Source organism: Loxodonta africana, chromosome 15, assembly GCF_030014295.1.
Source record: "Loxodonta africana isolate mLoxAfr1 chromosome 15, mLoxAfr1.hap2, whole genome shotgun sequence".
Classification (NCBI taxonomy): Eukaryota; Metazoa; Chordata; class Mammalia; order Proboscidea; family Elephantidae; genus Loxodonta; species Loxodonta africana.
Window position 1 is genome coordinate 83,439,063 of NC_087356.1, and position 144,179 is coordinate 83,583,241.

At 39.5% G+C, this 144,179-nt stretch overlaps 3 protein-coding genes across 8 annotated transcripts in view; 2 read left to right on the plus strand and 1 right to left on the minus strand.

The window, feature by feature from the left end:
- LOC100668381 (NXPE family member 4) overlaps positions 1-9,303 on the plus strand; it is a 16,267-nt gene extending 6,964 nt beyond the window's left edge. Inside the window, 4 exon segments of the mRNA XM_023558232.2 lie at positions 1,069-1,799; positions 2,304-2,365; positions 3,878-4,084; positions 8,710-9,303. Of these exon segments, the coding sequence (XP_023414000.2) occupies positions 1,069-1,799; positions 2,304-2,365; positions 3,878-4,084; positions 8,710-9,245 (1,536 nt within the window). The 3' untranslated portion in view covers positions 9,246-9,303.
- Positions 9,304-24,799: 15,496 nt separating this feature from the next.
- LOC111752836 (NXPE family member 1) lies at positions 24,800-110,540 on the plus strand. 5 transcript variants are annotated; one of them, XM_064269039.1, is made up of 6 exons: positions 24,823-24,899; positions 51,172-51,280; positions 63,897-64,630; positions 67,986-68,068; positions 89,016-89,228; positions 89,577-110,540. In XM_064269039.1, the coding sequence occupies exons 2-6, from the start codon at positions 51,182-51,184 to the stop codon at positions 90,110-90,112; spliced, it is 1,665 nt and encodes a 554-aa protein (XP_064125109.1). In that variant the 5' UTR covers positions 24,823-24,899; positions 51,172-51,181; the 3' UTR covers positions 90,113-110,540. The 5 variants fall into 5 exon arrangements, with proteins under 5 accessions (XP_064125108.1, XP_064125111.1, XP_064125109.1 ...); XM_064269040.1 differs by lacking the exon at positions 24,823-24,899 and adding an exon at positions 48,069-51,049; XM_064269038.1 differs by lacking the exon at positions 51,172-51,280 and having other exon boundaries at positions 24,800-24,899.
- An 8,415-nt stretch (positions 110,541-118,955) lies between these two features.
- Positions 118,956-134,692, minus strand: REXO2 (RNA exonuclease 2). 2 transcript variants are annotated; one of them, XM_003418215.4, is made up of 7 exons: positions 134,531-134,692; positions 133,510-133,593; positions 130,636-130,713; positions 129,922-130,033; positions 128,511-128,619; positions 127,037-127,090; positions 118,956-125,166 (listed from the first exon to the last, which is right to left on the minus strand). In XM_003418215.4, exons 1-7 carry the CDS (start codon positions 134,675-134,677, stop codon positions 125,037-125,039), a joined length of 714 nt encoding a protein of 237 aa, XP_003418263.1. In that variant the 5' UTR covers positions 134,678-134,692; the 3' UTR covers positions 118,956-125,036. The 2 variants fall into 2 exon arrangements, with proteins under 2 accessions (XP_003418263.1, XP_023413929.2); XM_023558161.2 differs by having other exon boundaries at positions 127,037-127,173.
- Between the last annotated feature and the right edge of the window lie 9,487 nt (positions 134,693-144,179).

Sequence of the window (144,179 nt, forward strand, 5' to 3'; positions counted from 1 at the left end):
ATACCATAATTTATTTATCCATTCATCTGTTGATGGGCACCTTGGTTGCTTCCATTGTTTTGCTATTGTAAACAGTGCTGCAATGAACAGAGGTGTGCATATATCTGTTCTTGTGAAGGCTCTTATTTCTCTAGGATATATTCCAAGGAGTGGGATTGCTGGACTGTATGGTAGTTCTATTTCCAGCTTTTTGAGGAAGTGCCAAATTGACTTCCAAAGTAATTGTACCATTTTATAGTCCCACCAGCAGTGTATAAGTGTTCTAGTCTCTGAGGTGGAACATTTTTAATGACAACATTTTTTTTAAAAATCGAAATCCAATGGTAAATATTCAATTTGTTAACAATCATGTATACAAAGAATAAGAGAAATCCACCAAAATGTTAATAGTAATTATCAATGGTTGATATGATCATAGGTGATTTTTCTTCCTATATAGCTTCTGTATTGTTTAATTTTTAATAATAAATCAGTTTTATTTTATGATTAGAAAATAAATATTTTTATAAGCCTATGTTTCTGTATCTTCTTTAGGAGCAAAAATAATCATAAAAATACAAATAAACCTTAGAATATTTAAGCAAAATGTAAAAGATGAAATAGGAAAAAGAATCCATATTTTACAAAGAAACCTCATGTATTTTAAACAGTTTTTAAGGATTTATTTAAATTACGGAATTTTACTTTTCAGATTAAAAAAAAAGAACAATAAACATTTGTTCTCTGCTATGCATTTAAAAAAAAAAAAAATTCTCATTTGATCTTCACAAATGCCCTATAAGGTAGATTTTAACACTGCCACCTTAAGGAAAATGATTCTAAGATTTGAGGGGATTAAATGGCTTGTCTAAAACAAATTAACCAGTAAGAAGTGGAGTTCCACCATAAGATTTTCTAAGGAAAATCATTATTCATATCAGATATATGATTATAAAATTTCAACATTTTATATATTTTTTTTATCCCTCCATTATTCAATAGAAGATAGAAGATGGCTAACCCATCAAAAATTAATATATTAAATAGGGACATTTTCTATGCTTTCTATCATACTTCTTATCATTTTAGTTTTTGACTGCACTCATGTTGCCCATCTCCCTCCACTACTAGAATTTCAAGAAGTCTTCATGCCCTGAAGCACCACTGCATTCAATGATCTTACCAGTAATGACTGACCTGAGGATAAAGGAAATTATGAAGAAATTAGACCAGCTGATCCCACCCAGGCCTTTCCCCCACGTGAACACCACCACCAGCGCAGCACACAGCAGAGTCACTGTGCTCAACCCTCGTGACACCTACTGCATAGGGGAGCACCTAGACCTCCTGCTGGAGGTGAGGGACCACCTGGGACACAGAAAGGAGTACGGTGGGGATTTCCTGAGGGCCAGGATGTCTTCACCAGCCCTGAAGGCAGGCGCTTCAGGAGAGGTGACCGACTTCAACAATGGCACCTACCTTGTCCGCTTCACTCTGTTCTGGGAGGGCCAGGTGTCTCTGTCCCTGCTGCTCATCCACCCCAGTGAGGGGGTGTCAGCACTCTGGAGGGCAAGGAACCAAGGCTATGACAGGGTGATCTTCACTGGCCAGTTTTCCAGGGATACCTTTCACGTCAATACTGATTGTGCCCTGATTTTAAACTCAAGTACTGAACTGTGCCAGTATCTAGATGGTCAATACCAAGAAGCCTTCTACTGCGTGAAACCTCAACACACACCCTGTGCTGCACTCACCCACATGCGCTCCAAGAACAAGGAAGTTTCTTATCTCAGCAAACAAGAAAGGAGTCTCTTTGAAAGGTAAATCATTATTTCTGGAGACTACTTGGGCAAATATGGTGTGACCTATACGTTGATCCAATGAAGGTCTTATCAGTATATCAGTATTGGAACTCCTTATGAAAAGCCATTTGAGAAGGGATCTGTGAATTGATTTGGGGACTGTGCTCACTCTCCGGTAGTCCCCAAAATTTTTGGATATTTAACCCTTACCATTGAAACAAAAAAACTCTTATCATTGAAACACAGAAATAAAAATTAAAAGAGGGTGAGAAATAGATGAGTGTGTACGTATGCTCTAATATATTCTTTCTGCATTGCAATAAATCACCTTGTACACCTACTGGATGTCTGTATCCCGTGTACTAATAAGCAAAGAAATGAAGTTTTACTAGATGGCCTGAATCTCTGGACATGGTGGTTAACTTATCACCAAGAAAGAGCTAAACCTAGATAATCTGGCTTCTCTTGTTTCCTGGTATTTTGGGCTACCTGCAGATTAACTTCTGTATTTGTCTCTTTAAGGTCAAATGTGGGTGTAGAGATTATGAAAAGTTTCAATGCCATTAACATCTCCAGATGCAACAGTAAGTTCTCCTTCTGCTTGGTAGGTGTGCTTAGTCCTGTTGTTGTTCTGTTGGCTTCCGTCGAGTTGGCCCCCAACTCATGACTCCCCATCTACAATGGGATCGGACCACTGCCCTCTGTTGCTAGTCCTAGACTCCCTGAAAGGGTTTCCTCTTTCTGCTGAATTTGTTCACTATTATTAGTCTTATTGGCACCCTGCAAATCTGGCTTTTCTATGGTAGGCCAAGGTACCAGTTACCTAAGTGAGTGAATAAGTGCAGCCCCTAGGATGTCATAAACCTGTTTTACTAGCTGTAGCTCTCATCACCTATCTATCAGGAAACAGATTACCTGCCCATCTAACACAATAACCTTCAAATGTCAAAACTCTTCCCCAGTTCTACACATAGTTCTCTACCTCCCCACACCACCGCCCCCTCACAACATCATCTGCACCATCGCTACCATCACCGCCCCTTACGCCACACCTCCTCACACTGCCACCACCATCGCCACATCCCACATCACTACTGGCCCAAGAGTCGCCGTCTAGAGGTTTCCAACCTCTTCTTCATCTTTGCTGTCTTTCAAAGAATTTTAACATATAACATAGTACTTTCACTGTTGTATTTACTAATTTCTCTTCAATTTCTTTGACCCCTCACAGCCTAGGAATGATTTAAGGCAAGAGCTTTCATGTCCCTTGAAGTTCAACATTTACAGCTTGCTAATCAATTTATTCACATAGAAGTCTAAATATGTGCCTAGAGATAGAAATGGCATTTTTTTCACTCAGGGCACATGAGTATGCTCATACCGGTTGTCAAAATATTAAACTACTTCCCTTTGGCTTTTTTTGTTTGTTTCTTTCCCTTTGGTGGGTGAATAATCACTGCCCCAAGCCTCACCATCACAGCACCTCGTCCTCTCAGATTCCCAGATTCTTCATAAACCAGTGACTAATGGGTTAATGCCTGATATATCTTGGGCCTCCAGGACCCTACTCCAGCCTACAACCATACCCGTTACAGACTGACCAGTTCCCAAGCCAAACCAGTTGTTATTTTTTTTTTTTTTCTCATCACCCTGCTTTTAACTCAAAACATTTACAGTTTGATGGTGGCACTGAAGTCACTGTGACAGAATGTGACAAACTTGGGGGTGAAGTGGGCTAAAATGATAGTGTAATTGAGCAGTCATTACTATGCAAGAATTGATGGTTTCACTTCCATAGAGAAGCAACCAAATATTTAAAATTTTACCCAGAAGGCCATATTTTCCTTTTCTGCGAGAAAACATCTGCTCTCACAATGAACATTAATGGGGATTATTTAGAAAATTTACTTCAGAGAAAAATTTTACTGAAAAAAAATATCTATCCCATTAGCAGGGTGCTTCAATAAGAGTTTCCTGCTACTAAAGCCACATTCGCCCCTACTAAAAGGGTAGCTAGAAAACACAGTAGGCTCTTAATAAACACATACTGGTAATTTGATGTTTTAGAAGATCCTGTCTTGTTGATTCTTTGGCAGTACCAGCAGTTCCAAGGAAAGAGAAATGCAAGCTTGGAATGATATCCACAGCCCCCAGTGGGCATGTCTGGAAAGACACATGGAATCCTGTCTCCTGTAGTTTGACTTCCATTGAAATGAAAGAATGCCTGAGAGGAAAACTCATATATCTCTTGGGTGATTCCACAGTCCGCCAGTGGATGGAATACTTCAAAGAGAGTATCAACAGTATGTCTCAGTCTAAGCTATTATTGACATCCCTTTTGGAGACTTCTTTTTCATTTCAAGAAGAGAAAGGAATATGGGAAACGTCTCTTCGTTTTCATATTCCTTAGTCACAACACACTAAAACTTTTTGCATCATTATCTTTCCTTTAAAAGCATACATTTATCTGACTGGGAGGGAGCCAGTATAGACAAAGGTTTATTACATTCCTATCCCCCAAAGAATACACACGTAGGTATTTACCCAGCATGCTCAGAAAATTATTGATACAGCTGAAGATATTATATTGTCCACCTTCCACAATATGGGGTGATGATTAAGGGTGTGAATACTAGCTCCAGACAGCCTGTTTTCTCCACATGCTCAGTGGGCTTTCTGTCCCTCAGTTTCCTCAGCTGTAAAATGGAGACAAAATCAGTCCCCACCTAATAAGATTGTCATGAGGATTAAATAAGGTAATATATGCAAAGCATTTAGAATACTGCTTGTTGCAAGTCAGTTCTCTACAGGTATCATCATTATAGGTACCATCCATATCGATGAAAGGACAGAGCTCAGGAGCACGGTGATGATGTTGCATTAGGTAAGCACAATGGTTGAAAACACGGGCTTTGGAGTCAGACAGACCTAGGGTGTGCCACTTAGAAACCATGACCTTGGGCATGTAACTTATTTTCTCTACCTAATTTTCCTCATCAGTGAACTAGGAATAATAACAGTATCTGGTGGCTGTCAGGAAGATTAAATGAGGTACCGACTATAAAATATTTAACACATTACAAGACACATAGACACATACAAAGTGCCCAATAAACAGTATTAAAAAAAAACAGTTACCATAGGGTCAAGTCAATCCAACTCATGGTCACCCCACGTGTATCAGAGTAGAACTGTGCTCCTTACAGTTTTCAATAGCTGATTTTTCCAGACGTAGATCGCCAGGCCTTTCTTTTGAGGTGCTTCTGGGTAGACTTAAACCTCCAACCTTTCAGTTAGCAGCCAAGCGCATTAATGGTTTGAACCACTCAGAAACTCCCCCAAAAAGCCATAGCTATTGTAATTATTATTTTTAGTTAATGTCAGAGTTGGGGCTGGAATTTAGTTGCTCTTTTCACTGAACCAAGAGTATGCCAATAATAAATCCGAATCCACTAGTAGATCCTAGCTATCTGACCTGGAAATGCATCACTGCCCGCCTCTGCACGTCCCTGTGCCCTGGGCTCTTATCACAGGGGACAATGTAACAGGTGTGGCAGCACCCTGGTCTACCTGGCATGAGGTCACTCATACGATCTCAACCTAGATGAAAACTATTCCTCCTTTTTAAAACAAAACAAAACCCATTGCTGTTGATTCGATTCCAACTCATAGCAACCCTGTAGGACAGAGTAGGACTGCCCCAAAAAGCAGCTGGTGAATTCGAACTGCCAACTTTTTGGTTAGCAGGCATAGCTCTTAACCACTGTGCCACCAGGGCTCCTATTTATTCCTCCTTATAGAAAGTAAAATTAGTAGCATCTTGGCTCCAAGTTTTAAGGGGGAATCCCCAAGAGAAGGGGAGAGTTCTAAACTGTGGCCTCTGATAAACAGCCAAACTCCTCAGAACCTCAGTTTCTTCATCTGTAAGATAAGGGGATAACCTTTAGCCTCATGTAATGGTGGATCTCTATAATGATGGATCTCTTAGGTTATATAAAGTACTGAACTACTAAGTTACCTACTCTCTTCAGCTAATTTTTTGAGTTGTGGTAGGAAAACATTTGCTGCGTATTTTGTTAAAAGTTAAATTCTATGGCCAGAGTGTGCTTTTGGAAGCAGACTTAAGAAAATAGCCATTCCTCCACCCTTCCACTGCAGCACCTACATTTCCAAACCTCTCTGGGTTAAGACTTCAAATCTAAGATGGTACCTGTTACAAAGCATTAATAATTCTTTTCTAACCATTTTCCTCTTAAGTTCTAGTTACAAAGCATCTGTCCTTGATATTCTGTTAAGGGAGTGATTAGTCCAACGAAAAATGGAAGGACTTCATTTTATATGACTCATATACTATCTTCAGTTGTGTTAAGATCAGGTAGACCATTTTCACAAGAATTGGGAAGAACTTGAAGTCTAAGTCCTGATTCCGTTACTTAATAAATGAATGACTTATTCATTAGAAATACCCTTTTCAAAAACATAAACAGACCTTGCTAGATGGAATACACAGGAATCAAAATGAATACATCTGTGGAAAGAGGCAATGGAGAAGCTCAATATCATCAGTCAGAACAAGGCCAGGGGCCTATGATGGAACAGACCATCAATTGCAATACTGAAGGATTCTATGGGCAAAATATTGAACAAAGCAGGAATCATCAAAACAGGTGGAAGAAATACATAGAGTAACGGTACCAAAAAGAATTGGGTGACATTCAACCATTTCAGGAGATAGCATATGATCAAGAACCAATGGTACTGAAGGAAGAGGTCCAAGCTGCACCAAAGGCACTGATGAAAAACAAGGGTCCAGGAATTGAGATGTTTCAACAAATGGATGAAATGCTGGAAGCGCTCACTCGTCTATGCCAAGAAATTTGAAAGACAGCTACCTAGCCAACTGACTAGAAAAGATCCATATATGTGCCCATTCCAAAGAAAGGTGGTCCAAAAGAATGCAGAAATTATCAAACAATAAATATCATTACCATCACATATAAGTAAAATTTTGCTGAAAATAATTCAAAAACGATTGCAGCACTATGTTGACAGGGAACTGCCAGAAATTCAAGCCAGATTCAGAAAAGAACATGGAACAAGAGATATCATTGCTGATGTCGGATGGATCTTGGCTAAAAGCAGAGAATGCCAGAAAGATGTTTACCTGTGTTTTACTGACTGTGCAAAGGCATTTGACTGTGACCATGACAAATTATTGCTAACACTGCAAAGAATGAAAATTCCAGAACACTTAATTGTGCTCATGTGGAACTACACATAGGCGAAGAGGCAGTCAACTAACAGAGCGAGGGGATACTGCATGGCTTAAAATCAGGAAAGGTGTGCGTCAAGGTTGTATCCTTTTATCATACTTATTCAATCTGAGAAGCTGGACTATATGAAGAACTCGGCATCAGAATTGGAGAAAGGCTCATTAGCAAATGACACAACCTTGCTTGCTGAAAGCAAAGAGGACTTGAACCACTTACTGACAAAGATCAAAGACCACAGCCTCCAGTGTGGATTACACCTCAACATAAAGAAAACAGAAATCCTCATAACTGGACCAATAGGCAACATCATGATTAACAGAGAAAAGATTGAAGTTGCCAAGGATTTCATTTTACTTGGATCCACAGCTGATGCCCATGGAAGGAGCAGTCAAGAGATCAACGTATTGCATTAGCCAAATCTGCTGCAAAAGACTTCTTTAAAGTGTTAAAAAGCAAAGACGCCACTTCGAGGGCTAAGGTGCACCTAACCCAAGCCATGGTGTTCTCAATTACCTCATGTGCATGTGGAAGTTGGACAATGAATAAGACCACAAAAGAATTGATGCCTTTGAATTATGGTGTTGGCAAAGAATATTGAATATACCATGGAGTGCCAGAAGAATGAACAAATCTGTCTTGGAGGAAGTACAGCCAGAATGCTCCTTAGAAGCAAGGATGGCAAGACTTCGTCTCTGGTACTCTGGACATGTTATTGGAAGGGATCACGCCCTGGAGAAGGATATCATGCTTGGTAGAGTACAGGGTCAGCAAAAAAGAGGAAGACCCTCAACGAGACGGATTGACACAGTGGCTGCAACAATGGGCTCAAACATAGCAATGGTTGTGAGGATGGCATGGGACTGGGCAGCATTTAGTCCTGTTGTACATAGGTCACTACGAGTTGAAACTGACTGGATAGGACCTAACAACAACAATCTCGGGCAGATCATTTCCCCTTTGGGTTTTGTTTTTCATAACATAGCAATAATAAAGAGAGCAAGAGCTTTGAGGTGAATGAATATATCATCCCAATAAATGTTTTTTAAATAAATGCTTTAAAAATAAGTACTATACTACTACTATTATTATAGATGATGTACTCAGCACTTTTCTACGAATATGTAAAGGAAATATAATCCACTGCCGTCGAGTCGATGCCGACTCATAGCAACCCTACAGGACAGAGTAGAACTGCCCCATAGAGAAGTATAGAATGCAATCTCACTCTTAAGAAAACTTATAGAGTATGGGGAAATAGGTAAGTTTCTAGTTTTCTTGTATCCAATAGTACCTTTCTCTATCCTCAAATTAATATAGTCAACAGTTAACAAAATGTACGGAAATAATACCTACAAACTGACCACATCATTCCCCAAATGAAGTCACTTCAATGTCTTACCCTCACTAGTCCACTTACTTGATCCCACATGATTCTACAAATGGGCAACATAATCTCTTACATTCATGCAACACTTCTGATTGTTCAAAAAGCTTTCAAAACTATTCTCTCATTTAAACTGTAATAAATCACAATTTTTTTTTTTTTGATCAATTTGTTCATTTACAAACACCAAGTCTTTTCTTCTATCTTTATGACTAGTCAGTCCTGGTAATCTTATTCTCCTTTGATTTTGGGATTGCCTATTTGTCATCAGCACTGAAGTCAGTGGATCTTCATGAATCTGGAAAACTTCGACACCAACTTGCTGTGGACTTGGATAGGAATATCAACATCCAGTGGCAAAAACATAGTTACCCCTTGATTGGATCACTGACCTATTCAGTCAAAGAGATTGAGTACATTGCTCGGGTCATTGACAGAATTGGAGGAGGAAAAAATACTGTCATTGTTATTTCTCTGGGCCAGCATTTTAGACCCTTTCCCATCGATGTTTTTATCCGAAGGGCCCTCAATGTCCACAAAGCTGTTCAGCATCTTCTTCTGAGAAGCCCAGACACTACAGTCATCATCAAGGCAGAAAACACCAGGGAGATGTACAGTGATGCAGAGAGATTCAGTGACTTTCATGGCTACATTCATTATCTTGCCATGAAGGACATTTTCCAGGATATTAATATGGGTATCATTGATGCCTGGGATATGACCATTGCATATGGCACAAATGATGTCCACCCACCTCAATCTGTGGTCAGAAATCAGATTAATATATTATTAAACTATATTTGCTAGATAGCACACGTCTCTGCAGCTCATTCACTTCATTAAAAACATTAAGCGTCTGCTAGCATACCAGATGCTGTGTTTGGCTCTCACCTCCCAAAGAGCATGAGGACATAGTCTGCACTATGGATGATCCATGAGCCACCACCAGTCAGCCAAGTCAGTTATTTCTAAGCTGTGCTTCCACTTAAAAATGAAAATATTCAATGGAATACATGAACAACTGCCTGCCATGAGACGAGAAGAACTGGATAGTACCTGGCTACCATTACTGAACATAAAATCCTGATCACAAGGGGGAAAAATATAGAGCAGAATTTCAAATTCTCATGGCATCCACATTTTCTGGAACCATTGAGACTGTATTAACCCCTAAAACTACTGTCCTTAGATAATCTTTAAACCTTAAAACAAAGATATCCCATGAAGTCTTTTTTAAACCAAGCTTAATTAGTAAAGAATGTCTGCCTTTTGAGCACTGTTCTCTTTTAAAGAGCTATTTATATGTATTCAAACTGACGAGAGCAACTCAAAAGGTAAAACAGGAGGATTAGAGGCCAGTGAGTTTGTGTTAATGGAGGAAGAACAATTTCAAAAAGGAGGGTGAGAATGGTTGTACAACTTGAAGAATGTAATCAATGTCACTGAATTGTACATGTAGAAATTGTTGTATTGGTGCAGTACCGCTGTATATATTTTCAACAACCACACAAAAAATAAATAAATAATTTTTAATACAATGAAAACATTCATGAAAAGAATCAACTTTTCTTGACCAGTTCATGCCGCTTAACAAATAGGAAGACAAGCCTCCTGTAGTGACCAGTTTAGCTTCAAGTTCTTCCCTCAGACCAATGAAGTGATTGTAAAATAAATATCTGGAGAAAGCAGACCCATTTCCTTATTTTTACCACTAAAGATAAGCTCAAGATGACTTCCAACTTGGAAGAGGAAGAGTCTGATGGGGCAATTCTCCAGAGTCCACTGTCCTGGAGGGGTTGCAAAGTTCCCAGCAAGGCCCACTGGATCCTGAAAACCTCTGAATTTTCCTGTATGAAATCCCACTGCCAGGAGCTAATCTGACTCTATGGCATTTATCCTTTAAGGATATAGGATAAAATTTTCAGAAAAACTTTCTGAGAGATAAGATTAAAGATAGAAAATGTGACTCAGTCTCTTATCTGACCTCATCTTTATTGCCTCTGATATTGAACATCTGTTGTTTTTGTCCTACTCGATGCTCCCACTTCTGGTAAGAGAGCCCCTCTTTTCCTGGAGATCGGCACACTCCCCACTTTGTAGCATATTAGTGGAATGGTCAATTATGTGACCCTGCTTCTCCTTGGCTCTGACTGGTCAATCAAACCTCTCTACCCTCTGCATAAGTGATTGGTCCTAGCAGAGTCACCCGGAGTTGTGCTTTGTTTTATTTCTTTCCTTTGACTTCATATAAATTCTGAGATCTTCAATACTAAAGGCTATGGAAGGCTTAAGATCCTTGGAACTACCCTTGTTGTAGCTTCAGAGTGAATCCAGGAAAAGAGGACAGAGCCTAGAGAGTCAGAGAGAAAGCTTGGTTACAATATTTAAACCTCTAGATCCAGCCCTGGGGCCCTGGTGGTGCAGTGGTTAAGTGTCTGGCTGCTAACCAAAAGGTTGGCAGTTTGAGTCCACTAGCCGCTCCTTGGAAACCCTATGGGGGAGTACAACTTTGTCCAACAGGGTCGCTATGAGTCAGAATCGGCAATGGGTTTGGTTTGTTTTTGGCTTTAGATGAAGCCTTACCTGTACTCATATGAAACTTTATGGCTAGTCATATGAGTCATTTTCTTTTTCCTTTAGGTGATATGAATTGCATACAACACTTGAAAGAGTCCTGGATAAAGCATTTCAGTAAAGTCAACTTGCCCCTGGGTAGTAATAATAAGAGTGAGAGATTACAGATACATTTGTGAAAAATCATTGCAGACCATAGGAAAGTAGCAGAATTAAACAGTCCCAGGATTTATGTACGATACCAAAGAGAAATTTCTGGATACACTGATGGGAAAATTACTGTCATAAATTTTGTACATGTATTAATTCATTCAATTCTCATAACAACCCTGTGAACTACACACCTGGAAACTGATGATATTGAAGCATAGAAAAGTTGAATAACTTGCCATTTGTCCCGGAGCTAGTAGGTAGGTGAGCCAGGATGTGAACCTATAAATAAACCGATTGCTGTTGAGTCAATTCCAACTCATAGCAACCCTACAGGACACTGTAAAACTGCTCCATACGGTTTCCAAGGAGTGGTGGTGAATTCAAACTGCTGATCTTTTGTTTAGCAGCCAAGCTCTTAACCAATGCACCACCAGGGCTCCAAACCTATAAACAAAACCAAAAACCATACCAAACCCAGTGCCATCGAGTCAATTCCGACTCATAGGGACCCTATAGGACAGAGTAGAGCTGCCCCATAGAGTTTCCAAGGAGCGCCTGGCGGATTCGAACTGCTGACCCTTTGGTTAGCAGATATAGCACTTAACCACTACGCTACCAGGGTTTCCAACCTATAAACAGGGCTGATTATAAAAAGCACATACATAAAAATGTTGGAATAATATTCCAGATGGTATTAATATGGGAAGTGACAAGTTAGAGAGAGTAATAACAGTGAAGTGATGGTCTTTTGATGTGGAAAGCAATTTTTTAGACATGAGTAAATTCTAGATGCTTTTTTAGAAGGCATAAGTGAAAGTTTGCTGTTTAAAAAAAAAATTAAGAGTAGGCCATAAGGAAACATTTAATTTTAAATCAGAAGAGAGAAAAAAACGTAACAAAGGAAACACAATCAATCAAGAAACATAAAGAAGATAGGAAAGGGGAGAAAAGGAACCAAGAAAAACATGAAATTTCAGTTTATAAAATAAGACGGTAGAGATAAGTCTGTACATATCAGTGATCAGGTTATACCTAAAGGACTTAAATTTCCTAATTAAAGGAAAGATCAGGTTAAAGTAAAAATCTAAACATGTGCTTACCGTGAAGCCCAGTATTCGCACTCCTGGGCATGTATCCGAGAGAGAGGAAACCAGATGTTTGCACAAAAACCTGTACATGATTTTTCATAGCAGCTTTATTTGTAATACCCGAAATTTAAGAGCAATGAAAATATCCCTTGTTAAAAAATAGTTAAACAAAATTTACTACATCCATCCAATGAAATAAATAAGCAACAAAAAAGGAACGAACTAACAATACATGTAACAACTTGGATAGATCTCAAGAACATTATACTGAATTAAAAAAGCTGATCTTAAAATGGCACATACTGTATGATCCAATTTATACAACATTCTTGAAATCATAAAATTATAGAAACAGAAAGCGGATGAGTGTTTGCCAGAGATTAGAAATGGTGCGGGGAGAAGGGTAGGTGTGGCTATAAAGGGGGAGCTGACGGGAGATCTTTGCAGTGATGGCATAGTTCTGCATCCTGATTGTGGTGGTGGTTATCCCAATGTACACCGGTGATAACAACGGCCTAGGACTATAAACACACACCCTTTACCAATGCCCAATTCCTGGTTTTTATATTATACTACAACCATATAAGTTGCCTGGTGGCACAGTGGTTAAGAGCTTGGCTGCTAACCAAAAGGTCAGCAGTTCAAATACACCAGCTGCTCCTTGGAAACCCTATGGGGCAGTTCTGCTCTGTCCTATAGGGTCACTATGTGTCAGAACAAAATTAATGGCACATAACACCAACAACAACATGTAAGTTGTAACCAATGGAAGAAACTGGATGAGGAGTACAGAGAACTTCTCTGTAGTAGCCTTGCACTTCTTGTGAATCTATAATTATTTCAAAATAAAAAGTAAAAAATGCCATTTTGTGCTCTCTTCAAGAAAACAACACAAAACAAAATGACATAGATTGATATGAAGTATAAAGAAAATATAAAGCAAATTTTAATCCCAAAAAAAAGCAGACAAAAAAGAATTCAAAGCAAAAAAGCATTTAAAATTATATTTCTTGTTGATATTTAAAAAATGATGAAAAATTTTCAAATTTTATGAAATTGTAAGTTAACTGGTCCAGAAAGCTCTATGACCTTCAACATAAGAAACATGAAGAAAACTTACACCAAGGACTCATCATCATTTGACTTAAGATTAGTGACTGAGAGAAAATCTTAAAAGTAGCCAGGGGAAAAATACATCACATACAGAGCAGCATTTCTCAACTTACTTTTCATCATCACCCCCACCATGGAGTCTTTTTAGACATACTTTTCTAACTGCTTACTCACCATGAAATTTCAAGACTCTATATCTGTTTGCGTGGTATGTGTGTGTATATACAACTATATGTATGTGTGTGTGTGTGTACTTTATACAAAAAAAGGTAAGATTTTTCCTATAGGAAAATCCAATACCTCTACAACGAAAAGAGAAATAATCCAATTAAAAATGGGCAAAGGATATAAACAGACACTTCACCAAAGAAGACATTTAGGCAGCTAACAGACACATGGGGAAATGCTCACCATCACCAGCCATTAGAGAAATGCAAATCAAAACTACAATGAGATACCATCTCACCCTGACATTACTGGCATGAACCAAAAAACAAAATAACAAATGTTAGAGAGGCTGCGGGGAGCTTGGAACTCTTATGCACGCTGGTGGGAATGTAAAAAGCTTCAACCATTTTGAAAATCGATAGGGCGCGTTCTTAAAAAGATAGAAATAGAAATACCATACGATCCAATAACGTCATTCCTGGGAATATATCCCAGAGAAATAAAAGTCATCACACAAACAGACATACGCACGTCCATGTTCACTGCAGCATTGTTCACGATAGCAAAAAGATGGAAACAGCCTAAGTGCCCATCAACTGATGAATGGATAAACAACTATGGTACACACGCACAATGGGATATTAGGCAACAATAAAGAACAATAAGGAATCTGTGAAACATCTCACAACATGGATGAATCTGGAGGGCATTATGCTGAGTGAAATAAGTCAATCACGAAAGGACAAACACTATATGAGACAACTATTATAAAAACTCATGAAAAGGTTTACACACTGAAAAGAACCATCTTTGCTGGTTACGAGTGAGGGGAGGGGTGGGGAGGGAAAAACTCTAACCAGACAATAAATAAGTGGTAACTTCTGTGAAGGGTAAGACAGTACATAATACTGGGGAAGTCAGCACAACTTGACTTCCAACACAAGGCTTTGGAAGCTTCACAGAAACATCCAAACTCCCTGAGGGCCTGAATTACTGGGCTGAAGGCTGGGGACCATGGTCTCAGGGGACATCTAGCTCAACTGGCATAACATAGTTTATAGATGTAGCATCCGGGGTCTTAATACCTTGTGAACCGCCACCTAAGATACTCCACTGGTCCCATCCCATCTGGAGCAAGCGAGAATGAAGAAAACCAAAGACACAAGAGGAAGATTAGTCCAAAGGACTAATGGACCACAACTATCACAGCCTCCACCAGACTGAGTTCAGTACAGCTAGATGGTGCCCGGCTACCACCACTGACTGCTCTGACTGGGATCACCGTAGAGGGTCCTGAACAGAACTGGAGAAAAATGTAGAACAAAATTCTAACTCACAAAAAAAGACCTGACTTACTGGCCTAACAGAGACTGGAGAACCCCCGAGAGCACAGCCCTGGACACCCTTTTAACTCAGTAATGAAGTCATTCCTGAGGTTCACCTTTCAGCCAAAGATTAGACAGGCCCATAAAACAAAAAGAGACTAAATGGGCACAATAGCCCAGGAGCAAGGACAAGAAGGCAGGAGGGGACAGGAAAGTTGGTAACGGGGAACCCAGGGTCAAGAAGGGTTGACACGTCATGGGTTTGGCAACCAAAGTCACATAACAAAAACTATATTAATTGTTTAATGAGAAACTAATCTGCTCTGTAAACCTTCATCTAAAGTACAATTTAAAAAAAAAAAAAAGTTGGATTTTTCTACCAACAACAACAAAAAAATATTTTTGTCCCTTGGAGACACTTTCACCACTGTTGAGAAAGCACGTATAAAGAACAAAGATAGGGATGCCAGCAGATCTCTTATGAAAAACAACGCAAGCCAGAAGACAGTAAAGCAGCATCTTCAAAGCACTGGAAGAAAAACACTTTCAAACCTAGAATTCTATACCCAGAAAAATAAAGGCAAAAAAGACATTCGCTGACATACAAAAGCTAAAATAATTCATCACCAGTAGACCTGCCTTTATGAATGTTAAGGAAGCTCAACAACCAGAAGAAAAATGACAGCAGATGGAAATATGGATCAACACAAAGGAATGAAAAGCACCAGAAATAGCAACCATATGCATAAATATTAAAAAAAAAATCTCTTGCTACTGAAACTTCCTTTTTAAATTTAACTATTTTAAGAGAAGATGATAACAAAGTATTACGGGATTTATTACATATGTGGCAGTAAAATGTATCACAACTATAGCACAAAGGCCAGTAGAAGAGAAACAGGAGTACCTTGTTCTAAGGTTCTTATGCAATACATGGGTCTTAGTCACCTGGTAGAAACCCTGGTGGTGTAGTGGTTAAGAGCTACGGCTGCTAACCAAAAGGTCAGCAGTTCGTATTCACCAGGCGCTCCTCGGAAACCGTATGGGGCAGTTCTACTCTGTCCCATAGGGTCGCTATGAGTCGAAATTGACTCGACGGCAGCGAGTTTGGGTTTTTTTTGTTTAGTCACCTAGTGCTGCTATAACAGAAATACCACAAGTGGATGGCTTTAACAAAGAGAAATTTATTACCTCACAGTAAAGTAGAAAAAAGGCAAAATTCAGGGTGTCAACTCCAGGGAAAGGCTTTCTCTCTCTGTCGGCCTTCTCAGCAATGTTCCCCCAGACGAAGAGCTTCTTCGCACAGGGACCCCGGGTCCAAAGGATGTGCTCTGCTCCCAGCATTGCTTTCTTGGTGGTATGGGGTCTCCAACTCTGCTCGCTTCTTTCTTTTATATCTCAAGAGATTGCCTCAAGACACAATCCAATCTTGTAGTTTCAGTCTAGCATCACTAACACAACTGCCACCCATCCTCCCTCATTAACATCATGGAGGCAGGATTTACAACATATAGGAAAATCACACAATACCCGGAATCGTGGCCCAGCCAAATTGATACACACTTTTTAGGGGGGGACATAATTCAATCCATGACAACATGAAATGGTGTAATAATCACTTGGAGGTAGTCTGTGATAAGCTAATGATATATAGTGTATACTTGAAAACAACCGTTAAATGAACACAAAAAATAGTTATAGTTAATGAGCCAACAACGGAGTGAAAATGAAATAATTTTTTAAAAAAGAAGGCAGAAGAAGAGGAAAAAGGGAACAAAGAACAGCTGGGATAAACAGCATATAGCAAGACGATAGGTGTTCAAAAAAAAATGCTAATAATCAAATTAAATGTAAAAGGTCTAATTTAAATTAAAAGGCAGAACTTATCAGATTCAATAAAAAAGCAAGATCCAATTATAGGTTGTCTACAAGAAACACACAAATATAAAAAGTAAAAGGACAGAAAAAGACATAACATGCTAACACTAATCAGGAGAAGCTGGAGTGGCTATTTTAATTTCACACAAAGGAGATTTCAGAGCAAAGAATATCATTAGGATAAAGACGGTCAATTCATAATGATAAAGGGGTAGATCCACCAAGAGTACCTAAAAATCTTAAATGTTTTTGCAATGCAAGGAGGAGAGCAGCACTCAGAGGCCAGTAGTTTCCCCAGCATTGCCTGATTTTTGAAAGTAGATAACCAGGCCTTTCTTCCTAGTCTGTCCAAGTCTGGAACTTCCACTGAAACTGGCCCACCATAAGTGACCCTGATGGTATTTGAAATATCAGTGGCATGTCTTCAAACGCCATGGCAACACACAAGCCACCAGAGTATGGAAAACTGACAGAGGAGTAGTTGTTGTTCAGTGCCGTCAAGTCAGTTCTGACTCATAGTGACCCTATCTACAACATTGCCAGGTGCCACACCATCGTCACAATTGTTTCGCTTAAGCCCACTGTTGCAGCCACTGTGTCAATCCATTTCGTTGAGGGTCTCCCTCTTTTTCGCTGACCCTCTACCCTACCAAGCATAATGTCCTTCTCCAGGGACTGGTCCCTCCTGATAACATGTCCGAAGTATGTGAGACGAAGTCTCTCCATCCTTGCTTCTAAGGAGCATTCTGGTTGTACTTCTTCCAAGACAGATTTGTTCGTTCTTTTGGCAGTAAATTCAATATTCTTTGCTAACACCATAATTCAAAGGTGTCAATTCTTCCGTCTTCCTTATTCATTGCCAGGAAACCCGGGTGGTGTAGTAGTTAGGAGCTGTGGGATAGCAACGAGTTTCTATTCACTGTCCAGCTTTCACATGCATATGAGGCAATTGCAAACACCATGGCTTGGGTCAGGCACACCTTAGTCTTCAAGGTGACATCTTTGCTTTTTAACACTTTAAAGAAGTCTTTTGTGGCATATTTGCTCAATGCAATGTGTCTTTTGATTTCTCGGCTGCTGGTTCCATGGGTGTTGACTGTGGATCCAAGTAAAACGAAATCCTTCACAACCTCAATCTTTTCTCCATTTATCACGATAAAAAAGGAAGCAGTTGCACTTGGCTACTGGAAGTTATAACTTTTCAAAATGTCTATATGTTTCAATACATTAACTTACACATTTCCACATATTGTCACGAGGTTGAGGTACCTTTGAAGATAAATAAAGAGTATAGCGGTGGTGAATGTAGGCTTTGAAGTCAAGCAGACCCGGTTGAGTTGTGGTTCAATCGCTTACTAGTTGTGTCATGTTGAATAAGTTACTTAACCTCTGCTTCCTCAGTTTGCTCCTCTGTTAAAAAAAATGAGGGTAACAATTCCTACTGGATCATTGAGGACATCAGTGGGATATGTCAAGTGCTTAGCGTGGGGCCTGGCAGAAGTAACGGATGACCTTTGAAGGTGACAGAATGAACATCTATGACCACTCATTTATTTAACAAATTCTTGTCTAGTACAGGCTATGTGTCCAGCACTGAAGACACTGCTGTGCATTTATTCCACTTAACGTTCACAATGACTGCTATGCCAGTGGTCTTGTCTCCATTATAACAGAGAAGGAACAGGCCGGGAGAGGTTCAGGAGCCTATACCAGATCTCACCAGCAGAGGGTGATGGGGCGGGGTTCCTGGCAGGAGATCAGCCTTGAAGACTTCCGCTCTGCCTTGAGTTTTCTGGTCTGGGGCAGTTTTCTCAGGCGGCTGCAGTCAGGATACTCTGGGCAGCTTTTGGATGATCCTGCATGTGACCTCCTAGATTTTTCCTTCTGCTGCCTTACCCTTTGGTTTCTTCCCTACTCGTTTTTGTCTAATGAACAATTAGAGGAAGAAATCTATTTCAAATCTGCTGAAAGCTGTTACCAAGCAACAGCACTAGTTAAAAACAACCTAGTAGGTGAGCTGGGTGTGGGAGAATTAGGATTGTAGACCCTGTGGCCAGTAGTGAACTCTGTTTTCCTGCCACCTGCCTATCATCCTGTCATATTCACTGCTGGGCGAATGGAGAGTTGTTGAGTTTTAGGAGTGAGCAACTCAAGTGACTCTTGTGCAGATGGGAAAATGTGGCGCTCACCCAAGATTAATGCTTCCAATTGAGTGGAAGCGCTGGCTTGAATGCTGTCTCCCCTGAGCTTACTGGTTCCGTGATGGCTATACTGGAAGAACCACTGCTCTCCAAACCAGGAGAAATGACTTCCAGTCCTCCTCACCATCTCTCCTTCTCTTAGAAGTCTCTTAAACCAAAAAACCAAACCAAACCTACTGCTGTCGAGTTGATTCTGACTCACAGCAACCCTATAGGACAGGGTAGAACTGCCCGATAGAGTTTTCAAGGAGCGCCTGGCAGATGTGAACTGCCGACCTCTTGGTTAGCAGCCATAGCACTTAACCACTATGCAACCAGGATTTCCAGAAGTCTCTTAAAGGTTGCTTATTTGGTATCGGGCGTGTCTGTTTAGCAACTCACTGACTCCCATGTCTCAGTCTCACTATCTTGAAGAATGTGCTCAGGGGAGACCTTGGTTTCCCTGTTCTTCCGTGTGACTGTGCCCCTAGCTACTGCTGCTCAGACAGTGGCTTGAGACTCTCTCACAGACAAGCTGCCTTGTCTCTGTGAAGGGTGAAACACTGTCCCCAGGTGAGCATTTTCACAGAGTTGCTGCCATCTACCCATCACCCTTGTGTGGCAATGCTGTGGATTATCAGCCTGAGTGCCACCTCCCTTCCACCCTGATCAGTGTATGCTCAGGGAACAAGAAATAAAATCGTGAAATGTAGTTAAACGGACTTACTTTTGGATACTTCCATTAGAATAGATAATTAAGAAGTGGGCCATACCTTTAAAAAAAAGAGTGTGGAAGTGGGGGCAGGATGGGAATACTGGTTAAGCCTCTGCTTTGATAGCCCTATGAGAGCGGCAGGTGCCACAGCATAAATGATGAGACTTATGGACTGACTTAGGAAACTGAACTGCAGCCCCGTGACTGGATGTTTCCGTGGGACAATCTACAGCAGGCCTTCGATATCTTCTCTTTCCTCAGGTAACTTCACACTAAAGTCGAGCTTCAGGACTGCAACTACTTTTAAATCCACAATGAATGGTAAAACCTTGTTTTCTGCAAATAAACAAAAATCAGTGTTTAAGGTAGATAAAGCCGTTTTTTTTTTAATACAAGGCCTTTGTGTGTGTTTGGGGGGGGTACATTTTCAGATGTACGATAGTTTCTTTGCAGATAGCCTTTCTTAAAAAACCTAATAGACCTCCAGCTGAGGTTAAATACAGATTTATGTCTGTGTAGCTCTTGATGCTGAAAAAAAAAAACCAAAACAACTGGAAGATGAAATCTTTTTGAAATTCCTATTTTAAATAGTTGGTTGGGGAGTCAAATTATATGACTTTAAAGTACCTTCTAATTCTGATTATTCATAATTTTATGAAATTCTGAGATCTTGAGAGTTTTTAGTCAAGTAAAGAGGAAAGTGCTATCCTGGTACTTGATCCCAGTGCACTCAAGAGAGAGGGTATTGAGTTCCATTTTTTTGGATATTCCCAGTTCTGCCCCAGATGCATGGGTGACGCTCTCAAGTCCCGCATACACTTTGCCATTGGTTACCAGGGTCTGTTGCACGGGTCTCATAAAGCCCCGGCAGGGATCTCCTGCTGGCTCTTGTGAGCACAGCCCAGTGAGGCTAACAGGCAGCCCGTGAATGGACATTGCCAATATAGAATTACACCCTTTCTAGCCGAGCTGATAAAGTGATAGATGAGTAGTGGAAATATATATTATACCTCAATAAATCTGTTTTTTTTTTTTTCCTTTAAATAACTTCTAAAAAATATATTTCAGGAGGAAGGAAATTGAAGCTAAAAAAAAAAAAAAGAGCGGCATGAAAGAAGCCAAGTTAAACAAATCGGTAAACTCATGGGTTTGAACAGTCATGATATGACACCCCCCTCCCCCCATTTACTTTTCTTACTTCATCTTCTTTTACCTCACCATTCACTCCACTCCAGCCACGCTGGCCTCCTTGCTTTTCTTCAAACATACCAGGCACGCTTCCCCCTAGGAGTTCTGCATTATGTATACTCCTCATGGAGTTATTCCTCCTCAGATACAGCACAGTAACCACAATGATGGTGACTGGCAGGATGTAGCAGGGCTGGGTGACATGTTTACATTCTGCTGCACGCAAGGTCGCCGTGAGCCTGAGTGCGCCTGAGAGCAGTGAACGACCGCATCGTCATTGCTACTTTCCTCACCTGTACCCAGTCTTGGTTTAAATAATTACCTACTCAACGAGGTCTACTCTAACCATCCGATTTAAAATCTCAGTCCATTGCCCACTTTCCTGCCGTCACCACACTGCACTCTTAATCTCCCTTACCAAGCTCTATTTTTTTTCCCATCATGCTAATCATCTTCTAAGAGCCCTGATGGTGCAATAGTTAAGCGCTAGGTTGCTAACTGAAAGGTCAGTGGTTCGAACCCACCTGCCGCTTCAGGAGAAAAGATTACAGCCTAGAACACCCTGCGGGGCAGTTCTACTCTATCACATTGGGTCGCCATGAGTTGAAAATTGAGTCGATGACACCTAAGAACAACAACAACCATCTTCTAACATGATGTAAAACATAGTTCGTTTCATTATGATTACTGTTTAAAATATGTCTTCCCTCTCCCCACATTCAGATGTAACCATTATGAGTGTAGGCATTTGTGCCTGTTTTGTTCATGTATGTGAACAATGCCTGGCACTTGAGAAACATGCAATAAATATTTGTTAAGTGGATAAGTGCTGTTAGACAATTATAATAATAGTGACTGATTGGATTTTCTGGTGGTGCAAATGGTTAAGGTGCTCAGCCACTAACCGAAAAATTGGTGGTTCAAGTTCACTAATAAGCACCTTGGAAGAAAGGCCTGGTGATGTGCTTCCAAAAAATCAGCCATTGAAAACCCAGTGGAGTCGCCGTGAATCAGAATCGACTTGCCACTGCCATCAACTCATAGCGGCCCTACAGGACAGGGTAGAACTGCCCCATAGAGTTTCCAAGGAGCACCTGGTAGATTCGAACTGCTGACCATAGCACTTAACCACTACGCCACCAGGGTTTCCTGTTTTTAATTAGGGGGAATTAAAAACAAGGTTGAAATAAATATTAGATAAAACAATAGAACATAAGACAAAAAGAGATAACAGGAGCTAAATGTCTTTTTATATGGAAAAGGAGGGGCAAGAGATACAGATTAATTTTAAATTTTGTTAAACATGCATGTTAATTTTTTTTTAATTCTACTACCTGAAAATACATATGTCTATGTATGTATGTATTTACATATATATATGCTAAAAATTTCAAAACTAGGGAGCAGAAAAATTAGAACAAAGATAATGTAATCACTCCAGTAGGAGGAAAGGAAAGAGGGGGAAAAAAAAAAAAAAGGGAATGGTAACTATAAAGGAAAAGAAATAAGATGGCAGAAATAAATTCAAACATCTGTAATCGTAAAACTATAAATGGACCGAATTCTCCTATTAAATGCAGATGTTGTTGTTAGGTGCCATTGATTTGATTTCGACTCAGAGCAACACCATGTGGTAGAGTAGAACTGCCCCATAGGGTTTTCTTTTTTTAATTGTACTTTATGCGAAAGTTTACAGAACAAACTAGCTTCTCATTGAACAGTTAGTGCACGTATTGTTTCATGACACTGGTTAACAACCCCATGACATGTCAACACTCTCACTTCTCGACCTTGGGTTCCCTATTACCAGCTTTCCTGTCCTCTCCTGCCTTCTTGTCCTTGCCCCTAGGCTGTTGTGCACCTTTAGTGTCGTTTTGTTTTACTGGCCTGTCTAATCTTTGGCTGAAGGGTGAACCTTAGGAATGACTTCATTACTGAGCTAAAAGGGTGTCCAGGGGCCATACTCTTAGGGTTTCTCCAGTCTCTGTTAGGCCAGAAAGTCAGGTCTTTTTTTGTGAGTTAGAATTTTGTTCTACATTTTTCTCCAGCTGTGTCCAGGACCCTCTATTGTGATCCCTGTCATAGCAGTCAGTGGTGAAGCCGGGCACCATCTAGCTGTACCAGACTCAGTCTGGTGGAGGCCATGGTAGTTTTGGTCCATTAGTCCTTTGAACTAATCTTTTCCCATAGAGTTTTCTTGGCTGTAATCTTTACGGAAGCAGATCACCAGTTCCTTCTCCCTCGGAGGTTCACTTAACTGTTTGTGCCACCAGGGCGCAATGTTAGTGACTTCCAAATTAAAGAAAATAAAGCCCATCTGCAAGCCGTTCAAAAGATATATTTAAAACACGACGACACAAGAAGGATAAAAGCAAAGGAAAACATAAACAATGGAGATGCTGGATATCTATTTTAATATAAAACAAAGTAATCTTAGGAGACTGTAACGACTAACTTTTCTCTCCTTTAACAGTTACTTCTACACAGGCTATATCCATGAATCTAGAACCAAGACTAGGACATCTCCACTCTGCATATGACACCTGGAAGGTGACTCACCAGATGGGCATACTGTCCTCAAGAAGTGTCTACACATGAGATTGCAGTGCGTGGGTGGCAGGTGGAGCTTTGTGTAGGATAGGGTGTCCTAGTAACAAGTTTATTGATGCGATAAATATCATCACCCTGGGACCACTAGACTATGAGCTTCTTAAGAGTAAAAATAATATTTTATTGTTCGTGTTTGTATCACTAGCACCCAAAATATAATAGGTACTAAGCAAATGTTGAATGAACAAATGAGTGGATTAACAGATATCCATTTGGGGTGTAATGATTTAATTCTTCATTATTATTTGGGGTGTAATGATTTCATTCTTCATTATTGTAAACATTATCAAATTCATCAATACAGTAAGTATTGCTATACCGCGACTGTGCCAAAAGCCTCGACATGCAAAAGGAATGTAGGGGTATAGAATGCCCAGATAAGACGTGCCCTGTCTTCTCAAGCTCCAGGCTAAAGACCTCTTTACTGTGACCTCCTGTCCTGTGATTTCTACCACTTGCTTTTCTTAACATAGGCTTTCTCTACAGCCGTTCTTCTCAAAATGTGGTCCATAAACCAGTGCCAGTCTGCAGACTGTTTGTTATTAGTCCTCATCAAGATTAATACAGAAATTTAGAGTAGGCGTTTGAAACTTTCAAGGCAATTTGACATTGCTGTGACGTTCAAGCAGATCTTCATTATATTCTCATAATGGTGGGTTACAGTTTGGAAATTTTAAACATAAATAAATGACTTGTCCTTCACCACAGATAGTTTGAGAAGCGTTTTGTTAAGGTTGTTTGCTGAGTACACGTCACTTGTGATTTTCAAAGACAAATCCTAGAAATTGGCCCAAGGGTTTGGGGATCCAGATGTAGAAATGGAGATGAAGCTGGAGCTGAATATGTCAGAGCTGAAGCACTAGTCACATGACAAAAGTGAAGATGCTAGGGGGTAAGAGCCTGAAGCATGGAGAAGAGCCTCCTCAGCGGGAAATTGAGCCGCATCATCATTCCCTACACTACAGAGCAAATGATCCTTCTGTACCTACTAGAGAGCCTTTTCAAACTGGTAGAAATATCTCAACCACCCACCAGCTCTCTGAGTGAGGTACACTGACTATACATCCTCTTATTTGGAGCTGAGACCCCAGAGGAACGTCTAACCATACAATAGAGCCGTTGGAATATTTTTACACAATGACCTAAAGGAGTTTTCTTAGAACTAAGATATTTCCATGCCTGAGGGTCCCTGGTAACAGAGAGAGAAACAGGAATCTCGAAGAGTATCTGGGAAACACCCAGTTAACCCAGTTAGGAGTCTGTGGAATTATATCATTTCTTAGCTACACTTTTCTTTACTGCCTCTTTAAATCTACACCCAAGACAACAATAAACCAAGTGACAAAAAATAGCAGCCAATGGAAATAAGCATACTTCACAGACAAGAGGAAACCAGTATTATGCAGCCACGAGAACCAGTTAAGAGCTCATACTTTTCTGACTATCCAGTGAGGAAGACATTAAAACAAGTGAGTAACCAAAACTATGGAAACTGTTCATTTTCTTATCTCTAATATTGCCTGTAGTCAGTGAGGGAGGGGAAGAAAGTAAAGCAAAAGAAATTAGAAAGACTACGTTTGCCACAGGTCTGAGAGAGAGAAGAAAAGGGGAAAGGGTCAGAACAAAATTGTGGGAGGCAAACAAAAAACGACAGAGAAAAACTGATGGCCTGACAGGACAGGCTGAGTTTGACTATGCCATGGCCTAAAGATTAAATACATTTCTAATAACGAACTAGCAAGGTTACCCAATGCCCCGTGAGGAACAAACATCTATAGGCAACTATAGTCGCTCAGCTTAACATCTAGTTGGAGAAAGGGAAAAGTCTGTGAAACTATGTCTACGATAATATTTCTTTGCCTTCTTTTATGTGTGACATTGTCTGGGTGGGAGATGTCTAAATATGTGACAGAAACTAGAATGTGGAACAGCTCATATGTGGTCAAGAGTTTGGATTGGTGTGGGGGAAAGTCATGCAGGGGCAGCAGGATGTTTCAAAACAAAGGCAGGAAAGCAGGGAGGTTTTTTTTAAAAAAAATTGTGTGTTTGAATGTGTGTATGTACATCCTGGAATTGGTATAGGGGGCAAGTCATCCAGTGGGCAGCAGGATGTTTCAAAACAAAGGCAGGAAAGCAGGAAGATTTTTTAATTTGTGTCTTTGAATATGTGTACGTATATCCTGGAATTGTGTTTTCTGTGTATGTTTTTCATTTCCATAAAGAATCTTGTGATAAAGTTTTGTAACCTTAGCACTATGTTTCAAAGAACGCCTCATATTCGATGTAAGTCTAGTGAGTTGCTTCTAAGCGCTATATAGCATCCTAGAGTACACATACTCTATATTTTTTCTTACCCATTTCGTATTACTGCATACTAAAGTCCCTCTAATTCCCCACCACTACACACACAGATACACAAACAACTGAAATAAAGCTTTGTACGTGATTCTTTATGGACTCGACTGAGTTCTCTGTGATATACCCAGTTCAGATTTCTTGGAATTATGACATAGGCATACATAATTTATTAAAATTTTTGTCACACTGCTTTAATATGTACTCTCACAAACAGTGCAACAGAACTATGTGGAAAAATGTCATCTATATATTATGAACAAGGTGGTTTCTGCTGACAATGCTAGGGTAGCTTAACTTTAGAAAAGCTATTAATGTAATTCACTACATTTAGAGGTAAATGGAGAAAAAAAGCATAATCATTTCAACGAATCAGAAAAAGCTTTTGACAGTAATTCAACATCTATTTAATGATTAAAAAAAAAACTGAATAGAAGCAACCTCCTTGATCTAATAGAAGGCATAAAAAATATCACATATATCAAAGAAATATCATATATCAAACATCATACATTTAATCAAACATGATGAAATATTGAAATTAGTAATGGAACAAGACAAAGGTGCCCAATATGACCACTGTCAATCATCTTTGTAGCAGATCTATGATGATATAAAATCAGTATAAAAAAAATCACTTGCATTTCTATATACCGGCTATATAAACATTTATTTAGAAAATTATATTAAAATAACACTATACATACACATACATTGTTGTTGTTAGGTGTCGTCGAGACAATTTTCAACTTATAGTGACCCCATGTGACAGAATAAAACTGCCCCATAGGGTTTTCTAGGCTGTAATCTTTCCAGGACTAGATCGCCAGGTCTTTCTCTTATGGAGCCACTGGGTGGGTTTGAACCACCAACCTCTCAGTTAGCAGCCAAGAGCTTAAACACTGAACCACCAGGGCTCCTTCTATATAGATAGACGATAGATAGGTACGTAGGTAGATAGGTAGACAGGCAGACAGTTAGGTAGGTACGTGGGTGGGTGTGTTGGTGGGTGGAAGGGTGAGTGGTTAGGTAGGAAGGTAGGTGGGAAGGCAGATATAGAGTTCCTATAGATACAGAATTCATATAGATATGAATTCTATATAAAATTATACATATAATTTTTGCCCCAAAATGGCAGACTAGCTTGTATTAGACCAAATATCCTTTCAAGAACAACTAGAAAAGCCGGATAATTGTTTTTCAATCTGTTTGAAGCATCAGAAAACTACCAAACCAGTAGTTTGAAAGCAATGGAAAGGGAAATTGTGTGTAAATGTAAATGAATAGATTATACAAAATAATAGTAATAATTATTATGGAGTTTTAAGTATTTCTAGAATTAAAATACTTGATGATGAAAGCACAAAGAAAAATGTGACGGGGTTAAATGGACATGGAGTTTTTATTTTCTAAGGTTCTCCGTGCTCTGGGAATTAGTAAAAGTACAAACCAGTAAGGGTTTGAGAGGCTAAGATCCCAGAGAGAAAGTAAGAGAAAAGGGTAATTAGAGAAGTAAAAGGAAAACGGAATAATACATTCAAAATGCCGACCAAAATAAAATTCACATAAACAAAAAACCTGTATAGTTCTATATACCCAGCAACTATGTCTCTCAAAAATCAAGCAAACTAAGAGGGGGAAATGCAAGTTTAAGAATTTACCACTAGGCGAGTCAGACTTACAGAAACACATAGGCACTTCTTCAAGCAGAAGAAAAATGCTCCCAAATGACAGCACAGAAATACATGAAGAATTTAAAAGCAATGGAAAGGGAAATTGTGTGTAAATGTAAATGAATAGATTATACAAAATAATAGTAATAATTATTATGGAGATTTAAGTATTTCTAGAATTAAAATACTTGATGATGAAAGCACAAAAAAAAATGTGACGGGGTTAAATGGACATGGAGTTTCTATTTTCTAAGGTTCTCCGTGCTCTGGGAATTAGTAAAAGTACACGTTTATGTTAGATTTCATTAAGGAAAAGATGCATGTTGAAATTTCTAAAGTAGAGTAAAAGAACATATACCTGACAAGCTAACTGAGGGTGGAAATGAAATACTAAAAAAAAAAAAAAAATTTATAGACACAAAAGGAGTCAACAAAGGAGAGAAAATGGAGTTGAAAACAGATAGAACAAATTATCAAATAGTAAGATAAAATTACACAGGAGGGGGGCGGGGCCAAGATGCCTGACTGGGTAGAAGCTACCTCGGATCCCTCTTGCAACAAAGACTCGGAAAGACAAGTGAATCGATCACATACATGACAATCTACGAACCCCGACCATCCAACACAGATCTAAAGAGTTGACCTGAGTGACAGAGACTAAGAACGAACAACCACGGGGAAGCAGCGACTGTTTTTGGAGCCTGGAGACAGGGTCCCAGTCAGGAAACCTTGGCGCCGGGCTTTGGACTGGGCGGAGGGGAGCTGAGCACGGTATCCTGAGATGGCGCAAACACGGGATGCAGCCCTAGCCCCCAGAAGTGACCTCGGGGGAAGCCCAGCCAGTGCACGCAGGCAGCGCAGCAAAGCGGCTGACAGGAGGACAAGTCACCGGGAGGCAGAGACTGGTTTTGAGCGGGGAGTACGGCGTCCCAGCTGGGGAATCTTGGCGCTGGGCTTTGGACTGGGAGCGGAGGAATTAACCGCGGCTTTTTTTCTGAGACAGCGCAAGCACAGGATGCGGGCCTGACCCTCCAGGGCAAACTCTACCCAGCCAGCACACACAGTCGATGCGCCCCTCGGGAATCTCAGATAAAACAGTCATCCCAAGCAAGATAAGTAACTTTGTCTATATTCCAGGGTGCTACTCTCTCCTATTTGTCTGAACCCTCCCCTCCCGTTCCCAGGCGGCTTCATTAACATTGCAATTTCCGGAGCCAGAGCGTGAACTGCGCTGTGGTTTTTCTTTCTTTCTTTTGTTTTTTTTTTTTTTTTTTTGGTCTTTTCCTAACCCATTCTCCTGGCCTAAGAGAAGCAGCTACAAAAAACCCAGGGACCAAAGATCCTTCCCTAATTGGACTAAAAACACAGAACCAGCTCCAGCCAAGCATATGTGATCCACAGTCTTGGGATTTCATCCCTACAGGGAACAAGGTGGCTATTATAATGCAAAGGCATCCTGATAGGGATCTGACTGTAATTGTTTTAGCGGATTACTGGAAAGACAAGTTTCCCAGGTGTGATATATCTGCCTATTCACCAGGACCCTCACTGATGCACAACAGGGAACTGAGGGCTGAAGCTCCCCCCAGACCACCTAGCCTCCTGCCTTAGGGGTCTAAGAAGGGTGACACCTACCAATCTGCAGAGGTACTTGCATTGGGAGCCTAAGGTACAGCTGCAGAGCCCACCCACAAAGGTGCTTTAGGAATAGAGACACATCTACCTCATGGACACTTGGGGGAAGCCTGTCAGCATCCTGCCCCCCCTGGAGAGTGAACCTCTGCTACTAGTAGAACCTGGTGCTCACAGTTATCACTACTACTTCTCTAGGTGGATAGGTGACAGTCTGCACCACACACTTGATAACCCAAAATCAGATTCTACTCAAGAATAGTGAATGGATTCAGGCTTATATATCTGGTAACAGCACAAACCACCTGGTAATAGGACATAGGTGAGTCAAGGGCTACAACAATCAAGACAGAGCAATCTAGTAGCCCATCTACGTATATTGAAAGAAAACAAAACAAGATAAGACTCAGTGAGCAAATGTAGAATAAATAACTACAATATCTTAGTGATGGCTCGGAGTCAGCAGTCGATATCAAAGCACATAAAGAAGCAGACCATGATTGCTTCTACAACTCCCCAAAAAAGAATGAAAATCTTTCCCAAATGAAGATACAATCCTGGAATTGCCAGATACAGAATATAAAAAACCAGTTTACAGAATTTTTCAAGACATCCGGGATGACCTCAGAAATGAAACAAGGCAATCTACAGAAAAAGCCAAGGAACATACTGATAAAGCAGTTGAAGAACTTCAAAAGATTATTCAAGAACATAGTGGAAAAATTAATAAGTTGCAAGAATCCATAGAGAGACAGCATTCAGAAATCCAAAAGATTAACAATAAAATTACAGAATTAGACAACACAATAGGAAGTCAGAGGAGCAGACTCGAGCAATTAGAATGCAGAGTGGAAGATCTGGAGGACAAGGGAATGGACACCAATATAGCTGAGAAAAAACAGATAAAAGAATTTAAAAATATGAACAATCCCTAAGAATCATGTGGGACTTTATCAAGAAGAATAACTTGCGTGTGATTGGAATCCCAGAACAGGGAGGGAGGACAGAAAACACAGAAAGAATAGTTGAAGATCTGTTGGCAGAAAACTTCCCTGACATCATGAAAGACGAAAGGATATCTATCCAAGATGCTCATCGAACCCCATTTAAGATTGATCCAAAAAGAAAATCACAAAGACATATTATCATCAAATTTGCCAAAACCAAAGATAAAGAGATAATTTTAAAAGCAGCCAGGGAGAAAAGAAAGGTCTCCTGCAAAGGAGAATCAATAAGAATAAGTTCAGACTACTCAGGAGAAACCACGCAGGCAAGAAGGCAATGGGATGACATGTAGAGAGCACTGAAGGAGAAAAACTGCCAGCAAAGGATCATATATCCAGCAAAACTCTCTCTCAAATATGAAGGCGAAATTAAGACAGTTACAGATAAACACAAGCTTAGAGAATTTGCAAAAACCAAACCAAAGCTACAAGAAATAGTAAAGGAAATTGTTTGGTCAGAAAACAAATAATATCAGATACCAGCCCAACAAAAGGTCACAGAACAGAGCATCCTGATACCAACTCAAATAGGGAAATCACAAAAACAAATTAAGATTAATTAAAAAAAAAAAAAAAACGCTCAAAACAGGGAATCATTGAAGTCAATATGTAAAAGATCACAATAATCAAAAAGAGGGACTAAATACAGGTGGCATAGAACTGCCATATGGAGAGGGAAACAAGGCGATATAGGACAATACAAGTTACAATTTACTTAGAAAAATAGGGGTAAATATTAAGGTAACCCCAAAGAGGTATAACAACTCTATAACTCAAAATAAAAACCAAGAAAAACATAACGACTCAGCAAACATAAAGTCAAATACTATGAAAGTGAGGAACACACAACTTACAAAGAAAAATGTCTCAGCACAAAATAGTAAGTGGAAAAATGAAATTGTCAACAGCACACATAAAAAGGCACCAAAATGACAGCACTAGACACATACTTATCTATAATTACGCTGAATGTAAATGGACTAAACGCACCAATAAAGAGACAGAGAGTCTCAGACTGGATAGAGAAACACGGTCCGTCTACATGCTGCTACAAGAGACATACCTTAGACTTAGAGACACAAACAAACTAAAACTCAAAGGATGGAAAAAAATATATCAAGCAAACAATAAGCAAAAAAGAGCAGGAGTAGCAATATCAAATTTCTGACAAAATAGACTTTAAAGTTAAACCCACCACAAAGGATAAAGACGGACACTACATAATGATAAAAGGGACAATTGACCAGGAAGATATAACCATATTAAATATTTATGCACCCAATGACAGGGCTGCAAGATACATAAAACAAACTTTAACAGAACTGAAAAGTGAGATAGACACCTCCAGAATTATACTACAAGACTTCAACACACCACTTTCGGAGAAGGACAAGACTTCCAGTAAGAAGCTCAATAGAGACACGGAAGACCTAATTGCTACAATCAACCAACTTGACCTCATTGACTTATACAGAACACTCCACCCAACTGCTGCAAAGTATACTTTTTTTTCTAGGGCACATGGAACATTCTCTAGAATAGATCACATATTAGGTCATAAAACAAACCTTTGCAGAATCCAAAACATCGCAATATTACAAAGCATCTTCTCAGACCACAAGGCCATAAAAGTAGAAATTATTAACAGAAAAATCAGGGAAAAGAAATCAAATACTTGGAAACTGAACAATACCCTGCTGAAAAAAGATTCGCTTATAGAAGACATTAAGGAGGGAATAAGGAAATTCAAAGAATGCAACGAGAATGAAAACACTTCCTATCAAAACCTCTGGGACACAGCAAAAGCAGTGCTCAGAGGTCAATTTATATCCTTAAATGCACACATACAAAAAGAAGAAAGAGCCAAAATCAGAGAACTGTCCCTACAACTTGAACAAATAGAAAGTGAGCAACAAAAGAATACATCAGGCACCAGAAGAAAACAAATAATAAAAATTAGAGCTGAACTAAATGATTTAGAGAACAGAAAAACAATTGAAAGAATTAACAAAGCCAAAAGCTGGTTCTTTGAAAAAATTAACAAAATTGATAAATCATTGGCCAGACTGACTAAAGAAATACAGGAAAGGAAACAAATAACCCGAATAAGGAATGAGATGGGCCACATCACAACAGACCCAACTGAAATTAAAAGAATCCTATCAGGTTACTACAAAAAATTGTACACTAACAAATTTGCAAACCTAGAAGAAATGGATGAATTCCTAGAAAAACACTACCTACCTAAACTAACACAATCAGAAGTAGAACAACTAAATAGACCCATAACAAAAAAAGAGATTGAAACGGTAATCAAAAAACTCCCAACAAAAAAAAGCCCTGGCCCGGACGGCTTTACTGCAGAGTTCTACCAAACTATCAGAGGAAGAGTTAACATCACTACTACTAAAGGCATTTCAAAGCATAAAAAATGACGGAATACTGCCTAACTCAATCTATGAAGCCACCATATCCCTGATACCAAAACCAGGTGAAGACATCACAAAAAAAGAAAATTACAGACCTATATCCCTCATGAACATAGATGCAAAAATCCTCAACAAAATTCTAGCCAATAGAATTCAACAACATATCAAAAAAATAATCCACCACGACCAAGTGGGCTTTATACATTTAATATTAGAAAAACCATTAACGTAACCCACCACATACATAAAACAAAAGACAAAAACCACATGATCTTATTAATTGATGCAGAAAAGGCATTTGAAAAAGTCCAACACCCATTTATGATAAAAACTCTCACCAAAATAGGAATTGAAGGAAAATTCCTCAACATAATCAAGGGCATCTATACAAAGCCAACAGCCAACATCACTCTAAATGGATAGAGCCTGAAAGCATTTCCCTTGAGAATGGGAACCAGACAAGGATGCCCTTTATCAGCACTCTTATTCAACATTGTGCTAGAGGTCCTGGCCAGAGCAATTAAGCTAGACAAAGAAATAAAGGACATCCGGATTGGCAAGGAGGAAGTAAAATTACCTCTATTTGCAGATGACATGATCTTATACACAGAAAACCCTAAGGAATCCTCCAGAAAACTACTGAAACTAACAGAAGAGTTTGGCAGAGTCTCAGGTTATAAGATAAACATACAAAAATCACTTGGATTCCTCTACATCAACAAAAAGAACATTGAAGAGGAAATCACCAAATCCATACCATTCACAGTAGCCCCCAAGAAGATAAAATACTTAGGAATAAATCTTACCAAAGATGTAAAAGAACTATATAAAGAAAACTGCAAAGTACTACTACAAGAAACTAAAAAGGACCTACTTAAGTGGAAAAACGTACCTTGTTCATGGATAGGAAGACTTAACATAGTTAAAATGTCTATTCTACCAGAAGCCATCTATACATACAATGCTCTTCCGATCCAAATTCCAATGACATTTTCTAATGTAATGGAGAAACAAATCACCAACTTCATATGGAAGGGAAAGAAGCCTCCGATAAGTAAAGCATTACTGAAAAAGAAGAAGAAAGTGGGAGGCCTCACTCTACCTGGTTTTAGAACCTATTATACAGCCACAGTAGTCAAAACAGCCTGGTACTGGTACAACAACAGACACATAGACCAATGGAACAGAATTGAGAACCCAGATATAAATCCATCCACATATGAGCAGCTGATATTTGACAAAGGCCCAGTGTCAGTTAAGTGGGGAAAAGATAGTCTTTTTAACAAATGGTGCTGGCATAACTGGATATCCATTTGCAAAAAAATGAAACAGGACCCATACCTCACACCATGCACAAAAACTAACTCCAAGTGGATCAAAGACCTAAACATAAAGACTAAAACGATAAAGATCATGGAAGAAAAAATAGGGACAACGTTAGGAGCCCCGATACAAGGCATAAACAGAATACAAAACATTACCATAAATGACAAAGAGAAACCAGATAACTGGGAGCTCCTAAATATCAAACACCTACGCTCATCTAAACTTCACCAAAAGAGTAAAAAGACCACCTACAGATTGGGAAAGAATTTTCAGCTATGACATCTCTGACCAGCGCCTGATCTCTAAAATCTATATGATTCTATTAAAACTCAACCACAAAAAGACAAACAACCCAATCAAGAAGTGGGCAAAGGATATGAACACGCACTTCACTAAAGAAGATATTCAGGCAGCTAATGTTTTTATAACAGATACATGAGAAAGTGCTCTCGATCTTTAACCATTAGAGAAATGCAAGTTAAAACTACGATGAGATTCCATCTCAGTCCAACAAGGCTGGCATTAATCCAAAAAACACAAAATAATAAATGTTGGAGAGGCTGCAGAGAGATTGGAACTCTTATACGCTGCTGGTGGGAATGTAAAATGGTACAACCACTTTGGAAATCTATCTGGTGTTTTCTTAAAAAGTTAGAAATAGAACTACCATACAACCCAGAAATCCCACTCCTCGGAATATACCCTAGAGAAACAAGAGCCTTCACACAAACAGACATATGCACACCCATGTTTATTGCAGCTCTGTTCACAATAGCAAAAAGCTGGAAGCAACCAAGGTGTCCATCAACGGATGAATGGTTAAATAAATTGTGGTATATTCACAGAATGGAATACTACGCATCGATAAAGAACAGTGACGAATCTGTGAAACATTTCATAACCTGGAAGGCATTATGCTGAGTGAAATTAGTCAGAAGCAAAAGGACAGATATTGTATAAGACCACTATTATAAGATCTTGAGAAATAGTATAAACTGAGAAGAACACATACTTTTGTGGTTACGAGGGGGGGGGAGGGAGGGAGGGTGAGAGAGGGTTATTTACTGATTAGTTAGTAGATAAGAACTACTTTAGGTGAAGGGAAGGACAATACTCAATACACGGAAGGTCAGTTCAACTGGACTGGACCAAAAGCAAAGAAGTTTCTGGGATAAACTGAATGCTTCAAAGGTCAGCAGAGCAAGGGCCGGGGTTTGGGGACTATGGCTTAAGGGGACTTCTAAGTCAATTGGCAAAATAGTTCTATTACGAAAACATTCTGCATCACACTTTGAAATGTGGCGTCTGGGGTCTTAAATGCTAACAAGTGGCCATCTAAGATGCGTCAATTGGTCTCAACCCACCTGGATCAAAGGAGAATGAAGAACACCAAGGTCACACGATAACTATGAACCCAAGGGACAGAAAGGGCCCCATGAACCAGAGACTTACATCATCCTGAGATCAGAAGAACTAGATGGTGCCCGGCCACAACCGATGACTGCCCTGACAGGGAGCGCAACAGAGAACCCCTGAGGGAGCAGGAGATCAGTGGGATGCAGACCCCAAAGTCTCATAAAAAGACCAGACTTAAATGGTCTGACTGAGACTAGAGGAATCCCGGCAGTCATGGTCCTCAAACCTTCTGTTGGCCCAGGACAGGAACCATTCCCGAAGACAACTCATCAGACATGGAAGGGACTGGACAATGGGTAGGAGAGAGAAGCTGATGAAGAGTGAGCTACTTGTATCAGGTGGACACTTGAGACTGCGCTGGCATCTCCTGTCTGGAGGGGTGATAGAAGGGTAGAGGGGGTTGGAAACTGGCAAGATTGTCACGAAAGGAGAGACCGGAAGGGCTGACTCATCGGGGGGAGAGTAAGTGGGAGTATGGAGTAAGGTGTATATAACCTTATGTGTGACAGACTGACTTGATTTGTAAACATTCACTTAAAGCTCAATAAAAATTATTTTAAAAAAAAATTACACAGGAGTTCCACTTGGTGCGATTGCAGGCTGTTTTATACGGGACTAACTTTCTCACAGATAATGATATTAAATTCTGGAGAATATATATACATAAAAAGACAATTATTTGAAAGCATTAGAGAATGGCCAAAAACTGGCAGAAACTGGAGGGGATGTGACCCTTAAAAGAAGGGAACCATGCTGGGTCAGGGTCACATTTTCACAGCTCCTCCCCTTGGACACACCTCAGGCTATACTGTGCATGGCACCTTGAACTCAATCCAGAAACTGCAGACTTATGGCTCAGAGGTATCAGATGATGGAGTTCAAAGCAATCAGAGTGGTTGGAAATTGAGCAGGAATATCCCAGAAAGGACACAAGCCTCAGAGAGAAGAGGCTCAAAATCTGGGTATAAACCACTATCTATTTTAACCCTTTACGAATCCCTGATCTATGTGCGCCCAGGGGAGATCCAAGCAGTATGGCAGAAAACAACAGCTGGAAGACTGAAAAGAACTGAATAGAGATTTTATCTATTGTCCATTGCAATGGAGAGTTTGTAGTTTGCTTCCCAGTAAAGTACAGGAGTTGGTAAAAAGCTCAGGCTTTCTGAAGATCCACCCTGCAATGCATAAAACCAAATCTCTACAGTTTAAAGTGAGAGATAAACTATGTTTGTGAACTGAAATACTCCATATTGTTAAGAGAGCAATTCTCCCCAAATTTACCTACAGATCCAAAGCAATACATGTTTTTGTAGATGTGTAAAAAGTTAAACATTTATTTATGATATGATCCAGTCATTCCATTCTTGGGTATCGAGAAAAATGAAAATCTTTTTCCATACAGAGAACTGCATATGAATATTCATAGCAGTTCTATTCGCAATAGCCCTGTGATAGGTAGTTTTATGTGTCAATTTGGCTAGGCTATGGTGCCCAGTTATTCTATCAAACACTAATCTAGGTGAAGGTATTTTGTAGATGTGCTTAACATCTATAATCAGTTGACTTTAAGTATAGGATAAAAAAAAAAAAAAAAACCTCTAGATAATGTAGGTGGGCATCATCCAATCTGTTGGAAGGCTGTAAGCACAAAAATTGAGGTTTCCCAGGGAAGAAATTGGCCTTAAAGCTGCAGCATCAACTCCTGCTGAGTTTCCAGCATGCCAGCCTTCCCTACAGCTTTCAGACTTGCCAGACTCCACAATCATGTGAGTCAATTTCTAATATTTCTTTATACATATATAGCCTACTGGTCCGGTTTCTATGAAGAGGCCTGAATGATGTAAGCCCCAAACTGTAAACAACCTAAATGTTGGTTCCAATTCTGGAACCCTAAGTACCAAATAAAGGAATAAAGAACTCGATCAAGCACTGAATAGAGTAAGAAACTGACAGAGAACAGGGAACAAGGAAAGCTACAGAATGGAGGTCCCATACTAGCTAACGTGGCCAGATTTGCCATCTTTGGCTACAGCCATCAAAGAACTCAGACAGGGATTATGGGAAAGCAACTTCACAGAGCTCCCAATAGGAGACGGAGCACCTGGTAACCAGAAATACACACTTTCCCACTGCACATTCTTCCTCCCTGTACAAGGCCCATGCCACTTGCCAATAGGCCATGGTCCCTTTGCCAGAGAGATACCAGCTCACTGCTGCCTAGATTCACCATCTTGGACCTCAGCCACCAAGTACTTCAGACAGGGAGTACAGGAAGGTAACTCCACGGAGCTCCCCAGCAGGAGACGGAGCACCCTTTAACCAGGGATACTTACTTTCCCACCCCCCATCCCTCTTCCCTCTATGCAGCCTCCACTGCTTGCCAATGGGCCATGGTTTCTCAGCCGGAAAGACACTAGCTCACTGCCGCTGGGGTCCACCCCACCTCCACTAGCTGGCCCCTTCAGCACCATTTTTTTGTTTTTTAGTTTGTATTTTTTGCTTGTTTATTTATTTATTTTTTGGCTTTTGTTGTTGTTGCTTCTTTCTCTCTCCCTTCCTTCCTTCCTTTCCTTTCTCCTTCCCAGCTAACCCTGTGTGCCATCTCCTCCCCTTCTTGACAGGCTGTGATTTTTTGGTTTGTTTGCTTTGTTCTTTTCTTTCTTTCTTTCTTTCTTTCTTTCTTTCTTTCTTTCTTTCTCTCTTTCTCTCTTTCTCTCTTTCTCTCTTTCTCTCTTTCTCTCTTTCTCTCTTTCTCTCTTTCTCTCTTTCTCTCTTCTCTCTCTCTCTCTCTCTCTCTTTCTCTCTTTCTCTCTTTCTCTCTTTCTCTCTCTCTTTCTCTCTCTCTTTCTCTCTCTCTTTCTCTCTCTCTTTCTCTCTCTCTTTCTCTCTTTCTCTCTCTCTCTCTCTCTCCTTTCTTCCTTCCTTCCTTCCTTCCTTCCTTCCTTCCTTCCTTCCTTCCTTCCTTCCTTCCTTCCTTCCTTTCTTTCTTTCTGTTTCTTCTTCCTCTCTTTTTTCCTTCCTTTTCCTTCTCCCACTCACCCACCACTGTGGACCACCCCCATCCCTTCTGGAGGGGCTGAGCTGCACAATTCAGTTGGAGAGTCACTGCTCGCAGCCTCCCTGGGTCTGCATCATTGTCACCTACCAGCTCCCTCAGCACTATTTTATTTATTACTTGTTCATTTTCTTCTTCTCTGTTATTGTTTCTTCTCTCTCTCCCCCTTCCTTTCTTTCTCCCATCCACCCAGCCCCATGCACCACCCCCAACTTCTTGGTGGGCTGTGCTGTACCACTCAACCAGAAAGTGTCTGGCACACGGCCTCCCCAGGTCGGAGCCGTCCCCACGGGCCAGCTCCCTCAGCACTACATATATTTTTAAACTTTTCTTTACCATTCCCCTTCTTCTTTTCCTTCCTCCTCCAACCTAAGCCCTGCACTACCTCTACCCCTTCCTCACGAGCCGTACCAAGCTACATCAGCTCACTGCCATCCCAATTCTACCCCACCCCCAACAGCTGGTCCCCCACATTTTCTGTTCTCATTGTTTTTATTTTTTTTTATTTGCTTGATTGTTGGTTTCTTCTCTCTCTCCTTTCCTTTCTCCCTTATAACTAGTCCCATGTGCCACCCATGCCACTTCTCAACAGGCCAAGCCACATCACTCATCAAGAGATCCAACAGCACACAGCCTCACTAGGTCTGCCCCACCTCCACCCACCAAATCCTACCATACCACTATTTTATTTACTTTGTTCTTTTTATTTTTTTACTTCAATTTTTTGCCTTTAAAAAAATTTTTTTTGCTTTTGTTTCTCTCTCTTCTTTCACCTGCCCACTTAGCTCTGCACATCACATCCTCTTTCCCTCCTGCCTATCTGTACCATGTGCCAAGTGCCATGCCCCTGAGCAGTACCAACATGGCCCCCTGAACCTCACCCTGAAAGGCCCCCAAGCCCTTCCCTGTCGCCCCCAGTTCGTGATGCAAACTACTCATCCCTGCCCTTTTACCTCCACTGGACCTGTCCTGCTGCACCATAGCTGAGTGACCAGCCCTGTCCCCCTGGACAAGGTGGTGAGAAGTATTGTGCCCATAGACGAGCAAGCAACAAAACATAGCCAGCCCACCTGCAGAGACATAACCAAATAAAATGAAAAATAGGATGGAACAATCATCCACAATCAATAAATGAAGAAAATAATTCCTGAATGTCCTGAGACATCAGACAATATCAAAACATACAATAATAATAATAAAAACAGGAGGCGATGGCCCCAGAAAGCAACCAAAATAAAACATTCCCTGATAGGGAATTCAAAACTCTAATATTTAGGGTTCTTGAACAGATGAAGGAAAATGCTGACAAAAATAAGGAAAAAATAGACAAAACCATGGAAAAGACAGACAAAACAATGGAAGAAATCAGGAAAATAATACAGGAACAAAACATCAAATAAACAACTAGAAATCATACAAAACAGCAATTAGAAATCTAAAAGATAAATAAGATTTCAGAAATAGACAGGGCAAGAGAAAGTTTTAGGATCAAATCTGAAATAAGGGGAGACAGGATGAGCAAAATTGAAGACAGATCCTTAGATACCACTTTGTTTGAGAAAAAATCAGAAAAAAAAAAAAATGAAGAAACCCTGAGAGCAATGTAGGATACAATCAAAAGCAAAAATTTGCATGTGATTAGAGCTCCAGAACAGGGGGAGAAAGTGGAAAACACAGAGAGGGCCATTGAAGATTTGCTGATAGAAAGCTTTCCCAATATCATGAAAGATGAAAAGCTGACAATCCAGGAAGCTCAACAAACCCCATATAGGGTAGATCCCAAAAGAAAAACGCCAAGATATCATACTCACTTTTGCTAAAACCAAAGACAAAGAAAGAATCCTGAGAGCAGCTCGAGGAAAACAAAAAGTCACATACAAAGGGGAAACAATAAGACTAATCTCTAATTACTCAGCAGAAACCATGCAGGCAAGAAGGCAATGGGATGACTTATATAAAATCTTGAAGGAAAAAAACTGTCACAACCAAGAATAATATATCCTGCAAAACTCTCCCTCAAATATGCTGGTGAAATTAGGACATTTCTAGACAAACAGAAATTAAGGGAATATATAAAAACCAAACCAAAGTTACAAGAATTATTAAAGGGGGTCCTTTGGTTAGAGAACCAACGACATCAGATAACAACTTGAATCTAGCACCTAAGACAGCATCAGCCAGACAACAATCTAGGTAATGAACTGTCAAGGATAAAATAAAACTAAAAAACTTACAACAGGGAACCAGAGACATCACTCTGTAAACGACAACAACGTAAGAACAATGAAAGGGGGAATAAACAGTGTAGGTACTGAACCTTCAAATGGACAGGAAGTCAAGGCATTATCAAGTAATTAAGGACTGGTTTAAACTTAGGAATATAGGGATAAATTTCAAGGTAGCTTAAGAGAAAGTTAACAAACCTACTCATCAAAATAAAGAAAAACACGAAGTCTCAGTAAACACAAAATCTACAAAAACGAAAGAAACAAAAAACATACAAACAAAAGGAATCAGAACAGAAAAGTAAGAGGAACAAAGAAAATGTCAGCACTACAAAAAAATGACAAAAATACAAAATGACAGCAATAAACTCACACCTATCTATAATCACATTGAACACAGATGGCTTAAATGCACCATAAAGAGACAGGGAGTAACAGAATGGAGTTAAAAAAACAGGTCCCATCAATATGCTGTCTACAAGAGACACAACTTAGAAACAAAGACATAAATCTATTAAAAATCAAAGAATGGGAAAAAAACATACCAAGCAAACAGCAACCAAAGAAGAACAGAAGTGGCAATAAATCTCAGATAAAATGGACTTTAAAACAAAATCCACCACAAAAGACAAGGAAGGACTTTATACGATGATGAAAGGGACAATCCACCATGAGGACGTAACCATAATAAGTATCTTCACACCCAACGACAGGGATCCAAAATACATGAAACAAGTTCTAACAGCACTGAAAAGAGAAATTGGCAGTTCCGCAATAATAGCAGGAGACTTCAACACGCCACTCTCGGTAAAGGACAGAATATCTAGAAAGAAACTCAACAAAGATACAGAAGATCTAAAGTCCACAATCAACCACCTTGACCTCATAGACATATATAGAACACTCTACCCAACAGCAACAAAGTACATATTCTTTTCCAGCACACATGGAACGTTCTCCAGAATAGACCACATCTTAGGCCACAAAGCAACCCTCAAAAAAATCCAAAACTTTGAGACAATACAAAGTATCTTCTTTGATCACAATGCCATCAAAGTTGAAATTAATAACGGGAAGAGCAAGGAAAAAAATCAAATATATGGAAACTGAATAACACCCTGCTTAAGAACCACTGGGTAATAGAAGAAATCAAAGAGGGACTCAAAAAATTCCTAGAATCAAATAAGAATGAAAACACGCCATACCAAAACCTTTGGGACACAGCAAAGGCAGTGCTCAGAGGGCAACTTATAGCAATTGATGCACACATCAAAAAAAAAGAAGGAACAAAATCAAAACATTACCTGCACAATTCAAACAAATAGAAAGAGAAAAGCAGAAGAAGCCCATAGCAACCAGAAGAAATGAAATAATAAAGATTAGAGCAGAAATAAATAAAATAGAGAATAGAAAAACAACAGAAAGAATCAACAAAACCAAAAGTTGGTTCTTCGAAAGGATCAACCAAATCAACAAACCACTGGCCAAATTGACAAAAGAAAAACAGAAGAGGACGCAAATAACCCAAATAAGAAATGAAATGGTGACATTACAACAGACCCAACTGAAATAAAAAGGATCATAACAGAGTATTACGAAAAACTATACTCCAACAAATTTGAAAACCTAGAGGAAACGGACAAATTTCTAGAAACATACTACCTACCCAAACTAAGGTAGTGATTTAATGAGTTGCTTCTAGGAACTGCATCCTATTTAAAACAATTTCATCTTGGACTCCCCAAAGGCTAACCAGATAAAAGGTGATCTTTAGTTTGCTAGCTTTTGTTTTGCATGTGCAGTTCCTATTTTTGCTCTGTACCAATCAGATTCAAAACACAGAGCCACTTTGTATTCTACCAAATGAATCCACTCACACAAAAGCTTTTTACATAATCTAGACTTACTTCACTGAGGATTAGGTAACAGAGAGAGGGGAGGGCCTATTTAAAATGCATATAATCTTATTTCTGTTCTCCATGACAATACTAGCATGGACATGGTTGGGAGAAACTTTCCTATCTCTCCTTTCCCTCTCACTAAATCTTCCTCTCTCCTTCTCTTCTGCTTTCCTCATGCCGTACCTCACCTTGCTGGATCATCTCTTCTTTCTTATGTATAGCTGTTCAATTCTGAAGGAGTTTCTACTTTCAAATTTCATACTTGGAATCCCTGAGTGGCGCAAATGGTTCACAAGTTCAGCTGCTAACCAAAAGGTTGGTGGTGCAACTCTACTCAGAGCCACCTTGGAAGAAAGACCTGGTGATCTACTTCCAAAAACTCAGCCATTGAAAACCCTGTAGAACACGGTTCTACCCTGACACAGATGAGGTTACCATGAGTCAGAATCCACTCAAGGGCGACTGGCGGTGCTCAGCAAAACAAAAACTGTCCCTCCTCCCCCACCCAGATAACAGGACCCACTTCCTTTAAAGGCATTTTACAGATTATCTTTTGTAACATGAGCAAATTCTTGTGGTCCCATCAGCTAACTCAAGTCTTCCCCCAAAAGACTCTGATGAATTAAGTTTTCTGCTTCTAACTGTAATTGTGGTAAGTGCTAAAAAAAAAAAAAACTGAAGAAATACAGAGTGCAGTGAGAAAACATATGAGGAGCATCTGACTCCCACATCAGGATCACTGAAAGAGAAAGCAACAATTCTAACTAAAATGTGGGTAAGGGGTAGTCAATAGGCAGGCAAAGAGATCAGTGTATGGGTTGTTGGTTATGGGCGTAAAAGAGAAGAGTGGTTCAAAAAGGAGGAACAAAGTTTCAGAGACAAATTTCAAGTTAAAAATAAAATAATGAGAACAAAACAAGCATGCCTGCTCTCACCACTCCCATTTAGCATTATACTGGAGTTCTAGCCTGGAGCCCTGGTGGCCCAGTGCTTAAGAGCTTGGCTGCTAACCAAAATATTGGCAATTTGAATCTACCAGCTGCTCCTTGGAAACCCTACAGGGCAGCAATGGGTGTGTGCGTGTGTGTGGAGTTCTAGCCAGAGCAACTAAGCAAGAAAAAGTAAAACTTGGAAAAGAAGAAGTAAAACTATCTCTATTTGCAAATGACAGGATCCTATACGTAGAAAATCCCAAAGAATCCACAAGAAAGCACTAGAGCTAGTAAGTGAATTCAGCAAAGTGGCAGGGTACAAGATCAACACACAAAAGCCAGTTGTGTTTCTATATACCAACAATGAACAATCTGAAAACATAATTAAGAAACAATTCCATTTACAATATCATCTAAAAGAAGAAAATAACTAGGAATAAATTTAACCAGGAACATTAAAAAACTTGTTCACTGAAAACTATAAAACATTGTTGAAAGAAATTAAAGACGACCTAAATAAATGGAAAGATATCCCATGCTCATGGAGTGGAAAACTTTAATATTGTTAAGATATTAGAATTACCCAAAGCAATCCATATTTTCAATACAATCCCTATAATATTCCAACACTCTTTTTTGCAGAAGTGGAAAAGCCAATTCCCAAGTTCATATGAAACTGCGAAGGGACCCAAATAGCAAAACCATTCTTGAAAAAGAACAAAGTAGGAGGACTCACACTTACTGATAGGAAAACATACTAAAAAGCTACAGTAATCATAATGGTCTGGTACTGGCATTGCTGCTGTGTGGAAACCCCAGGTTCTATTTGGCGTGACTTGTTACAGCCAAGAAACAAGAGAGCAAGGTGGAAAAGAAGAAAGGCACCTTTATTTCATTGCACAAGGAAAGGAGCAATCAGAGCTGTTGCCTTCAAGGCTGCTCACAGGCAGCTTGGGGAAGTGGGCTTTTACAGAGAGCGGAAAAGGAAATGCAAGTTCATCATGAATATTCAGGATTGATCTTCAAGCAGGTGCATTTTCCCTAGACAAGGGTTCAGTTCTCCAGGATGGACAAAGAGGTCAATTTTCCTTCATTAGCATGTTAAGTCTCCACCCAGAAGCAGGGTGTTTATGTGTATTTTTCACTTAATAAGCTGATAGGCCACTAGAAGTGTTAAGATGGTGTAGAAAACCTACTAAAACTGGTTGAGGCCCACTATGGCTATTCTGCTGTTTTCTTGTCAAGGACAGTTTCAGAAGAATGTGCCGCCAATTCTGCTCACTGTAGGATAAACCAGAGCAGGTGTGTCTTAGAAGGCTCTGAGGCTGCCTGCCTCATTCCCTCCTTTTCTTTGGGTGTTGGTTGCTCACAACCAATTCCCATTCTAAACTATTGGGCAAATGTGAACCGAGTCTGGTGCATCCTATAATGGGATAAGAATTCTCCAGGGAACTTTTAGATCACCGGAGGAGGTGGGCACGGATGACAGATCCAACAATTGCTCAAATTATCTCCCTGGGAAACAGAGTTGGAAAGTGGGATGAATCAGTTGTTTTCCCACTTAGCTTGGGCTACAAAAATTTCTTGGAGAAGGACAGCAACAATCATTACCATTTCTGTGGTGGCTTGAGGGCTCTCAGCCTCTTACCAATCTGCTTGTTTAAACACAGCAAGTTCAAGTTATTTAGTAACTTGAACATTTTCCACCTCGTGGAGGGAGTGAGGTTGGTCATACTGGGGTTCTCTAATAATGGGCACCTGTATAATACCCGCAACGGGCTAAGTTTCAGTTTGCCTCCAGGGGTGGACCGAACTCTCGAGAGGGCCATAGGCAGTCCTTTTGTCTATACCAACTCGGTCTCTTGACACAGCTTTGCTAGGTGTCTCTTCAGAGTTTGGTTAGCCCCCTCTACTTTATCACCTGACTGGGGCCTTCAGGCAGTGTGTAAGCTCCGATTAATGCCCAGGGCGGTTGTCACTGAATGCATCACCAAGGCCACAAAACGGGGCCTGTTGTCACTGCCAATGGAGATAGGATGCCCAAATTAAGGGATGATTTTGTTCAGGAGGTGCTTCACAACCTCGGCGGCCTTTTCAGTCCCGCAAGGAAAAATTTCAACCTAGTTAGTGACAGTGCAGATATTAGTGAGCAAATATCTGTAATTCCTGGGAGCTCGAGGCACTTCAGTGAAATCCACCTGCCAGTCGTCTCCAGGCATTGCCTCAGCTTGTTGGGCCCTTGGGGGCACTTCAGTAATGTCCTTGGGGTTATTTTTTTTTTTGCATAGGCGAGGCAGCTCTTTACCACTGCCAAAATAGTGCTGTGGACCTTTGGTCCAATTAAATGTCTCTTAACCTAATCCCCTAGTCCATCACGTCCATAATGAGTGGACAGGTGGGCTCTCTGTAGGATAGGGTGCATAAGTTTTGACAGAATGAAAATCTTTCCACTGAGGGTGCACAGCGATCCGTCTTTACTCTGAGTGGCCCCCTAGGTCTTGGCAATGTCTTTATCTTGTTGGGAATAGTCCACGCGAAGATCAGGTGACGACAACTTTAGATAGGGAATTAGTGGAGCTACGACGATAGGCTTCTGTTGGATTGCAGCTTTCTTTGCTGCTGCATCTGCTTCGTAATTACCCTTGGCCACCACGGTGTCTCTTTTCTGATGCCCTCTGCAGGGTACTGCTGCTACTTGGGTAGGTAGAAGAACGACTTGTAAAAGTTGTAAGATCTCTTGAGAATATCTGATGTCCTTACCACTTGCTGTTAGGAGTCTTTTTTCCTTCCAGATTGCTTTGTGTGCACGGGATACCTTAAGTATGTACTTGGAATCAATATAAACAGTTGCTCCCTCACCTTTGGTGATTCTGAGGGCCTGCAGCATGGCAATGAGCGTGGCCTTTTGGGTGGATGTACCTGGGGGAAGCGCCTTAGTCTCCAGAAGCTCCTCCAAAGTGACCACCGCATATCTATTTTTTCTCTTTCCTTGTTCCATGTAACTGCATCCATCGGTGAACAGTTCAAGGTTGTGACTGGCAATGAGTATGTCATCCACATACTGTAAGAGAACACCATTGGTTAGGTCAGTTGTCTTAGTTCTTGGGCCAAAGCTGATAAAAAAGAGTAGGACTGGTTATAAAATCCTGTGGGAGAACTTGCCAACACCACTGGTGTGTTTTTTTTGTTCCTGGGTCCACGTACTCGAAGGCGAAGATTTCTTGACTTTTCTCCTCCACTCAGATGCAAAAAGAGTTATTCTTCAGGTCTAGCACAGTGAACCGGGAAAAGGTAGGTGACAAGGTCAACGGCAGGGTATAGGCGTTGGGGGCTACAGGGTGGACAATGGCAGTTAGCTGGTTGACGGCTCGCAAATCCTGAATGGACCGGTATTCTCCATTTTTCTTCTTCACTTGCAGGATGGGAGTGTTGAACTGTGGCTGACACAGTCTGAGCAGTCTATGTTTCAGGTATCCGATAATGATTTTGCTCAGGGCCTGTCGGGCTTCAGCTTGGATGGGATACTGCTTATGCCTTGGGGAACAATTCAATGACAACAGGAGGGACATTTTTGCTCTCCTCAGTATCTTTTTGGCCCACACCTATGACACTACTGCATCTCTGATATCTGGATCAACTAACCCTCGGTAATGTTCTTCTTTCCTATAGCTAGTTGGTAGCCCGGTACTGACAGCCATCTGTAACTGTCACCTGTTTTTCATAAAGGAAGGAATGTGTTAAAGATTCTTCTTCTTGTATAGAATGGGTTAAAGGCTGCAAGAACCAGGGGCGGGGGGAGGGAGCGAGGAGTAGTTCTCTTTGCTCGACACACCAGCTACTGGATGGTCTTTCCCATTACTGGGACTGCCTTTTTTTTTTTTTTTTTTTTCTTAAATCATCACAGGGTGAGTCGCCCCCATGTCTACCAGTAACTTTATGGGCTTTGTTTCCACCTTTATTACAACCAGAGGCTCTGGTGGAGGGCTAGTCTCCAGCCCCCCTCAGTCTGACTCATCTTTCAGTGGCATGACTGGGGACTGGGTCACCTCTTTCTTTTGAGTTCCTTTGCTTGGTATTTTGTATACCCTCGCTTTCAATGTTCTTTCTCTTTATACCAGCTGCACCGGTCTCTTTCCAAAGGGGTGTGGTACCTTCTCAGCTCCTGTGGCCTTTGTCTCCCTCCCTTTCTTTATTCTCTTGGGGGTTCGCCTTCAGCCTGCAAGGCTGCCTGGTGCTTTTGGTCTGCAACTTGCTTGCTTGCTTGCTTGCTCCTTATCTTGGGTTAGGGTAAACTTGGCAGGCCGGTTCCACTAGCCAAGAGATTTTTAACCCTATATTTCCTTCTACTTTCTGAAGCTTTCTTTTAATACAGAGGGCACTTTGTCCTATAAAGATAATATTGACCGTTTGGGCATTTTCAGTGCTCTCGGGATCCAGATCAGTGAACTCCGTCCTAAGACTAAATTATAGCTCTCTCCAGAAACAGTCTCTCTTGGGGTATTTTCACTTTCCTTAACGGCCTGATCAGGGCACTCAAAAGTCATTTTGTTCCTCATGTGGGGTGGTGAGCCCAATGGCAAGATAGAAGGGCCCGGGAGGGGTGGATACAAAGGTTGAGGGGTCTTTACAGTGGGGGCTATCACTGGCACAGCAGCTCCATTGGGTGGAGGCAGGGCATAGGGAGGGGGCGGTGTGGGTACTGAAGCAGTGGGAGCTAGAAGATCCTTTTCAGAGTCAGGAGGAAGGACTGGCAGTTGTGATTTGTCAGTCCCTTCCTGAACTAAGATTTTACATTTTTCCTGTAACTCTTTGTTCTGATACAGTCATAAAAGCTTTCACATAATACTTTTCATCTCATTTACCCTCATGAGTACAGGAAAGATCAAGTTGGAAGATAGTATTATAATTTAGAGACCAATTTGCCCACTACTTTTCCCCATCTGCCAATTCAAATTCAGGCTATGCAGTGTTGGAAAAGAAAAATCATCTTTTTCTTTTTTCATAGAGTCTGACCTGAAATATTTCCAGTTTTTAAAGATGTATCTTAGTGGGCTGCATTCCAGGATCTCTTGAACATTCGTCATTTTCCAGACACACACACATTTACACACTCACACAACCTAATTCGGTGCACCAACCTGATAACAGGTACCTAGAGCTTTTTACGCCCTAAACAGTCAATTACTCCTGCTTCTTGGGACTCTTATAAGTCCTTACCTAGGAATTACCCTGTTATTTACCAAAACTAGAGCCTTTAATGCCCTCAGTGGTCAATTACTCCCACTGCTTAGGACTCTTTGAAGGCCTTACCTAGGTGTTTACCAAATATCCCCAGATACCTAGAGTCTTTTAAGCCCTCAATGGTCAATTACTCACACTTCTTGGGGCTCTTTCAAGGCCCTACCTAGGTACTTACCAAATAACCCCAGGCATGTTTCGTGTCTCCCACGGAGTCACCATCGGGTCCAAGGTGGGTCAGCCTTTAGCACCACCCTGAGGTCTCCTGGAGAATTCTCCCGGTGGTGCCAGACATCAGGCAGAGTCCTCAGCAAGGCCCTTCTCAGGAACCGAGCGATATCTCCTGGCTGGCTCACCGGAAATGTTGCTGGGTGGAAACCCCAGATTCTGCTCAGCATGACTTGTTACTGGCAATAAACAAGAGGCTCAGGTGGGAGAAAAGAAAAGTGCCTTTATTTTGTTGCACAAGGAAAGGGGCAGTTGGGGCTTTTGCCTCCAAGGCTGCTCACAGGCAGCCTGTGGAGGTGGGCTTTTACAGACAGCAGAAAAGGAAATGCAAGTTCATCATGAATATTCAGGATTGACCTTCAAACAGGGGCTCAGGGCTTAGGGATGGCCATGCATTTTCTCCAGACAAGGGTCCAATTCTCTGGGATGGAGGAAGAGGTCAATTTTCCTTCATTAGCATGTTAAGTCTCCACCCAGAGGCGTCTGCTTCTGTGTATTCTTCACTTAATAAGCTGACAGGTCACTTGAAGTGTTAAGATGGCATAGAAAACCTGCTAACACCAGTTGAGGCCCACAATGGCTGTTCTGTGGTTATCTCATCAAGGACAATTTCAGAAGAATGTGCAGCCTATTCTGCTCCGTGTAGGAGGATAAGCCAAAGCAGGTCTCTCTTTAGAAGGGCTGGGCTCTGAGGCTGCCTGCCTCAGTATTAGGACAGACATATAGACCAAAAATGGAATAGAATTGAGAGTCCAGAAATAAACCCATACATCTATAGTCAACCGATTTTCAACAAGAGTACTAAGTCTATTTCATGGAGATAAAAAAAATTCTCTTTAATAAATGGTGCTGAGACAACTGAATCTCCACATGCAAAAGAATAAAGTGGGACCCATACCTCCACCATATACACAAATCAACTCAAAATGGGCAAAAGACCTAAATGTAAGAACTAAAACCATAAACTATTAGAAGAAAACACAGGGACGATGCTTCAAACTTAGGTTTCGACAAAGAATTCTTATATATGACACCATAACTCAAGACAACACAGGTAAACTGGACTTCATCAAAGTAAAAAACTTTGTGCATCAAAGGACTTTAACAACAAAGTGAAGAGACAAGCTACAGAACAGGAGATACTTGGTAATCATATGTCTGATAAGGGTTTAATATCCAGAATATGTAAAGAATTCCTACAACTCAACAACAACAAAAAAAGACAAACACCCCAATGTAAGAATGGGCAAAGGACTTGAATAAATATTTCTCCAAAGAAGATATATAAATGGTCAACAAGCACATAAAAAGATGTTCAATGTCGTTGATCATTACGAGATACAAATCAAAACCACAGTGAGCTATCCCGTCAGACCCACTGTTGTTGTTGTTGTTAGGTGCCATTGAGTCAGTTCCAACTCATAGTAATCCCATGTACAACAGAGCGAAACACTGCCCAGTGTAATATTAGTCACTTTAGTGACTAATATCAGAAAAAAGGAAAAGAAGAAATGCTGCCATGGATGCAGGGAAAATGGAACCCTCATTACATGCTGGTGAGAACGTAAAATGGTACAGTCACTGTGGAAAAGTTTGGTAGTTCCTCAAAAAGTTAAACATAGAATTACCAGACTCAGCAATTCTATTTCTAGATATATACCCAAAAGAATTGAAAGCAAGGACACAAACAGATACTTGTATACAAATGTTCATTGCAGCACTGATCACAATAACCAAAAGGTGGAAACAACCTAAGTGTCCAACAGGTAACTGAATAAACAAAATACGGTACATCCATACAATGGGGTATTATCCAGCCATGAAGAGAAATGAAGTTCAGATACGTGCTAGGACACAGATGAACCTTGAAAACACTAAACTAAATGAAATAAGCCAGGCACAAAAGGCCAGATGCCGTATGAGCCCACTTATAAAACAGCTAGAGCAAGCAAATGCGTAGAGAGGAAAGCTTATTTGGGCTACCAAGGGCTGGGGGCACGGGAAGCGGAGAGCTGCTACTTAGAGGTACTGTGTGTTGTTGTTAGCTGCTGCCATGGTGACCTCGTGTGCAACAGAGCCCAATGAACCACAACAGTTTCTGTTTAGGGCGCTGAAAAACATTTGGAAATGGAGAGTGATACGACTGTACAACATGGTGGATGTAATTCATATTACTGGATTGTAGACTTAAAAATGGTTGAAATGGTAAATGTTTTGTTATATGCATTTTACGACCAAAAAAAAAAAAATCCTACAACAAAAATAAAAGAATTGAGCACAGAGGGCTTCACTTCTCACATGATTTCCTCTCGTGTCATCTCTCCTAGGGCACTCATCATGTTCCCAAAATCGAAGCTTCAAAAACTGCTGTTGGTGTTGATGCCTTTATTAATAGTTAACTGGATAATTTTTATGATTTCTCCACACCTCACAAAAGTAAGAAGAGTTTTCTCCTTGTAATCAGTAGACCCAATATGACTCTAAGCCCCCACATTTGACAATGGAAATCCAGTTTGTCATTTTGTCATTCTCATTTGCATATAATTTCTTTTGCCATGCAAAAGTTTTAAGTAACCTAAATTTCTTTTACTTTTTCTGGATGTTAACTCTTATTCAGAAAAGTTTTTCACATTCTACGGTTGTAATGGAATTTACCCTTTTTTTTTTTTTTTTTAACTTGTGTAGGTTCATTTTCTTTATTTTCAAAGATCCATTTGGAATTTATCCTGCTGAATGATATTAGGAATGGATCCACTTTTATCTTTTTCCATACACAGTGAAACATGTGAGAGCTGGAACTAGACGGGACTGCCTTGTTTTTCCAGGTCTCACAAGTTTTCCACCTTTAACAGGGTGCAGTCTTACCGTATTTCCATTGCTTGTTTTGTGCTGCTGTTATTGTTGTTTTTAGGTGCCATCAAGTCAGTTCCAACTCACGGCGACCCTATGTACGACAGGACAAAACACTGCCCGGTCCTGCACCATCTTCGTGATCCTTGTTATGCTTAAGCCCATGTTGCAGCCACTGTGTCAATCCATATCATTGAGGGCCTCCCTCTTTTTCGCTAACCCTTTACCAAACATGATGTCCTTCTCCAGGGACTGGTCCCTCCTGATAACATGTCCAAAGTACGTGAGACAAAGTCTCGTTATTCTGGCTTTCAAGGAGCTTTCAAGGAGCGTACTTCTTCCAAGACAGGTTTGTTTGTTCTTTTAGCAGTCCATAGTTCACTCAGTATTCTTCGCCAACACCGTAATGCAAAGGCATCAATTCTTCTATCACCCTTATTCACTGTCCAGCTTTCGTAAGTATACGAGGCAACTGTGAACACCACGGCTTGGGTCAGGCGTGCTTTAGCCCTTAAAGCGACATTGTTGCTTTTTAACAGTTCAAAGAGATCTTTTGCAGCAGATTTGCCCAAGGCAATGTGTCTTTGATTTCCTGACTGCTGCTTCCATGGGTGTTGATTGTGGATCCAAGTAAAATGAAATCCTTGACAACTTCAACCTTTTGTCCATTTATTATGATGTTGCTTATTGGTCCTGTTGTGAGAATTTTTGTTTTCTTTATGCTGAGGTGTAATCGATACTGAAGGTTGTTGTCTTTGATCTTCATCTGTAAGTGCTTCTAGTCATCTTCACTTTCAGCAAGCAAGGTTGTGTCATCTGCATATCACAGGTTGTTACTGAGTCTTCGTGGTGCAATTAATTATTTTTGTGTATGGTTTTTCTAGCTATGGTTTTTTAACTCCCACCCAGGTGATTGGGTGAGACTGTGATACAGTGATTGTGGTCCACCAAGGGGATTGGTCAGTTTTGCCTTAAAAGAGAGCCAATTCCAGAGCAGAGAGGAGGAGCCCACCACCACCAAGCAAAGACAGATCAGCTGGAGAGACTCAGAAGGAGCGACCTGGCAGCAGGAGACTGCAGAATGGGCTTCCTGGCCCACAGACAGAGAAAGCTGAGTGCCCTTTGAGAGAGGCCTAGGGCAGGGAGAGGTGTGTCCTGACAAAAGAGACTGTATCTTGAGTGTTCCTGAGCCTGAATTGTAACCGTAACTTCCCTTATAAGAAACCTCATAAACATGAGTATGGTCTTTGAGTTCTGTGTGGCCATTGCAATGAATTATTGAACCCAGCAGAAAAGAAGGCAGTGCTGTGGGAGGGACAGTTGGTGTCAGAATTGGTAAAGATGGTGGAGAGACGAGGCATGTCTGACCCCTGCCTCATAGGAATCAGCCTTGGGCTGTTAGTCATGGTTCTCCTTCCCCCTTGTGAAGTTAGAGGAGATCAGAAACTGCCCCCAAGCCATTTTTACACTCTTCCTCCAATCCTTCTGCCCGCTCTTCTTCATATATTCCAGCTTCTTAGATTATTTGCTCAGCATACCGATTGAATAAGTATGGTGAAAGGATACAACCTTGACGCACACCTTTCCTGACTTTACACCACGCAATATCCCCTTGTTCTGTTCGAATTCTTAACCTGTACCCCCATGAGAAATAACTTCACCAACTAGAGTACAGTGCTTGTGTGCAGTTTCTTTTGTCTTTAGTCTTGGAAATGAGTCTCCACTCATTTCCAAAGTTAATTAGGTCAGCACCTTTTCCCCCAACTCCTTCAATGAGGCTATGCCATATATTTGTAGTACAGTTAGATTTTGTCACAGTCTGTTCCATTCTGGGGCCCTCTGATATCCTAACTGTTCTTTTTTTAATTTCAAATACATTAAGTTTCACTCTTTGTGCTGTAAGGCTCTATGGGGTTTTGCATAGTGTCATGTACCTACCACTACAGAATCATACAGAATAGTTTCACTGCCCTAAAAATTCTCCTGTCCTTTACCTATTGAACCCTCTCTCCCCTCAAAGCCCCTAGGAACCATGGATTGATTATCCATCTCTACGGTATTGTCCTTTTCGGAAAAAAAAAAAAAAGAAATTCTATTGCTGTTGAACCGATTCCAACTCATTGCGACCCTATAGGACAGAACAGAACTGCCCCATAGAGTTTCCAAGGAGCGCCTGAATTAGAACTGCCTGGATTCGACCTTTTGTCAGCAGCGGTAACACTTAACCACTATACCACCAGGGTTTCCATTACTATTCCACAATGCCATACAAATGGAATAATGCAGTATGCAGGCTTTTCAGACTGGCTTCTTTCTCTTAGCAATATACATTTAAAATTCATCCATGTTGTTGCATGGAATGATAGTTCTTCTCTTTCATCACTCAATAGTATCCTACTGTATGTATAGGACTCTTGTGGTGCAGTGGTTTAAGTGTTTGTCTGCTAACTAAAAGGTCAGCAGTTCAAATTCACCAGTAGCTCCTTGGAAAATCTATAGGGCAGTTCTACTCTGTTCTATAGGGTCACCATGAGTCGGAATCAGCTCAGTTGCAACAGATTTGTTCGGGTTTTGGTATGTATGTACCACAATTTGTTTATTCATTCACCTCTTGGTTGAAGGACCTCTTTGTTGCCTCTAGTTTTTGGAGATTAGGAATAAAGCTGCTATAAACATTCACATACAGGTTTTGTGTGGGCATAAGGTTTCAAATCAATTGATAAATACCTAGGAGCACAACCGATGCATCATATTGTAAGACTATGTTTAGCTTTATAAGAAACTGCCCGATGTCTTCCAATGTGGCTGTACCATTTTGCATTCTCATCAGCAATGAATGATAGTTCTTACAGCTCCTCATCCTCATCAGCAATTGTTACTGTCATTTTGTTGGTTACAGTCAATGATTCCATTGATTTATGTGTGCATCCTTCTGTCAATACCATGCTGTCTTGATAAAGGTAGCTTTACAGTAAGTCTGAAAATCAAGTAATGTGAGTCCTCTAACTTTGTTCTTCTTTTTGTTGTTGTTGTTTTTATGTTAGCCATTCTAGTGTAGGAGTTCCTAGGCGGGGCAAATGGCTTGTGCTCAACTAGTAACCTAAAGGTTGGCTGTTTGGACCCATAGAGTGGCAGTGAAGAAGAAAGACTTGCCAATCTGCTTCCATAAAGATTACAGCCAAGAAAACCCTATGGAGCAGTTCTACTCTGAACACATGGGGTCACCATGAGTCAGAGTTGACTCAATAACAACACGCTTTGTTTTGTTTTTGATAATAGGTACGTAGTGGTGTTTCATTGTTGTTTTAATAGTTCGAATCAATTTAACAGCAATGGGTTTGGTTTTCGGTTTGGAATGAGAAATAATGTTGAGTATCTTTTCATATGTTTATTTGCCATCTGTATAGGTGGCACAGTGGTTAAGAGCTTAGCTGCTAACCAAAAGGTTGGCAGTTCAAATCCACCAGCCACTCCTTGGAAACTCTATGGGGCAGTTCTACTCTGTCCTATAGGGTCGCTTATGAGTCAGAATCGACTTGCCGGCAACGGGTTTATATCTTCTTGGCGAGACATTTGATCAGATCCTTTGCCCATTTTGTAACTGAGTGGTTTCTTGTTTTCTTCTTATTAAGTTTTAAGAGTTCTTTGAGTATTTTGGATACAACTCCTTTATCACATATGTGTTTTACAAATATTTTCTTGCAATCTATGGTTTGTCTTTTCATTCTCTTAACGGTGTCTCTAGCAGAACAATTTTTAATTTGAATAAAGTCCAACAATCAATTTTTTCTTTCATGGATTGTGTATTTGGTGTTATATCTAAAAACTCATCACCAAGCCCAAGTTCACATAGATTTTTCTCGTATGTTTTCTTACAGAAATTTCATACTTTTGAATGACGATCATTTCTCTTATTTACTTGCCTTTGTGCATTTGTCAAAAATTCATTGATTATATTTGTGTAAGTTTATTTCTGGACTGTTTTTTCCACTGATTAATGTGTGCATCCTTCCGTCAATACCATGCTGTCTCGATAATGGTAGCTTCATTAAAAAAAAAATTTTTTTTTTTTTAGCTTTATAGTAGGTCTTAAAATCAAGTAATGTTTGAGTCCTCTAAGTTTGTTTTTCTTTTTCAGAATTGATTTGAGCATTCTAGGCCCTTTGCCTTTTCATATGCATTTTAGAATTAGTTTGCCAAGATCCACAAGCTAGGATTTTAATTGAGATTGTGTTGAATCAATAAATCAAATTGGGAAGCATTGACATCTTAACAATATTGAGTCTTCTATGAACACGGAATATCTTTCCATTTATTTAGGTCTTTTATTTGTCAGTTTCCCACATACAGATCTTGTACATATTTTATTAGGTTTATTCCAAGTACTTCATTTTGGGGGGGTGTTATTGTAAATTTTAATTTTTTTTATTTCAAATTCCAATTGTTTACTGCTGGTATATAGAAAAGCAATTTATTTTGTACACTGACTTCATGGGTTAGAAGACACTTTTATTTCCGATATTGTTTTGTTCTACTGTAAAATTTCCATTGGGCTCTTTTTCTTTTTTTTTAATCTTTTCTATATTTCTGCTGAGATATCTTTCCATTCATTAAAGCATATTTTTCTTTCCTCACTGACCATAGTTACAGCAGTTGTCTAACATAACGAAGTCCTTGTCTGATAATTCCAATATCTGGGTTGTTTTAGGATTGGCTTCCATTTATTATCTTTTCTCTTGATGAGGATCACATTTTCCTGGTTCCTCCTATGCTGAGTAATTTTGAATTGTATCTTGGGTATTGTGACTGTTACACTGCGGAGACTGAATTCCATTATACCGCTTATATCTTAAGCTGGGTTCGCTAGAGAAGCAAAACCAATAAAGCGTATAAACATATACAGAGAGAGATTTATATCAAGGATATGGCTCATGCAGTTGTAGAGGCTAGAACATACCAAGTCTGTGGGTCAGGCTGGAGGCTTCTCCTGATTCACATAGCCACAGGGGCTGGTGAACTCAAGATCAGCAGGTCAGACAGCAGGGCTCTGGCTCACAGGCTATGAAGATCAACAAACACCAAGACTGGCAGGCAAGATGGCAGATAAGGTGCTAGTTCAAGTCACAAGTACCAGAGGTCAGACAAACAGCAGCCATCTGCAGGATCCAGAGCAAGTGAAAGCCCGCAATCCTTGCCAGAAAGTCCACCTATATTGGATACAGGCCACATCCCCAAGGAAATTCACTTTCAATTGATTGGCTACTCACTGCAGGTCCCATCATGGAGGTGATCACGTTATATCAAATCTCATCATGGAGATGATCATATCATCATATGAATGCCCAACTACATCATAACTGCCAAACCACTGAGAATTATGCTTGGCCCAGCCAAGCTGACACACAGTCTTAACAATCACACCTTAGAAGTATGTTTCTGTTGTGGCATGCAATTAATTAACTTGGTTAGACTCAGACCATAAACTCTGTCCCACCTGTGGTTGGCAACACCTCAATTTCAGTTATTTTAGCTTTAGCTGCAAACTGTTTTGTGTGTACCTCATATGTGTGCTTCAGGGATCAGATAGCTATGTGAGCAGAGTTCATACTCAAGAATTTGTACTGTGCCCTTCTCTGGCTCGCTTCATTCTGGATTCCACCTCTCTTTCCAAGACTGTGGTTACTGCAGGATCTGTTCTCTGGTTCTTCAGGCCAGAAAAAATGGCGGATTTCTACTAGTGTCCCAGTCATTCCACGCTGCTCCTATGGCCTGCCCCCAGGCTAAAGCTGCAAAAACAGAAAATTTACCTCTTCACAGCTCATTCTTCCAAAGTTTCATCTCCCCTCCAAAATGTGCCCACTTTTGCTCCCTCTCCATAAAATTCAAGTATTGTTTTTTGGTATTTTATTCAGAGTGGATAATTGTTGGTAGAGTCGGTTTGTCACAAGCTACTTGTCCGTACCTGATGCAGAATTCTTTTCTTGTTTGCTTTATTATTTTTCTAATTTATCCCCTATCTATGCTTTTATTCCCTTTTCCAACAGACAGCCATTCCATAGTGTTTAATCCTTGTAGTATTTCAATTCTTAATCAATACATATATTTAGGAATATATGTGGCCTTAATGGAGCCCTCGTGGTGCTGTGGTTAAAAGCTCGGCTGCTAACCAAAAGGTCAGCAGTCTGTATCCACCAGCTGCTCCTTGGAAACCCTATGAGGCAGTTCTATTCTGTCCTATGGGGTCACTATGAGTTGGAATCAACTCGACGGCAACAGGGTTTTTGTTTGCTTGTTTGTCTGTTCATGGCCTTAATAGAGGGTATACCAAAAACCAAACCCATTGCCATTCAGACAATCCCAACTCACAGCAACCCCACAGGACAGAGCAGGACACAGGATTTCCTAATATAGGTACACTTCTGTGCTAATGTATATATTTGTTTAAATTTATAGAAATAGGTTTTTTTTTATTCAAAATTCTTTTTCAAGATCTAATCACATTGCTGTATATAAATCTAGTTCATGATCTCTGTCAGCTGCATGTATTCCATTATACGCATATAACCCGTTGCCATCGAGTCAATTCCAACTCATAGAGACCCTACAGGTCAGAGTAGAACTGCCCCATAGGATTTTCGAGGAGCACCTGGTGGATGTGACCTGCCAACCTTTTGGTTAGCAGCTGTAGCACTTAACCACTACGCCACCAGGGTTTCCTATATGCATATACAACATTTAAATTATCCATTCTCATAGTAAACAGCATCTTTCTCTTTCCTAATGCATTCAATTATGTGATAAACACTTTTATATATGTTTTTTTGGTGACTCTAGATAAGAGTTTCTTTGGTATACACCCGGATTTCCCTTCTTGGATTTTCAATTTGTCCATTTTTCTGTTGGGTTTACTGACATTTTCTTTTTTACTTGCAGTAGTAACTTTTATATTCTAGATAGTGATTCCTTGTAAGTTTTAGAGGTTGCATATATTTTATCCCAATTTTCATCTACCAGTTAACCTTGTTTGTGGTCTCCTTTAATGAGTAAAACTTAATTTTGACATAAATAAATGTATAACATTTTTCCTCATGTTTACACTTTGGGGAAAAAAAAAATGTCTTCCTTAAATACTTCTTGGTCTGAGGCCATAAAGAATTACATGCTTCTTTATACTGCAATTTTATTTTTAATATATTCAGGTTTAGGTTTTCAATTCATTTGGACCTTTTGTAAATGGTGTGAGACAATCTGAATATGAACTCTGTTCACATCTCTGTCGGATTTCTGAAGCACACATATGAGGTAGATACCAAGCAGTCTGCAGCTAAAGCAAGAGAAAACCCCTTGCCATCAAGTTGATTTTGACTCATAGTGACCACATAAGACAGAGTAGAACTGCCCCATAGGTTTCCAAGGCTGAAATCTTTACAGGAGCAGACTGCCACATCTTTCTCCCATGGAGCGGCTGCTGAGTTTGAACTGTTGAACTTCAGTTAACAGCCAAGTGTTAACCACTGCACCACCAGGGTTCCCTGAAGCTAAAAGAACTCAATTGATATTTGAGGTGCTACCAACCACAGGTGAGACAGAGTTTGCAGTTTGAATCTAGCCAATCTATCCTTATTTTTTTCAATATAGTAACACAATTTTACCAACACAATTTACTAAATATAATTTCCTGATTTATAATGTCACCACTAACATATAATAAACAGCTACATATAATTAAACTGAGTATTTTTGTTTTGGGTTTTTTTTTTTCCCCCAGTGATTTGAATGGAGGAGGTATACAGTTTCTTAAAAGCTAAAAGCCTTTTCATGTTTTTACCATATCTATTATTTTAAATAAGGAGTCCTTGGGTGGTGCAATCGGTTAACAAACTCAGCTGCTAACTGAATGACTGGAGCTTTAAGCCCAGACAGAGGTGCCTCAAAAGAAAAGCCGGGTGATTTACCTTTGAAAAATCAGCCATTTAAAACCCTACAGAGCACAGTTCTTCTTTGACACATGGGGTCTCCATGAATTAGAATCAACAGCAACTGTTTTGGCCTGGGTTTTTTTTGGGGGGGGGGCGGGGGAGGGTGAAGGGAGATGGTTTCTAGAGTGCTTATTCTGCTTGTTTTCTTTGATTGAGATTGCAGTTACACGACATTATTTTATTACCATAGTTTTTTTCAGGGTATTATTTAAAAAAAAAAAAAAGCTCCTAGCTGTTCACAGACTATTACACAAAATTTTAGAATCAGTTAATCAGGTTCCCTTATCTCCCCAACCCCCACCCTGCAAAAAAAAAAAAAAAAAAAAACAACCTCTTGAGAATTTTACTCAAAATACACAAAATTTTTAATTATTTTGAGGGAGAATTGACAGTTCAATAATATTAAGCCTTCCTGCCTTTCAAAGTTACAACTCTTCATTCAATCAGGTCTTCTTAAAAGTTTTTGAAATGACTCCATGAAGGTCTTATGCATCTCTTATTAGGCTAATATCTGAATACAGATTTCGTACTTGTGAATGAGAGCTTATTTTCTACTGTATTGATTATTACTGGTATAGAGAAGTGCTAATGATTTTGTAAGTATATTTTGTGTCCAGCTCCTTGCTGCCTCTCTTCATGCTAATACTTCCCTAACTCTGTGTGGTTTTCTCCATAGACAAGGACAGCATCTGCAAAAAACAAAATCACATGAAGAAGAAAAGGAGAAAAAGTCTGTCTCTTCTCTTACCATTCTCATTCTCATACCTCTGATTTATTTTACTTTTTCTAATTGTTTTTATTTTATTATCCAGGATTTCTAATATTATGCTGAACCTTAGTTCAGTTGATGGTAGCTAAAACTCTTGTCACATTCCTGACCTTGAAAGGGAAGCTTTTAAGGTTTTTTCATTTACTGAATTTTAATGATAAATAAATGTTGAAACATATCAATTTTTTTTTTGGTAACTGCACTGAGTTGATTGTGGGGCTTCATTTTTAAGCTATTAAGACATAAATGATACCGGAAGACTTTTCTGTCTGGAGCCATTTTTGCAATCCTGAATTAATCCATAATTGATTATAACTAATACACACATACGTCTAAATATCTATAAAAACATATACATATATATGTATATATCAAAATCAAACCTGTCAGCGTTGAGTGGATTCTGACTCATAGCAACCCCATAGGTCACAGTAGAACTGCCTAATAGGGTTTACAAGGAGCACCTGGTGGATTCCAACTGCTGACCTTTTGGTTAGCAGCCATACTCTTACCACTACACCACCAGGGTTTCCATATATGTATATACCTAGTCATACAGACAGATGGATAGATTGGATAGATAGATTAGATATATACATATAGATGTAGATAAAGCCAGAGACAGAGGATTTTAAAGCCACGTGCATGTGTGCAATAGGTCTGTGTTTTTCTCGTATTATGCTTATCAAGTTTTAGTATAAAACTTACTCCCATCTCATAAAACTAATTCTACAGCTTTCCCCATTACTTAAGTTAGAGATATCTGTACTCACTGAGAAAACCATATCAGTTTGTGACTTTTAGAGGTGGAAAAAATATGGGGAAAGGTTTGTCATCACCATGATTTATTATTATTATTAGTTATTTTCTATCCCAGTTTTCTATCCCGGTTTTGTGACAATTAAGGATTTTATATTTCCCAGCAACACATAAAAAGGCTCTTATTTTTTATGTATTTGTAGCTCTATTTCTTGACTGGCTTTGCCAGAGATTTGTCAATCTTACACATTTTTTCAAAGATTCAACTTGGGTGCTTTTAATCTTTATTTTTAATTACATCTCATTTGCTTCTTAGCTCTTTTGGTTTACTGTGTCACTTCATCACCAGCCTCAATGATTTTATTCATTTATGTTGGGGTGCAATGGAACACATGTGTCTTAGTTTCCTAGTACGACTTTAACAAAATACCACAAAACGGGGTGGTTTTAAAGAAGAAAAATTTACTCTCTTACAGTTCTAGAGGCTAGGAGTCCAAATTAGGGTTATCAGCCGTGTTGACTGCTTCTAGGACCCTGAGACAGAAACTGTTCTTGCCTCTCTCCTAGCTTCTGGTGGCTCCCTGAAATCCTTGGTGTTCCTTGATTTGCATCTGCTTCCAGAGTCACATGGCTATCCTTCCTCTGTCTAACGCTCTCTCTTGTCACCATCTTTTATAAAGCACCCCTCAGATTGGATTAGAACCCACCCTATTCCAGTATAACTTCATGTTAACTGATAACATCTTCAAAGGCCTTATTTCTAAACAAGGTCACATTCACAGGCACCAAGGTCAGGATTCCACATTTTTTTTTGAGGTTGGGGGGGAGAGACACAATTTAATCCATAATACCAGTCATGCATTTTTTTAAAGCTTTACTGTGTCCTAAAATGTGAGAGGGTTACAAGCCACTGGTCTATAACCACTGTTTACAAACTTCTCTGATCATAAGGATTGCCTATGAGGAGTGTGAAAAACATATATTCCCAGGTAGTACATTTAGTGGGTAGGATTCAGTTTACCTGGGCTGTGGTGCAAGAATTCATATTTTTAGAAAACCTTGGCAGGTGCTTCTGAGTATCAACAACGTTTGGAAATCACTGAATTTGAGCACCTACAAAACACCAACCAAAACCCACTTCTGTGGAATCGATTCCCACTTACAGTGACCCTATAGGGCTTCCAAGGCTGTAATCTCTGTGGAAACAGGCTGCCACATCTTTCTCCCATGCAGTTGCTGGTGGTCTCCAACTGTCGACCTTTGGGTTAGCCATCGATCACTGTAACACTGCGCCACCAGGGCTCCCTTACAAAATATAGTCTATTGCCAAAAGTATAACAAGTGATCTCTACGGTTTCAGTGAGTTACAGATGTTTAAGAGTTTTCAGGAAAATGTGGAGGTGGCAGGCAATCCAGGAAGAGAAAAGAGTTATTAAAGAACAAAACTTGAGAGAAAGGAGGTCAGCTCTTAAAAGTAATTAGTCTTATGAAAATGTAAAGTGCAACAGAGAGTAGCAAGAGCTAGAGAGTTAAATAGAGTCCACAGCATAGAGCCATACTAAGCAGACTGGATGTTATTCTGAGAGGAATGAGAAGCAATTCAAAGGATTTAACGAGGAAAGAGACACGAACAGATATGTTCTTTAGAAGGGTGTGTTTAGCTACAATGGAGAAAATTAACTGGAGCGGAAGCAGGTATGAAGATAGAGTTACACCCTTGAGGTGAATATGTAATGGTGGCCTGAACTATGATACAGTTGAGGAGCAAAAGATTATTAGACATTAAAAAAAAAAAAGATATAGGTAAAAGACACACTGAGTAGAATCAACAGAAATTAGTGATGACATCTATCCTGAGACCAGGAGAACTAGGTGGTGCCCGACTACCACTACCTACTCGTTCTGACCAGGAACACAACAGATGGTACCAAATAGGATGGGAGAAAAATGTAAAACAAAACTCAAATTCTTAAAAAAAAAAAAAAAAGGCCAGACTTACCAGACCAATAGAGATGAGAGGAACCCCCGAGACCACTGCCCTGCGATACCCTTTAAACTTTGTACTGAAACCACTCCCAGAGCACACTCTTTGGCTAAATAACAGATTGGCTCATAAAATAAACAATATCACCCATGAGTACTGTGCTCCATTAAAAAATCATCTATATGAGCCCAACGGTCAACATTTACCTTAAAGCAAAGGTGAGAAGGTATGGGGGGGTAGGGAAGCAAGATTAATGGAAATGGAACAACCAGAATAGAAACAATGACGATGTTAACACATTGTGGAAAATGTAACCAATGTCACTGAACCATAAGTATAGAAATTGTTAAATGGGAACCTAATTTGCTGTGTAAACTTTCATCAAAAGCACAATAAAACATTATTTAAAAAAAAAAAAAGACTAGATATCAGGAGTATAAGAAAAGGAAGAGCAAGTGCACCCGCATTCATTTATTATTCATGAGTATTCTCTGAGCTATAAATTTTGAATTTAATATATTTACCTACAACTGTTCAGGCATTCTCTAAAATACTGAGGAAAAAGTTGGAATTTTTATACTTTATCCAAAATTATCAGAGATTTTAACTAATATTGATGATAATATATAAATAAGTATTCAAGCTCATAGTAAGTAAAAATGACTAGAGACATGTTCGTTTCATAGTATGTCATATTCCTTGTCATTTCAGTTTTGGTCTGAATTACATTTACCCATCTTCCTGCATCACTGGAATACCACCACAACACCCTCATACCCTGAGGCACCACTGAATTCCGTGGTCTCACCAGCAGAGACTGACCTGAGGATAAAGGAAATCATGAAGAAATTAGACCAGCTGATCCCACCCAGGCCTTTCCCCCACGTGAACACCACCACCAGCTCAGCACACAGCAGAGTCACCGTGCTCAGCCCTCGTGACACCTACTGCATAGGGGAGCACCTAGACCTCCTGCTGGAGGTGAGGGACTACCTGGGACGCAGAAAGGAGTACGGTGGGGATTTCCTGAGGGCCAGGATGTCTTCCCCAGCCCTGAAGGCAGGCGCTTCAGGAGAGGTGACCGACTTCAACAACGGCACCTACCTTGTCCGCTTCACTCTGTTCTGGGAGGGCCAGGTGTCTCTGTCCCTGCTGCTCATTCACCCCAGTGAGGGGGTGTCAGCACTCTGGAGGGCAAGGAACCAAGGCTATGACAGGGTGATCTTCACTGGCCAGTTTGCCAATGGAACCTCTCGTGTTCTCTCTGAATGTGGCCTGACCCTAAACACAAGTGCTGAACTGTGCCAGTACCTGGACACTCGAGACCAAGAAGCCTTCTACTGTGTGAAACCCCAACATATGCCCTGTAGGGCCCTGACCTACATGTCTACCAGCAATCGAGAAATTTCTTATCTTACTCTCAAGGAAAAGAGTCTTTTTTACAGGTAAATATACTTTTAGACACACTGAAAGGTGCTCAGAGGCAGAGGTATTTCACCCATTTCCATGAGTATTGAGCATGATCCTCTCAGATCCGTCCTCTACTCAGGTTTCAGGCCAGATGTGTGGTGTCTTCATAGGTCCCCTGTTCATGAGTCCCACTGCCAAGGTTTGCATTTTCACTGAGTTGTTTAATAAAAGAGGGCTGCACTATATACTCTATAGCATGTATACCTGTACTTCACCATAATGACGAGTTGAATCTCAGATTCAGTCCCTTTTTTTTCACTGTAGACCTAGGTTTTATATAATATGTCCAGTGGAGAAGTATTCTGCTTTGTAAATAGATGTTACACCATAAAAGGATTCCTTGAGCAGTGTATGGTAACATCCATGTTCCTTCACCCTCCTATCATATTCTGCAGATCCTGCCTCTTAAATATCTTTTCTATTCATCCAGTTCTCTCTATCTTTAGTGCTATCACCTTTCTTAGTCATCTAGTGTTGCTATAACAGAAATACCACAAGTGGCTGCCTTTAACAAAGAGAAGTTTTTTTCTTCACAGTAAAGTAGGCTAAAAGTCCAAATTCAGGAGGTAAGTTCCAGGGGAAGGCTTTCTCTCTCTGTTAGCCTTCTCATCAATCTTCCCCTCAGACTAGGAGCTTCTCCACACAGGGAACCCAGGTCCAAAGGATGTCATCTGCTCCCGGCATTGCTTTCTTGGTGATAAGAGGTCCCGCTGTCTCTGCTTGCTTCTCTCTTTTATATCTCAAAAGGGATTGCCTTAAGACACAATCCAATCTCGTAGGTTGAGTCCTGCCTCACTAACACAGCTGCAGCCCAACCCCTCCCCCCCCCATTAATATCATAGAGGCAGGATTTACAAGATACAGGAAAATTACACAATATCTGGAATCATGGCCCAGCCAAATTGAGACATACGTTTTTGGGGGGACATAATTTAATCCATGACACCACCATTATCTCATCCAGATTACTTTTAACAGCTTCCCAACTGGTTTCTGTCTCACCAACTATGCCCTCTTTAATCCATTCTCCACTCTGCAGCCTGAGTAATCTTTCCAAAAAGGTTCTCCTACTGATCATCGCTAGTTGATCTCATGAGAGATATTTCTCAGCAGCTACTGCTTTTTTTTTTTTTTTTTTTTACTGCTCAGGTTAGAGTTCTTCATATTTGCCAAGTTGTGACCTAGTAATTCCTGGAAGCCCCTGTGTCTTAGTTACCTAGTGCTGCTGTAATAAAAATACCACAAGTAGGTGGTTTTAAAGAACAAAAACATATTTTCTCACAGTCCTGGAGGCTAAATTCCAAATCAGGGTCTTGATCATGTTGATTTCTTTCTTGTCAGTAGTCTCGGGCATTCCTTGGTTCTTCAGCTTGTAAACAGTCCTCACATGTCATCTGTCTTCCCCCTTCTGTATATCTATTGTATTTATTCTGGTCATTTTATAAATCAGAAGTGATTAATTTCAGGATCCACTCTACACTGGTATGATTTTATCTGATCAGTTGCTTGCATTGCATCATGGAAGATGATTATATTACATTAGATTACACAGTGGAAGATAATCTGCTCCACCCAAGCACAACCAATTTAATCATATATAACTACCCCATTACAGTGGCTAGACTAATATTTGGTTAAACAATTGGGAACCACAGCCTAGCCAAATTGACACATAAAATTAACCATCACACCCTGGTTGAAGAGGCCTTCATAAACTGAAGTGTAAGCAGACTTCTATTAATCGTGGCAGCATCAACAGCATGCCCTTCTCCTCTTGCTTATTTCTTGGTCTCTCTGTTCTCTGCTAAGCTGTAAAATATTTCATTGCTTAGAATTAATTATCAGGGCCTCTTCATGTGTCACTTTGAGGATTGACACAGGGTAACTATCCTACCTACCTTTTGGTCACCACAAATCCCAGAACTTGTGGATCTTTCTCTTGCCAATCCCTAAAACCATCTATCAGTTCTACACTCTAGCTCATTTGCCAACTTTTCATAAGCCTCAGGGACTCAGTCCACTGCCTCTTCCTTTCCATTCTGCCACCATCCATTTTATTCCCTGGGATTCCCTTCTCCTAAGCCTGGCTACAGAGCAGAATGCTAGATTCTCAGCCACTGTGTTCTTAGTAGTTTCCAAAACCAAGTTTACAGTCTTTTTACTCTTAAGGGTTCAAAAGATATTTTAATTGCTAAGAGGAAGTCAAAAATGGATACCAAACATGGAAAAATTGACATGCATTTCAGAATCTTACCTAGTTATCCAAGTTTTGGCTCGTGATCCATAGTCTCTGACTCCCTTCTGAAATTAGTAAAAGCACAGTAGAGTTGTTTCTTTCCTTTTATCTCTGATTGTGTAGCTTATCCAATCTCCCCCTACGCACCACCTGTCCCTATGCCTAAGTCCCATTAAGGGTGAAAGACATGCTGATTCCTCCCCTCTTCTTGGGATTCAACCTGAAGAGGTAACCAAAGCAGATCAGATACCAGGTGCCTATTGTATCTTGTACCTGGGTTTCCATTCCTCTTGCCTGGACTTACATAAACACATACACGAGTATGAAACAAAGCATGGGCCATAGGGAGGGTAAGGGCTTTGAAGCAGGAAGGATCAAGTAGTCTTTCATCAATTGGAGGAAATAAATACAATGTACATTTATGCATGCATCAGACTGAAGACTACTCTCAACCAGGAACTTTGATGTTAGGGATACAGGAGTGGATGAGTCAAATCCATTACCTTCCTTCATAAGCTTACAAAGCAAGTCTCTAGAAAAATTTGAAGGTAAGAGTAGTAGGAAACATGAGTAAAGAGGGTCCTGTGATTAAAAGGTTTTCATGCCATACTAAGGGGCCCCGCATCCATAGTAAGTGATGCAGAGATAATAAAGATTTTAAGCAGTTATGTAGTTGCATTTGCAATTAGAAAGAATGTTCTAGCAGTTGTGTTGAAGAATTTTGGTGGGATAAAGCTGCGACAAACTAGCCAATTAGAGGCTCACGATAATCTAAGAAATATATAACGTGAACTTGAACAGTTAATGTGGAAGCAGAAAGGGAGAAAGGATCTTGCAGATTAGATAAGTATTTTGAATCTAAAATTCTAGGACACACTGATTACATGTGGCAGATAAGCAGAGCTGCCCTGAACTTCAGGTTCTCTTAGCAGGGCAGTATTCCAAAATCCTAATTCATTTGCAACCCCCAATATATCTAAAATTTATATTAACAAAAATAGTTAAAAATCATCCTTCTCTCCCAAGCAGGTGATTCGTCTTATCTATATTGTGTAGACAGGCAGGAGGCTAATTAATTGTCCTATTTTCTGAAGGTCCAATGTGGGAGTTGAAATGATGAAAGACCTTAAACACATCGCAGTCTCCCGATGTAACAGTAAGTCGCTTCTGTTCCATGGTAGGCATTGCTTGACACAGTCTTTTCGGGGACATTCTTACACAGAGAAAAGTTTATCAGTACCAACCCTAGCAATCACAGATGCCCTGGAGCTCAATTTCTAGCAGTTGTCTATTGAGACAACACCTTGGATTTTGAAGAGAGAAATCAATTCTAGCAAATAGTTTCAAACTCTGTTTGTTACATATTTCATCTCAATTTATCCAAAGGAGAAAATATTAGTATCCTACATTCATGTTTAATCCTAGGAGCTTGCCTCATAGAGCCAGTGGTTCTGTCTGAGGCACTAGGCAAAGTGTCTGTTAGCTATCCATACCTTTGGAGTAGGAACATTTTGGTATGGTTTCCTAATTCTCTGCTGGCATGTTCTCCTCACTTCTAGTTGATGCACTCAAAAATTTTATATGGAGTTGCTATTTTACTGAAACTGTTTTAATGGTAAACACAAAGCCATGTTATTTAGGAAAGAATAATTGTTTACATTATCTTAGCTTCAAACTTTCTATAAAGCTCATCATAGCTTACCAATAACCTTCATTATGAGACTTACTTCAGCTTATAATGATTGATTCTCAGTATTTATTCATTTATTCATCAAACATTTATTGAGGGTCTAATAGATATGAGGCATTTCGGACAAATAGAGAACAATAAATGCTCCAATAGGTTGCAATCTGAGAGACATGCAACAGACCAACTCTATGAAGAAAATAAAAAGGCAGAAGGGTTTCTGTTAAAGCTAGTATTTGACTGAGTCATGAAGGATCTCTGTAGTCAGAGAATGAGAAGAAAAATAAACCTTGTAAAGATCATAAGTAGGGTTACCAGAAATAGCAAATAAAAATATAAAATGCCCTGGTAAATTTTAATTTTTAACTACCTATAATTATATGCAAGGTCCCTGGCTGATGCAAACAATTTTCCCTGGACTAAACCTAAAGGTTGGCAGTTTGGACCCACCCAGCAGTGTCGCAGAAGAAAGGCCTAGTAATCTGATCACATAAAATATTACAGCCAAGCCATTGAAGATGGTGCCCTAGATAGATGCACCATGCTGTCCCTCTGCAGCAAAGCCCTGAAAAACTAAGTAAAACAGATATAAACATCAACCCTGGAACCCTAAGCATCAAACAAAGGAACAAAGAACTAGATCAAACACCGAATGTAAAAAGAAACTGACAGAAAACAGAAAAAGATGAGAGGTATGGAATGGAAGTCCCCTGCCAACTAAAATGCACAGTGTGGCCATCTTAAAGCACAGCCAGCGATGACACAAGACAGGGTGTACGAGAAGGCAACTTCAGAGCTCCCAGCAAGACACAGAGCACCCAGTAACCAGAGAAACACACTTTCCCACCCCTCACTGTTCTACTCTGTATGCTACCTCCCCCCTTCCCACCAGCCCCTAGGTCTGCCTCACCTCCACCCATCAGCTACCACTGTGCCATCCCTTTTTTTTGTTGTTTTGTTTTTCTCTCCTTTCTTTCTCCCTCCCACCTAGCCCTATACACCACCTCCCACCTTCTGGTCAGCCTCCACTGTGTTGTCATGGGTAGTGTGTCCTGGCACTCAGGGTCACCACCACAACAGGCCTGACCACCCCTCCCTTCTCACCAGTTGACCAGCTGCTTAATGATGAGAAGTTAGCCCATATCACTCTCTGCCTGACACCCCCACCCATCTGGCAAGGGGCTGTGAATGCTCCCACACCACTGGACCGAATTTAGGAGACAGACAGCACCTGCCCAGTTCACCCTCAGCCACCTCACCAAACCTGTATACAGTGAAGCGGGCTTGCCCTGCCTGCTACTATCCTGCTCAACTAGACAAGGTGGTAAAAGTTATCACGCCAACAAACAAGCAAGCATCAAAGCACACCCAGCCCACCCACATACAATTGATAAAGAAAATAATACTTTAATGTCTCAGACAGAGCAGACAATATCAAGACATAAAAAAGTAGGACAAGATGGATCCAGCAAGTGACCAAATTAAGAATCAGATACCCTTCCAGCGGAAGAAAAGGTACTGGAACTACCTAATATAGAATTCAAAAAACAAATACTTAGGCATCTCCAAGAGATTAGGAGAGAGGTCAAGAAAAAAAAACAGACAAAACCAAGGAAAAAATAGACAAAATCATGGAAAACACAGAAAAATCAATGAAAACATAGCCAAAATCAAGGAAAACACAAATAAAGCAATAGAAGAATTCAGGAAAATAATACAAGAACAAAACATCAAAATAAACAATTAGAAATCATACAAAAACAGCAACTAGGAATCCAAAAGACAAAAAAAAAAAAAAATTTAGAAGTGGACAACTCAATAGAAGGTTTTAAGAGTAAGTTTGAAAAATGGAAGACAAAATCAGTGAAACTGAAGACAAATACATGACACCACTTTCAGGAAAAAACCAGAGAAAAGAATGAAGAAAACCTAAGAATTACGTAGGACACAGACAAGAGCAAAATTTTGCTCTTGATCAGAGTTCCAGGACAAGGGGAGAAAATGGAAAACAAAGAGAAGACAGTTGAAGATTTGCTGGCAGAAAATTTCCCAAGTATCATTAAAGATGAAAAGCTAACCATCCAAGAAGCTCATGTAGGATAGGCCCCAAAAGAAAGTCAGAAAGACATATCATAATCACACTTGCCAAAACCAAAGACAAAGAAAGAATCCTGAGAGTAGCTCGAGAAAAATAAAAAGTCATATACAAAAGGGAAAAAAATAAGACTAAACTCTGATTGCTCAGCAGAAACTATACAGGCAACAAGGCAATGGGATGACATACATAAAACCTTAAAGAATAAAACTGCCAACCAAGAATAATTATATATACTACAAAACAATCTCTCAAATACTGTCACAACATTAGGACATTTCCAGATAGTAAGGAAATTCATAAAAACCAAACCAAATTTACAAGAAATATTAAAGGGGGTCCTTTGATTAGAGAAGTGACAACATCAGACAACGACCTGAATCCAGGACATAGGACAGCTTCAGCCAGATACTAACCTAGGTAAAGAACTCTCAATAATAAAACAAAGCTAAAAGACAGGGAAGCAGATGTCAATCTGTAAATGACAACAATGTCAAAATAATAAAACGGGGAATTAACGATATATGTATAGAACTTTCAAATGGAGAGGAACCAAAGCCATATCAAGTAATAAAAGACGGGTTCAAACTTAGGAAGATAAGGGTTAATTTCAAGGTAATCACAAAATTAACAAACCTACACATCAAAATAAAAAAGGAGAAAAACATAAAAGACTCAGTAAACAAAAATCTAAAAAAAACAAAAGAAAAGAAAATCCACAAACAAAAGGAACTTAGCACAGGTAAGTGTGAGGAACAAAGAAAATGTAAGTCATCTTTTCAGGGTTTTTTGCTTCGCTCTCTTCCTTCCCTCCTTTCCTTTCTCACACCCATCTAGCCCAGTGTGCTGTCCCCACACTTCCTTGATGGGCTGTGCCACACCACTTGGCTAAAGAGACACCAGCGCATGGCCTCCATGGTTCTGTGCCACCCCCAAAGGCCAGCTCCTTCAGTGCAATAGTTGGTATTTTTCTTTTTCTTTCCTCTCCTCCCTTTTCCTTCACCCTCCCATCTAGGTCCTGCATTGCCTCCACCCCTTCCTGACTGCGCATGCAGCACTACCCAGCGAGAGAGACATCAGCTTGCCAACACCCCAATTCTGCCCCACCTGCAATGGCTGGCTCCCCTAGCACTGTATTTATTTTATTGTTATTTTTTCTTTTTTGTTGTTGTTTTTCTTTTCTTTCTCTTCTGTCCTTTCCTTTCTCCTACCCACCTAGCCCCGTGCTCTGCCCACACCCCTTCTCAGCTGGCCGAGCCATACTACTCAGCTAGAGTCACTGGTATACAGCCTTGCCAGGCCTGCTAGGCTTCCACCCACCGAATCCTACCGTGCTGTCACTTTTATTTAATTTTTTCTTTTGGCTTTCACTTTTTTTGCTTCTGTTTCCCTATCTTCTCCTCTTTATCTCGCCCACTTAGCACCACACATCGCATCCTCTCCCTTCCCTCCTGCTATCTGTACTGCGCGTTAAGCATCATGCCCCTAGGCACCCCAGCACAGACAACCAGACTACCAGACCCCACCCTGCACTGCCTCCTGGCCTGTCACATCAGTCCCATGACCCATGCCTGCCCCCCCCCCGGACCTGCCCTGATATACCACAGCTTAGCAATCAGCCCTATCCACCTGGACTAGGTGGTGAGAAATATCACACAGACGAGGCAGCAACAAAGCATGCCCAGCATGCCTGCCCAGACAAAACCAAGTAATTACAAAAAGCAGGATAAAACAAATAAATCTACAATCAATAAATGAAGAAAACAATTGCTGAATGTCCCGGAGACAGCAGACAATATCACAACATAAAAAGACAGGACAAGCCTTCAGAAAGCAACCAAAATAAAACACCAGTTGACCTTCAGTAGAAGAAAAGGCACAGGAACTACCTGATAGTGAATTCAAAATTCTTAAATTCAGTGGTCTTTAAAGGACTAGGAAAGAGTTGAAGGAACACACAGAAAAAAATAAGGAAAAAATACACACAAAAAAGGGAAAATACAGACAATATGAGGGAAAATACAAACAAAGCAATAGAATAATTGAGGAAAATAACATGGGAAAAAAAATCAAACTAATCAAACAACTAGAAATCTTACAAGAACCGCAGCTAGAAATCCAAAAGATAAACAACAAGATTTCAGAAATGGACAGTGCAATAGGAGGTTTTAGGAGCAAATACGAAACAACTGAAAAAAGGATGAGTGAAATTGAAGACCAATCTTTAGATACCACTTCGTTTGAGGAAAAATCAGAGAAAAGAATGAAGAAAAATGAAGAAACCCTGAGAATGACGTGGGATACAAACAAAAGAAAAATTTGGGTGTGATCAGAGCACCAGAACAGGAGGAGAAAATGGAAAACACAAAACGAATCACTGAAAATTTGCTGACAGAAAACTTCCCTAATATCATGAAAGATGAAAAGCTGACTATCCAAGAAGCTCAATGAATACCATACAGGAGAGACCCCAAAAGAAAATCACCAAGGTATATCATAATCACACTCTCAAAAACCAAAGACAAAGAATCCTGAGAGCAGCTCAAGAAAAAAAAAAAAAAAAAACTCACATACAAGGGGGAAACAAGACTAAGCTCTGATTACTCAGCAGAAACCACGCAGGGAAGAAGGCAATGGGATGACATACATAAAACCCTGGAAAAAAAAAAAAAGAAACTGCCAACCAAGAATAATGTATCTCACAAAACTATCACTGAAATATGGTGAAATCAGGACTTTCCAGATAAAGGGAAATTAAGGGAATATGTAAAAGACCAGACCAAGCTTACAAGAATTACTAAAGTGAGCCCTCAGGTTAGAGGACCAACAATAACCTGAATCTAGGACACGGGACAGCATCAGCCAGATACCAATCTAAGTAATGAGCTCTAAAGGATAAAACAAAACTAAAAGATCTACAACAGGAAACCAGCCAGGTCAATCTGTAAATGTTAACAATGTCAGAATGCTAAAAGAAGGAATAAGCAGTGTAGGTACAGAACTTTCAAACAGAAAGGAAGTCAAGGTGGTATCAAGTAATAAAAGACTGGTTTAAACTTAGGAATATAGGGTAAAATTCAAGGTAACCACAAAGAAAGTTAACCTACTCATCAAAATAAAGAAGAAAAACATAAAGTCTCAGTATACACAATATCTACAAAAATAAAAGAAATGAAAAAAAAATCCACAGACAAAAGGAATTTATCCCTGGAGAGTATGAGGAACAAAGAAAACATCAGCACCACAAAACAAAAAGGTGCTACAAAATGACAGCAATAAACTCACACCTATCAATAATCACACTAAACGTAAATGGATTCAATGCATCCATAAAAACAAAGACAGTAACAGATGGGTAAAAAAGACAGAACCCATCAATATGCTGTATACAAGAGACACACCTTAGAAACAAAGATGTAAAAACCAAAGGACGGAAAAAAAATCATCAAGCAAACAGCAACCAAAAAAGAGCAGAGTGGCAATACAAATCTCAGATAAAATAGATTTTAAAACAAAATCCACCACAAAGGACAAGGAAGGACATTATATAATGATGAAAGGGACAATCCACCACGAGCACATAATCATAATAAATATCTATGCACCTGTGTTAGTCATCTCGTGCTGCCATAACAGAAATACCAAAAGTGGATGGCTTTAACAAAGAGAAATTTATTTTTTCACAGTCTAGTAGGTTACAAGTCCAAATTCAGGGCATCGGCTTTGCAGGAAGGCTTTCTTTCTCTGTCGGCTTGGGAGGAATGTCCTTGTCCTCAATCTTCCCCTGGTCAAGGAGCTTCTCAGGTGCAGGGACCTGTGTCCAAAAAACGCACTCTGCTCCTGGTGCTCTTTCTTGGTAGTATGAGGTCCCCAGCTCTCTGCTTGCTTCCCTTTCATCTCTTGAGAGATAAAAGGTGGTGCAGGCCATACTCCAGAGACATTCCCTTTACCTTGGATCAGGGGAGTGACCTGGATAAGGATGGTGTTACAATCTCACTCTAATCCTCTGAGCATAAAATTACAATCACAAAATGGAGGACAACCACACAATACTGGTAATCATGGCCAAACCAAACCATGGAGGACACAATTCAATCCATGACGGCACCCAAACACAGGATTCCAAAATATGTAAAACAAACCCTAACAGCATCAAAAAGAGAAATTGAAAGTTCCACGATAGTAGTAGGAGACTTCAACACACCACTATGGATAAGGACAGAACATCTAGGAAGAAACTCAACAAAGATACAGAAGATCTAAAGGCCACAATCAACCACCTTGACCTCATAGACATATACCAAACACTCCGCCCAATACCAGCAAAGCACACGTTCTTTTCCAATGCACATGGAACATTCTCTGCAATAGACCAAATCTTAAGCCACAAAGCAACCCTCAACAAAATTCAGAACATTGAGATAATACAGTATCTTCTCTGATCACAACATAAAGTAGAAATTAACAACAGGAAGAGGAAGGAAAAAAAATCAAATACATAAGAAACTGAATAACACCCTGCTTAAAAACCATTGGGTAATAAAAGAAATCAAAGGTGGAATAAAGAAAATTCCTAGAATCAAACAAGAATGAAAAGACATCATATCAAAACCTTTGAGACACAGCAAAGGCAGTGCTCAGAGGGCAATTTATAGCAACAGATGCATATATCAAAAAAAAAAAAAAGGAAACAAAATCAAAACATTAGCTACACAACTCAAACAAACAGAAAAAGAACAGCGGAAGAAGCCCACGGAAATCAGAAGAAGAAAGGAAATAATAAAGATCAGCAGAAATAAATGAACTAAAGAATAGAAAAACAATGGTAAAAATAAACAAGAACAAAATTTGGTTCTCTGAAAGAATCAACAAAATCAACAAACCACTGGCCAAATCAACAAAAGAAAAACAGGCGAGGACACAAATAACACAAATAAGGAACGAAACAGGGGACATTACAACAGACCCAACTGAAATAAAAAGGATCATAACAGAGTACAAGAAAAACTATACTCCAACAAATTTGAAAACCTGGAGGAAATGGAAAAATTTCCAGAAATATACTACACACCTAAATGAACACAAACTCAGGCTGAAAATCTGAACAGACTCATAACAAGAGATTGAAAAGGTAATTTAAAAAACTTCCAACAAAAAAGCCCTAGCCCAGATGACTTCACTGGAGAATTCTACCAAGCACTCAGAAATGAGCTTGCACAGTACTACTCAAACTATCCCGGAACAGAGAAAAGGAAGCATTACTTCAAATTCATCCTATGAAATTCATTCTGTGAGTCTGAAGTAGAACCAAAAGACTTCACTTTGTTCTCTCAGTATAACCCTGATACAAAACCAGCCAAAAACACCACAAAAAAAAATTACAGACCAGTATCTTTCATAAATACAGGTCCAAAAACTCTCAACAAAATTCTAGTCAATAGAATCCAGCATCATACCAAAAAATAGTACACCTTGACCAAGTGGTATTCTTACCAGGTATGCAAAGATGGTTCAACATTAGGAAATCAATCAGCATAGTCCAACACACAAATAAAACAAAAGAAAAAAATCACAAGATCATCTCCATTGACTCAGAAAAGGCATTCAATAAAGTCCAACACCCATTTCTGATAAAAACTCTCAATAAAATAGGTATAGAAGGGAAATTCCTCAACATAATGAAGGGCATCTATACAAAATCAACAGCCTTTTAATGGAGAGAGGCCGACAGTATTCCCCCTGAGAACAGGAGCAAGGCAAGAACGTCCTTTATCACCACTCCTATTTAACATTGTGTCAGAAGTCCTAGCTAGAGCAATAAGGCAGAAAAATAAATAAAAGGCATCCAAATTGGTAAGCAAGAAATAAAACTGTCCCTATTTGCAGATGATATAATGCTATACATAATATATATATTTTATATATATATATATATGTGTGTGTGTATATATATAGACAGAGAGAGAAGTCAAAAGACTCCATAAGAAAACTGCTGGAACTAACAGAAAGATTCAGCAGCATAGCACAATACAAGATAAACATACAAAAATCAATTGGATTCCTATACACAAATAAAGAGAACTAAAAAAAGGAAATCAGGAAAGCAATACCATTTATAATAACCCCTAAAAAAAAAAACTTAGGAATCAATTTAACCAGGGATCTAAAAGACCCATACAAAGAAAACTACAAAGCACTACTGCAAGAAACCAAACAAGACCTACATAAATGGAAAAACATACCATGCTTATGGACAGGTAGACTCAACATCATGAAAATGTCAATTCTACCTAAACCAATCTACAAATACAATGCAATCCTGATCCAAATTCCAATAGCATTCTTTAATGAGATGGAAAAAATAATCATTAACTTTATATGGATAGGAAAGACGTCACTCATAAGTAAAGCATTACAGAAGAAGAAGAATAAAATAGGACTAGCACTACTTGACCTCAGAACCTACTACATAGCTACAGTAGTCAAAACAGGCTGGTACCAGTACAATGACATTGACCAGTGGAACAGAATTGAGAACCCAGATGTAAATTCATCCACCTACGGTCACATGATATGCTACCAAAGTCCAGAGTCCATTAAATGGGGAAAAGACAGTCTTTTTAACAAATGCTACTGGCAAAACTGGATGTCCATCTGTAAAAAAATGAAGCAGGGCCCATACCTCACACCATACATAAAAACTAATTAAAAATGGACCAAAGATCTAAATACAAAACCAAAAACCATAAAGAGCATAGAAGAAAAAATAGGGTCAATGCTAGAGGCCCAAGTACATGGCATAAATAGGATACAAATCATAACTAAAAATACAGAAATACCAGAAGATAAGCTAGATAACTTCCTTTGGCTAGAACTGACATTTTCATGATGTTGAGTCTACCTATCCATAAGCATGGCATGTTTTTCCATTTATATAGGTCCTATCCTTAAAAATTAAACATTTATGCCCACCAAAAGACATCACCGAAAGAGTAAAAAGAGAACCTATAGGCTGGGGAAAAAATTGGGGGGCTATGACAAATCCAAAAAAGGTCTAATCTCTAAAATCTATAGGAAAATTCAATACCTCTACAACAAAAAGACAAATAATCCAATTTAAAAAAGGGCAAAGGATACAAACAGACATTTCACAAAAAGAGACATTCAGGCAGCTAACAAACACATGAGGAAATGCTTATGATCACTAGCAATTACAGAAATGCAAATCAAAACTACAATGAGATACCATCTCACTCTTACATTACTGGTACAACTCAAAAAAACAGAAAGTAACAAATGTTGGAGAGGCTGCAAGGAGCTTGGAACGCTTATGCACTGCTGGTGGGAATGCAAAATGATACAACCATTTTGGAAAATGATACGGCATTTCCTTAAAAAGCTAGAAATAGAAAGACCACACCATCTAACTATCCCACTCCTAGGAATATATCCTAGAGAAATGACAGCCATCACACGAATAGACATACGCACACCCATGTTCACTGCGGTATTATTCATAATAGCAAAAAGATGGGAACAACCTAAGTGCCCATCAGCTGATGAATGGGTAAACAAATTATGGTACATAACACAATAGAAGACTATGCAATCATAAAGAACAGTGACAAATCTGTGAAACATCTCATGACATGGATGAATCTGGAGGGCATTATGCTCAGTGAAATAAGTCAGTCACAAAAGGACAAATACTGTTTGAGATCACTAATATAAAAACTCATGACAAGGTTTACACGCAGAAAGAAATAATCTTTGGTGTTTACGAGGGAGGGGAAGGAAAAACACTAACCAGACAATATATAAGTGGCAACTTTGGTGAAGGGTAAGACAGTACACGATACTGGGGAAATCAACACAACTTGACCAAGGGAAGGTCATGGAAGTGTCATAGATACATCCAAACTCCCTGAGGGACCGAATTACTATGCTGAGGGCTGTGGGGACCATGGTTTCAGAGGACATCTAGCTCAAATGGCATAACATAGTTTATAAGGAAAATGTTTTATATCCTACTTTGGTGAGTAGCATCTGCAGTCTCAAAAGCTTGTGAGAGGCCTTAGATAGATACTCCACTGGTCCTACCCCATCTAGAGCAAGGGAGAATGAAGGAAAACAAAGATACAGGGAAAGATTAATCCAAAGGACTGATGGACCACAACTACCATAGCCCCCACCAGATGGAGTCCAGCCCAACTACATGGTGCCTGGCTACCACCACCAACTGCTCTGACAGGGATCCCAATAGAGGGTCCCAGACAGGGCTGGAGAAAAATGTAGAACAAAATTCTAACTCACAAAAAAACACCAGACTTACTGGTCTGACAGAAACTGGAGAAACCCCGAGGTAGGGCCGCCAGACACCCTTTTAACACAGTCCTGAAGTCACTCCTGAGGTTCACCCTTCAACTAAAGATTAGACAGGCCCATAAAATAAAATAAGACTAAATAAACACACCATCCCAATGGTAAGAATAAGAAGGTAGAGGGGACAAGAAAGCTGGTAATGGGGAACCCTAGGTCAAGAAGGGAAGAGTGTTGACAAGTCGTGGGGTTGACAACCAATGTCACAAAACAATATGTGTATTAATTGTTTAATAAGAAAGTAATTTGCACTGTAAACCTTCATCTAAAGCACAATAAAGAAGAAAAATCAAAGGACAGGAAAAAATAAGTAAAGCAAACATGAGTCAAAGAAAAGCAGGAGTGGCAATGCTAATCACAGTAAAATAGACTTTAAGGGAAAATCAACCATAAAAGATAAAGAAGGACATTATATAACCATTAAAAGGACAATCCACCAGGAAGACATAACCCTAATAAATATCTACGCACCCAATGACAGGGCTCCAAAATACACAAAATAAATTCTAACAGCACTGAAAAGAGAAACAGATACTTCCATAATAATAATAAGAGACTTCAACACACCACTCTCAGTAAAGCGAAGAACATCTTTAAAGAAACTCAAAAAAGATACAGAAGATCAAAAGGCCACAATCAACCACCTTGATCTTTTACACGTATACAGAACACTCCACCCAACAGCAGCAAAGTACACATTCTTTTCCAATGCACATACAACATTCTCCAGAACACATTCTGGGCCACAAAGCAACCCTCGACAAAATCTAGGACAGTGAAATAGTGTAAATCATTCTCTCTGATGACAATGCCATAAAAGCAGAAATCATTAACAGGAAGAGCAAGGAAAAAAAATCAAAAACATGGAAAGTGAATAATACCTTACTCAAAAACAACTGAGCAATAGAAGAAATCAAAGAGAGAATCAAAAATTCCTAGAATCAAATAAGAATGAAAACACATCATACCAAATTCTCTGGGACACAGCAAAGGCAGTGCTCAGAGGTCAATTTATAGCAAAAAAAATCACACAGCAAAAAAACAGGTTAAACATTCTGCACCCCACTTTGAACTGTGGCGTCTGAGGTCTTAAATGCTAACAAGTGGCCATCCAAGATGCATCAATTGGTCTCAACCCACCTGGATCAAAGGAGAATGAAGATCACCAAGGTCACACTATAACTATGAGCCCAAGAGACAGAAAGGGCCACATGAACTAGAGACTTACATCATCCTGAGACCAGAAGAACTAGATGGTGCCCAGCCACAACTGATGACTGCCCTGACAGGGAGCACAACAGAGAACCCCTGAGGGAGCAGGAGAACAGTGGGATGCAGACCCCAAATTCTCATAAAAAGACCAGACTTAATGGTCTGACTGAGACTAGAAGAATCCTGGCAATCATGGTCCCCAAACCTTCTGTTGTCCCAGGACAGGAACCAGTCCCGAAGACAACTCATCAGACATGAAAGGAACTGGACAATGGGTTGGAGAGAGATGATGATGAAGAGTGAGCTACTTGTATCAGGTGGACACTTGAGGCTGTGTTGGCATCTCCTGTCTGGAAGGGAGATGGGAGGGTAGAGAGGGTTAGAAACTGGCAAAACCGGCACAAAAAGAGAGACTGGAAGGAGGGAGCGGGCTGACTCATTAGGGGGAGAGTAAGTGGGAGTATGGAGTAAGGTGTATATAAGCTTATATGTGACAAACTGACTTGATTTGTAAACTTTCACTGAAAGCACAATAAAAATTATTTTAAAAAAACAGGTTAAAATCAAAATGTTAGCACTACAACTTGTACAAACAGAAAGAGAACAGCAAAAGAAGCCCACGGGCACAAAAAGAAAGAAAATAATAAAGATTAGAGCAGATATAAATGAAATAGAGAAAAAATAGAAACAAGAAGATGAAAAGTTGGTTCTTTGAAAAGATCAACAAAATCGACAAATCACTGGCCAAACTGACAAAAGAAAAACAGAAGACAGAGTAAATAACCCAAACAAGAAATGACATGAGGGATATTAGAACAAATCCAACTGAAATAAAAAGTATCATAACAGAATACTATGAAAAATTATATTCAGACAAATAAATTAGAGAACCCAAGAGGAAATGGAAAAATTTCTAGAAATACACTACCTACCTAAACTAACACAAACTGAGATAGAAAATATGAACACACCTACTACAATAGAAGAGATCGAAGAGATAATTTTAAAAAACCTCCAACAACAACAACAACAAAAAAAGCCCTGGCCCATACAGCTTCAGTGGAGAATTCTACCAAACATTCAGAAAAGAGGTCACACCAGTACTAAAACTATTTCAGAGCACAGAAAGGAAGGAATGCTCCCAAATTCATTCTATGAAGCCAGCATAACCCTGATACCAAAACCAGGCAAAGACACCACAAAAAAAGAAAATTACAGACCAATATCTCTCATGAATACAGATGCATAAATTCTCAACAAAATTCTAGCCAATAGAATTCAGAATCATATCAAAAAAATAATACATGACCAAGTGGGATTCATACCAGGTATGCAAGGATGGTTCAAAATTAGAAAATCAATCAACGTAATCCACCACATAAACAGAACAAAAGAAAAAAGTCACACAATCATCTCAATCAATGCAGGGGGCATCTGATAAAGTCCAACACTCACTTCTGATAAAAACTCTCAAGAAAACAGGAATAGAAGAGAAATTCCTGAACATTACAAAGAGCATCTGTATAAAACCAACAGCAAACATCATTCTCAACAGAGAGGCTGAAAGCATTCCCCCTGAAACAGGAACAAGACAAGGATACCCTTATCATCACTCCTATTTAACATTGTGCTGGAAGTCCTAGCTAGCTAGATCAATAAGGCAAGAAAAAGAAATAAAACGCATCCAAATTGGAAAGGAAAAAGTAAAGCTAGCCCTATTCTGAGATGATATGATCCTACACATACAGAACCCCACAGGTTCTATAAGAAAACTACGGAACTAATAGAAAGATTCAGGAGAGTAGCAGGATACAAGATGAACATACAAAAATCAATTGAGCTCTATACACCAACAAGAGAACATCAAAAAAGAAATCAAGAAAAAATTTTATAATAGCCCCTAAAAAGACAAAATACTTAGGAATAAATCTAACCAGGGATCTAAAAGATCTATACAAAGAAAACTACAAAACACTATTGCAAGAAACCAAAAGAAACCCACATAAATGGAAAAATATATCATGCTCATGGATAGGAAGACTCAACAGTGTGAAAATGTCAATCCTACCCAAAGCGATCTACAGATATAATGTAAATCCGATCCAAATATCAACAGCATTCTTTAATGAGATGGAAAAACTAATCACTAACATTACATGGAAAGCAAAGAGGCCCCGGATAAGCAAAGCATTATTGAAGAAAAAGAACAAAGTAGGAGGCCTCACACTACCTTATCTCAGAACTACTATACAGCCAAGGTAGTCAAAACAGCCTGGTACTGGTACAACCACAGACACATAGACCAATGGAACAGAATCAAGAACCCAGACATACTGGGGTCTTAAATGCTAACAAGCGGCCATCTAAGATGCATCAATTGGTCTCAACCCACCTGGATCAAAGGAGAATGAAGAACACCAAGGTCACAAGATAATTATGAGCCCAACAGACAGAAAGGGCCACATGAACTAGAGACATCATCCTGAGACCAGAAGAACTAGACAGCGCATGGCCACAACCGATGACTGACCTGACAGGGAGCACAACAGAGACCCCCTGAGAGAACAGGAGAACAGTGGGATGCAGACCCCAAATTCTCATAAAAAGACCAGACTTAATGGTCTGACTGAGACTAGAAGAATCCCGGCGGTCATGGTCCCCAAACCCTCTGTTGGCCCAGGATAGGAACCATTCCTGAAGACAACTCATCAGACATGGAAGGGACTGGACAATGGGATGGAGAGAGATGATGATGAAGAGTGAGCTACTTGTATCAGGTGGACACTTGAGACTGTGTTGGCATTTCCTGTCTGGAAGGGAGATGGGAGGGTAGAGAGGGTTAGAAACTGGCAAAACGGTTACGAAAGGAGAGACTGGAAGGAGGGAGCGGACTGACTCATTAGGGGGAGAGTAAATGGGAGTATGTAATAAAGCGTATATAAGTTTATATGTGAGAGACTGCCTTGATTTGTAAACTTTCACTTAAAGCACAATAAAAATTATTAAAAAAAAAAATAAAAGAACCCAGACATAAATCCATCCACCTATGGTCAGCTGATCTTTGACAAAGTCCATTAAATGGGGAAAAGGCAGCCTTTTTAACAAATGGTGCTGGCAAAACTGGATGTCCATCTGTAAAAAAAAAAAAAGAAAACAGGGCCCATACCTCATACCACAGACAAAAACTAACTCAAAATGGATCAAAGACCTAAATATAAATTCTAAAACAATAAAGATCATGGAAAAAAAAAAGGGACAACACTAGGGGCCCTAATACATGGCATAAATACAATACATCCATAACTAAATGCACAAACATCAGAAGATAAACTAGATAACTGGATAGTTTTCTTTGTATAGGTCTTTGGATCCCTGGTTAGATTTGCTTCTAAGTATTTTATCTTTTAGGGGCTGAACCCAGCTGATTTTTGTATGTTCATCTTGTATCCTGCTACTCTGCTGAATCCTTCTATTAGTTCCAGTAGTTTCCTTGCAGAACCTGTGGGGTTCTGTATGTGTAGGATCATATCATCTCAGAATAGGGCTAACTTTACTTCTTCCTTTCCAATTTGGATGCCCTTTATTTCTTTTTCTTGCCTTATTGATCTAGCTAGCTAGGACTTCCAGCACAATGTTAAGTAGGAGTGATGATTTATGCTCATCAAAAGACTTCACCGAAAGCGTGAAAAGAGAACCTACAGACTAGGACAAAAAAAAATTAGCTATGGCACATCTGACAAGGGTCTAATCTCTAATATCTATAAATACACTTCAACACCTCAACAACAAAAAGGCATATAATCCAATTTAAAAATGGGCAAAAGGGTATGAATGGCACTTCAACAAAGAAGACATTCAGGCAGCTGACACACGAGGAAATGTTCACTATCACTGGCCATTAGAGAAACACAAATCAAAACTACAATGAGATACCATCTCACTTCAACATTACTGGCACAACTCAAAAAAAAAAAAAAAAAAAACCCAGAAAATAATCCTGGAGAGGTTACAGGGAGATTGGGACACTTATGCACTGCTAGTAGCAATGTAAAATGCTACAACCACTATGGAAAATGACGTGGTGCCTCCTTAAAAAGCTAGAAATAGAAATATCATAGGACCCAGCCATCTCACTCCTAGGAATATATCCTAAAAAAATAAGAGCCATCACACAAATAGACATATGCACACCCATGTTCACTGCAGATTATTTACAATAGCAAAAAGATGGAAACAACCTAAGTGCCCATCAAAAAATGGATGGATAAACAAACTGTGGTATGTATGTACAATGGAATACTATGCAGTGATAAAGAACAATGATGAACCTGTGAAACATCTTACAACATGGATGAATCTGGAGGGTATTATGCTGAGTGAAATTAAATCAATCACGAAAGGACAAATGCTGTATGCGACCACTATTATAAAAACTCATGAAAAGGTCTACACACAGAAAGAAACCAACTTTGATGGTTACAAAAGAGGGGAATGCTAGGGGGAGGAAATCACTAACTAGATAGTTGACAAGTGTTCACTTTGGTGAAGGGAAAGACAACATGCAATATAAGGGAAGTCAGCACAACTTGACAAAGGCAAAGTCATAGAAGCTTCCTAGACACATACAAACACCTTGAAGGACTGAGGGACTTTGGTCAAGGGCTAGGGACCATGGTTCTGGGAGACATCTAGGTCAACCGGCATAACAGTTCATAAAGAAAAACATTCTACATCCTACTTTGGTGAGCAGCAGCTGAGATCTTAACAGCTTGTGAGAGGCCATCTAAGATGTATCTACTGGTCACATCCCGCCTGGGGCAAAGGAAAATGAAGAAAACCAAAGACACAAGTAAAATAATAGTCCAAAGGACTAATGGACCACATGAACCACAGCCTCCACCAGCCTGAGTCCAGAAGAACTAGAAGGTGCTTGGCTACCACCACCAACTGCTCAGACAGGGATCACAATAGAGGGTCCTGGACAGAGCAGGAGAAAAATGTAGAACAAAATTGAAATTCACAAAAAAAGACCAGACTTACTAGTTTGACAAAGACTGATGGGACCTCCAAGACTATGGCCCCTGGATACCCTGCTAACTCAGAACTGAGGCCAGCCCCAAAGTCCACCTTTCAGCCAGAGATTTGACAGGCCTCCAAACAATAACATATATGAAGAATGTGCTTCTTAGTTCAACCAAGTATACAAGACCACATGGGCAACACCTGCCCCCCAAAAAGGACAAAAAGGCAGGAAGGGACAGGAAACCTGGATGAATGGACACGGGGAACCTGGAGTGCAGAGGGAAAGGGGTAGAGTGCTGACACATCGCAGGGTTTGCAAGCAATGTCACAAAACAATTTGTGTATAAATTTTTGAGTGAGAAAGTAATTTGTGCTGTAAACTCTCACCTTAAGTACAATAAAATTAAATAACAGGGAAAAAAAAGATTACAGTCAAGAAAACTCCATGGAAAAGTTCCACTCCATAACACGTGAGGTCAGCATGAGTTGAAACTGACTCAATAGCAATGGGTTTGTTTTTTGTTTTGTTTTGTTTTTTGTTTATGCATGTGTACATCGAAGTATAGGAAAAATATTGCACAGAGCATAAAATATTATTCCTTGTTAGAAATAATTTACATTTAATTGGGCATTCTGTATTTTTATCCGCCCCCTAGTCATGAGCAGAATTACCATGAACTCTGCTCAATACATCAATGCGGTGACATATGGAGGAATGCAGCAAAGAATGATGCTTGAAAGGGGGGAAGAAACTAAATCATGGAGATTCTCAAGGGCCATTCTGTGCAGCCAGTAGGCTTTTGAAAACCACAGAAGCCAAATGAAGGAGAGAGTGATATGATCCACTTTGTGCTTTAAAAAGTTAATTCACAATTTAATAAAATGTGCATGAGCCATAGAAAGACAATTTAAAATATTACTAAGGGATATAAAATTAAATAAATAGAAAAAGTGCACTGCTTCTAGATACGGTGACCTGATATTAAAAAGATGGCAATTATCTCTGTATTAGTTTCCTAGTGCTACTATAACAAATTACCACAAGCTTGGTTGCTTAAAACAACAAAAATTTACTTCTGTAGTTGAGAAGTTTGACACAGGTATCACTGAGCTAAAATCAAGGTATCAGCATGGCTGGATTCCTTACTGAAGGCTCTAGGGAAGAATTCATTTCCTTGATTTCTCCAGTTTCTAGAGGCTGCCCACATATCCCATAACCCCTTCCTGCATCTTCAGGGCCAACAATATCGGGTCAAGTCCTCATGTCACATCTCTCTGACCTACTCTTTCATCTCCTTCTTCTACTTTTAAGAACTGGCGTGATTAGGCTGGACAAACACAGATAATCCAGGATAATTTCACAAGCCCAAAGTCCATATCCTCAATCACATCTGGGAAGTCCCTTAGCTATGGAAACTGTGCATATGTTATACAGGTTCTGAGGATTAGGATGTGGACATCTTTGGAGGGCCATTAGTCTGCCTACCACAATCTCTAAACTCAATCTCAACAAATATAATGGCATTCTAATATTATTACCCATATACTGTTAAAAATGCTCAAGCTTATTCTAAAATTCTTAAGTAAAATAAATACACAAGAGTAATAACAGAATTTTTTATGTAATTGAAATATTCCTACAGGGCACTTAGTTTGACACTTGGCAAAATGAATACCCTGACATATAAATAGTATACAAGGTACAGCTTACCTTAACAAGCTCAGATGCTATCTTCTCACCAACGTATTCTATTACATATTATGATAGGGAGTATTTCATAAACATGGCTCTCAAGTCTCCAGGGTTATGGTATTCAACCATCCAGGCTGCAATACTACTAAGCCTCATAGAATCTTAACCATGTAACACTAAAATTCCAAAAAACTAAATAGCATTATAAAAACTCCCTTTAGCAAGCCACATTACCAGGTGAATTTTCCAATTCTGCTTCCAGCACCATTTTGCCAGTTTGTCCACAGACTACATAATTAAGACTAGCTTCTTTTTTTTATCACACCTGTACAAACATAGTACAACTGTGTAATAATGACTATCCTATGGACACAGGCAATCAAAGACTTAATGGTCTATGAGAGGCTAAGCATGGCGAAGCAAAGACTTCTGATGATTCCCCAATATCCATTCCATCCTCTCTCCTTAGTAATAAAACCAGGAAACAAACTCATTGCCATCAAGCAAATTTCGACTCCTAGCAACCCTATAGGTCAGAGTAGAACTGCCCCATAGGATTTCCAAGGCTGTAATCTTGGCAGATCCCCAAATCTTTTCTCCCACAGAGTGGCTGGTGGGTTTGAACCTTGGTCCTTTCAGTTAGCAGATAAGTGCCTTAACCATTATGCCACCAGGGTTCCTTTGCCTTAGAATAGCATCACCAAATTTTAGCTGGAAACCCTGGTGGCGTAGTGGTTAAGTGCTATGGCTGCTAACCAAAAGGTCAGCAGTTCGAATCTGCCAGGCGCTCCTTGGAAACTCTACGGGGCGGTTCTAGTCTGTCCTATAGGGTCGCTATGAGTTGGACTTGATGGCAGTGGGCAGGGGGTTGAATTTTAGCTGGGCCCATGGCCATGCAGCTAAAAGCCACAGCCTTCCTTTCAGCTAGTTGTGGCCATGACCAGATTTTTTTTTTTTTTAAAGGCATGAGTAGAATGATATGAGACATTTCTAGGTCATACCTGAAAACAACTGTTCCTCCCTTTTCTCTTTCCTACTAGCTGAAATGTAGATATATGGTGGTAGATTAAAGAGCCATGTTAGATCATGAGATTGAAGCCACATGCTGAGAATGACAGAGCAACAAGATAGAAGAGGCTGGAGTCCATGATACCAGGTGACATCATAACAGCCCTGGCTTGCTCACTCTAGGACTGTTATTATGCAAGGAAGAAATAAATGTATATCTTTTTAAAGCCACTGTTATTTTCACCTTTCTTACAGCAATTCACACTTGTTTCCTATCTAATACAGAAGGTGGTACCAGTATAGGTGCGCCGATGTAACAAAACCTAAAATGCAAGGTGTTGGCTCAATGGTGGGGTGGTGGCATACTGGAAAGGAAACACTTATGACAGACGAGAAGTCTGACAATCTTTGTTATGCTGTGGCAAAAACATTTGCTACTTGTGGTATCTTAAAGTCAGGCCATGTCGCAACAGGGCCTGTAATTTTAATGGAACTTGCTGGAGAATCTCAGATTGTTGGCTTGGATTGCCTTGCCCCTTTTAGCAAAAACCCTGTTAAAATAATAATTCAAGCTAGAAATTTTATACCATGTGAAGTTTTAAAATGTATGCATATTGTTATATTTTAAGCTATTTAAAAAACAAAAAAAAGTTATTCCTTCATTAATGGAACAAAGGTAAATGATCTGATGCAAAGACCATTAACATCATTTAGATTAGACACTACAGCCTAAGTTACGACAGAATCAGTAGAAATGGCAAAGAAATGATACTGCTTCAAGACTTAGCTAATGACTGGATGTAGGAGAAAAGGAACAGGGAGGAGTCAAGATGACTCAAAATTTCTCAAAAGAATGTGCAGAATTGCCTAAGACAAAGCTGGCGATCAAAGAATTGTATTAGAAAGGGAATAGAAGGTTAGAGAAGAAAAAAAGAAATCAAGAAAGGGGAGGAAAAATTAAGGAGGCTGGATGTTTCCAAGTAACTTATGCTAGTAAAATCACTTACCCTAAGTGTTTCTGTTATCAGAGAGTGAAAAAATAAAAGAAAAATGCCAAACTGGAATGAAGAGTCCTGTACCTGGTGGTTATACTTTGGAAAGAAGGTGGATTACAACATTTTGCAACCAGATTCAGTTAAATACAATGGAGATAAATGGCTGTTTGAAAGGAAAACTCATTTACCTTCTGGGAGACTCTACACTACGGCAGTGGATCTACTACCTACCCAAAGTAGTAAAAAGTACGCAGTTATCATTTTTTGTAATTATAGAAATTCAGGCTAATTTTAAAGTATGTTTAACAAAGTCTCTCTTTTTGGCTACTTGTTTTGTTTTTCACTTCATTTAGTTTCCTAGATTTGAGACTTTTAATTTAAAATATATATTTTTTCCTTCTCATAAGAAATGTTGTTCTTTATAAATTCCAAAGAAAATTTTACAATTTGTATTGACATTTAACACATAACTCCAGCGGGCAGGAATTTTCCAGTCAGAAATAATCTAGGTGGGGATTTTAATTGACCGAATATGCTTTAAAAATAATAATAATCATTGCCTTATAGTTAAAAGATCTATTTATTTTTCATCAGCATTAAAATTTTTTGATCTTCATGGAACTGGAATATTTAAGCAACATTTGCTTCTGGATGCAGAAAAACACATTCTGATTCAGTGGAAGAAACATAGCCATCCTTTTGTTACTTTTCAACTCTACTCTGTGATAGAGGAGGGTTATATCCCTAGGGAAATTGACCAGATACCAGGGGACAAAAACACAGTTATCGTCTTCACACTCGGCCAGCACTTCAGACCCTTCCCCATTGACATTTTCATCCGCAGAGTTATCAGTGTCCAAAAGGCTATTGAACGACTGTTCCTAAGAAGCCCAGCCACTAAAGTGATCCTTAAGACAGAAAACACCAGGGATATGCACGCAGACATGGAGAGGCTTGGAGACTTCCATGGCTACATTCAGTATCTTATCATGAAGGACATTTTCAAAGATCTCAATGTCGGTGTCATTGATGCCTGGGACATGACCATTGCATATAATTCCAATAATATCCACCCACCTGATGACGTGATAGAAAATCAGATTACCATGTTCTTAAACTATATCTGCTAAGGGATAAATGCAGAAAGTAACTAGGAACCAATCTCTGCCTACTTGTATTGCTAAGAAGTTTTGTTTTAGGGACTAAGAAAATCTAGTGTAAAGGAATATGTCTACATAGGGAGACCACTTAAGGACACAGAAAACCAATAAAAGATACAAAGCCAAGAGACTCAGACATGAAGAATGATCACACAAGCATGGGTCTTGCCTATATGTAATAATAAATGTTTTTATTCTTTAAACAAGTTTGGGTCAGAATTTCTGTTACTGCCTTAGTTATCTAGTGCTGCTATAACAGAAATATCACAAGTGGATGGCCTTAGCAAACAGAAATTTATTCTCTTACAGTCTAGGAGGCTAGAAGTCCAAATTCTGGGTGCCAGCTCTAGGGAAAGGCTTTCTCTCTCTGTCGGCTCTGGGGCAAGGTCCTTCTCATCAATCTTCTCCTGGTCTAGGGGCATCTCAGCACAGGGACTCTGGGTCCAAAGGACTTGCTCCACTCCTGGCTCTTCTTGCTTGGTGGTCATAAGATCCTTCTCCTCTCCGCTTGATTCTCTCTTTTATATCTTAAAAGAGATTGACTCAAGATACAACTAATCCTGTAGATTGTGCCCTGCCCCATTAACATAACTGCTTCTAATCCTGCCTCATTAATATCATAGAGATTAGGATTTACAACACACTGGATAATTAGATCACAAAATGGAGGAAAATCACACAATACTGCGAATCCTGGCCTAGCCAAGTTGACATCCATTTTGAGGGGATGCAATTCAATCTATAACACCGTCACTGAAAGCATCCTACCTCATACATTAGCAGGATAAAAGAGAATAAACATGTGATCAGCATGATGGTCTAAAGCAAAGTCACCTAACTTCTTCTCTAAAGATCCAGACAGTAAACATGTTAAGCTTTGTGGTCTCTGCTGCAAAGATTCAACTCTGCCACTGCAGTGTGAAAACAGCCACAGACGATACATAAATGAATGAGTATGACTACGTTTCAATAAAACTATTTATGGTCACTGAAATTTGAATTTCATATTTCCATGTGTCACAAAATATACTTTTTCAACCTTTTAAGTAAAAACCCACACAATACAGGGGAAGTCAGCAGAACTGGCCTAAACCAAAAGCTAAGAAGTTTCCTGACTACAATCAAACACGTCAAGGGACAGAGTAGCAGGGACAGGGGTCTGGGAACCATGGTTTCAGGGGACATCTAGGTCAATTGCATAACAAAGTTTATTAAGAAAACGTTCTGCATCCCACTTTGGTGAGTGGCGTCTAGAGTCTTAAAAGCTAGCAAGCGGCCATCTAAAATGCATCAATTGGCCACAACCCACCTGGAGCAAAGGAGAATGAAGAACACCAAAGACACAATGAAAATATGAACACAAGAGACAGAAAGGGCCACATAAACCAGAGATTCCATCAGCCTGAGACTGGAAGAACTAGATGGTGCCTGGCTACCACCAATGAGTGCCCTGAGAGGGAACACAACCGAGAGTCCCTGATAGAGCAGGAGAAAAGTAGGGTACAGAACTAAAATTCTAGTAGAAAGACCAGATTTAATGGTCTGACAGACTGGAGGGACCCCAGAGGACACGGCCCCTGAACTCTCTATTAGCCCAAAACTGAAACCATTCCCAAAGCCAACTCTTCAGACCAGGGTTAGACTGGACTATAAGACACAAAATGATACCGGTGAGGAGTGCGCTTCTTAGCTCAAGTAGACACATGAGACTAAGTGGGCAGCTCCTGTCCAAAGGTGAGATGAGGCAGAGGGGGACAGGAGCTGGTTGAATGGACACAGGAAATACAGGGTAGAGAGGAGGAGAGTGCTGTCACATTACAGAGAGTGCAACTAGGGTCACATAACAATGCGTGTATAAGTTTTTGTATGAGAAACTGACTTGAATTGTGAACTTTCACTTAAAGCACAATAAAAAAATTACAAAAAAAAAAAAACGTAAAAACTATTCTTAACTCATGGGTCTTAAAAAAAAAAAGGCAATGGGCTGTATTTAGCCCACAGTCCATCATTTGCCAAGGTCTGGTTTAAAACAAAAAAGCTTGGTAAGATTAAACACGAGTTCCTTGGGGGTTAAAGGAAAAACCAGTAACAAACTAAGAGATGAAAGAAGAACCCCAGAACTTGAGAATGTTTATCTACCAGAAAAGTATAACAAACATCGCTTAATGGATCAGACAGGAACAAAACATGGCACCTATCACTGCTTCTATTCAGCAATGTATTGGCAGCTCACGTCAGAAAGGAACAGAAGTAACTCTTTCTGGTTATTTGATCATTCTCTTAAAAAGAAACTAAATGGCTAAACTGAAATATTATAAGAAAAAAAAATTAGAAGGTGCCCTAATACAAGCTCAAAATACAAAAAGTTGCAGCTTCCCTGACAGTCGTAACAGGCAATTAGACAACATAGTTAAATTGTCTAGTATCTCTGCACAAATACCAGCACAATGTTATTTTATTTAATCCTATCAAGTTAGTACTTTTTGACTTACTGTATCATTTTAAATCTTTATTATTACAAAGCATACCATAGTTTTAGCAATGTGCACAAACCTAAAAGTACATCGCAGTGAACTATTAAAAACAAATACCTGGGTAACCCGAGGACTAGGAATAAATATAATAAAGGGTATGCAAGATCTCTATGCCCAATACTATAGAATTTTAATGAGAAGAATTACAGAAGACCCAAAAAACTGGATATATATACATACTGGAGATTATAGATACATACATACACACACACATGCTTGTTGCCACTGAGTCAATTTTGACTCATAGTGACCCTATAGGACAGAGTACAATTGCCCCATAGGGTTTCCAAGGAGTGGCTGGTGAATGCCAGCTGCTGACCTTTTGGTTAGCAGGCAAGCTCTTGGCCAAGGCATCACCAGGGCGATAGAGAGAGACAGACAAATAAATAGACAGACAGATAGACAGATAATAGATAGATAGACAGATGACAGATAGATAGATTAGATAGATAAGTACATGGGTAGACAGAAATATAGATTAGACAGGTAGATTAGGTAAATGGATGGGATGGATGGATGGATATAGACAATACACACTATATCCACAAATTGAAAGACTAAATAGACTTCTAGATTAAATACAATACCACTCAAAATCTGAACAGATTGTGTGTGTGTGTGTGTGTGTGTAAATTATCATATGGTTCTAAAATTTCTAAGGAAATGAAAAGGACTGAAATAATTAAGACACTTCTGAAAAAGAAAAAGGTTGCAGAACTGCCTTATCTACATATCAAGACTTAAAGCTACAGAATTTAGACAGTATGATATTGTGCAAAGACAAACAAAAAGATCAATTCAACAGGATACAGAAACCAGAAAAAGATCCTGCACAGACAGGCATTTGATTCATGACACACGGAGCACTCCAGACCAGTGAGGGAAGAAAAGCCTTTTCAATAAACAGTTCTGACAAAAAAGGAGATATATGGAGAAAAAAATAAAATTGGACACCTACGTGACACTCTTCACAAAAAAACAGTTCAGAAATGTCAAGGGTGATTAAAAATTTGGAAACAAAGAGTGGCGATGACCGCACAACATGGTGAATGTAATTAATGTCACCAAATTGTATACTTAAAAATGGCTGAAATGGTAACTATTTTGTTATATATATTTTATCACAATAAAAAAATATTTTTAAACTGTTATTTAAAAAAAAAACAGTTCAGGGAGACTGTAGGCTTAAATGTGCAAAGCAAAACAATAAAGCTTGCCCAAGAGTACGGCTCACATGACTGTGGTAAAGGGCCATTTTTTAAAATATCTAAACACTCAAGGATCCAGGCATGGTCTGAATGCATGTGACCAGCAGGCAGTTCATGCCACCTGTGACTCACACACTTGTGTGCCACGGCAATGACACAGTCATATAAAAGTTTCTAAATGTTTATTCTCAATTTCTGTACTTACCTCATCACAGAGAAGTGATAAACAGTCCGTGAGCTGGCATGGGTACTTCGACCATAGTTTGAGTAGCACTACTTTAGACCAGTACTATTCAAATTATCTGTGGTGAGAAACCACGTTTTCCCAAAATACAAATTATATGCTTGGATGTTATACAATGTCAAATTGCTATAAGAGGGTCTAACACTTACTTTCAATTTCAGTACTTATCTTGTCACAGATCAATAATAAATAATTCTTGGACTGTTGAAATTAATATAGGAAAATATCTTCATGACTTTAAGGTAAAGTATGTTTTCTTAGACTGATTATAGAGGAAAATTTTCGTAAGTTTTAGTACATTAAAAATTAGAAACTTCTTAGCAAAAGACACCATTAAACTAAGAGGCTGAAAGATTAAAAAAAAAAACCCTGAAAAGGTAAACCAAAAACCATGAAAAAACATTTGCAATACATAAAAGACTTTCTTTTTCTGTTTCTAAGCTGCTAAGTTAAAATTCAGCTGATAAATTGGACTATGTAAGAAATAAATCATTTTATATAACCCCCAAAATGATAAGCAATGTCAAAAGATAAATGACAAATGGAAAAAGAATACTTGCAATTTATAGCCTAGACAATGCCTATTATATAACAGAGCTCCTTAAAGTTAAGATGAAAAAGACCTAGATAGAAACACTGGCAAAAGATATAAGTAGTCAATTCAGTAGAAAAAATGGAAATGGCCCTTAAATATACAAAAAGGAATGCATATCAAAACTACACTGGGAAACCATTACTCATCTACCAAATTTGCAAAGTCTAAAAGCTTGAAAACACAGTAAATTGATGAGTCTGTGGGAGAAACAGGCATTCTTAAATATTGCTGATGGGAATTCAAAGCGGTACAGCCCTGTGGGGAGAAATGTGTCAATATTTAGAAAAGTCACATATGTATTTATATTTTGACCCAGCATTCCCAAAGATACAGCAACAAAAATGTGAAACGTCTATTTGCAAAACTGGAGCCCTGGTGGTGCAGTGGTTAAGTGCACTGGCTGATAACCAAAACATCGGCAGTTCGAATCCACCAGCCATTCCTTGGAGAATGTGTGGGGCAGCTCTAGTCTGTCCTACGGAGCTGCTATCAGCTGGAACCGACTAAATGGCAACGAGATTACGCACAAGGTTGTTCTTTGGGGCATTATTTGTAACAGTAAAAGACTGGAAAACCAACCAAATATGCAGCAATAGAAGACTGGTGGGATAAGTTCTGATGCATTCCCTCAAGATAATACAATGCACTTTTAAAAAAGAATGCAAGAAAGTTCTGTAAACTGCCCTGCAGTGGTCTCCAGGATATACTGTTAAACCTTGGATAATAAAAAGGGAAGGATTTATGCTGGGAGGCTCCTGGATCCAGGAGAATGAGAGAGAAAGAGCAAGCTGTGGCCCTGAAGACAGCAAAAAGCAGTGGCAGGGAAGACTGGCAAGAGACAGAATGGTGGGCTTCCCAGCCCACGAAGCAAGAAAGCTGAGCGCCTGAGATGCCCATGGGGACTTATTGGCAGGGGCTGAAGGCGCTTTGCATACTTGCCTGAGCAGGGCAGAGGCCTACGGCCAGAGAGAGGTACACCTGTGAGCACAGCTGAAAAGAAGCTGTCCTGATGGAAGAACTGTATCCTGAGTGTTCCTGAGCCTGAATTGTAACCTGTTACTTTCTTAATAAACCCCATAATCATGAGTACTGGCTGTAAGCTCTGTGTGGCCACCGCAGTGAATTATCGAACCTAGTAAAGATGTAGAGAGTGCCACAGAAGGGAGGGTTGGTGTCAGGATTGGTAAAGACGGTGGAGAGACATCCACCTCATAGGAATCAGCCTTGGGCTGTTGATCTTGATTCTGCTTCCCCCTTGTGAAGTTAGAGGACGTCAGACAAAGCCGCCACACCATTTTTACAATAATCATCCATACAGGGAAAGAGAATTCAGAGCAGAAAGGACATGGGTGAAAACCAGACTTCTCTTAATATGCCTTGATACATAATTCTGATTCTGGAAACACATGAGATTTACATATTAAAAAATTAAATCAAAAAGAAAAAAATGCATAACATCTAAGTCAATCTATTCAGAAAACATTCTGCATCCCGCTTTGGAGTCTTAAATGTTGGCAAGCGGCCATCTAAGATGCATCAGTGGGTCTCAACCCACCCAGAGCAAAGGAGAATGAACACCAAAGGCACAAGGTAATATGATCCCAAGAAACAGAAAGGACCACATAAACCAGGGACTTCATCAGCCCAAGACCAGAAGAGCTAGATGGTGTCCAGCTATAACCGATGACTGCCGTGACAGGGAGTGCAACAGAGAGCCCCTAAGGGAGCAGGAAAGCAGTGGGATGCAGACCCCAAATTCTTGTAAAGAGACCAGACTTAATGGTCTGACAGGATCTTCTATTAGCCCAAGACAGAAGCCATTCCCAAAGCCAACTCTTTAGACAGGGATTGGACCGGACTATATTTTTTTTTTTATGGGATAGAAAATGATACTGGTGAAGAATGAGCTTCTTGGATCAAGTTGACACATGAGACTATGCTGGCATCTCCTGTCTGGAGGGGATGTGAGAGAGTAGAGGGGGTCAGAAGCTGGCCGAATGGACACGAAAATAAGGAGTCGAGGGAAGGAGTGTGCTGTCTCATTACGAGGAGAGCACTTAGGAGTATATAGCAAGGTGTGTATAAATTTTTGTATGAGAAAAACTGACTTGATTCGTAAACTTTCACTTGAAGCACAATAAAAAATTTTTAAAAATTCATAAAAAATACCTAACTGTATATCAAGGTGGTGACATAAATGTGGAAAGAAAAAACATTGTTTCAATTAACTTTAGAACACAGCATTTTGACTGTACTTCCATAGTGGAATATATTCTGTGGATAAACAGAGCTGGGGGGAAAAAAAAAATCCCAAACTTCACTCAGTAGTCCTTTGTATTAGAGATAATACTGACATTATTTATTTTGCAACTATTTTTTACATTTTATTGATAAGCAAATTATTTTATTAGTGATATTAGGAAATGAGATTTTTAGTGTTAAAGAAGAAATACATCAAAGGAGCTAAGTAAAATAAAACCCATGATAATTTAATCGAAAATATACATACAAATTCATGATTCTTTTTATTTTCAAATGCACGTATTTCCTAGATCTGTTTGCCCACCGAAAAGGCCTAGAAGCAATGACAACCCATTAACAACACTCATTTCTAGCACCCAAAATGTGTTCTCTAAGACCCATTCCCCACTAAAAGAAACTAGGGATCCTTGGAGGAATGGCTGAATCCAAAGCTGGGGTGGAGATAAATATGTAATGAGTCTGGACATATAGGCAATGTCTCGTTCTGTGGTACACAGGGTCGCTACAAGCCTGAACCGACTCAATGGCACCTAACAACAACAGACATACTGTTATGTCAGAAAGCAAGTTGTCAAAGACAAACAGAATCATGGCACAGGAAGCAGGAGCCAAAACAAAAAGGTCTCCTCATTGGGCACAGATGGAACAATTTCAGCATCAAAAGAATAATGACTGTAATTGACTGAAGTGCACTGAATATATAAAATCCATGATTTCTTGATACTCCAAAAAAAAAAAACATGAAAAGAAAAACACTCCCATGAGTCATTATTGGAGGTAACGTTGTTGTTGGATGCTGTCGAGTCAATTTTGATTCATAGCAAGCCCACGTAACAGAGTAGAACTGCTTCATATGGTTTTCTTGGGTGTAATCTTTACGGAAATAAATCGCCAGGTCTTTCTTCTGTGGAGTAGTTGGATGGGTTTGAACTGCCAACCTTGTAGTTACTAGCCCAGTGCTTAATTGTTATGCCACCAGAGCTCTCCTTGCTCTGAAATTGGCACTAAAAGGAAATATACATTTATCATTTATGCTCTTTCCTATTAAACTGTTCTTTACGTGAACTAATAGTGCTAACTGATAAGGAAAGGTTTGTCTTTACAGAAGATAATAAACATGGAAGGAATACAGAATTAGAACATCATCATTTTAAAACTTCCTATTAAATATTTTTTATTAAATAAGTAATTAAGGCAGAGACTATCAAAGAATGAAATTTTAGATGAAAGGTTGATGGAGAAATTTATTATGGATGTAGCAGGCTGTCACATCTAAATTCACTGATCAAGCTTAGCTTTAGTAATAGCAAGACAGCCTGTCACGTGCCACATGGATTGATACAATGTAATTTATACACTGCCACCTAAGAAGTATTCTTGTTGAGAGAAAAAAAAAAAAAAAGGGTTGAAACTGAATTTAATCACGCCTATCGACTCGACGGCACTGGGTTTTGGGATGGAATTAATATCCTGTTTACAGGAAATAAGGTTAAATGGCACCATGAGAAAGAAAACCAAAAAGCAATGTAGGACTTTGTACAGAAGAAATGACTCAGGTTTTACAATTCATTAGGGAGAAAAAAGTGGGACGGTTCTAAACTAAAAGAGACCTAGAGATTTAACCACCAAACGCAATGTGTGGATCTTGTTCAGATCCTGAGTAAACAAATTAATTGAAATCAGTTAAATGACACCATAAAGAAGCATATAAATAAGTTCAGAATATGAACGTTCTACAAAAAAAAAAAAAAAAATTTTTTTTTTTTATAGGACGAATGGCATGTTTGCTTTTTACAACAGGCTAATGGCATTAAGGGGGGGGAGGGGAGAGTAGAACTGCTTGAGATTAAAAAAGTCTTTAACAATTAAATGCAATAGATGGACCATGTTTGATGCTGATTTGAGCAAACATGCTGAAAAAACTATTTTTTTAAGATAACTGGGGAAACGTGAATATGGACTGGCTACAGTTGATACCAAGGAATTAACTATTCATTTTGCTAGGTATTACAACGGTATTTTGAAGAAAAATATGGAACTGCATACTGAAGTTTATAGACATAAAATGTGATGCCTGGGACTTGACTTAAAATATTTCAACAAACAAAGATGACAAAGACAGGCAGAGTGAGCAAGTATGGCAAATCTTGATAGTTACTGAAGCCAAATGATGGCTACAGTAGTCTCTTAATTTTCATGTATGTAGAAAATTTTCGTAATAAAATATTTAAATAAATGTGTTAAGATATATATGAGTATTTTTAAAATCATGGGGTGGGGAAGGCTTTCATATAGAAGGGAAAAAATCCAGAAGCTATTAAAGAAAATATTGACAGATCAGTTACATTAAAATTTAAAGAACCATAATAAATTAAAAGATAAACAATAAGACTGCAAAAGAGTTGCAGCATACATAACAGAAAAAGTAATATGCCATAAAATATCAAAATACCATGAATCAATAAGATAAAGAAACAAGCTAATAAAAATAGACATGTGATATGAACAGGTTCTTCTCGGAAGAAGGAATATGAATCGCAAAGGTGTTCAAATTCCCTAGTTAGGAGGGAAAATACAAATTAATGTCTTCACCTATAATGTATAAACTGGCAAAAGTATAAACACAGATAATAGTCATTATTGGCAAAGCATTCTTAGATATTGTTAGGATCTTTAGGGGCACAGTTTGTGCCTGTCCTTTGACTCAGAAATTACATTTCCAAGGCTTTATCTTATAGAAAGTCTAACACAAATATATTTTGAATCATATTCTTTAAAGCATTGTTCAAAATAATGGAAAAATGAAAACAGCCTAAATGGTCATCATATTTTTGAATAAAGCTAGAGATCATGGGCGTAACAGAGGAAAGAAGAACAAGGAAGTTGAACTGTGCAAGACATTTTTACATAATAATTCTATAACATGACTCTACTAAATTCTCTTACTCTAGTAGTTTTTCTGTTGCTCCTCTTGGATTCTCCTGGATATATTCATGACATCTAAAAGTAATAATTTCTACTTTCATACATTTTTATTTCTTTGTCTAATTTCATCTGCTAGTGCTGCCAGTATGTTAAATAGTGGTGGTAATAACAGACATCCGTATCTTGTTCCTTTATCTTCAATTTTTCCCTTTCCATTAGATCCTTTTTTCCTTTGTCTTTATATTGAGATCATATGTTTTTCCTATTTTTTAATTTGCTTTTTTTTATATTAACAATGTGTCATAATCCTTTTAATGAAGTGTCCTAGCTGAAATTAAACTTTAATTTTTTGGAAACCTTGATGACCAGAAGTAAGAAAATTTGCCATTTTAAAACTATGATCAGATTTTCTACTTCTCTAGATAGAGAACTTAATTCACCTTTTCATACACTGCTGGTTTTGGCAAAAACATGCTTTGGTTTTGCAAAGATGAGGCAACAATCCCGTTGTGAAAAAGGGAATACTGAGAAAACAAAAAGCTAAAACTGCTCAGCAAGGAGTCAAGAAAACTGGATCTAATCTAAGCAGATATCATCACTATCCCCAGACTGACTTGGTAAAATGGTATTTTGGGAAACCCTCTGAAAAATCCTGATACGCTTCATCTTCTACTAACGTGTCTCTTCTCAAGAGGTGAAATCAACAGATTGTGATCATTTTCTATTGTTCTTCAGTTTCAGCAATTGCTCTTTCCAAACAATGTTCTCACTGAAGGATGAGAAAAATAGCATCTCAGCCTCTCTTGCTCAAAAACCTTTTTGAAGACTGTGCTGGAGTTTTTCACTAGAAAACAGATTTAAAAAAAAAAAAAAAGTCCGCATTCCCCAGACAAGGAAAGCCTGTTATGACATGACTGCAGCATGGATCCACTATGTCTGCCACTGAGAAGGCAAGGAAGAAAAGCCTTTTTGGCTCTTGCTCCATTTGAACCAGCTGTCTGCCCTTGGAGCTTGGCTGCTTACAAACTCCTCTGCATCTAAACCCACTACTATTTGGAAGGTCCACGACAATAAAAAGAGTAAAGAGTCCTGTCTGCATACTAGTGTGAGGAGGGATGCCTTTTTGTAATCTGCACGACGATGCTATATGTACTGAAAGTAGCGATGGGGCTAGAAGCTGAAGGTTGTTTAGCATTGTCTTTTACGGGGAACAAAAAGATATTAAACCCTCTGATTAATCACTATCTCTTAGTGTCCTGAAATTTCCAAATAATTAAAAGACCCAAAGTAAGGCTAAGACTGCAAAGAGAGAAAGTTACCCCCAATTTCGGCATATCTGTAAGATAGAGTGGGTTGGGTGGGTAGAGTGAATACTACTACTTCTGGTGGTTTTCTTTTTTTTTTTTCCTCCCTTTACTCCATGCCAAAACCAAAAAACCACACTCAGTGTCATCAAATTGATTCCGACTCATAGCAACCCTATAGGACAGAGTAGAACTGCCCCATAGGTTCTTCAAGGAGCTCCTGGTGGATTGAAACTGTCGACCTTTTGGTCAGCAGCTGAACACTTAACCACGGTGCAGCCAGGGCTCCAGTCCCTAGGAAATATACACACACAACTTTCCTTGAGCTGGCCATGCCACAATGATTTAGCCATGATTTTCTATTAACTATCACGTCTTGGGTTTGACCCAAAGGGGGTTTGTGGATGTCTTGGATAGTCTGCCAGGTACAGCATGAGGACTTGAGACTCATGCAGAAAGGCCAGAAAACATAAACTTTAGTAATCACAGGTCCCAGAGAGGGACCTACAGCATGCCTCCATGTGGGCCACACAGGGGTTATACCCAGGGACAAGGCAACAAGAAGCTAGAACTGTAGGAGATGGCTTACATGTGGCAAGCACGGTGTGGTCTTGAGTTTGCCTATGCTGAAGGCTTACTGGTCAATTTAAAAGTTCCTAGTGCATTAACACAAGAAAAGGAACATACTTTTATTATAGGGAGTCATATGGGACATGGCCAGGTGGGGCAAGAAGTAAGTTCAGCCATCGAGAGACCAGGTTACAAGACTGTAACGGGTTTTTATCATGGGAATATATGCAGCAAACTGTTGAAAGCTCCTATGTCAAGATAACAACAGCCATGTCAGAAACTGGGTAAAAGGGCTATGAGGAGACAAGCAACCATTGCAAACAGGGCAGCAGCAACAGCAGCAGCTGCTACTCTGGTGCTCAGATTGAAGGGCTTTTCTTGACCATATTAGAACGAGATGAGGACATGGAATTTGTCTGTGCTTGCTATTGTTGTTTATACTTTATTATTAGTTCCTAGTTTTACTGTGTTATGGTCTGAATCAAGAGTTTATACATGGCTACTAAGATCAATGTTTATAAACGTACCATAGTCATTTAAAGAATCCACAACCTCTAAGTGAGGGTGTATTATTAATTCTATTTATATCCTTATTTGTGTTTTTCAATACTTCGTCTGTCAAAACTACTACTGTTTTCCAACAAGTGGTACTGGAACAACTGAGTACTCACTCTCAAAAAGTGAACTTCAATCCACACCTCACATCCTATATAAAAATGAACTCAAAATGGATCACGCACCTAAATGTAAAGCCTAAAACTGTAACATTTCTAGAGGAAAGCATAGGATAAAATATTTATGGCCTTGGCTAGGCATAGGCTTTTTAGATACAACACAAAAAGCATGATCCATAGAAGAAAAACTTGATAATGTACACTTTATCAAAACTAAGAACATCTACTCCCTGAAAAAACTCTATTAAGAGAATGAGAAGACAAGCAAAACTAGGAGAAAATATTTGCCAATCACATATTTGATAAAGGACTTGAATCCAAACTATAAAAAGAATTCTCGGAGGCGGAGCCAAGATGGTGGAATAGAAAGATGCTTCCGGCAAGCCCTCTTTACAACAAGGACCCAAAAAAACAAGTGAAATGAGTATATTTATGACAAGCTAGGAGCCCTGAGCATCAAAGGCAAGCTTAGAAAATGAACAGAGGAGCAGGGGGAGGAAGAGACAGTTCAGAAGCGGAGAGGAGTTACCGGACCTGAATCACAGAAAGCCCTCAGGCACCATTGTCGGAGCGCCGGCAGCAGGCTGGTACTGGCATTTGGCAGCACTTTCCTCAGGGAGAAGCAGCCAGCCAGACAACCTACTCACACCTCCAGAACCAGAGAAGCATGGCGCTCTCGGCAAAAGCTAAGTACTTGAGAATATTCTACCACGCCCCCCCAAATCCAAGCCAGTTTCAGTGGCTGAATTCCCTGGGCCTCAGACAGGCACTGTTGAGTGCCTAGAGCCACTCTCCCAGCCTTGGAGAAGGAAAAAATTTGCAATTGGGGGAAAAGATAATTTGCCAGCTCCAAGATCCAGGGGACCTCAGGAAAGAAGCCACTCCTGTCCAGGCATAAACGTTCTGTGGACTTTGAGCACCTTTCCCATCTGCATAGACCTGTGTGGGTCTATTTCAGGAGAACAGGCCCTTGTTGGCAGGCTCCAACCACTTCAGCAGTGTGGTGGAGAGGTGGGTGTTTGATGTTTGATATTGCTTTGCCTATTAAACAGGGTCCTCACCTACCCATATAAGGGGCCTAAGAACTGGTAGCTCCACCCAGGTCACCCAGCCACCCACAAAAGGGGTCCAAGGACAACTGGTACCTCCCATTCCTTACAACCAAAAACATTGGGTGCCCATGCTCCATCTGCAGAACCACTACCAGCATGCTCTAGGGAACAGGGACACGCTTTCTTCAGAGACACTCAGGGGTCAGTTCTCAGACCCCTGCCTTGTTCAGAGCGTGACCCCCTGCTACAATCAGAGACTGGTACATACACCAATCACCCCAGCCCTTCTAAGACTGTAAAAGAGAGCCTATACCACGCACTCGATGATCAGCTACCTGGACACCTGAGCTGAATTCATACAAGAAAAGTGAAAGGACTCCTAGACTCATATACCTGATAACAGCTCTAGCCAGCTGGGGATAGGACGTCAGAGCTCCAAAGGTGAAAATAATCAAGCTAGCTCACTCAAACAACCCGTATGAGCATATCAAAACAAAACAAAGCAAGAAGCTACGAAACAGTAAGCAAGCATAAACACCATAACTTATAGGTGGCTCAGAGATAACAGTCAATATCAAGTCACAAAAAGAAACAGATCATGATCACCTCAACAAGCCCTCAAAACAAAGAATAAAGGGACCTTCTAGAGGAAAATGCATTCAGGCAATTACCAGAGCTAGAATACAAAAGATTAATATACATAACCCTTCAAGACATCGGGAAGGAAATGAGGCAATACACAGAACAAGCCATGGGAAACACAGATAAAACAATGGAAGAAATTAGAAACATTATCCAGGAACATAAGGAAAATTTAATAAGCTGCAAAAATCCATAGACAGACAGAAATCAGAAATTCAGAAGATTAAAAATAAAATTACAGAAGTAGACAAATCAATAGAAACTCAGAGGAGCAGAATTGAGCAAGCAGAATTGAGCAAGCAGAAGCCAGAATTTCTAAACCACTTGGCACTAATATATTTTAAGAAAAATCAGATAAAAGAATTTAAAAAAATGAAGAAACCTTAAGAATCATCTGGGACTCTATCAAGAGAAATAACCTACGAGTGATTGGCATTTCAGAACAGGGAGGGATAACAGAAAATACAGAGATAATTGTTGAACATTTGGTGGCAGAAAACTTCCCTGATATCGTGAAACATAAGAAGATATCCATCCAAGATGCTCATCAAATTCCACATAAGGTAGATGTTAAAAGAAAGTCACCAAGACATACTATAATCAAACTTCTGAAAACCAAAGATAAAGAGAGAATTTTAAGAGCAGCTGGGGATAAATGAAAAGTCACCTACAAAGGAGAGCCAATAAGAAAAAGCTTGGACTACTTGGCAGAAACAATGCAGGCAAGAAGGCAATGGGATAACGTATTTAAAACATTGAAGGAAAAAAAAAATTGCCAGCCAAGAATCATATATCTACCAAAACTGTCTCGTAAATATGAAGGTGAAGTTAGGATATTTCCAGATAAACAGAAGTTTAGGGAATTCATAAAAAACAAACCAAAACTATAAGAAATACTAAAGGGAGTTCTCTGGTTAGAAAATCAATAATATCAAGTATACACCCAAGACTAGAACACTGGGCAGAGAAATCAGAAATGAACCCAGACAGGGAAATCAAAAAAACAAAGCAAGATTATAATAATAATAATAATAAAAACTCAAAACAGAGTAACAGCAATGTTATTATATAAAACAAGACAACATTAAAACAATACAGAGGGACTTAAAAATGTAATCATAGATCTTCCATACGGACAGGAACATGCGGCGATACAAAGAAATAAAAGTTAGGTTCAAATTACAAAAATTGGGGTAAATAATAAGGTAACCACAAAGGACACAAACTATCCTACTCATAAAAATAAAAGACAAGAAAAAAATAGCAGAAACAAAATCAACAATGAATATAAGGACAATATATAAAGATAATCTACTTAGCACATAAAATTAAGTGGGAAAAAGGAACTGTCAACAACTCACAAAAAAAGACATCAAGATGATAGCACTAAATTCATACCTATCCATACTGCTTAATTTATATGGACTAAATGCACCAATAAAGAGACAGGGAGGCAAAATGGATTAAAACACACACAAAAAAAACACAAGACCCGTCTATATACTGCCTAAAAAAGGCACACCTTAGAGACACAAACAAATGAAAACTCAAAGAATGGGAAAAAATATATCAAGTAACCAGCAATCAAAACAGAGAAGTGGCAATGTTAATTTCTGACAAAATACACTTAAAAGTTAAAACCATCATAAAGGATAAGGAAGGACACTGTTGTTAGTAGGTGCCATCGAGTCGGTTCCGACTCATAGCGACCCTATGCACAACAGAACGAAACACTGCCCGGTCCTGCACCATCCTTACAATCAGTGTTATGCTTGAGCTCATTGTTGCAGTCACTGTGTCAATTCACCTCACTGAGGGTCTTCCTCTTTTCCGCTGACCCTGTACTCTGCCAAGCATCATGTCCTTCTCCAAGGACTGATCCCTCCTGACAACATGTCCAAAGAATGTAAGACGCAGTCTCGCCATCCGTACCTCTGAGGAGCATTCTGGCCACACTTCTTCCAAGACAGATTTGTTCATTCTTTTGGCAGTCCATGGTATATTCAATATTCTTCGCCGACACCACAATTCACAGGCGTCAACTCTTCTTCGGTCTTCCTTATTCATTGTCCAGCTTTCACATGCATATGTTGTGATTGAAAATACCATGGCTTGGGTCAGGTGCACCTTAGTCTTCAGGGTGACATCTTTGCTCTTCAACACTTTGAAGAGGTCCTTTGCTGTAGATTTGCCCAATGCAATGCGTCTTTTGATTTCTTGACTGCTGCTTCCATGGCTGTTGATTGTGGATCCAAGTAAAATGAAATCCTGGACTACTTCAATCTTTTCTCCGTTTATCATGATGTTGCTCATCAGTCCAGTTGTGAGGATTTTTGTTTTCTTTATGTTGAGGCGTAATCCATACTGCAGGCTGTGGTCTTTGATTTTCATTAGTAAGTGCTTAGAGTCATCTTCAGTTTCAGCAAGCAAGGTTGTGTCATCTGCATAACGCAGGTTGTTAATGAGTCTTCCTCCAATTCTGATGCCCCGTTCTTCTTCATATAGTCCAGCTTCTCAGATTATTTGTTCAGCATACAGATTAAATAGGTATGGTGAAAGAATACAACCCTGATGCACACCTTTCCTGACTTTAAACCAATCAGTATCCCCTTGTTCTGTCCAAACAACTGCTTCTTGATCTATGTAAAGGTTCCTCTTGAGCACAATTAAGTGTTCTGGAATTCCCATTCTTTGCAGTGTTATCCATAGTTTGTTATGATCCACACAGTCGAATGCCTTTGCATAGTCAATAAAATGCAGGTAAACATCCTTCTGGTATTCTCTGCTTTCAGCCAGGGTCCATCTGACATCAGCAATGATATCCCTGGTTCCACATCCTCTTCAGAAACCAGCCTGAATTTCTGGCAGTTCCCTGTCGACATACTGCTGCAGCCGTTTTTGAATGATCTTCAGCAAAATTTTACTTGCGTGTGATATTAATGATACTGTTCTATAATTTCCACATACGGTTGGATCACCTTTCTTGGGAATAGGCATAAATATGAATATCTTCCAGTCAGTTGGCCAGGAAACTGTCTTCCATATTTCTTGGCATAGACGAGTGAGCACCTCCAGCGCTGCATCTGTTTGTTGAAATATCTCAATTGATATTCCATGAATTCCTGGAGCCTTGTTTTTCGCCAATGCCTTCAGAACAGCTTGGACTTCTTCCTTCAGTACCATTGGTTCCTGATCATATGTCACCTCCTGAAATGGTTGAATATCGACTAATTCTTTTTGGTATAATGACTCTGTATTCCTTCCATCTTCTTTTGATGCTTCCTGTGTCGTTTAATATTTTCCCCATGGAATCTTTCACTATCGCAACTTGAGGCTTGAATTTTTTCTTCAGTTCTTTCAGCTTGAAAAACACCGAGCGTGTTCTTCTCTTTTGGTTTTCCATCTCCAGCTCTTTGCACATGTCATTATAATACTTTACTTTGTCTTCTCGAGAGGCCCGTTGAAATCTTGTGTTCAGTTCTTTTATTTCATCAATTCTTCCTTTTGCTTTAGCTGCTTGACTCTCAAGAGCAAGTTTCAGAGTCTCCTCTAACATCCTTCTTGGTCTTTTCTTTCTTTCCTGTCTTTTCAGTGACCTCTTGCTTTCTTCGTGGATGATGTCCTTGATGCCATATATATATATATGACACTATATAATATATATATATGACACTATACAATGATTAAAGGGACAATACCAGAACAAGATATAACCATATTAAATATTTATGCATCAATGATAGGGCTGCAAGATACATAAAACAAATTCTATCAGCATTAAAAGTGAGATAGACCCCTCCACAATAATATTAGGAGACTTCAACACACCACTTTTGGTGAAGGACAGGACATCCAGAAAGAAGCTCAATAAAGACAAGGAAGATCTAAATGCCACAATAAACCAACTTGACCTCATAGACATATGCAGAACACTCCACCCAACAACAACCAAGTATACTTTCTTCTCTACTGCACATGGAACATTCTCTAGAATACACCACATATTAAGTCATAAAGCAAGCCTTAGCAGAATCCAAAACACTGAAACATTACAAAGCATCTTCTCTGACCATAAGGCCATAAAAGTGGAAATCATTAACAGGAAAAGCAGATAAAAGAAATCAAATGCTTGGAAACTGAACAATACCCTGCTCAAAAAAGACTGGCTTATAAAAGACATTAAGGATGGAATAAAGAAATTCAGAGAATCCAGTGACAATGAAAACACTTCCTATCAGAACCTTTGGGACACAGTGAAAGCAGTGCTCAGAGGTCAATTTATATCAATAAATGCACACATCAAAAAGAAGAAAGGGCCAAAATCAAATAATTATCCCTACAACTTGAACAAATAGAAAGAGAGCAACAAAAGAAACCCTCAGGCACCAGAAGAAAACAAATAATAAAAATTAGAGCTGAAATAAATAAATTAGAAAACAGAAAAACATTGGAAGAATTATCAAGACCGAAAGCCGGTTCTTTGAAAAAATCAACAAAATTGATAAACCACTGGCCAAACTGACAAAAGAAAAACAGAAGAGAAAGCAAATAACCCAAATAAGAAATGAGACGGGCGATATTACAACAGACCCAACTGAAATTAAAAGAATCGTATCAGATTAGTACGAAAAATTGTACTCTAACAAATCTGAAAACCTAGAAGAAATGGATGATTGCCTAGAAACACACTACCTACCTAAACTAACACAAACAGAGGTAGAACAACTAAATAGATCCATAACAAAAGAAAAGATTGAAAAGGTAATTAAAAAAAACTCCCAACACAAAAAAGCCCTGTCGCGGATGGCTTCACTGCAGAGTTCTACCAAACTTTCAGAGAAGAGTTATAACAACACTACTACTAAAGGTATTCCAGAGCACAGAAAAGGACTGAATTCTACCAAACTCATTCTATGAAGCCACCATATCCCTGATACTAAAACCAGGGAAAGACACCACAAAAAAAGAAATTTACAGACCTATATCCCTCATGAACTTAGATGCAAAAATCCTCAACAAAATTCTACCCAAGAGAATTCAACAACGTATCAACAAAATAATTCACCATGACCAAGTGGGATTCATACCAGGTATGCACGGATGGTTCAACATTAGAAAAACAATTAATGGAATCCATCACATAAATAAAAGACGAGAAATCACATGATTTTATCAATTGACGCAGAAAAGGCATTTGACAAAGTTCAACACCCATTCATGATAAAAACTCTCAGCAAAATAGGAATAGAAGGAAAATGCCTCAACATAAATAAAGGGCATTTATACAAAGCCAACAGCCAACATCAGCCTAAATGGAGAGAGTCTGAAAGCATTCCCCTTGAGATCGGGAACCAGACAAGGATGCACTTTATCACCACTCTAATTCAACATTGTGCTGAAGGTCCTAGCCTGAGCAATTAGGCTAGATAAAGAAATAAAGGGCATCCAGATTGGCAAAGAAGAAGTAAAATTATTTGCAGACGACATGATCTTACGCACAGAAAACACTATGGAATCCTCCAGAAAACTACTGAAACTAATAGAAGAGTTCAGCAGAGTATCAGGATACAAGATAAACATACAAAAATCAACTGGATTCCTCTACACCAACAAAAAGAACATCGAAGAGGAAATCACCAAATCAATGCCATTTACGGTAGCCCCCAAGAAGATAAAATACTTAGGAATAAATCTCACCACAGATGTAAAAGACTTATACAAAGAAAACTACAATACCCTTCTGCAAGAAACCAAGAGAGACCTACATAAACAGAAAAACATACCTTAGTCATGGATAGGAAGACTTAACATTATAAAAATGTCTATTCTACCAAAAGCGATCTATACATTTAATGCAATTCCGATCCAAATTCCAACAACATTCTTTAATGAGATGGAGAAACAAATCACCAACTTCATATGGAAGAGGTCCCAGATAAGTAAAGCATTACTGAAAAAGAAGAACAAAGTGGGAGGCCTTACTCTACCTGATTTTAGAACCTATTATACCACCATAATAGTCACAACAGCCTGTACAACAACAGATATATAGATCAATTGAACAGAATTGAGAATCCAGACATAAATCCATCCACATAGGAGCAGTTGATATTTGACATAGGCCCCAGAGCAGTTAAATGGGGAAAAGACAGTCTTTTTAACAAATGGTGCTGGCATAACTGGATATCCATCTGCAAAAAAAAAAGAAACAAGACCCGTACCTCATACCATGCACAAAAACTAGCTCAATATGGATCAAAGACCTAAATATAAAATCTAAAATGATAAAGATCATGGAAGAAAAAATAGGGACAACATTAGGAGCCCTAATACATGGCATAAACAGTATATAAAACATTACTAACAATGCAGAAGAAAAACTAGATAACTGGGAGCTCCTAAAAATCAAACACCCGTGCTCATCCAAAGACTTCACCAAAAGAGTAAAAAGATTACCTACAGACTGGGAAAAAGTTTTTAGCTATGACATTTCCGATCAGTACCTGATCTCTAAAATCTACATGATACTGCAAAAACTCAACTGCAAAAAGACAAATAACCCAATTAAAAAATGGGCAAAAGATATGGACACTTCACTATAAAAGACATTTAGGTAGCTAACAGATACATGAGGAAATGCTCATGATCATTAGCCATTAGAGAAATGCAAATCAAAACTATAATGAGATTTCATCCTACTCCAACAAGGCTGGCATTAATCCAAAAAACACAAAATAATAAATGTTGGAGAGGCTGTGGAGAGACTGGAACACTTACACACTGCTGATGGGAATGTAAAATGGTACAAACACTTTGGAAATTGATTTGGCGCTTCCTTAAAAAGCTAGAAATAGAACTACCTTACGATCCAGCAATCCCACTCATTGGAATATATCCTAGAGAAATAAGAGCCTTTACACAAAGAGATATATGCACACCCAGGTTCATTGCAGCACTGCTTACAGCAGCAAAAACATGGAAGCAACCAAGGTGCCCATGAATGGATGAATGGATAAATTATGGTATAGTCACACAACGGAGTATTACGCATCGATAAACAATGGTGAATCTGTGAAACATTTCATAACATGATGGAATCTGAAAGGCATTACGCTGTGTGAAATTAGTCAGTTGCAAAAGGACAAATATTGTATAAGACCACTATTATAAGAACTCAAGAAATAGTTTAAACAGAGAAGAAAATATTCTTTGATGGTTACAAGAGGGGGGAGGGAAGGAGGGTGCGAAAGGGGTATTCACTAATTAGATAGTAGATAAGAAATACTTTAGGTAACGGGAAAGACAACACACAATACAGGCGAGGTCAGCACAACTGGACTAAACCAAAAGCAAAGAAGTTTCCTGAATAAACTGAATGCTTCAAAGGCCAGCGTAGCAGGGGTGGGGCTTTGGGGACCATGGTTTCAGGGAACAACTAAGTCAATTGGCATAATAAAATCTATTAAGAAAACATTCTGCATCCCACCTTGGACAGAGGCATCTGGGGTCTTAAATGTTAGCAAGTGGCCGTCTAAGATGCATCAATTGGTCTTAACCCAGCTGGATCAAAGGCGAATGAAGAAGACCAAGGACAAAAGGTAATGAGGAGCCCAAGAGACAGAAAGGGCCACATAAACCAGAGACTACATCAGCCTGAGACCAGAAGAGCTAGATGGTGCCCAGCTACAACCCATGACTGCCCTGACAGGGAACGCAACGGAGAACCCCTGAGGGAGCAGGAGAGCAGTGGGATGCAAACCCCAATTTCTCATAAAAAGACCAGACTTAATAATGGTTTGACTGAGACTAGAAAGACCCCGGTGGTCATGGCCCCCAGACCTTCTGTTTGCCCAGGACAGGAACGATCCCCAAAGCCAACTCTTCAGACATGGATTGGACTGTTCAATGGGTTGGAGAGGGATGCTGGTGAGGAGTGAGCTTCTTGGATCAGGTGGACACTTGAGATATGTTGGCAACTCCTCCCTAGAAGGGAGATGAGAGGGTAGAAGGGGTTAGAAGCTGGCGAAATGGACACGAGAGAGTGGAGGGAGGGAGCAGACTATCTCATTGGGGGAGAGCAATTGGGAGTATGTAGCAAAGTGTATATAAGTTTTTGTGTGAGAGACTGACTTGATTTGTAAACTTTCACTTATAGCACAATTAAAAAAAAAATTCCCAAAACTCAATTAGAAAACAGCCCAATTTTTAAAATGGGCAAAAGGCCTGAACATGTTTTTCATTAAAGGAGATATATGGATGATAGATAAGTACACAAAAAGATGTTCAACATCAGTAGTCATCTGCACAAGGGAAATATAAATTAAAACTACAGTGAGATAGAACTATATACGTATTAGAACATCTGAAGCTATAAAGACTGACAGTATCAAATGTTGGTGAAAATGTGCAACAAGTAGAATTCTCTTACACTGCTAGTGGAACAAAATATTTGAAAAATTTTGGTAGTTTCTTGGAGCATAATATACACCTACCATATGACCCAGCCATCCCATCTCCACAGAAAGACTTTATTTGTAATAATTAAAAGCTGGAAACAAACCAAACGTCCAGCAACAGGTAAATGGATAACAAACTAGTATATCCATACAGTGGAATACTACTTAGCAATGAAAAGGAATGAACTGTTGATACATGTAACATAAATGAATCACAAAATAAATACACTGAAAGACATAAAAAAATGAGTACATACTGCGTAAGTCCATTTACAAAAAAAATACAAACAAATCTATAGTGAGAGAAAGCAGATCAGTGGTTACACAGGAAGGCCAGGGAGGGGTTAGAAGGAGATTATGAATCGGCACAGTGAAACCTTTGGCGCGATGGCCACGTTCAGTATCTTGATTGTGGTAATGATTTCATGGGTATGATACATATACCAAAGCTTCTCAAACTGTATGTCAATTACACTTCAACAAAGCTTTAAGATACTATTACTGTGTTTCAGCCAACTACTTACATATCTCACAGTTGTTCTAAATAATTTCAGGGTTATATTATTTGGCGTTCAAAGTTTTATTACTAAAGCGTGTGTTGAATCCCGTAGTATCATTGTGGAGTTGTCTATTTCTCCTTCCATATTAGTCAATGTTTGTTTCACAAATCTTGGTGCACTGCTATTAGGTGCATATATAATTGTTATGTCTTCTTGCTGGATTGACCCTTTTATTATTGTGTAATGTCCTTTAACTCTTATAACAGATTTTGATTTAAAGTCCACTTTATCTGATACCAGTGTGGCCACTCTGCTTTTTTGTTTACTGGTTGCACGGAATATTTTTCTCCATCTCTTTATTTTCAGTCTGTTTGTGTCCTTACGCCTAAGGTGTGTTTCTTGCAGACAGCAAAAGGATTTTTTTTTTTTTCCATTCTGCCACTCTCTGTGTTTTGCATGGGGTGTTCAGACCATTTACACTTAAGGTTATTACTGAAAACGAAGTGCCTACCTCACTCATTTTGCTGTTTTTTGAGTGTTTCTATATCTTTTTTTATTCTGACTTTTCTGTTTTTGTTCGTTATTTGGCTGCTTTCTTGTGGTGAGCCTTTTTGCTAACTTCCTTCTTCTGAATGTTTCTTCTTGGTGATTTTTCTTAGTGGTTACCATGTAAGTTATATTACACAACTTAGAATTGCAAAACGTTTTAACATATGAACAACAGTTAACTTATGTTAACGTAATAAATCTATTCCTGATATGCTCCTCCCTCCCCCATTTCTGTTCATGCATTTCCATTAACATCAACATACGACCTATATTTAATAAGTTCACTTTATGCTTATTGCTTACAAAACTGATGTATGGTTTCCAGGATTTAAAATTGAATTTAATCCCTGAAAATACAGTCCTTAGGATTGCCTGTGTTGTTGCATTTTTTGGAGACCTCTTATTTCTTATTTTTCCCCTGTGTATAGAAATGAGTATTTATTTAATGCTCTTGTCTTTCCATTTGGAGTACTCCCTTGAGTAATATTTACAGAGCTGGTCTGATGGTGGCAAATTCCCAGAGCTTCTGTTTGGGAATGTCTTGATTTCCCCCTCATTTCTGAATGACAACTTTGGTGTGTAAAAAATTCTTGGCTGGCAATTATTCTTTCAGTATTTAATATATGTCGCTCCATGTCCTCTGCCCTCTAGAGTTTCTGGGGAGAAATCTGCAATAAATCTTATGAAAGCCCCTTGGTATGTTATATTGTTTTTCTCTTGCTGCTTACAGAATTCTTATCTTTGGTTTTCAAGAGTTTTATTAGGATATGATGCAGAGTTGATCTTTTTGTCTCTTTTAATTGGGGTTCATGTACCTTCCTGTATTTGTAGGCTTGGTTACCTGTTCAGATCTAGGAAATTTTGACTATCTCTCAGAAAATCGTTTCTGTATCTTTATTCTTGTCATGCTGCTCTGGGATTCCAATAATTCTATTATTAGCTTTCTTAATTCTCATGTTTCCTTTTGGTTTTGCTCACTTTTCTTTCTTTTCTTGTTTTTCCTGATAAGTTATTTTGCCTTCTAGTTTATTTATTCTATCTTCCGTCTGTTCAACTCCATTGTTGTTTCTCTTGCTTTTCCTAATTCAGTTGTTTTATTCTTCAGTTCCAGTAGTTCTCCTTGGTGATTTTTGGTTTTTGGTTTTGTTCTGTTGACGTTTTCATTTTCCACACTGAGTCTCTCATTTTGTTCCTCCATTTGTTTCCTGATCTCCACTAGTTTGTTTTCTGTGTACTTTTTGCTTTCTTTAAACATATTTAGCATCATAGTCTGAATATTCTGGTCTCTGTAGAAGAAATGTTTTTCATGTTTTGCTTTTGACTGGTCCTTCTCTTGTGATTTTGTGTTTTGCTGTTTTGTTGAACTTGGACCATTTTGTTATCTTTGTTACTTCTAATTTTGTATTCTTGTTTTTGTGGGAAAATTTTGATTGGACACCCTGGTGGTGCAGGGGCCAAGCACCTGGCTAACAACTGAAAAGACCAGTTCCCACACCCACCAGCCAATGCATGGGACAAAGATGTGCAGCCTGCCTCTGCAGAGACTCATAGCCCTGGGAATCCCACAGGGCAACTCCTTAAGCCTCACAGGGTCACTATGAGTCAGAATCAACCCAGTGGCAGTGGGCTTAGTATTGTCTCCTGAGAACCACTACAGTGCACTCTTATCCCTAGGTTTTTTTCGGTGCTTAATCAGTTCTAGATGCTTTATCTCTGAAATTCAATACACAGGCATGGCGGGGGGGGGGGGGCGGAGTTTGCTGGTCACAGACACTGACATAAGCAGTGGAGCTTGACTCCTGTGGCAAAGGTGGGGGACTCTTTCTCTCACAGGTGCCCCAGCCCAGGCTTGCTCACGGTGTCCCACCGTGGGCTGTTTTCCACCTGTGTCGCCCCATCAGTCCGATGTACTCCCTTTGCCCTGCTGCCCTTTCTGTTCCTCCCAGTCTGGGGCCTCAGCAAAGTTCAACAGCACTCTCTCGCAGCACCATGGCCTCCCTTGGCCCTCTCCCAACTGCACGGCCAGTGAATTCCCACAGTTCCATTGTGTAGTCTTTAAAAAAAACTAGGCTACGGCTTCCTCAGTTCAGCTTCTTTTGCGTGTCCCATTTCGGGGGTTACCCAGCCCTGTCCCAAAATGGCTACGATGAACCAGCGCTCCCAAAGTTTGTGGGTAGGTTCTCCCGGCTGTGTCCAATCCCCGCTCCTCCTCTTCCCTGCTTCTGAACTCATCCCGACTCTCTAATATCTCGGCTCCCGTCTGGAGTTATGAAATCTTAATCTGTGCTGTTTTTATTCGTTGTTTAGTCAGTTAGTTGCTGGGGGAGTACTCATTTTGCCATCTTGCTCTGCCTCCTCATACCTTTCCTTTAAAAAAAAAACTATTCTGTCTGTAAATCATTTTATCTTAACTTGCATTTGAGGTAGTATTAATGTTGTAGTTCCTCCCATTTGCCTAGCACACATTTCCCTTTGGCCAGCTGCTTCTTAGATATGTGACATTTGGCAAGTTACCTACCTGTCTCAATTTCCCTACCTGAAAGATGAGCAGCCTTCATTGGGTTGGTATGAGGATTAAATCAGTTAATATATATTAAATATTTAAAATAAGGTTTCTCAACCTCTGCACTATTTACATTTGAAGCCTGATAATGCTTTGCCGTAGGGGCTGTTCTGTGCATTTTAGGTGTTTAGCAGGATCCTTGACCTCTACCCACTAGAGGTCAGTGGCACCCCCTTCCCAGTTTTGACAACCAAAAATGTCTCCAGACATTACCAAATGTTCCTTAGAGGGCAAAATCACCCCCAGTTGAGAACCACTGATTTAAAACAATGCCAATGATACAATTTTTTTTTTAATGTTGCTCTCGAGTCAATTCTAACCCACGGCAACCCCATGTGTGTCAGAGTACAATTGTGCTCGATAGGGTTTTCGTTAGCTGATTTTTCAGAAGTAAATTACCAGGACTTTCCCCTGAGGTACCTCTAAATGGACTTGAACCTCCAACTTTTCAGTTAGCTAAGCACATTAACTATCTGCAGCACCTAGGGATCAATAAGTGCTATACAAATGTTTGTTAAATAATTATTCTGCAGTGGTGGCCACTCTCCTTCCTAGGGCCCCATCCTCTGTATGATGGAAAAGCCCAGCTATATCATGAAGAAGCCCTGCTGCCCACAGACCACTTCTTAATGTGGCCATATTTATGCTTCGGCCTCTCAGCTAACTGCTTCAGATGCTGATTCACAGCAGAGTGCTCACTTTCTGTCCCACAGTACACTCTCGCCGCCAAATCTCATCCCTCCAATTTAAAGGGTACCAGTGGGGCTCTCCCAGAACTTCTTCTACTTATTGCCTGTGATTTGGGTAAGTTTTCAAAAAGCAAAAGTGCAGACCAGTTCTAATGTCTTCTTCCAACATGGTTCCTCCTGCATTACAGTTAATAGGTGGGGGCCCTTCTTCCCTATTTCCAGGGCCCATTCAGGATTTGTCCTATTTTAGGGCCATTTTAAGTCAGTTTAGGGAACGAAGGGAAGCCTGTGCTGAGGATTACATATTTCCTAGAATTCTATCCTACATGCTTTTTAGAATTAGATTTCCTTAAAAGTAGACTCTGCATTTTTTTTTTTAATTAGCTCTTTTCAGACAAAAATGTGCAACAAACTAGATAAGAAAAAACAATGCACTTAGAAAACCCTTGGTAGAAACTAAAACATGTAGTAAATAAAAACTCAGTCTTTTTTTTTTTTAACCACCAGAGTATAAAAATACTAGAAATGTAAACATTAAGCAAACCAGTTGCTGTCAATTCTGACTCAGCGACCCTATAGGGCAGAGAATTGCCTCATCGGTTTCCAAAGCTGTAAATCTTCATGGAAGCAGACTGCAACATCTTTCTCCTGCAGAGGAACTGGTGGGTTCGAATGGCCAAACTTCCGGTTAGCAGCTGAGAGCTTAACTGCTGTATACCACGGCTCCTTAAAGATTAATAAATTTCTGAATCTAATCTTTGAGAAATGTCAATATTATGCCTTCACTACAGATAGATGTCTTCTCCTGGATTGCTTGATAAAGTGTGTGCAGTATAGTTATGAAGTCACTTGAGAGAAAACTTTGGCAAGGGGTCAGAAGGTTAAATTTTCTTGACGTGCTTAAATCTAGGGTCATATGGTATCATAAGGGAGATTATATTTCCGTTACCTATTATCTGGAAGCTATCTGACTAGATGTGATATTCATTGACTTACAGAGCTGGCGAGGATCTCGGAGCTCACATAATTCAGCCTCCAACTCAATTCTGCAATCTGGGCTACACCACCTCTGCAAATGATCACCTTCTCCCTGCAATAAAAGAGGACTAAACTGCTCTACGTGAAATATGAAGGGAAAGCTGGGGAGGTTTGCTCCTGAAGAAAAGAAGAAGGTAAAAAGAGTGAGATAAAATGGAAAAGCAAATATCAAATTGGGAAAAAAAATTGCAACAAGTGATGATTATATCCTTCATATATAAACAGGTTTTACAAGTTAATTCTTTTTAAACACTGAGTCAACAAAAGAAAATCAGTGAAGGACATAATTCACAGAAAAGAAGAAATGAATAAACATTTTTTTTAAAAGTTAAACCTTAGTTACATGGAATAAACATACAGCTGAAAAGATAGAATACACACACACGTATGTGTACGTACATATATGTTTTTTAAACTGCCTAGAATTATTTTGGAATGATATCCAATACTGCTGCTCACCAAGAGACAAAGAAATTGGCACTCTCATACACTGCTGGTAGCAGTCTAAATTCATACTAAACGATAATCACACAAAATCAAAGTCTATTCTGTAACATCGTTATGGTTACAGTACTAAGAAACTGAGAATACCAAGACACCTTACAATACTAAGTTATCAGAAACAGGGATATTAAAATTAATGAATGCTATCATTGGTTTTTTGGTTTGGTATCATGGGGAAAGGGAAATAGGGCTAGAGTTACAGAGCTGCAATGCCAATATATTATCATCACTGCAGGAATTCCATCGAGCTAGTTTTTATTCATCTAAGTGCATTTTGTTATGGCAAGCTACAGTAATAAATTTATTCAATAAATGTCCAAAACCTACCTTCATAGAGACTGTATTTCATAAGAAAGCACTATTTAAAAAAAAAAAAGATTGAACAACCCTACATGCCTGAAAACTAAAATAGTCTACTAAGTAATATTTGTTTTAAGGAGAAAAATTATGACGGAATTTTTTTTTTCTTAAACTTCAAGCTAAACAAAAGCACTACATGAGAAATTTGCAGGATGTAGCCACAACTGTATTTAACAAGAAACATTTTTATATCATTTTTATATTAATAACAAACACTTGAGTACTTTCTATATGCCACACACTTATTACAATTTTCACACATCACATTTAAACCCTGTACTTTTACAAAACACATAATACACACCTATGAAAATGAAACATACACAACAGTTGAACCCATTGAGATCCTTATCAGTAGCGCTTGAGGGTTCCTATTTACCGCATCCTTAAACTCAGGTATTATCAGACTTTACAGTATTTACCAATGTGGTAGGAATGTAGCATGTTCTTGTTGTGGTTTTAATTTGAATTTCCTTATTAATGAGGTTGAGCATCTTTTTATATGTTTGTTGGACACTCATGTTTCCTCTTTTGTGAAGTACCTGTTCTCATGTTTTTCCCATTTTTCTACAGGGTTCCTTTTCTGTATATTGGTTTTGGGTAGGAATTCTTCATATATCCTGGTTATCAGTTTTTATCAGTTACACGATTTATCATTATCACTCAAAATTACCAGTCTGTAACATTTTACTTTCTTTAGCTTTAAGGTCCAAAATAATTTTAAAACTAATACCTGCCCTCTCTCACTACCCATCCTCAGAAAACCAATGTTTGAAAATCAAAGGCTTCATGGTTAAAGGTTACACAAAACCATAATTTCAGAACCTGTCACAACCAGAAAAATGGGAAAAACAGAGTTTAAATAATCAAGGAATTCCCAGCATTCCTAGGTTTAACTTGGAAAGAATGTACAAGGCCAACAGTGTAAAACACAGGAACAGAGTCTTCACTTGATGGTCTGATCATAAGCAGATCACACAATTTTATCTCAAGCAGATGACTAGGAAGCTCTACAGACGTTTCCCAGGTCCTTTTAATAACTTGGAAAACAAAGTAACTCTAGCAGTTCAGAATGTAACTTCTTTCTCTCAATTCTATTCCTCTAAGAGAAGGATTCTGGCAGAGGTCCCAAGCATTTACACCAGTTGTTCCCAAACTCCAATGCAGGGACTAGTATAGGCCCGGGATGGTGTGTGTGTGTGTGCACGCACGTGTGCGTTTTATTCAATCTAAAGTGCAATTCGAAAAAGGACACGGTTTATATTCTGCCATTACGTCCTTCCTTTGTATATGTGAGTTAAAATGTTTGCCCTCTTATGAAATGATGGTGACAGCAGATGGTGTTATTTTTAACATCCTTATTTGGCAGAATAAATTTGGCCATCTCCACAGAGTATGAAGATAATGGAAAATTTTTACTACTCATAGCCCAGTGCCCTTAACATCCATCCTACTTTTCAATTCTTCTGAAATTGTTTCTGCTAGCTGTTAAGTATGAATATAAAATGACTGGGCTATCGTGGCAGCCTATTTCACAGAAGGCTTTAAAGCCAGAATAAGAAGGCAGAATAACAAGGTACCTTAAAATCCCTAGAATGGTGAGATGAAATAGGGTGTAAAACATTAATGCAAAGAGAGTACAACCAAGATGAGTGCAAGTACAGACTTTATACAGATGGTCTCTAACTTAACAATGAATTCTATTGCTCAATATCAACCATGAGCTGGTTAAATGGAATTCAAAATGGAAACGTTTTCCAAGGAAAAAAAATGTTACAAATAGAGCTGGTTTCCAAGCAGTCTACAAGGGTCTATTAATCTAGATACAGAAGTATCTCTCTATTCCCAACATTTCACATGGCTCAATTTGGAGGTAGGAAAGAGGCTGGATGCTCCTAAAGAATATGAATTCATTAAATTCTCTGTATGTAAACAAAAACAGCAATTCCTTATGCTTCTTTGACGGTGACATAAAAAGCAAGCACCTCCCTAAATTGTTCACTTCCTACTTTTCTAAATTGGGAAACAAAGGGAAGTTGCTCTTCCCAAGGACACAAGCCAGGGTTCCAGAATTTTGGAGCCCTGGTAGCGCAGTGGTTAAGAGCTTGGCTGCTAACCAAAAGGTCGACAGTTCAAATCCACCAGCCACTCCTTGGAAACCCTGTGGGGCCGTCCTACTCTACCCTATAGGGTCACTGAGTCAGAATCAACTCGACGGCAACAGGTTTGGCTTTTTGGTCTTTCTTTTTAAGCTAGCTCCCATTACGCATCGGTCCTAAGACAGGATCATTTTGAAAACGTGCTGTGGCAGATAATGCATCTTATCCTGGACCCCAAGGATTCTGCAGGCTGTTCATGGTGTATTTTCATTTGCACAAGAACATATTTTTGCTCCACAGTCCCCAACCTTCCCATTTTCTAGGGCTTGTTCTTACTAAGAGACTTCTTTTCTATATCACAGAACACCAGAGGCATTATAACCCAGGTGCAAAACTAAACTGGTTACATTGTCCCTTACCAGAAAAAAAAAAAAAAAACCCACTGCTGTCAAGTGGATTCCGACTCAGAGCAACCCTACACGACAGAGGTGAACTGCCCCACAGGGTTTCCAAGGAGCGGCTGGTGAATTCCAACTGCCAAAATTTTGGTTAGCCATAGCTCTTAACCACTACGCCACCAGGGATTCAAACGGTCCCTTAAGGCAAGTTATAAATTCAGATCCTGTACATTCGTCTTGATCTCGGCAAGTCAACTGTGGCAGTAAATACTGCATCTGCCTGCATTCTACTGGAATGAAGATTTACAACCTTATCTTTTTCACAGCCTCTTTGAACATACCATATTCCTATATTCAGGTGAAAATGCTCAACTAGAAAAGAACCCTTCATTTACATTACTATCATAGCTATGGTCTTGTCATGAGCCACATAAAATTAAAGGCTTTGCTCAAATAAGTAAAACTCCATTTCCACAGGAGATATACAGCATATATCAATAAATACGTAATAGCTTTTGACCTCATCATTAAATAAACAGCATAATAGCTTTTATCCTCATTAATCTGCTAAACCAAAAAAAAAAAAAAAAAACACAGACCCAGTGCCGTCGAGTTGATTCCAACCCATAGCGACCCTATAGGACAGAGTAGAACTGCCCCATAGAATTTCCAAGAAGCACCTGGCAGATTCGAAATGCCACCCCTTTGGTTAGCAGCCATAGATAGCACTTAACCACTACGCCACCAGGATTTCCCGTTAATCTGCTACATATGGCTTAATCTAACGACAACCAATTTTCCACTGTCTCTGCTACTTGGTAACTTTTCTCAGAATGCCAGGGCATTTCAGAGTACCTGGGACAGTCATACACTATAACAACACAAACAAAGTGGCAGAATTTGTTTAATGACAAAACTGCACTTGAACATTACAATTAGCTATTCTTTCTTTTTTTCTTTAAGGCTTACGCACCTAAGAACCCCAGTTCTACCAAAGGAACTATCAACTTCTCTGAGTTTGTCAGCTGCTTGATTAAAAAGGGATGCATCGTTTGTAAATGAGAAAATTCAGGTGTCTCCGGTTCCATTCTTAATTCCTATGTCTAAGCTGCTGGAAAAAATGAGGTCTTTCTTGCCCACACTCAGTACAATGGCTAGATTGTGATAGGCACTTGAGGAAAACTGGAGATTATCATTACAGTAATGATTCATTCACTTCATGAGCTTAATGTGGGGAAATATGCCTGGATGATCCTAGGAATACAGACTGCAGGATAATTACAGCACAGACAGAAAAACCACCAAATGAAAAGCCCCCAAGAGCAATGGAATGCCAAGCTCTGTTAAGCAAACAGGCTGATCATTTTTAAGACGGTATTTGCATCACAGTTCCACTCAAAGAAACCACTCCATAGCTCCAGGAATCTCCCGTGAAATTATAAGTACCAGCAACACAAATTTAAACTTATTTTCAAGCAGACTAAAAAATAATGAACTAATCACTGAACTACCATGTCTTTATATAAAAGACTTGCACCAGACTAGATGTGCTGTCTCACAGGCTGCCAATTATGTTACTAACAGCTATCACATGCTCTATGAGGGGTTAACGGGAGAATTCTGCTACATATAATGAATATACAGAACAGGGCAGGAGATTTAAAATGAACACCCAGAGTTACAGGCTTTAAGTAAACTAAACAGTATGGCTCAAATAGTTAAACTGAGGAATAAACTGGCCAGCTGTGTGGGAGAAATTCTATGGCATTAATAGCTGTATTCGGTTACTATGAACCCCTTTCTTAAGCACCAAGTGTTTTCGTATCTATTCCTGCATTAGTGTTTACAACATTCCTGACAGCCAAGTAAAGGCCAAGATTATCCTGCCAAATTTTAGTTGGAAACAGTATGCCAAGTCAAGGTCAGACTGTTAGTAAAGTTTGTAACAGTCTTCAGCATGTTGTCATAGGCAGTAAGTGAACACTGATTTGAGATCATGCCCGCAGTCGTCATTATCAACAGAGAATCCTTTCTCACAGATCCTGGACTGAATCAAATCGATCTTCATTAGTTACCTAACGTTGTACAGTATGTACTGTGTACCAACCACTGAGCTCAGAACTGTGATTAGTGCTTCATTTAGTTTAAAAACCACCCTTTAAGTTAGGCACCATTATCAACCTCACTTTACAGATAAGAAAACTGAGGTTTAAAGATGTTAACTTGCTGAAGTTGTTGAGTTAGTATGTCATGGAACCTGGACTTGAACCCAGACTTGACTCAAGAGCCTTTTTCCTAGCTACGACACATTCCTACCTTCCAAACCACCAAAGTTGGTACACGAGCTAAAACCTGTGCCATTCCAGGAAGCAGGGCGAACGCTCGTCAGAAAAGGTAGCTGGCCTGTTGTCCATCAACTCACACTTAACAGATTTGTGAATCTGAGCCTTAATTTACTCATTTGGAAAAGGTTAGAGAGTGAAACCTGTGAGAGCCAGAACTCGACAGGACTGCCTTGTTTTTCCGGGTCTTACAAGTTTTCCGGGTGCGGTGTTACCACTTTTCTACTGATTATAGTGAGAAATATTTGCATTTTCCCAATCTGACAGATTTCCACCTTAAACAGGTTCTGGCTTTCTCAGGTTTTACTGTACTTATGAGATTAATCCAGTCTCATGATTTCTGTACCTAAACTACATTAGGATCATACTCCTACGTCCATAGAACGACTATAATTGAACAGAAACATACATTTAGATAACCAGAGTTCCAGTCCTGTGGTCTTAATGAAAGACAAGTCACACGTGGGCCTTTCCCAATTCTGATTTCTTGTCTTAAGGGGGCATTTGTTAGCATGAAGTACACAAAGAAGAGAGTGAGATTGTTCTAAAGACAGGTGATTCCAATGGGCCCTCTGGTTTGAGGGCTCACCTTGGGCTGTGGTGAGCCCTCAACCAAAGGACTCTAAACTTAGGAGTTAAGATAAACTGAAACCTTTCTTAGCTACAGACTGACCATTAGATCTAGGGCAGCTAGCTACTTATGCTCTGAAAACCTAGCACAGTGACTGCCTTGCATGTAACTATTCAATACACCTTAGTTATTACTTACAGAATACCTGTCAAGATAGCTCACTTCAATTTCTTGAATGCAGTGAAAAGCAGCCTATTCCAGCACTCTCTGCTAGTTCAGTAACTACAACTAACAAGTTCAAAGCTGTTGCTTTGAATCTATCTCGTTATTCTATTCTTAACCTGTAAAGCAAAACAGAACAAGTTCACTTTGTTTAACGTAAGAAACTTAATCCATTCCTAACTGAATTATGAGGGTTTAAACATTAGCCATACCACTTAAAACAAGAGAAAAGTCATCCTTCTCCAAGGATTCATCTACTGAAGAATTGATGGTACCAAAAAAAAAAAAAAACTTGCATTTCAATAGAACTAGCTTTATTTATTTATTTATTTAAAACAAAAGAAACGGTCTAAAAGCAAATGCAGGTATGTACCCAGAGATGGACATGACCTGGTACTCACAAAGAAGCTGACGTGTTATAAATGGTAACAGCGTAGACAAAGAAAAATAGTATTCAAGGTGCTGTCTGTGTGAGCCATCTAGAGGTGTGAGATAACTGAAAGAAGGTGCTTTGCCAAGCAATCAGGGTGAACAAAAAAGACCATCGGAAGTTGCTTCCAGAGAGCTCGGTGCCGGCAGCATGAGAACTGGCATCAACTCACAGTCTTCTCATTTTCTCCATTTTCTATAATTTTCCTCTTCTTTTCATCTGTTTTTTTCTTGAAGATGTTATTTCGGTAAAACTGAAGTTCTCTAATGCTTTCACTAATGTCATCAAGTGCCCTAAAAGCAAACATACCATGTTGAATGAAACACTCAAAACACAGAGGTGACAAATCATTTTACAAAACACAACTTCTTATAAATAACTTCAGAACAATGGGTGCTACTGTAAATGCCACAATTTGGCATCATCAAGAAATGAGACATTTCAGTAAAGCAAATTTCTTTAAGTGTTTTTTAAAAAACTTTTATTGATAAGAAAAAAAAAAAAACTTTCTAAATCATAGCAGACTAAAGTTTCCTAAACTGTTCCATAAGATGGTGATGTGTCCCACAGGGGGTGAAAAAATGATTCTAGGGTCAAGTAAGTTAGGAAAAAACTAAATTAAACATTCTTTTTCTTTGAAGTTCTTTGCAAAGTGTCTAGTATACTAATGTGCACAGTAGATTCCCAAGAGGAGGCTATACTACATGCACACAGTATTTCTAAAACTTAATCGACCATCCCATATTTTTTTTTTAATAGACCACATTTGTGGAATACTTACTAACAGCTCATGGAACACAGTTTGGGAAATACTGAGCAATACTTGATATCCCTGAACAAAATAACTGACATACTTGAACACAATTCATGTCTCAGTCTTAATAAACATCCCAACCATGAATGAGGATCTACCTCCTCTCTCGTGGTGATTTCTGCTATAATCAGTGGCAGCCTGCCTCCATCTAACAGCCTTTCTTCCCCTCCAACATGCTGTTTCTCATCTGTTGTAGTCTGAGAAATCAGGTAACCAAGATTATGAACAGTGTGCAAGTAAACCAATAAGCTCTGAATGACGGGCCAAGGGCCTCTTCTGAAGAATTGCACAAACTTCAGTGCAAGAGTTTTATGACAGTTATTTCTGTAGCTAAGGCAATAAGTTTCCTTCCTACGTCCTGGATACATGGTAGAGCGATGAAGCTGTTGAAATTACAGCTTCCGGCTAAATAAATGTACATAGCCTCTTCACACAGTATGAAATTCAAGAGAGATCTGAGAACCCAAAGTACTTTCATAACCCATTATATAGCAAAACCTGACTGGTTGTGATGTGAGGCTATTCGTAGTCATCAGTTATTCCATTTGGTGTGACTACCCATATAGGGTCACTATGAGTCGGAATCGACTCGACGGCACTGGGTTTGGTTTTGGCTTTTTTTACCCATATATTTCACTGCAGATATCAGTGTGTTGTATTATAGGGTACTCCCTCAGACCTTACCAGGGTGTTACAAAATGTCTACCAAAATAATATAGGTGTACTATTACCTTTCTAAAATCTGAAACAATTCTGAATTCTAAAACACATCAAGCCCAATTGCTTCAGATAAGGTATTTTACACTTGCATTATTGTGTTATAGTCCATATAAGATCAATAAAAAAAAAAAAAAAAGTCCATTAGAATGCAAGACTCTTTAGAGTTACAGTAGGGACTTGGTCTTTTTCTGCTTGCCTACAACCATGCCTGGCACACAGTAGGCACTCAGTAAAGGATGAACCAAATGCTTCCTTTAGAAGGACCCTCCCTTCATTCATGTTCCCCCTGAAGGACTACAAAATCAAAAAGAAAAGTGAAAGCATTAGAACAGGACACATGCTATAAAAGATCTTTAAACCCCCGAGTATTTGTAACTAATGCTGCAGTGCAAGAAAGCAAGCTACCTAAAACTTTTAAAACTGTAATAAAGACTACAGGATCCATACATATTTCAGAATGGAACAGTGGAATCCTCATCAGCATTCCTGATAATTTCAGCAAAAGAAAGCTTTCTTTATGCTATTCGGCCTTTATTTTTTCACCAAGGGAAAGGGGTGGACAACCATTCAGAAATCTGGGGATTATGTATGCATCAGATTGCCAAGTGCTTGACAGGACCCAAACGTACCTGTGTGAAGCAGCCTTCTTTGGTGCAAATTCATATTCTTCTGGATACCAGCGTCTATATACAGCAGAAATGGAACTCTCAAAGGAAACCATCTCAAATACACTGAAAAATTATTTCCTTCAAGTAATTTATCAATACTGAAAAACACATTTGGGTGTGACCATCAAGGTGCCTCTTCACCTAGGGCTGTCTTCCACCCTTTCTCCTCATTCTACACATTCCCTTTGAGCAAGCTCATCTAACCACCATCAATGTATAGAATCAAATCTGTAACTCCAGCCCAACCCCCTCCCAAGTTTCTCTCATGGATACTCAACTGCCTGCTGGACAACTCCACCTAAAAATCCATCAGATACTCCTAATTCAAAACCACACTCACCATCTTAAACGCCCCTCTCCCCCATCCACCAAATATATTCTCTTTCCTTATGTTCCCCTTTATCACTGAACAGTAACATCATTCACCCAAGCGGCCCAAACTAGAAACTCCGCTACACTTTACATTTCTTCCTCTTCCTCACTCCCCCGCCCCCACTCCGCCATCAAGCACTGGATGTCCTGCCAATTCACCCTCTTTGATATTTCACCTCCATACCCTTCTCTGCCGCCCAACCGCCATTCCCCTAACTCATTCCTATCACTCCAAGATGAAATAGTCTCCCTTCTTACCTTCCTATCTCTTTTCTTCCTATCTTCTAATATATTCTCTACCCTGAGATCAGAATGATCTAATCATAACACTCATTCCTCACTTAAAATTTTTCAAAGGAATCTTATCTCATATAAAACTTAAGAGCATAAGGCCCTTCAAAATTTGATCTCACCTCCCACCTTTTCCAACCTCATGCTTTGCACTCCAGCATTAATGAACTGCTTATATGTCCTTGAACTTGTTTCGTTCTTATCTTCCTGCTGCCTCACACCTTCACAGCTCTCCCCATTCCCTTTAACTGGAATGTTCTCCCCTCCCTTAAAAGCCTGAAAAACTTCCACTCATGTTTTAATCTCAAAAGCTAATTCCTATATAAAGCTTTCCCTAACTTGCCAGCACAGCTGGGTGTACTTCCCCTTGTGCCCTCAGTATTACTGTAGGCACACGGCCATTATAGACATCATTCAGTTTATTTTGGGGGTATGGTATGTTCTTTACACATTTGCCAACCCACTTGGCTATAAGCTACTTACGGGCTTTTTATCTATGGGTGCCCAGCACACAAGCCCATGCCTGGTACAGAATGGGAGCTCAGTATAATTTTCTGGATTAATGAAATTTACATGGAAGATTTTTGGCATTGTTTCACCCAATTCTCACCAGTCCAGGATAAATTAAAGTCCTGTCCAAGTATAGCAGGAGAAGGAAGATATATGTCCCCACTTCACACTCTCAGCTCTACAGCTCTACTCATTTTCCACAAATTCTCAATTAAAACATGCTAAATGAGGCAATTTAATGGATCCTGTGTATAGCCCTTACCTGCACAGTTCTTTAACAGTGCTCACATCAATTATTCTATAATGAAGATGTTTCATGAACTGAGGCATGTATTTGTCAAGAAACTTCTTATCTGCATGAACTGAATTTCCTAGAAAGACACGAAGCATACCGCATCTGTGTATTTCTAGTAGTATACAACAGGATATAAGAATTCATATTTGAAATGGAGATGATTTTTTTTTTATTTAAACAATTCCTAAAAGCATCTCGAAAATTTTTAAATCAGTTTGAGAACATCTGATTAGGTCCCCAATGCAGATTTCTGAGTATTTAGTCAGTCTAGCTCACAATAAATTTGTAAAGGGCCTCTCTGTGGACAAAATGCTAAGTCTGTATCTTCCACGTGCTTAAATAATGCACACACTGATTTGTTACTTTTTATCATAACAGATGCACAAATTATCTCCCAGTGTCAGGAAATACACACTGCTGATACTAAAAATTTAACTGAATCACAGAAGTAGACAGACCTTTATTATATACCAATTTTTTAACAAATCATATCCATATTCACATTTCTGTACAGTTATTCATATTAAAAACACTAAATTTTAAATTAGAACTTTAAAATAGACAGCAGCCACATTATCTGGGGGGGGAATCAATACAATATATGCTCTAGCACTTAATGCCAAAACATTTTTTACAAATGTTTAAGGGGCGTATTACCACATCAATTTACATATACAAATGCAAGTACAACTCCAAGGAACATTAATTTCCCGCAGTCCTTTCAAAATCCTATTAGAACTGGCCTGGTCTCTTTAAAAAGTGAATGCCACCACAGGCAAAGAAAGATAGGTAGACAGTTTCAGGTTAATAGACTAAGCAGACATAATAACCAAATGAAATACATGAACCTTGACTAAATCCTGGTTCAAAAACAAAAGGGATCTTGGGGAACTTGATATCCATGAATTATTTTTAAAATCTTAAATGTGGTAATGATGCTGTACTTCTCTTAAGGGAATGTCCTTATTCTCAGGAGATACTTGATGACATAGGTAGGAATCAAGTATCAAGATGTCTGCAATTTACTTTCAAATGTTCAACAAAAAAACAGGTTAAGTAAAACAAACACAGAACAAGGTTAACAATTACCAAACCCAACTTTTCTGTACATGTGACATTTTTCTATAGTAAAAATATGAGGGAAATTTTTATTGAGTGTTGTCTGTGTTTCCGAGATCTCATGTTAGGTGTCAGAGCATTTTTCCAGTATTCACATTATAAGCTAAACACAAAAACTTGAACAAAAAAGGAAGATGTATTACCCAAATTGGGTAAGGAGAAGACATAGGTGACCTTGGCTGGTCTTTCTGGAACCGCAGTCTCTTGAACCACTACGATAGAAGACTGTCTACAAGGTATACATAGGACTGGATTTTACCTGCAAGTGGACAGAGCCCCGGAGGAGTCTGCTGTCGTACAAAGGACAGAAATTCATACTCTGCCTGCTGCAATGTAATTGTACTCTCCTTCACTGCCTTGGTAAGACCAGACTGCAAGAGAGAATCCCCAGCCCCCCACCAGAAACACATGAAGTCAGTTTTCAAAGGCATCCAGAAACGAAACATCACTTCTAAAATGGGCAAATATAACCACCGATGGGCCGTTTTTAGAGCTCAAGTTCAAACTGAAACTGCCATCTTTACACCGATTTTTTCTTAAAGAATCCAAGCCAAATCAGCTGTTCCTGATTGTTAATAGCATTTCCACACAGTCAAAAAAGATGGTGCTCAAAGTCCAAGGATATAACCTCTGGGAAGAAACGACTATTAACAGGAGAGCAGCATTCCCCCTTCTCTGAAAGGTTGATGTCTAACCTTATCCAAAAGACTGACTTGAGCAATACTTGAGAATCCACAATGCGTTCGCGACAGACTGAATGTAGGAGAGAAAAAAAGAGGACATTCAGGAGAAGATGGTCTCGAGAGGTCCCAAAGATGAAAAGTAAAGCAGCAAGCAGTTTCCCAGGCTTGCCAAGCAATCTTCCTCTAACCCTTTTTTAAATACCATCCAACGATGGTATAGGATTCAGATGTGGGAGCAACAAGCTTGTTATGATCCCCAAAGCAGCAATCCTGTTATTTGGTAATGTTACCTTCCCATGATGCTCCTTACACCAATCTGACATGCTGTCCAGCAATTCATCTGGCTGCTTTATAATCAGGTTAGGACCCTGTGGATGGGAAAGGTCATTAGTCGTTGGGAACCAACAGGAATAACCTTACTATCCGACATAAAGTTTAAGCTGCTTTCAGGATTAAATATACTGGCCACAGAAATTAAGAGGTCAGGGAGCTTTGTTAACTCTAAGTGGTCCTCATTCCTTTCAGCACTATTTATGAGCACATACCAGCTACAACAAACACACACCTGAAAACCTAAATACCTATTCAGAGAGGACATAGATCTATATTATGCCAAGGGACAACAAACTCCGGCCCTAGCCTGCAGCTGTTTTCTATAGCCAGCAAGTTAAGGATGGTTTTTACACTTTTAAAGGGTTGTAAAAGAAAGAAAGAAGAATATGCAACAGAAAGGTGTGTGGTGCTCAAAACCTGAAATAAATACTATCTGAATTACAGAAAACAGTTTGTTAGTTCTCATGGAGTCAATTCCACCTCAAAATTAGGAATACACTCTGAAAAGTGTCTCCTTTGCATTGTCAAGTGTAAAAAAAGAAAACTGTCGACCAGTGTAAATGTTATAATTTACATTTATTTAGAAGAAAAAGAATACATGCATACAAACAAAATACCAAGAAAACACATAAACTTTGGTGAATAGGAGGGGGCTGGAAGAAAAACTAATAACTCACTATACATATATTTTTGATAAAGTTATACTTCTTAATTTTAACATTTTTACAATAAATATACCAAAAAAATTTAAAGAGTTATTTAGTAATATCCGGGGACAAAAAAAAGTGGACTTCAAATTCTCAGTTCCATTTAAGTCAAAACATTCAACTGAGAGTAATTAGGATAGAGTCTCAGCAGTAACAGGGCCCTAACCTGTGGCATTAGAGCAAGTCACCTTGAGCTTAGTTTCTTCTTCTGTAAAAAAAAATTTTTTTTTTTTTTATGATGGGGATGATAATAACAAACTGCCCCCTCCTTTACTCAGGCATGTTAACAGAATAAAAGAAAATAATTATAGATATGAAAGTTCTTTGAACTCTCTAGCACAAAAGTACCCTATAAACCCAAGGTTATCACTACTACTAAAGTGGTAAAAATGGCTTGCAATCATTGAAAGGAATGATAAGAATTCAACTAAAATATGCCTCACACCCTATAAAAGAAAGCAGTTTTAGTCAAAGAAGAAAACTGGTGATGGTCAAGACAATCTCAGTGGGTAAGCCGAAGATCTGCTCTGATAACATCTTTAAAAAAAAAAAATCTAATCGACAGTGACAAAAAAAGCAAACTACTATAAAACTTAAGCTTATATAGCTTATTCTAGATCCTAGTTGGCAAACTAAACTAGGGATGTTTGTTCTTTTACTAGTATAAAACATTTTCCTGAGACTTATACAAAGATAAAACATGCTTTCCACAGAACTGACACCTAAGTGCCAATAACCTCTAATTTTTTTTTTTTTTTTAAACATCCCTTATCCTCACCTTTGTCTATTTACAAATGTTGCACTCATCTGCTGCTGTGTGAATACATACCCAAATTTCCTCCAAGGTACATATCAACTAACTGGTCCATTAAACTGTCAGTATTTCACATTATATCAACAGTCTAAGGGAAAAACTCTTCTTCGGCCAAGGGTAAGTAGAGCTGGTAAAATAAAAACACTTCTCTTCACTATTCGTCTCCAGCAAATTCCAAGTGACAGTAAAAACAACCAAACCTAAAACTCAAAGCTTTATTTATATAAAGTTGAAAAAAAAAAAAAAAAAGCTAGCTGTTACTAATGAGAAATACAAAGTCTCATGATTTGTCTTCAGCTGATGTGGTGCTCCAAGAATAGCTGGTAATTCATCTATAAATGCCTCCCCCTCCCCCCGCCACCTACCCAAGAAAATAACCGAAGTCCTAACTGTACATTTATTAGCTTTATGCAGTGTCAGTAACAAATCAATCCTACCCTCTGGAAACTTTTTTTTTTTTTTAAAGAACACTCTCTTCTCCATATGCATCCCCACTTTGCTCCTATTCTGCAACTTCTTGATGACTCTAAATACTGCTGACAATATGAAACAGTTATTCAAGGTCAGGGATTTCACCCCTTACCAATGACATGGTGTCAGTACTTATTAAGGGCTCAGAAGCGGCTGAAACGCAACAGGTGTGTTTTGTTTTGCTTAATATTTCACTTAAAAGCATGTAAAAACCTTAATCATGCCCAAGATGTCCACAAGAACACATTTTATAAAAGTGCATGAACAGAAATCTTTATATAGATCTAAAAGAATCACAATTCTAGTTGAAAAAGCTGGAATAAGGTTACAATAGTAAGATGCAAACTTTGACAAGAGTTGCCAAACCTGATGGGACAATACGGCTTAGCAGTTAGGAGCACTTTACTTGGACTGCCTGGATTCAATTACTGACTCCCCCAATGACTAGCCAAGTGGCCTTGCACAAATTACCCAATGTCTGTGCCAAAACGAATCATCTCTAAAACAGGCATTACAACACTACCAGCTTTATATCTGATGCGAGGACTAAGAATGAAAGCACACAAAATACTTAAAACTGAGCCTGGTAAGCACTCAGTGAATGACAGTATTAATATATCTGTAAGCTTTTGGTATGGTTTATTTTAAAGCTAATTGGCCTGTTAGATGGATTACTTTGGTTCTAGTACCAAACCTACCATGACCTAGCACCTTATTTTGGACCCTAATCTAAATGGACCTCAATTTTCTTATTTTTTTAAATGGAGACTTGGGGGTGGGGGTGGTCTTTAGAATTTCAGCTATAAACAGTTACGACTGCATTATATGGCATCACCTACTTCAGCCAAAATGTTGAGATCAGAGTCGGTTATCAGACAGGCCATCTCAATAATCTGGTCCTTCTCAATGTCCAATCCTGTCATCTGCAATAAAAATAAATATTAAACATAAAACCATCTTGCTGGCTTATTTTACCCGTTTATTTAATAGGAATTCCCTCAAGCATATTCGGTTAATATCCCTAACCGGGATAGAAAAGACAACAATTGTCACTTGGGCAAGTCCAGCAGACAGGTAACGAAGGTCTTTATTTCTTCAACTAACATTTACCAAGGGCTTACTATGTATGTTAAGCACCCAGTTCCAAAGTAAGTAAAAGAGGGTCCCTGTGCTGGCCACACTCAATTTTGGAAGCTAGATAACTACTATCACTACACCCTGGCAAAGTTTAAAAGTTTTCATATTAGTTACACCACTTGCCCTGCACTACAGTCTGATGCAAAAAGAGCTGTTATTATTTTCATTTGATAAACAAGAAAATGGGGGGGGGGGAGCCCTTGTCATGAATAATGTTAAACACAATGGAAGTGGAACCAGAACTGGGTTCTAGACCTAACTCAGACACTCACTAATATCATGACCTTGAATGACTCGCACCCTTTCTCTGGGTCTCAGTTTCCTAATTTATGAACTCCGGGATAAGGCTGAGTCATCTTTAGAGTCCGGTTTAGCTCTAACAACCTACAGTCCTTTATGGCTCGGGGAGAGGGGTCGGTAGAGGCACTGTTCCCACCCCCACCTCCGACATTAAGTCCAGGAAGACCAACGCATTACGGAGACCCACATTTGAGTACCATATGGACGACTCCTCCCTTTTGAAAAGAAACTCCAGAGTCGACCATGGCCCCCGACACCCGCATGTCCCCTGCCCCCGTACTTGCCCCGCGACCCCCCAGCCGGCCGCGCTCACCTGTCGCACCTGAGCCCAGACCCCCGCCGCGCTCCCCGACAGGCTGGGCTACTCGGTCCCACGCGCCAAGCCTCACTCACCTCTCCACTACCCCGGCCGACCTCACTCACCTCCAGATCCACCCAGACCATCCGCTGAGCCATGCTCTCCCCTGCCGCCATGGCTGCGCCACCGTCGCCGACACCCCGCACCCAGGACTGCCTGCGACTCCCACCCACACCCCGCCACAGCCCGGAGCCCAGGAAGCCGCCGAACATCAGCCGGCATGAGCCACCCGGCCCCAGCCTATCAGCCGGCGCTGGCGCAGGCGCGATAGTCGCTAAATGTCGCAAACCCGCAGGGAGGCGCAGAAGCAAAAACCACAGGTCCCAGCATCCAATGCGCCGGCTCGCCCTGAGCAGCCCAGCTTAGCTGCCGAACGGGATGATGGGACTTAGAGTCCTGCCTAGAGTTGAGCCCGGATTCCCCACCCCGCCACGTGTTTTTCGGATGTTACTGGACGCGCCTGTTTTTCGGAACTGACCTGATTTGCTTCCAAGTTTTTATTTCTTGAGTTTTGATTAGTTGTGAACCATCTGCTTTAAAAAGAACGCTTTTACTTTAGCTGGTCGAAATGATGTGTTTATCTATTTATCAATTCTTTTTCAAATGTATGTTTTTTTTCTCTCTCTCTTTCATTACCCTCCCCCAACCCGCACACAGATAGGGTATCTTTGTCACTTGCTTAAAACAGAAGGGTGGTGTGATTTTTTCGGCCAGAAGGCCAGTTCCACTTTGATCAAATGCTTTAGATATCCTTAATGGAATCTTGACTGAGAGATCACTTAGCACATATTAAAGATCTGATCAGATAACAAAGTTTCACAAAACCAGCTCACCAGGCAAGAGTAACTACGTGATGGGCCGCAAGTTCTGTCATTAGTGACAGTACGGCTCTTAGGAAAATATATAGGCGATATTTTTTTATAGTTCAAGGACGAGATCAACATCTGCGACAAGGTTGCCTTGTGCACACAAATTTGCTGAATAGACACTGTTTAAGCAGAGTGTAGTATACTAGGTTTCACCTATCCCTTTTATGTACACAACCACCACCTGCCAGGGCACAAAGAAACTCTCTCTGAAGAGTTTTCATATCGTGTAACAGATTATACGCATAGAATCATTGAGCACAATGTGCATATATTCTAACTGCTTTGCCTACTACTTTTATTACAAATTACAATTTCAACAGTTGTATTTACATTTAAGAATTTATATCTCGATAAATCATAATCATAATTGAAAAATAACGGGTAGCTAAAATTATACGAGGAGCATTCATACAGTGGAAAATTGTTCAGCCATAAAAAAGAATGAAGTACAGATGCATGTTTACAACATGGATGAACCTCAGAAACATAATGCTAAGGGAAAAAGTTCACGCATTGCGTGATTCTATTTATATGAAATGTCCAGATGGCACAATAGTTAAGCACTTAGCTGCTAACCGAGAGGTTGGCAGTTCAAACCCAACAACGGCTGGACAGGAGAAAGATGTGGCAGCCTGCTTCCTTAAAGATTATAGCCTTTGGAACCCTGTGGGGCAGTTCTACTCTGTCCTCTAGGGTCACTATGAGTCAAAATAAGTAAAACCACAGAGACGGCGGTTGCCAGGAGTTGGGGAAAGGATGAATGGAGAATGACTCCTTAATGGGTATGGTGTTCCCTTTTGGAGTGATAAAAATGTTTTGGAGATAGATAAAGGCAGTGGTTGCAGAACGTTGTGAGCGTACTAAATGCTGCTGAATTTTACCCTTTAAATAGTTAATTTTATGTTGTGTGAATTTCACCTTAATAAAAGAAAATGTGTGGACATTTTCGAAATTGACGTTTTTATTCACTGTAACAATAAAGACGATTTTTAGATAATGGCATTGTTAAAAATGCCATAGCAGCAGCATCCTCATCTGACCTCCTGCTCTAACTTCACAAGGTAGAGAAGAATCAAGGTCAACAGCCCCAGGTTGATTCCTCTGAGGCAGAGGTCAGACATGCCCCTTCTCTCCAATCTTTCTGCCAATTCTGACACCAGCTTTTCCATGGAACTCTCTACCTCTTTGCTAGGTTCAATAATTCATTACAATGGCCACACAGAACTCACAAACCATACTCGCAGTTGTGGGGTTTATTAGGGAAGTTAAAAAAAAAAAAAAAGTAACAGCTTACAATTCAGGATTAGGAATGACTTAGGATACAATTCTTCGGTCAGGATAGTTTTTTAGCAATGCCCCCAGGCAGACCTCTCCCTGGCCCTCAGCCTCTTGGCTCCTCGGGCCTCTACGGTCAGCCCAGCCTTTGCTCTGCTCAGACAAGTGTTACAAAGATCTTTACCTCCACTGAAAAGTGCTCAGAGGCACCCTGCTCCGCCAGCAAGCCTCCTGCTCAAAGGCACTCAGCTTTCTCTCTCTGTGGGCCAGGAAGCCCACCTTACCATCTCTTGCCAGTCTCCTGGTTCTGTTGCTGTTGGTACTCTGCCATACTTGCCACCACTTCTCATCATTTTGCACCGTCTCCAGTGTTACAGCTCTCTGTCTTCTAGGTCTAGGAGGTTCTCAGTGCAGGGTCCAAAGGACAAGCTCTGCTCCTGGCTCTTCTTTTTTGCTTGTAGTGAGGTCCCCCCGTCCACCTCTGGGATGGTTCATTTTAAGCCTAGCAGGATGGCAAAACTGACCAATCCCCTCGTTAGGGTTCCATACACCTAATTCACATGGTCCTACCCCCACAAGGGTGCCATGCACCTTATTTGCATTGTTAGCAAGCTATCCAATCCCTTTGGTGGGCCACAAGAACCTCATTTGCATAGTCCCCCACCCCAGTCATTTAGTAGGAGTTACACGACCATGGCAACAAAGGCCATACAAAAGCAATCCATCACACTGCCAGTATTACAAAGTTAGAAGAGTTATAATTTTTTGTTTTTGGTATATTGTATAAAACTGGCAATCTTAAAGATTAATGTCCTGAGTTAATGTATGCACCAAATTCATAAATCTGAACCATATGTACAAGTGGGAGGGTAAACACCAGAGTATGGGGCCCCAGAATCTGGAAGCAGCCTGTCCCACAGAGGACTCAATCACTTCTTCCCCATTTCCTTTCTTAACAGACTTTGTCTCAAAGCGGTATTGCTCTGCTCAGAGACTTTCCTGTTTTAATTCCGTTGTGAACCAATAAAAACTGCTTTTGTGAATTAGCATCAAGGATATTATGCCAAGAAACCTTGTTCTCGAAAATCATAGACTATGAGAAAGTTTGCTGTTTGAAGTAAGAATGGAATATCTCCCTCTTGCTAAAAGAATCTGAGCCATGTGCATCACTTTCACACAGAGAAGCAGTCCCAGTTCCTAACCAGGTACAGAGATGCAGATAAAGGGTTTCAGACTATACATTCCACATTTATCTTAACTTTGTAGTTTCTAAGGATAAGATACCAGGGTCCTGAGGCTGCTTCTCAGCACTGCTAGTAATCAGGCTGTGATGTTCCTATCAGAACCTAAGACAACGTCTCTAATGGGGCCACAGAAAACTTCCCCTTTATGAAAGATTGTTTCTTGGGGAGGGCATGGTTTTTTTTATTTTATTTTTTATTCCTGCTTTGTTACCAATGACTTCCCCAGCCCTACTTTGCTCCTCCTCCCTCCTGAACAAAACTTACTAGGATAACCAATTCAAAGGTTATCACCACCGCCCCTGGTTCCTCCTTAGAAGTCATCCCACGCCCTATTTAAAAAAAAAAAGTCCCTACCTCCTCCCTCTTAGGAAAGTTCCCTGATTCCTCATGTTAATTTTACAGCAAGTTCGTAAGCAAGAAGGCTGTTAAAATTATGTTCCTACTGATCTTTGTCATATGTACTATATCACCAACCTATTAAACTAACCTCTTTACTTTTAAGAATACATTTATTTTATTTTATACCTTTATAGGACCAGCACAGAACCAGATAGTAATGGTGGTAGGACTAGTTACCGAACTAAACCAAACCCATTGCCATCGAGTCAATTCTGACACAGTGACCCCATAGGACAGAGTAGAACTGCCCCACAGAGTTTCCGAGGAGCGCCTGGTGGATTTAAACTGCCGACCTTTTGGTTAGCAGACGTAGCTCTTAACCACTACGCCACCAGGTTTTCCAGGACTAGTTAGTTGTCACCAAATTAATGATATTACCTCATACCTGTAAGCTGCCCTACAGTTTATTAGGCATTTTTTAATAGGCAGATGGTACCCTGTGAATACTTACTGATTGGTGATGATAACTCTTCTCTGCTTGCTTTGTGGAACTTTATTTTGAGAAATGTCGACATCAGGCTTACTGCTGCTAAATGTTAACTGCTGTTTACGTCCCTCCAGTGAGCTGGGGAGGAGTGAAGGATAATAAATCTTTTGCCTTCACTCTCTGTCGCTATAAAAATACAGGGTAGAATAGGTCAAACCTGTAATCTTCAAAATGCATCTTACACAAAATGGGCACTCAAAGGTTTTTTATGAAATTTTAATTTCATTTTACCTCAATCCAGATCCACAGACACTGAGTACTTAAAACCAAAAAAACAACCCCACTGCCACTGAGTCGATGACAACTCATAGTGACCCTATAAGACAGAGTGGAACTGCCCCATAGAGTTTCCAAGGAGTGTCTGGCAGATTCAAACTGCCGACCCTTTGGTTAGCAGCCATAGCTCTTAACCACTATGCCCCAGGGTTTCCACTGAGTACTTAGTATATATATATCAAACTGAGTACTTAGTGTGTATATATATATATATATATATATATATATATATATATCAAACTGAGTACTTAGTATATATATCAAACTCTGTTCTAAAATATCAAACAATACACTTATTAGACTGATAGGTATTATACTAGAAACTATAGATATTTAAGATATTAAAATATTCTTAATATCTAAGAAAAACGTGGCTCATTTTTGGGTTTGGGGTTGTTTCTTTTGCAGATAAGGCAGCACCTTTAATTTTTCTATCTGTAAAAAGTGTTGTTTGATGTTAAACAAAAACATATGGAGCATTTAATACATTACATAGTAGATGCTCATTTAATTTATTTCTGTAAGTGATATCATTGCTGATGTCAGATGGATCACGGCTGAAAGCAGGGAATACCAGAAGGATGTTTACCTGTGTTTTATTGACTAACATAGGCTTTCGACTGTGTGGATCAGAACAAATTATGGATAATATTGTGAAGAAAGAGAATTTCAGAACACTTAATTTTGCTCATGAGGAACTTGTACTTAGACCAAGAGGCAGTCATTTGAACAGAACAAGGGACACTGCATGGTTTAAAGTCAGGAAAGGTGTGCATCAGGGTTTTATCCTTTCATCACACTTAATTTAATCTGTATGCTGAGCAAATAATATGAGAAGCTGGACTATACGAAGAAGAACAGGGCATCAGGATTAGAGGAGGACTCATTAACAACCTTCCATATGCAGATGACACAGCCTTGCTTGCTGAAAGTGAAGAGGATTGAAGCATTTACTGATGATCAAAGACCACAGCCTTCAGTATGGATTGCACCTCAACAGAAAGAAAACAAAAATCCTCACAACTGGGCCAATAAGCAACATCATGATAAATGGAGAACAGATTGAAGTTGTCAAGGATTTCATTTTACTTGGACCCACAATCAACACCCATGGAAATACCAGTCAGGAAATCAAACAACATATTGCATTCGGCAAATCTGCTGCAAAAGATCTCTTTAAAAGTATTAAAAACAAAAAATCAAAGATGTCACTTTAAGGACTAAGGTGCTACTGACCCAAGCCATGATGTTTTCAATTGCCCCATATGCGTGTGAAAGCTGGAAAATGAATAAAGAAGACCGAGGAAGAATCAACACTTTTGATGTGTTGGTGAATGGACTCCCAGAAGAATGAACAAATCTGTCTAGGAAGAAGTACAGCCAAATGCTCCTTAGAAGCAAGCATGGCAGGACTTCGTTTCACATACTCTGGAAATTTTATCAAGAGGGACCAGTCCCTGGAGGACATTCATGTTTGGTAGAGGATCAGCAAAAAAGGGGAAGACCCTCAATTAGATGGCTTGACACAATGGCTGCAACGATGGGCTCAAAGATAGCAATGATTGTGAGGATGGCACAGGGCCTGGGCAGTGTTTTGTTCTGCTATAATTAGGGTCACTATGAGCCAGAGTGGACTTGACAGCACCTAACAACAACTTTTTTTTTTTTCTAACAACAACAACAACATAGTAGATGCTCATTTATTTCTATGAGTCAGGGGCCACAAAACTTAATACAAGGAAGATTGTGCCAACAGTTTAAAGAATTATGGAGTGCATTGGGAATATATGGAAATGGGATTCATTTTGACCGAGGAGATACAGGAAGATGGAAATTGGATTAGATTCTGAAAGCAGAGAAATTTGACGACTGATACTGTGGGTAAGAATATCCTAGACAGATCATACACCTTGATCCTAAACAACTAGAAATGATTGTGCCTTTAAATAAGAGAGAAACACAATGAAGAGAACAAATTGGAGGAAGAGCAGTTAAGAGTGGATGAGTTCAGTTTTGAAATGCTTGAAGTTGAGCTTCCAGAGGGACAGCTATGTGGAGACATCCAGCTGACAGCTGGAAAAGGAGGAAGGTATAGAGACAAGGACTTTGAAGTCACGTACTTAGAAAGCATAGCTGAAGGTATGAGAGTGAAGGAGATCGCAAGGTGTCCGAAAAGTACAACAAAAGTCCTACCCTGGAGAATTTTCTTTTTTTGCAATTTTTTAAAACCTAATTAGCACATAAGGGAGATTCCCAGCTTGAGTCATAAAATTTGTACATGTTGGCACATATTTAATAAACTGGTGAGGTGAGCCGACTAGAAATCTATTTCTTTGAAGACTAAGGAGTGTCCTGGGAGAGAGCTCAGCTAAGGGAAGAAGCAGCCAGAAACAAAGAGAACTATGTAGCACAAAACTGACCAAGTCAGAGGGAGAGAAGAATAATGCTGACAGCGGGCTGGCGGTCACACAGATTCATCTCCTGGCTTGCTCCCTACTGGGGACATGTCTAAGGCCTATGGACAACAGAAAGGCTGCAGGTATTCTAGAAGAGCTTTTTCAATACAGCGTCTGTATGAAAATGGTACTCATATAATACTGCTTGAGTTCTCCGCTAGCGCAATAAACGAATCAAAGCAAGGCATTAGCAGGAATGGGGTGTAGAGAGTGGCAGAGAAGGGAGCAATGTTCTCCACTTGTGATATTCCCTTCCTTTTGGAATAAGTGCCACTAACATAACACTTCTGGCTCTCTTATCCCACCCTACAATGTTGTTAGTTGCCAGCCAGTCAGCTCCAATTCATGGCGACCCCATGTACAACAGAACAAAACTTTTCACTGTCCTGGACCATCTTCACCATCCTTGGTAGGCTCAAGTCCATTATTACAGCCAGCATGTATTCTGAATGCCTTTCAACCTAGGAGGCTCATCTTCCAGTCCTATATCAGGCAACATTCTGTTACGATCCATAGAATTTTCATTGACTAATGAATTTTCATTGACTAATTTTTGGAAGTAGATCACCAGGCCTTTCTTCCTAGTTTATCTGAAAGCTCCACTGAAACATGTCCACTGTGGGTGACCATGTTGGTATCTGAAATACCATTCGCATAGCTTCCAGCATCATAGCAACATGCAAGGCACCATAGTAGGACAAACTGACAGATGGGGTGGTAGCCTCCCTACTAAGGTAAATTACAAGCTTGTTGTTGTTGTTGTTAGGTGCTGTCGAGTCAGTTCTGACTCATAGTGACAAGCTTAGGGACAGAAATTAGACATGAAGAACCCAGCTCCTTCCTGTCTCCTGTCTCCTTCCTCTTGGTAGTGAGCTGCCCACAAGAGGCAAGTGTTCTGCTTGTTCTGTGCTAAAGGCTTGAGGGGCCGAACACTGCCTGTGACTGGGGGGATACTCTAATTGTGACCTTAAGGTTTAGGAAGCCTACTAGCCACATCCTCCAGTATCAGCTTTATCAGTCCAAAATCTGCCTTCCTTCTTGTTCTCTTTCCGCTGGCCCCAAACCTGGGGGCTGGGGGTGGGGGGAGGTGCTATTTATTTTTCTCACCATTCTCCCATGAAAGGAAAATTCAAAGGCATCCTTCCTCACTTTGCCAGAAACCACACTGAAATTTTGTCATAGCAAGAGCTCTGATATACTGGTAGTGGCGCCTACCCAAGCAAAGGGGTTGTCCTGAGGGGTAGGCATGTTTTCTTCTTGTTGTTGTTAGGTGCCATTGGGTCAGTTCTGACTCATATCGACCCTATGTACAACAGAATGAAACACTGCCCAGTCCTGCACCTTCCTCACAATCCTTATGCATAAACCCATTGTTGCAGCCACTGTGTCAATCCATCTCATTGAGGGCCTCCCTCTTTTTCGCTGACTCTCCACTTTACCAAGCATAATGTCCTTCTCCAGGGACTGATCCCTCCTGATAACATGTCCAAAGTACACGAAATGTAGTCTCGCCATCCTAGCTTCTAAAGAGCATTCTGGTTGTACTTCTTCCAAGACAGATTTGTTCATTCTTTTGGCAGTCCATGGTATATTCAGTACTCTTCGCCAACACCACGATTCAAAGGCGTCAGTTCTTCTTCGGTCCAGCCTTCACATGCATATGAGGTGATTGAAAACACCATCGGTTGGGTGAAGCGCACCTTAGTCTTCAAGGTGACATCTTTGCTCTTTTCTTTGTTGAAGAGCAAAGACGTGTTTTGGAAGCCTTGAAATACTTGGGCAGAGGGTGCTTCGCAGGGGTTGAGGTCCTGTGTTCTTCAGGTGAGGGCACCAGAGAATTTAGTTTGAATGATTTGCACCCATATGCTGTTGAGGTTTAACCACCTCTCTGAGCTACCAGTTTACCAGGTGACTTCTAGGTATCTTGATAACAAATTTGAATCAATTAGCCAAATTTAGAAAATTCTGTAGTGTTGAATAGTCCAAGTTTAATGCCACTGAAAATTACAATATCAAACTAGAGCAGTATCAGTAATTATTGGACAAAAGAATATGGATATGAGTAAAGATTCAATGTGGACCATATATGAGGTCCCTGGGTGGCATTTGTGCTGGCCTACTAACAAAAAGATTAGCAGTTCGAATCCACCCAAAGGCACCATGGAAGAAAGTCCTGGCTATCTACTTCCGTAAAATTATCTGTTGTCATCTGACTCATGGTGCTCCCATGTGTTACAGAGTAGAACTGCTCCATGGGGTTTTCTTGAGTGTAATCTTTGTGGAAGTATATTGCCAGGCCTTTCTTCTGTGGCATTGCTGAGTGGGTTCCAACTGCCAACCTTTAAATCACTAGATGTCCACAAACTTTTTGAGCCACCCAGGGACCCTCCCTAAGACTACAGCCGTTGAAGGCTCTAGGGAGTGCAGTTCTACTCTGACACATGGAGTTGCCATGAATCAGAATTGACTCCATGGCAACAGTTTTTTGTTGTTTGTGTGTGTATACGTGTGTGTGTGTATGCACGCCATATATAATGAATAAGACAATAAGCTTTGAAGACAAATTAACCTGAATTCAAATCATATGTCAACTACTTTCCACCTGTGTTTTCTTAAACAGATTGACTTCGATCTCTCTGAGGCGTATTTTCCTCCTCTTTAAAACAGTGATATCACTACTTCATTTGAAGAATTCTTATAAGAGTTTG

Excerpts from the sequence above, each read along its gene's own strand:
- REXO2 (XM_023558161.2), bottom strand. The coding sequence starts at position 134,677 with ATGTTCGGCGGCTTCCTGGGCTCCGGGCTGTGGCGGGGTGTGGGTGGG. Across the intron at positions 133,594-134,530 it reads TGGTCTGGGTGGATCTGGAG|ATGACAGGATTGGACATTGA; the intron begins GTGAGTGAGGTC and ends TTTTTATTGCAG. Across the intron at positions 125,167-127,036 it reads AAGAAGGCTGCTTCACACAG|GGCACTTGATGACATTAGTG; the intron begins GTACGTTTGGGT and ends GTTTGCTTTTAG.
- LOC111752836 (XM_064269039.1), top strand. The coding sequence starts at position 51,182 with ATGTTCCCAAAATCGAAGCTTCAAAAACTGCTGTTGGTGTTGATGCCT. Across the intron at positions 64,631-67,985 it reads GAAAAGAGTCTTTTTTACAG|GTCCAATGTGGGAGTTGAAA; the intron begins GTAAATATACTT and ends TATTTTCTGAAG. Across the intron at positions 89,229-89,576 it reads CCTACCCAAAGTAGTAAAAA|CATTAAAATTTTTTGATCTT; the intron begins GTACGCAGTTAT and ends ATTTTTCATCAG.